At 37.3% G+C, this 144,179-nt stretch overlaps 9 protein-coding genes across 19 annotated transcripts in view; 4 read left to right on the forward strand and 5 right to left on the reverse strand.

Annotated features, from left to right (window-relative positions):
• LOC306872080 (N(6)-adenosine-methyltransferase non-catalytic subunit METTL14-like) overlaps nucleotides 1-1,770 on the forward strand; it is a 7,504-nt gene extending 5,734 nt beyond the window's left edge. For 2 of the 3 annotated variants that reach the window (XM_079420450.1, XM_079420451.1), the window contains one exon: nucleotides 1-1,769. This exon is cut by the window's left edge and continues 122 nt beyond it. In XM_079420450.1, coding sequence (XP_079276576.1) covers nucleotides 1-183 — 183 coding nt within the window. In that variant the 3' untranslated portion in view covers nucleotides 184-1,769. The other variant, XM_079420449.1, reaches the window with a different exon arrangement.
• Nucleotides 1,771-12,439: 10,669 nt separating this feature from the next.
• Nucleotides 12,440-22,570, forward strand: LOC306872722 (putative methyltransferase NSUN7; the record flags this gene model as incomplete). Its single annotated transcript, XM_079421475.1, has 11 exons — nucleotides 12,440-12,884; nucleotides 16,438-16,496; nucleotides 16,585-16,721; nucleotides 17,497-17,649; nucleotides 17,747-17,930; nucleotides 18,008-18,221; nucleotides 18,347-18,490; nucleotides 18,580-18,681; nucleotides 20,137-20,254; nucleotides 20,509-20,608; nucleotides 21,674-22,570. The coding sequence occupies 11 exons, from the start codon at nucleotides 12,440-12,442 to the stop codon at nucleotides 22,568-22,570; spliced, it is 2,553 nt and encodes an 850-aa protein (XP_079277601.1).
• Nucleotides 22,571-23,924: 1,354 nt separating this feature from the next.
• LOC306872673 (amyloid beta precursor protein binding family B member 2-like) lies at nucleotides 23,925-73,362 on the reverse strand. Of its 6 annotated transcripts, none has more exons than XM_079421354.1 (18): nucleotides 73,287-73,362; nucleotides 52,785-52,915; nucleotides 52,505-52,550; nucleotides 49,910-50,860; nucleotides 44,934-45,151; nucleotides 44,648-44,839; nucleotides 43,400-43,474; nucleotides 43,042-43,095; nucleotides 42,111-42,196; nucleotides 41,942-42,002; nucleotides 38,493-38,639; nucleotides 34,898-35,025; nucleotides 30,856-30,970; nucleotides 30,511-30,598; nucleotides 30,342-30,422; nucleotides 29,437-29,552; nucleotides 29,114-29,293; nucleotides 23,925-27,767 (listed from the first exon to the last, which is right to left on the reverse strand). In XM_079421354.1, the coding sequence occupies exons 4-18, from the start codon at nucleotides 50,856-50,858 to the stop codon at nucleotides 27,597-27,599; spliced, it is 2,661 nt and encodes an 886-aa protein (XP_079277480.1). In that variant the 5' UTR covers nucleotides 50,859-50,860; nucleotides 52,505-52,550; nucleotides 52,785-52,915; nucleotides 73,287-73,362; the 3' UTR covers nucleotides 23,925-27,596. The 6 variants fall into 6 exon arrangements, with proteins under 6 accessions (XP_079277480.1, XP_079277478.1, XP_079277479.1 ...); XM_079421352.1 differs by having other exon boundaries at nucleotides 30,342-30,425; nucleotides 73,287-73,361; XM_079421353.1 differs by having other exon boundaries at nucleotides 30,342-30,425; nucleotides 52,785-52,910; nucleotides 73,287-73,328.
• Nucleotides 73,363-75,458: 2,096 nt separating this feature from the next.
• Nucleotides 75,459-90,013, reverse strand: LOC306872662 (ubiquitin-like modifier-activating enzyme 6). Of its 2 annotated transcripts, none has more exons than XM_079421333.1 (33): nucleotides 89,964-90,013; nucleotides 89,005-89,087; nucleotides 88,826-88,920; nucleotides 88,461-88,489; nucleotides 87,998-88,092; nucleotides 87,634-87,745; nucleotides 87,431-87,511; nucleotides 87,234-87,356; nucleotides 86,963-87,086; nucleotides 86,782-86,885; nucleotides 86,638-86,700; nucleotides 86,461-86,537; nucleotides 85,392-85,458; nucleotides 85,159-85,302; nucleotides 84,597-84,664; nucleotides 83,933-84,011; nucleotides 83,678-83,758; nucleotides 83,514-83,591; nucleotides 83,232-83,413; nucleotides 83,031-83,136; nucleotides 81,898-81,987; nucleotides 80,844-80,924; nucleotides 80,612-80,740; nucleotides 80,362-80,413; nucleotides 80,200-80,263; nucleotides 80,045-80,114; nucleotides 79,868-79,939; nucleotides 78,912-79,035; nucleotides 78,606-78,799; nucleotides 78,376-78,503; nucleotides 78,193-78,280; nucleotides 77,363-77,457; nucleotides 75,459-77,208 (listed from the first exon to the last, which is right to left on the reverse strand). In XM_079421333.1, exons 2-33 carry the CDS (start codon nucleotides 89,040-89,042, stop codon nucleotides 77,058-77,060), a joined length of 3,084 nt encoding a protein of 1,027 aa, XP_079277459.1. In that variant the 5' UTR covers nucleotides 89,043-89,087; nucleotides 89,964-90,013; the 3' UTR covers nucleotides 75,459-77,057. The 2 variants fall into 2 exon arrangements, with proteins under 2 accessions (XP_079277459.1, XP_079277460.1); XM_079421334.1 differs by having other exon boundaries at nucleotides 75,633-77,208; nucleotides 78,199-78,280.
• Nucleotides 90,014-91,693: 1,680 nt separating this feature from the next.
• Nucleotides 91,694-95,166, forward strand: LOC306873109 (glyoxylate reductase/hydroxypyruvate reductase-like). Its single transcript, XM_079422150.1, has 9 exons — nucleotides 91,694-91,913; nucleotides 93,266-93,396; nucleotides 93,481-93,553; nucleotides 93,625-93,741; nucleotides 93,822-93,910; nucleotides 94,016-94,120; nucleotides 94,208-94,343; nucleotides 94,580-94,710; nucleotides 94,789-95,166. Exons 1-9 carry the CDS (start codon nucleotides 91,762-91,764, stop codon nucleotides 94,908-94,910), a joined length of 1,056 nt encoding a protein of 351 aa, XP_079278276.1. The 5' UTR covers nucleotides 91,694-91,761; the 3' UTR covers nucleotides 94,911-95,166.
• Nucleotides 95,167-98,697: 3,531 nt separating this feature from the next.
• Nucleotides 98,698-104,682, reverse strand: LOC306873108 (zinc finger and BTB domain-containing protein 5-like). The gene is made up of 3 exons (XM_079422149.1): nucleotides 104,380-104,682; nucleotides 101,443-102,547; nucleotides 98,698-100,302 (listed from the first exon to the last, which is right to left on the reverse strand). Exons 2-3 carry the CDS (start codon nucleotides 102,535-102,537, stop codon nucleotides 99,271-99,273), a joined length of 2,127 nt encoding a protein of 708 aa, XP_079278275.1. The 5' UTR covers nucleotides 102,538-102,547; nucleotides 104,380-104,682; the 3' UTR covers nucleotides 98,698-99,270.
• Nucleotides 104,683-107,453: 2,771 nt separating this feature from the next.
• LOC306873294 (folliculin-interacting protein 2-like) lies at nucleotides 107,454-129,639 on the reverse strand. Of its 3 annotated transcripts, XM_079422481.1 has the most exons (18): nucleotides 129,421-129,639; nucleotides 122,324-122,447; nucleotides 120,112-120,204; nucleotides 119,665-119,765; nucleotides 119,491-119,565; nucleotides 118,427-118,485; nucleotides 117,471-117,533; nucleotides 116,773-116,844; nucleotides 115,538-115,673; nucleotides 115,256-115,457; nucleotides 114,656-114,744; nucleotides 114,142-114,288; nucleotides 113,710-113,879; nucleotides 112,434-113,145; nucleotides 111,353-111,509; nucleotides 110,892-111,092; nucleotides 110,472-110,587; nucleotides 107,953-109,804 (listed from the first exon to the last, which is right to left on the reverse strand). In XM_079422481.1, exons 1-18 carry the CDS (start codon nucleotides 129,510-129,512, stop codon nucleotides 109,726-109,728), a joined length of 2,688 nt encoding a protein of 895 aa, XP_079278607.1. In that variant the 5' UTR covers nucleotides 129,513-129,639; the 3' UTR covers nucleotides 107,953-109,725. The 3 variants fall into 3 exon arrangements, with proteins under 3 accessions (XP_079278609.1, XP_079278607.1, XP_079278608.1); XM_079422482.1 differs by lacking the exon at nucleotides 117,471-117,533; XM_079422483.1 differs by lacking the exons at nucleotides 117,471-117,533; nucleotides 122,324-122,447 and having other exon boundaries at nucleotides 107,454-109,804.
• A 3,603-nt stretch (nucleotides 129,640-133,242) lies between these two features.
• LOC306872814 (translation machinery-associated protein 16-like) lies at nucleotides 133,243-135,848 on the forward strand. Its single transcript, XM_079421668.1, has 7 exons — nucleotides 133,243-133,336; nucleotides 133,412-133,518; nucleotides 133,650-133,687; nucleotides 134,252-134,336; nucleotides 134,478-134,626; nucleotides 135,325-135,367; nucleotides 135,513-135,848. The coding sequence occupies exons 1-7, from the start codon at nucleotides 133,334-133,336 to the stop codon at nucleotides 135,667-135,669; spliced, it is 582 nt and encodes a 193-aa protein (XP_079277794.1). The 5' UTR covers nucleotides 133,243-133,333; the 3' UTR covers nucleotides 135,670-135,848.
• A 4,208-nt stretch (nucleotides 135,849-140,056) lies between these two features.
• LOC306872367 (uncharacterized protein) overlaps nucleotides 140,057-144,179 on the reverse strand; it is a 16,237-nt gene continuing 12,114 nt past the window's right edge. Inside the window, exons 6-7 of the mRNA XM_079420884.1 lie at nucleotides 143,979-144,159; nucleotides 140,057-141,330 (exon numbers count right to left, since the gene is read on the reverse strand). Coding sequence (XP_079277010.1) covers nucleotides 141,145-141,330; nucleotides 143,979-144,159 — 367 coding nt within the window. The 3' untranslated portion in view covers nucleotides 140,057-141,144. The remainder of the gene's footprint in view (nucleotides 141,331-143,978; nucleotides 144,160-144,179) is intronic.

Genomic DNA, 144,179 nt, shown 5'->3' on the forward strand with positions numbered 1-144,179 from the left:
CCCAAATCCCCTCCTCCTAAATCCATGGCGGAGAGAGGTGGGGGTGCACCACGTGGAGGACGAGGTGGTCCCGCTGTGGGAAGAGGAGATCGGGGTCGGGACAGAAATCGTCCACACTTCCGTGGAGAGCGAGGTGGTTTCAGAGGTCGCGGAGGCCCACATCGTGGATTCCTTCCCCGGTGATAGTGCACAACATGGCAACTTTGAGACTGAAAACAGAAAATGTGATTTGTCTGATATTTTTGTACCTTTTGTTGGGAATCGTATTGTTTTTTTTTATTTTAAGAGCGGGAACATTTTTTTAGTGGCACACAATTCTGAATGACTTGCAAGTGACATGCAAAATATTTGTAAAAATTTTATACAACCTCAATTAAACCCTGTTTTTACTTTAGAAATATTTGGAAAGATTATTTTGACTTTTTTTTTATTTGTGTGTGTGCGAGTGCGTGCGTGTGTGTGTTTTAACATTTGCAAATTCATTGAGGACTTCTCCTCCTGCCATGTGCACACTTCCTGCGTGTCCTGTGGAGGGCAGTAAGGCTAAGTTTGATGATCAGTGTCAAAAGAGCTTATTGATTGACATATAGAATTACTGGTTTGCAGTAAATAAAGCCAAACTTAATTGATGTTTTCTATTTAACAGGTGGTTAGTTTGTGGTGAAGAGCTGCATTATTAGAAAAGTAACATTTTAAATTCTTAAAGGCTAGTTCTTCAAACTTTAGACCACTTTGCATCCATTTATTCTTAGTATTAAGGCTTGGAGGTTGCAACTTAAACACACAATCAGTGCACGAATTGTACAATGCTGGGTGACGGGCCAAAAATTCTTTAAAATGACAAGAACAATCAAAAAGGAAGTCAATATCCACGTCAATAAAATAAGATGTAGCTCAGACACAAGTTGAGAACAGTGGATTATATCCAGGGTCTTGGGTTTATTTGAGGGCCTCAAGATTTTTTAAAATGTAATCTTGCTTGCTAAAGATTGCTTACTTTTTGAAGAGCCAGGGTTTCCACTGGATATTTGAGGATGCCCAATTTTGTGTGGAGATCTGGAAAATAAATCTGCATGGGCATTTTTTAATTAATATACATTTTTCTATACACCAAGTTTCAAAACATTTTGTCAAAGTTTGAGAAACATTGAGCTGGACTCTTCCATCAAAGATTTCATGAAGAGCTATTTAAAATGACCATTTAAGCATTTTACTATTTAAGGATTTAAGTGTATTGAAGAGTATTTAAAATTACGATAGTAAATTTCACTATAGTAAGACCATACCTTCAAAAACAGTAGCAGAATATTGTGCTTTTTTTCACAATTGATCAGTAACCAGTCATGCAATAACCAGTTATCTAAGCTTGAATGTTGTTTTCTGGTCTGATTAGGCTGCAACATTACAAAAAGTGTGTGATTTTCCAGTTTGCATTAATGTAACAGCATCATCTAGGCCAAGAGAAATGTGGGTCAGTTGCATGTTCTGATGCAATTAGCTCATGAATATCCAGCACACATTTGGCATAACTGTTGTTAAAGTGTGCATTAGAAGAAGATTTAAACTGCTTTTGTATTCCAATTTTTTCTTGATTTTTGTCTTGTTTAAACCTTAAGTATTCCTATTTTGTATCATATTGTTTTTGCCACAGAGATGAGTGATACATCAAATCATGTTACTTATTAGAAAGAAATGAGATTTTTGACTTTGCTATCAGACTCAGATTTTCACATGGTTGATTATATCTAAGTAATAAAGTATCAGACTTTGTGGCCGGCTCTTCTGTCTTGTCCCAGTTAGCAATCAGAAAACCCTAGTAATAACATTGCAACATGGTAAATGCCACATAAAAGAACACATAAAACCAAATAGTAACATATTGGCAACCATCCCAACATCATTGGTTTAAATGCTTTAGGCTAGATATTTTCTTAAAAAAAAAAAAAAAAACGTTTTACAATTATTCCTATACTCCCCTTCAGTAACCTGTCCTCTTATTTGTGCAATATGCTATAAGTCACACCCAATTCAATTAATTATAAGCAGTTTGTTTCACAAAAAGTTACTAGTTGCGGAGTAACTAGTTACATGTAATGGAATTACGTAATTTAATTACAAAATAAATGTAAACAGTTACAGTTACTGAAAAAATCTGTAATTAAAGTACAGTTAATGATTACAAATGGGATTTTTTTCACGCAAACGCACACATTGCATTGACTGCTCTAAAATATAAGACACTAATGTTTCAGAAGTTGAATACACAGAATAGGACACATGCTTATTTGAGGGCTTTTATTTCTTATGCACAAGCTTTTTTTAAGAACTGTTTTTTTTTTCCCCTCAAGGCATTGTTAGATTCCAGTGTTTCTTGTCATAGCTGTTCAAAGATTTGTTTTCAAAAACAGTATCATTAAACTAGTTCTCGTTATGATTTTCGAAGTAAGTCTGATTTTTGGTAGCTGTGCTTTAAAATGAAATGATTATACACTGTAAAAAATTAATCATGGGTCTTGTAATTTTCATTTAACAATATTAAGGTGATAATTAAAAAAATAGTGTGTATATTTCATTAAAGAAATTGTGGTTCCCTATCAGTCAGTCACGTTCGACGTAACGTCAGTGTGACTGACTAATGGGAACTCGCTCGAGAGCCCAATCATCTTCGAGTGTTAACAAAACAAGCCAATGACAGTTGGCGTGCGTGTTTCGCCACGCGCACCCCGCCCCGCAGTGCGGGTATAAAAGGAGAGCGCGTGCAAACGCACATCAGCTTTTCGCTTCGGAGCCGAGCCTTTCAGCGAATCTCCGAGAGTGTGCTACAAGACAGCATTTGACGAGTGTTGGTGTTACGGCGCGTCAGCGGAGGTTGCGGTCCAGTGCTGCTGCTTCATCTCGGCGTGCTGCAGCTCTCATTCTGCGGTCGCGCTGCGACCTCTCCTGGGCGCTTCAACACTTTTTTTCTGAAAGAGAATTTCTTTTCAAAAAAGAGCAAATTCTAAAAGAGCTCCACGAGCGACGGGCGTCTTTTTAAAGATGGCTTCCCGCTCGTGTGTTTCTGGATGTGGCCGTTTCCTGGCTTCATCTGATGGTCACGATCGCTGTGTCTCGTGCTTGGGCTTTCAGCACGCTGAGGCAGCGCTCGTGGATGACTCATGTTCTCTGTGTGGGAACATGACCATCGCGATGCTGCGCTCCAGATACCTCCTCGTCAAGCGGGGGGGTATCCCCCTTGCCATGCCCCGTTCTAGTTCCTCCGGTTCTCGGAGGGCTACTTCGGCTCATGGTCAGGGTGACTTGAGGATCACAGTGAGAGCTTCCCCGTCGAGTGCGTCTCCGCGGGCCTCTCACTCCTCTAGCACATCGCACCGTCTGGGGTTTCCGGACGAGTTTGTGGAGTCCTCGGACAGGGCGGGGCCCAGCATCTCGTTCGGAGCTCCAGCAGATGACAGGATGTCGGTCACTGCATCGGGGGATGAGCTAGGTTCTGGAGATGATGATTCGGCTGCGCTGCCTCCATCAGGAAGAGTGGCGTTGACCGAGTCAGATCCAGAACTGACTGCTATGCTTTCCCGGGCCGCTGAGAGCATCGGGCTGCACTGGAGGCCTCCTCCTTCTCCCGAACGCTCAAGGCTGGACGATTGGTTCCTGGGGGCGCAGGCCGATCGCAGGCAACCGCCTCCGGTTCCATTCTTCCCGGAAGTGCATGAGGAGGTGACTAGGTCTTGGAGGGCACCTTTTTCTGCCCGAAACAGACCTAGTGCCTCCTCCGTCCTCACCACCCTCGACGGTGGGGCGGCCCAAGGGTATGTGGAGATCCCCCCAGTTGAGCGCGCCATTGCAATGCAGCTCTGCCCGCAGGGCGCTGCCGCCTGGAGGGGTAATCCACGCCTTCCGTCCAGGGCCTGTAAGTTCTCGTCCGCTCTGACGGCCAAGGCTTACAGTGCTGCTGGACAGGCCGCTTCCGCCCTGCACGCCATGGCCCTCCTGCAAGTCCACCAGGCCAAGGCGTTAAAGCAGTTGCACGAGGGTGGTGCTGACCCAGCCGGATTGCAGGAACTGCGCACAGCGACGGACCTTGCCCTACGGGCGACGAAAGTCACGGCGCGGGCCCTGGGTCAGACGATGTCCACGTTGGTGGTCCAGGAGCGCCACTTATGGCTGACCTTGGCGGATATGAGGGAGTCTGACAAACACCGTTTCTTAGACGCCCCGATCTCCCAGGCCGGCCTATTCGGCGAAGCGGTGGAGGGCTTTGCCCAACAGTTCTCCACCGCACAGCAGCAGACAGAGGCGTTTCGACACATCCTGCCCCGGCGGTCCGCTGCTGTCTCCACCCCACCGCCGGCTGCAGCCCCTCCGTCTGCTCGTCGCCGAGGGCGCCCTCCTGCGGCCTCCACCTCCGCTCCAGCTCGGCCCCAGCAGCAGCCTTCACAACGGCCGCAGCGGGGAGCTGGCCGCAGGAAAGCGGCGCAGCCCGTCTCTGCCCCTGCCAAATCTGCGAAGCGCCAGGGCAAGCGGCGGCCCTGAGACGGGCGACCCGGAGTCTCTGGATCCTGCTCTTCAGGAGATGGTGACTGCACCACTCCTTCCCCCGGAGGAGGGCCGGGTGGAGAATCTTTTGTTCCCTTTTTATTCTGTTCCGCCACTGGCTCTCCAGCCAGTGGTACCCAAAACCTCAAAAAAAGAGCAGTTTCCTTTTTCTCCGGGTCCCAAGAGGGCGAGGATGGCAGTGCACGAGACCCCGTCTCCACACTCCCGTCCCCCTCTCCTTTCGCCTATGAGCAGCAGGGTCCGGTCCGAGGACGCGATGCCTTCTCCCGCGCCCCCTGCTCAGCCTTGGAGCCAGGTAAGTGTCGCACTGCACACTCAGACCCCACTTCGGAACGCACTGCCTTCCGAGGCGGGCCCCTGTGCTCCACTTCGTTGCCCCGCCGCGGGTACGTCCGTGGCTCCCTTGGTCCCGCTTGTACGGTTTCTGGGGGCCTGGCTAGCGCTCCCCAGGCCGTCTCGCTGGCTCATGAGAACCATCAGACTTGGCTACGCGATTCAGTTCGCCCGGCGTCCCCCCAAGTTCAGGGGCGTTCGGTTCACCTCGGTGTTGAGCAAGGATGCCCCTCTCTTGCGTGCGGAAGTCGCGGTCCTGCTGGCGAAGGACGCGATAGAGCCGGTCCCTCCAGCCGAGATGAAGTCGGGGTTTTACAGCCCGTACTTCATTGTACCCAAGAAAGGCGGTGGGTTACGACCAATCTTGGACCTGCGCGTCCTGAACCGGGCCCTTCACAAGCTCCCGTTCAGGATGTTGACGCAAAGACGCATTTTTCAATGCATCCGTCCGTTCGATTGGTTCGCAGTGATCGACCTGAAGGACGCGTACTTTCATGTCTCAATCCTGCCTCGACACAGACCGTTTCTCCGCTTTGCGTTCGAAGGACGAGCATATCAGTACAAAGTCCTCCCCTTCGGGCTATCCCTGTCGCCTTGTGTCTTCACCAAGGTCGTGGAGGCAGCCCTTGTTCCATTAAGGGAAGCAGGCATTCGCGTTCTCAACTACCTCGACGACTGGCTCATACTGGCCCAGTCTCGAGCACTGTTGTGCGATCACAGGGACACGGTGCTTGGCCACCTCAGCCGGATGGGGCTTCGGGTCAACTGGGAAAAGAGCAAACTCTCCCCTGTGCAGAGGATCTCTTTTCTCGGTATGGAGTTGGACTCGGTCAACCTCACAGCACGTCTCTCAGTAGAGCGTGCTCAGTCGATGCTGAACTGCCTGGAGTCTTTCCAGCGCAAGACAGCGGCTCCACTGAAACACTTTCAGAGGCTCCTGGGGCATATGGCATCCGCAGCCGCTGTCACGCCGCTCGGGTTGCTTCATATGAGACCGCTTCAGCATTGGCTTCACGACCGGGTCCCGAGATGGGCATGGCGACGCGGCACTTACCGGGTCTCAGTTACCCCGTCCTGCCGTCAGACCTTCGGCCCGTGGTCGGATCTTGCTTTTCTTCGGGCAGGAGTTCCCCTAGTGCAAGTATCCAGGCACATTGTTGTCTCAACAGATGCCTCTGCCATGGGCTGGGGAGCCATGTGCAACGGGCATGCAGCTGCAGGGCTCTGGACAGGGTCCCGGTTGCAGTGGCATGTCAATTGCCTCGAGTTGCTAGCAGTATGGCTTGCGCTGCGCCGCTTCAAAGGGCTGCTACACGACAAGCATGTACTGGTCCGTACGGACAACACTGCGACCGTTGCGTACATCAACCACCAGGGTGGTCTACGCTCCCGTCGCCTGTCGCAACTCGCTCGCCATCTTCTCCTTTGGAGTCAGAAGCATCTGAGGTCGCTTCGCGCCGTTCATATCCCTGGCGAGCTCAATCGTGCAGCCGACGAGCTCTCACGTCAGCCCGCCCTTCCGGGAGAATGGCGACTCCACCCCGAGGTAGTCCAGCTGATTTGGAGACACTTCGGGGACGCTCAGGTAGACCTGTTTGCCTCCCCGGACACGTCCCACTGCCAAATGTTTTACTCCCTGTCCGAGGGTACCCTCGGCACGGACGCGCTGGCACACAGCTGGCCTCGGGGCCTACGCAAATATGCGTTTCCCCCAGTGAGCCTTCTCGCGCAGACCCTGTGCAAAGTCAGGGAGGACGAGGAGCAGGTCCTCTTGGTGGCGCCGTACTGGCCCAGTCGGACTTGGTTCCCAGAACTCATGCTCCTCGCGACAGCCCCTCCTTGGCAAATTCCTCTGAGGAGGGATCTCCTTTCTCAGAGAGGGGGCACCCTCTGGCACCCGCGTCCAGACTTGTGGAATCTCCACGTATGGTCCTTGGACGGGACGCGGAGGTTCTAGGTGGGCTACCTCCATCGGTAGTAAACACAATCACTTCAGCTAGAGCCCCGTCTACAAGACACGCTTACAGGCTGAAGTGGAACCTGTTCGTCGATTGGTGTTCTTCCCGCCGGGAAGACCCCCGGGGATGCCCGATCGCGGTCGTGCTTTCTTTCCTGCAAGATGGGTTGGAGCGAAGGCTGTCTCCCTCCACCCTCAAAGTGTATGTCGCCGCTATTGCCGCACATCACGATGCAGTAGACGGTAAGTCTGTAGGGAAGCACGACTTGGTCGTCAGGTTCCTCAGAGGGGCGAGGAGGTTAAATCCTCCGCGCCCTCATCTGGTACCCTCTTGGGATCTCCCCTTGGTCCTGTTGGCCTTGAGGGAGGAGCCCTTTGAGCCTCTGCAGTTAGTAGAGCTTAAGTTTCTGTCGTTGAAGACAGCGCTCCTCACTGCATTGGCCTCGGTCAAGAGGGTAGGGGACCTGCAGGCATTTTCGGTCGACGATTCGTGCCTAGAATTCGGGCCGGATGACTCTCACGTTGTCCTGAGACCCCGGCCTGGTTACGTGCCCAAAGTTCCCACCACACCCTTCAGGGATCAGGTGGTGAACTTGCAAGCGCTGCCCCGGGAGGAGGCAGACCCAGCCATTGCTCTGCTTTGTCCCGTCCGCGCTTTGCGCACTTACGTGGACCGCACGCAGAGCTTCAGGACCTCAGACCAGCTCTTCGTCTGCTTCGGGGGACAGCAGAAGGGGAAGGCTGTCTCCAAACAAAGACTTGCCCACTGGATAGTCGAGGCTATAGTCTTGGCCTATCAGGCCCGGCGCTTACCGTGCCCCCTCGGTGTGAGAGCACACTCTACAAGAGCCATTGCTTCCTCTTGGGCGTTGGCGCGGGGCGCCTCGATAGCAGACATTTGTAGAGCTGCCGGCTGGGCGGCACCTAACACGTTTGCGAGATTTTATAATCTCCGTGTAGAGCCCGTGTCCTCCCGTGTACTTGGCTCAGACGGCCAGTAGCACTGGGACACTGCTCGGTGTCAATCCCGCTTGCTGCGCCATTCCCCTCTACGGACCGGATACGTGCGCTTTGTTGCTTCTCAGTTCAGTTCCCCATGGCGAACCCTGTTGAAGTTCCTCCCGCACCCTCAGCAGTCAGGCGTGGCGGAACGCCAGACGCCAGGTCCAGCACTCGTGTGTTTGCCCAAGGTCAGCCCTTGTGCTGGGCTAGGTGCCCGTGTGTAGTGATTCCCCTTCGGGTGGTCCCACATGTGTATTCTTCCACGGTACGGTTCCCCTCACGGTGAGCCCGTGTCTTTCCCTGGCAGAGACCTTCTGCCGTCTCTGCTGTGTTGTTATCTCACCCCAGGATGGCTGAGTCTACCTCAGAGACTTCCATATGTAGTACTGCCCTTGGTCAGTCCATATGTGTAATTGCCACGTGGTACCTCCTTACGCAGGATGTGGCTTCCGTAGCGTTCCTCTACTTGTGGTACGCTTTCCCAGTGTTATCCATAACCACTGTACGGAACAGCAGTGGCTGTCATCTCTGCCTAAGCCCTGTCCTATCTTCCACCCCAACTGGTGTGGGGGGACTGGTGTGGGGGGCTTCCGCAGGGCACTGGAGGGGGTCAGCAATAGTGGCGTTTTCCAAGGGATCCCATTAGTCAGTCACACTGACGTTACGTCGAACGTGACTGACTGATAGGGAACGTCTCGGTTACGTATGTAACCCTCGTTCCCTGAAGGAGGGAACGGAGACGTAACGTCCCGTCGCCATAGTTGCTGTACCACCGCTGTACGGCCGGGGCACACAGTCTCGGCTCCTCAGCGAAAAACTGATGTGCGTTTGCACGCGCTCTCCTTTTATACCCGCACTGCGGGGCGGGGTGCGCGTGGCGAAACACGCACGCCAACTGTCATTGGCTTGTTTTGTTAACACTCGAAGATGATTGGGCTCTCGAGCGAGTTCCCATTAGTCAGTCACACTGACGTTACGTCTCCGTTCCCTCCTTCAGGGAACGAGGGTTACATACGTAACCGAGACGTTCAGTGTTGTATAGAAAATATTGAGAACACTAATAAAACCAAAAGATATGTTTGTTTTTTTTTTTTTGGGGGGGGGTTAAGGAAAAAAAGGCTACCTGTTTATTTTAAGATAATTAGCTCAATTTAGCAGTTTTATTTTGGCGGTGATTATTAGTTTGACATTTGAAAGTGTAACTGCATGTACTATTACTATGAGGCACAATACTTTGTTCAATAAGCAGTAGCTTCGCTAGTGCTAATGCAGTAATAAGTTTTTTTTCATACTTGAGCTGTCTGGCTGTATACAGTCTTTTAACTGTACAAAATAACTCAAGGTCAAATATGAACAGGCCTTACTCAAAATCACAGACTCTTGAAAATCAAATTTAAAAACAACTAAAAATGAGTATATGGCTGCGACACACTCCAAAAAAGTTGTGACAGAGGCAAAATAAAAGTGAAAAGGTTATAGAATATCCAAATTAAACTGTTTTTAAACAGTCCACGGTAAGCTGGTGAATTGGTAGGTTTGTGATTGGGTATAAAAGGGGCATCTTAGACTTTCAAAATCCTTCATACACTAAAAAATAGTATGAGCTATCTACTTAAAAAATATATATGGTAACAAAATTACACATCAAATTTTCAGTAGTTTTTAAAGCTTGATTTTTTAATGGAATCTACCTGAGTAAAATATCCTAAATTATTTGAACTGTGACACAATGAATTTAATATTAATAGTGAAATCATTTAAATCAAATTTTGTTTATATTTACAAAATACATTTAAGATGGTCAATGAAAACTTTGGAAATCTTTTCTTTGTATTTTTACCATGTTACTTGCAAAACAAAACAGTGGGAAAAATTTATAAAAACTAATAGAAATGAGAAAAACACAACAAATTACTAGAACTTTAAAGTTAAAGTGAAAACATTAAATATAAAAAACTAATTCAAAATCTTAACAAACTGATACTAAAACAACATTGTATGAAATAGTACTGAAGCTGAATGACCTGTCACTGAACACACTGATCTGCCCCTGAGGCATTGACATGTGGCTTAGTGAGAAAAATTAAAAGAAGCTGTGTCTTTCTTCACATTACTAATTCAGCACACAGACACACACGGAAGTGTATACACACCCCACACACATTATTAATTAGGCAGTCTCTCATGTTTCCACTGTGTTTGTTCCACTAATCTGGAGTTAAAGCAACAAAGGATTACTTTCAAAGAGATTGACAGATCTCATCACTAATTAAAACTCAACTGATAACAGCGTAGACCAATCAGGTGATGTCTGGGTGGGGCTTAATTAAACTCAGGAGCTGGTTGGCTGTCAAAGTTTAGAATAAAACCATCATGAGTTCTTTGAAGTGGCTTCTAGAAGCTTCTGATTTAGGATGCGTTTACACTGCAAGTCTGATTTAAAACCACATTTGGAAACGGCTCAGATCGGATAGGAAAAAATCGGATCTCGTGTGGATTTTTGTGTTTACACGCGTTCCTCAAATTCCGATCTGTGTCAGATATGGGCAAAAGATCAGATTTTTTTCTGCCAGTGTAAACGCAGCCATAGAGGAGACCTGTTGAGTTTGTTTCGGTGCTAATGTGGGGGTAATACAGGGAGGCTGGGCTTAGTTCGGATTTGAGCCCAAAGCAATGCATCATTTAGCATGATGAATGCAAACGTCAGGCTAATTGTATCTCATTGGAGCCGACGTGCGTCAGGCATGAGAGGGTTTCAAATGAGCAGAAATTAAGCGTTACTCTGGAGTCAGTTTACCCTTAAAGCCAGTAGCCTGTTCTTTAACTAAACTCTAGTGAATAACACCGCCTCAGTTCTGTAAAGAAGTATGTAAGAAATACAGCTAACATACTTATAAATGAACATATATAACAGTATATGTGCTATCTTCTTTAACATCTTTTTCTTAACTCAAACCTGTGAGTGTGTGATTTACAGGTTTTTTTATTCATTGTGTGCGTGTGTGTGTGTGTGTGTGTGTGTGTGTAGGGGAGTGATGATGAGCAGCTGAGTGACTACATCTGTAGAGAGAAGATTCACACTCTGTTGACAAGAACAAATGTGTTTGTTGTCGTAGTGACACAAGATCTCAGAGCTAGAGAGAGAGACAGAGAGCGAGCTCATTCTCACATTCTGTTCTTATATCATATTCATAACGTGACCTGTTGCCATCCGACTGCGCTTACATTAAGAGAGGTATGTATTCAAATTTACTTTTCACTAATTAGATTTTAAATGTGCCTTTTTAAATTCTAAACTGGCAATAATTAGCAAATTACAGGATTTGAATGAAAATGGAGTTTTCTTTAAAATTTCTTCAGTTTCACATTTCATTTTAGTGAAAATGAAGATGAAATATTGACGTTTCTGCACTCTTGCTATGTCACAGGTTGGTCTGAGACAGTATATGAAGAGTTAATAAGAGCAAAAACTCGTTTTTTAAAAATGTTCAAAAATCATGTTTTTTATTATGTTATCCTGTTTTTATTGTGTTTTATTCTGTTAGTCAGCTGTTTATTGTTGTTGTTGTTGTTTTGTTGTTGTTGTTTTTTAAACCTAGTCAAAATAACCCAACATGCACAATGAAAAAATTATTTCTGAGAATTTTTAAAAAAGGAGTTATCTGTTTTTGCAAATGAACTCTTCATATACTGTTCAAAACTCAAAAGCTTAGGGTCAGTAAGATTTCTTAATGTTTTTGAAAGAAGTCTAGTATGCTTACAAAATGCAGCAAAAAAAAAAAAAATGTAGTAAAATATTGTGAATAATTATTATTATTAGAATTTTCTAGTTTTCTAAGTTTTTTTATTTTATTGATTTGATAGCAAAGATGAATTTTCAGCAGCCATTACTCCAGTCTTCAGTGTCCCATGATCCTTCATAAATAATTTTAATATACTGATTTGCTGCTCAAGAAACATTTCTTAATATCACAATTTTTTCAGGATTCTTTGAAAAGAAATTGCATAAGGACTTCACTGTCACTTCTGATTACTTTTCATGTTTGCTGAATAAAATCATTTCTTAAAGTCACATGGACCCTAAACTTTTAGACAGTAGTTTATGTACAGTGGATTCAAAAAGCTCTACGTTGAAAGTCTACAATCTTGGATTCAAATTTTGATCTAAACCGTTACAGGAAAGAAAGTAAAGACAGAAAGAAATGTTGTGATGTTAAATAAATTTGAAATATTTAAGGTTTGCACTGTTTTTATGCACAAGTTGTAGTAGTGTCAGATTTTGGGCCCAACTGCATATTCTTTAACATACAGGGTCAAAATACTATGTAAACGAAAAATAATTTCAAATAGACTAATTCAGATGCCAAGGGCCCCCAAATTTGATGATCCCTGTAGTCTGATTTATGTAAAGACTACATTATACTGTGTGAGAAAACATGTTGTTTACCATTTAAATAATGGGCTTTTATATTGTCACTGTACTGACCCTAGTTGAAAGCCTCTGAGCTAAATAATGCATGTAAAATAATACTTTAAATTGATCTATGATAATCACAAATGCAGTGTGTTTTTACAGAATTTGGCTCTATCAGAATGGTTAAACAAACACTCAGCTCCACACTAGACTCAGATCTACCAGACGTCACATCACTGAACTTGCTGGATCAAGAATCAGCTCCTAAGAATAAAGAACACACTCCAGTCTCTCCTAAGGGCCCTGTGAGAAAAGTATGTATTCAGTCCCTTAAAAAGAGGGTCACTGTAGTGCCCACAGAAAGGAACAAGATGGAGAGAGAGGGGACGCCATTGGGATTCCCAGACTCTGTGTACATTCATGCTGCAGCTATTTTCCAGAAAACTCATGTGGAGAAAGACCTCACCCACCGACTCATTCGCTATAGGAGCATCAGTCCTAAAGGCGGTGGTGGTGGGAATGATGATAATGATGATGAAGATTCTGGGATTGTTGACGACGGTGATGCCAACACCAAGAAGAATGAGCACTGGGCGTATGAGCTGGCGTTTAACACTCTGAAATGTGAGTGACAAAATGAAGCCAGGCCAATATGGATTAAGTATTACATTGTTTCCTTTAAAAAAAATCTGCATTCTAGCATTCTAGTTGGTTTAACCTGCATAATCTAAACTCCATAAAGAAGCAAAATAAGCCTTGGGTAAGAGTGTAAACATCGTGAAGATAGGGATGATAAAGATCGTGCCTTAAGAAGGCACAAGAATCTAATGTGTCCAGTTCATCTTGATTGTTTTTGCCGTTAATCGCCCTGTGGTCACGAATGTCATTATTTTTGTGGCCTGCAAATCTTTAACATCAATTATTCAGTTCCTCATGACTCAACGGTGTAGTTGGAAACAGATGAAGAGTCCTAAACGTATATTACTGTACCCAAAATTCAATTTTTCACCCTGTCCTTCAGTACAGAAGAGGAGAGCTTTTCCATTTTATAATGTTGTAGAGAAGACCGGGGTTGGATGTCACGCTTTTTTCTTTGGTGGTCTCTGATGGAACAAACATTAAGATAACCCTGCTTGGTGAAAATTAAATCTTAAATTGTTAAAAACAATATTTAATGTCACAGAATATTTTTAACATATTAATATTGAATATTAATATCCTTAGTAATCTTACTTGATGATAATTTCAGCAGTTACTAATATATATTTGAACATTATTTAATGGACCTGAGCTAACATGAACTAACAATGAACATTTGTGTTATTAACTAGTATTAACAAAGCTTAGTAAATACTGTACAAATGTATTGCTCATTGTTAGTTTATGTATTAACTAATTGTAACTAATAGTGTAGTGTTACCAAAATATGGTTTGTATTGTTTTCGAAGCTTCATATCAGAAAATTGGAAGATAGAAGATAAAGATAATAATTTGAAGACTGATATTTGGGTTGTGGTTCATGTAAAGCTGCATTCTCTCCATGTTTCCTGTCATTTCTTCTCCTCTGACCTCATCTTTCCTTGCCTACCCCCTCTTCTTTCCATTACTGAGGTCCTGAATCAATAATTTGGGAATGTCTGGTCACATTCTGGTTGAGTTTCTTCTTATAGCTTATCTTCTCCAGACATGTCTCTGACTCATTCCTCTACTCTCTTCACACACACTCTCTCTTTTTTCTCTCTCTCTCTTTCTCTCTCTATCTCTCACTCTCTCACTTACTCTCTCACTCACTCTCTCACTTTCTTAAACTTTTTGCTTAGGGGAGGCTTTTTTACTCTTGTATTTTTTTTTTAGGACATCTATTTGCTTTTAGTGAGCAGGTCAGACATCAGTTAACTGACTTCTGTAAGACTTTAATGGCTGCGCTGAACTGTAAGCACGAGTTCAGTTTATACTTGCAGCCAGTTCTATCATCCAGAAACACAAAAACAACAAATGAATTATTTATATGCAATTCTGAAAAATCAGACAAAAGCTTATCGGTCTAATGTATTGTACAATATATTAAAGGAGCTTTTTTATTTGATAGTACTTATCATTTTTTTGTTTTGTTTATAGAGTTTAAATCTAAAACAAATTCTTGGATCTATGCTTCTGTTAACGTTCACCAGAGCGACCTCGCACTGAACGCTCTTTGTTTGCATGTGTCATTGTTTTCTAATAGAATAAATGAAACGGGACAAAGTTAATCTTGACAAACTATATATCATTCTGAGGGTCTAAGCCTCAAGCATCGACGACAGATCGCTGTTTTTCGATGGAAAGCTTATAAGGAATGAGTGGCACAAATTTGCTACATTTGTGTAAGCAGTACACATCCAAACACGCAGAATAAAAAAGCAGTACGTACCTTTATCATTGTAATAACGAGCCACAAACGCGTCCACTGCTGAAATCCCAGTTTAGTTAGAGAGGTAAGGGTCCACAGAACAACATCCCAGCGAGCACTTTTAGTCCAGCGAAACAATAACGTTGTAATAAGCATGAATATTCCTTTGTTTACGTTTCATTTCTTCAGAGAGTTATTGTTCGCGTCCGTTATGGAATAAATTACGCTCAAAAACAGCGTCTTGGTGGTAAAAAAACAAAACGATGTTGCAGCATACGGTTTTACAAACATAATGAGACCGTCTACGGAAAAAAAAGTCTCAGAAAAGCGGAATATAGATTATTTGAATTTGGCGCTCCCTCCTGCCAGCTCTGACGCACACTGTGACACGCACGCTGTCATCTGAGCGGGGCGTAACTTAGCGATCTGCTTTATCCATAAAAAACTGTTTTTTTTTCTTCTACATTTTTTATATGTGTGTGTGTGTATTGTGTGGGGAATGTGGCCGTGTCTGCATGATTATAATATGTATGGACGCACATCAGCGTGTTTATTAGCGACTCTATGACGGCTATCATTGTGATTCATTGATCAGCTATTATTGATTATATGGCCCATCTGTTTTATTATCATCTGAATGGAAGCACAACAGCGTGTGTTTACTGACTCTATGACCATGTCTGGCAATATCACTTCACGTCTGGCAGTGATATTTATCATTGTAATAACGAATAACGAAGAATACTTCAGTATACATACTATATACAAAGCATTTTTTTTCTATTTTTTTTCCTTTTTTATTACTCAAATAATTATTTTTGTATTTTTTAGTGCTCAAATAAATCTGTCTATTATTTTATAATTGAAAAACTATGCAGGAACATGTATAATGACTAAAATAGCTTGTATAATTCTGCAATCCATTTGGTGGTTATTTTTCCTCAAACAGGGGGGTGGGGGGACTATAAATAGTTTCTGAAAAAATATTGCAGGAATCTCATTTTTCATGGTATCTTCTTCAAATTTGACACAAGGCTTTCGATCCATTACTTTTCTGGATTGCTCCAGGACTTATTTCATGTATTTGTATATGAAATAAAAAAACATTCAGTGTGGAAAAATATTTTTCAAGGCACGTCAGTGCCTATAACTTTTTATCTTTTTGAGCATTATCAACTCTGGATGATAGATAGTAAAGCCCAGAGTCTCTTCTTTCCAAAGATACCTAATTTGTTTGTGTAAGCACACTTTGTCACAAACTGTTACCATTTTAATTTAGGTAGGTTATTTTCACCTGCGAGGCCACAAATGGGGTTGAAGGTTAACAGGTTAAAACAGATAATTAAATAATTTTCCTCAAGTTTTGAAAGGAGGAATTTTGTAAGAGACATCATGGAAGCTGTTCATTTTTAATAATATATATGTATTTTTTATTTTAAAATAGACAGGATTGATTTAATGAAAAATGTTTTTTATTTTAAATTCAGTTCATATCTGTTTTTAGAGTTAGTAAGCCAGTCTGAGTTGGAATTCAACTATTTTTTAATTCATTTCTCAGCTAAATGGATGTAACACTCACATAAATTTTGCAGTTGGGTAATTTAGGATCTCTGGAGTAGACGTCTTGAGTTTTTGCTCTCCAGACGTTAACTCTTTATATTATGCTGTTATACTGCAGTGGCTATTACAACTATCCACTGCAGTATAACAGTGACATAATAGCATCAGTATATTGCTCAACTTCATTTACTAAAGCTAAATATTCCAAACTTTCTCCTACCATCACAGACCAAGATCTGCTGGAGGAGATCCTGACTGACAGCTACTTTTACCGTTCTCAGCAAATGGTGGGTCTGTTATGACTGGCATCTGCCCTTTTATCTTGATATCATGATTGACTTTTTGTTTGATGGGTGAGTTTGTGTGTATGTTCAGCCAGATGATCTTATGGCTCTTGTGGTGGTCGTACTTTATGACCTCCTGGACAGGAAGTTCCAGCCCAGAGAGCCAATGAAAAGAGCAGAAGAGGGACTAATAAAGGAAGTGAGACAGGTGGAGGACAGCCTTTGTAGGTCAGTATGAGCAGATCTGCCCTGTGAAAATGCATTCATTCTTTATTAAGTTAGACTTACAGTTATGATGTTCTTTAAAACCCATGGAAAGAAAAATCTAACCTGTGTCTCCTAGACCAGTGGTTCCCAACCACGTTCCTGGAGGCCCCCCAACTCTGCACATTTTGCATCTCTCCTTTGTCTGACACACCCATTTCAGGTCTTGGAGTCTTTACTAATGAGCTGATGATCTGAAATCAGGTGTGTTTGATTAAGGAGACATGGAAAACATGCAGTGTTGGGGGGCCTCCAGGATCGTGGTTGGTAACCATTGTCCTAGAAAGTAATGAATTTTAAAAAAAAATTTGCTGTCTTTACTATTTTTATCCATGTTTTCATATTTTCTTTCTCCATACTATAAAAAAATATGCTAATAATTAATTTATAACATTTAAAAATAATTAAATATTTTAATAATTAAAATATTTTAAAATAATAATTCCTATAGTTGCAACTTTGTCTCCCAGTTGTGAGTGACTTAAAAATTTTGGAATATGACCATCATTTGCAACTGGCATTTTTTTTGTGTGTGTGTGTGTGTGTGTGAAATTCCAGCTTTATTTCCTTTTTTTCCCCCCACAGAGTTTAGATTAGACATAGATTAGACCTTTTTTTCAGGGCTGCAACATTGTCCTGAAAATTAAATTGCATTACATTACATTATTGTTCCTCTAGTGATGTTCCATAATTCTTGGACCTTAAAAATTATGCTTGTATGTTTGTGTGTACATATCAGGTTCAAGACCAAACTGGAAGCCTCACTGGCTCAGTACAGAATAAAACAGAATTTGCTGACAATTGACAGTTTCCTGCCACCAGTTGTGAGGGTTAAACAACAAAGGTCACAAACATTACTACTCTATGCCTGGGTCAACACCCTCAAAGCCAGGTAGTTTGTGTCTGCATATGTATTTATGTATACACAAATGTATTTTTCCTTATTTATGTACACCTCTCATATTGTGTTTTTATTCCAATTTATTCAGCATTGAAAATGTATGTGAGACTCTGATGACATCGGGCTTTACTCAGGTCGACTCGCACACACCCCTGGCAGGAAATGTGTTCTGTAAGGACAAACACTGTTCCAATGTACTGATGTTTCCCAGACGGCTCTTAAAACAACTGGAGAAAACCAACATAGTGACAGAACACACACTCATAATACAGGTAATAAAGACACACAGACATACAAGCATCATCAGTGCAAATCCATATCCAGGTTTAATTTGTGTGTATGAATACAGGATAAATCTTGCAGTCTGGCAGCATGTGCGATTCGCCCGCTGTTGGTGGAGAATGGAGACGTTCTGATGGTGGGGTCTTTCTCTGCTCTGACTGTAGCTCACGTGGCTGTCCAGGCCACTGCCTGTTCTGGCTGTGTACATGTATGTGGGGTCCTTAATGTCTCCACCTTCAACAATGAATTACAAACCATCCTCACCTCTACTGCCTGCAAAAGTAAGTGTTACTCTGCTGAACCTTATTCATGAGTGATATCTACGTATCATAATAAAGTACCCGTCTTTTGTTTGGCCAGTAGTGAAGTATTGATTCTCGGGTATTTACTTTCTTTTTTTCCATAGATGTGAAACTGATGTCTGAGTACTTCAGTGAACTTAATGAATGGGATTTGCGTATTCAGAAAGTTCGGGTGATTGTGTTGCTCCCAAAGTGTTCTGCGTCAGCACTTTGTAACCCTGTTGAGTTTATCCTCAATGAGAGTGGAGGTAGAGCAATGCATGATTTTACATTTGAGACATTGAATAAATGCAAAATAAAACAATGTTTTAAAATAACGTATACTGCTCTTATTCAGACAGAGGGCTGCTGCATGGCCTATCTAAAGGAATAATCTCTGAGAGTAAACTGGACACACTGGTTGCCAAGCAGAAACAAGACCTCGACCATGCACTCACCTGTGAGACACACACAAATACACACACACACACACACACACGCATTCATTTACTACCTGGTTCTGTGACATTAAGTAGTTTTAAAACTCCCCCTAAGTGAAAATGAGAAAACGATATGCGGTTCTGTTCATTTATTTCGCCCTCTTTACTGAACCTAATTTGGTCCCACTTTATATTAAGTGGCCTTAATTACTATGTAATTGCATTTAAATTAATAATTTGGTACAATGCATTTGTTGTGTACATATGTTTTTACAATGTAGTTATATTTTTGGGCTTTTATGCCTTTAATTGATAGGACAGTAGTAATTAATAATACATAACAATTACAAAAATGTTTTATTTTTCTGTAAAAAGGTTAAATTAATACAATATAGAGAATACTTCTTGATCAATTCTATCAATAACAAATAAATTGTTTTCTGCATTACCTTCATAAGTTTATTTTGTGAGAAGACAAAATTACTGATCAAGAAGAGACGGGAGTAATGGCTGCTAAAAATGTATTGTATTTTATATAACGTTTTAAAATATATTAAAGGGTTCATGAACTGCCTTTTTTATTATTTTGTACTGACATCATAATTTAGAAGTAATAGGCTATTTTCTGTCTCGTTTTGACCCCCCTCATCAGAACGCTCTGTTTGAATAGGCGTGGCGAATTGTTGACTCTGAAGTAAACACCCACTGCGATGATTGGCTAACTCAGTACATATCACACTATCTGTAATAACATACAAAGCAATAGTGATGACACAATTACAGTTACTCACACTTGTGATCCAATATAGTCGGCACATCATCGTCTTTTAGTTTCAATCTTTCTGAAAATCCTGTGTCGAATTGTGCATTGTTTGTAAATGAATCCATGGTAAAATTAAGTGAACAAAGGGCCAAGTTCTTACTGACGCTGTCTGGATGAAAAGTTAATAAAATAACTTTTATCGTTTGGTTTCTGCGTAAACTTGCGTTTGCCTCTCGTTATTTACACTACATGTGCGAATCGGTGGGCGGGGCTAAACAGGCAGCGATGTAGAAGCAGGCCTTGATCTTCCTCTGCGGAGGCAGTGTTTAGCCACACTATTACTTAAAGTGGCACATTCCACAAGCTGTCTTTTTTTACAGATTGGCTTCAATATAAGCTGTTTTTAGACAAAAGAGAAAGTTTTCGGTTCTGAAACTGGCAGAATGTTTTTGTCATTTTATAGCATTATATATCTAAAGATCAAGTGAATTTTGATTTCTCAGTTCATTACCTCTTTAAAATATAAAACGGTTATCTTAAATTGTAATAATATTTCACAATATTACTGTTTTTGCAGTATTTTTTAATAAAATAAATTCTGCTAAAATATTGTCGACCTCAAATTTTTGAATGGTATAAAATTTATTTCTAAATCCTATATTGACTATTGCACATCATCTGAGTTATAATGACCTAACTTGATTAACTGCAGTTCCTAAGGTGAAAGCTGTGGTGTACTGCACATGCTCAGTATATCCAGAGGAGAATGAAAGACTTGTGAAGAGAGCACTTGAGAACGCAGACAGCAAAGCAAAAGCTGTGCCCTTCAGGTACACACACATCTCCCTCTCTCTCTCTCACACACACACACACTCACACACACTCACTCTGTCCAAGCATTAAGTCTTTCCTGTCACACGCCACTAACTGTAAGGATTTAAAGTTGCTGTATCCATGGAAACGGCGGTTAATCCACAGGAAAGCAAGTGGGGGAAGGATTATGAATGTTTGAGTTATGAGAAAATGGATATGAGTTGGATTGAATTTACAACACAAAACATCTCTCTCTCCGTCTTTCTCTCAGGCTGGTCAGTGCAGGATGGGATGATGAGGAAGAGAAGTTTTTCAGAACTCAAGCATCTGACGTCACAAATGGCTGTTTCCTCTGTGTGATGAAAAGAGAGGTGAGAAAGAAGGAACAAGAGAAAATCAAATGACTAACAGGTTTTATAACACACATAATAGGACTTTTACAACCATACTGATATCCTGTGATTCATATGCTGTGTTTATATCTAAACAAGTGTGAAGAAGTGTCTGTGAGTAGAGTTGGTGAGAGAGCGAACGCACACACACATACACACACTGCTCTCATGCAGAGCTTGATGCATTGCTGTCCTAAATACTGGCAGCGTAGCTCCAGTTCGCACTAAATAATGAACACATGTGTCTGATCACATTAGCATCCACACAAGACCACACACAGCAAGAGAAACCAGGCTGTAGCTTCTTTTGTGTGTGTATGTGTGTGTGTAAGGTTGCATTTGCACTTTATACTGCATATAGACTGGGGTTAGTTGTCACTTTTGTACTACAGTGAATATACAAGTCAACTGAAATTAAAATTAAATTGAACATTACCTCCAAAAGTAACAGGAATCTGCTATTTATAACTGATGGTAAAACAATTGTGAAATGCACAAATAAAATAAAAAGGTGAATTAGTTTTTGTCAGTGAGATTTATGTCAGAGAAATTAATGATGATGCATTAAAATGATTAAAAGTGACAGTATAAATATTTAGAATCATTTCTGTTTCAAATAAATGCACTTTTTTAACTTTCTATTCTTTAAAGTATCCCCAAAATATCAAAATAAAAAAGTATCAAAATATTAAGCAGCACAACTGTTTTCAACATTAATTTAATAATAATAAATGTTAATTTATTAAATTCATTGAAAACACAAGGCAACTTGCCCCAACCTGACATAAACCCTTGTCCCAAGAACACAGTTTTTAACTTTATTATGAAAATCTACCTTAATTTGATTGTTGACAGAAGTTGTGTAAAATCAGCTAGTCAGATCTTTCCAGGTTTGTGAGCAGAATAAATCATATGGTCGGCAGACTGTGGTTGTGCCGCCTGTGGCTAGGAGTATTGAGATAAATAGTCCTTTGTGACAACTAGCCCCAGTCTCCCCATATGTAATATTGCTCTATGCATATGTGTGTGTTTTCTTTCTAACAGCAAGACCCAGCAGAGGTAGAAACTGTGCAGGATATTTTATCACGAGCTGTTGCTAAAGGTTTGTTGGGGGGGCTGCTGCCTCCTGACCCTGTGAACGGAGAGAAACAGAAAAAGAGAAAAAAACAAAAAGGATCCAAACCAATTCTTCCGCCTTCCTCCCTTATTGAGCCTCCCGCATCGGTGGTTATCAGTCAGAGTCCTCCAGCTGATGGTGTGCTCACCTATACCATCATCCAGACAGCAGACGATTCAAATCACACTTCCAGAGTCCTGAATGACAGTTCTACTGTCCTAGATCATGCTTCAAGTCAAAGTCAAAAATCTGCAGTTATGGATGCCACATCTAGCACTACAAATCACTCCAGTGTTCTAGACCACTCATCCAACAATAAAAATCAGCCTTCTGTTGTGCAAAAGAAGCGACCAAAACGTCATAAGCCTCGAGCTAAAGTTGCTAAGCAGTCCAAGAGTAAAAAGTCTAAGTCCCGCACTCGTGAAGAACGTCAGAGCAGGTCTCGACCTCCACGCAAGAAACTGCTGCACCTTCGGCCATCTCAACACCCAACCATTACCTCCATTAAACCAACTCCACCTCAGAGCAAACCCGCCACCGTCAGAACCCCAGTATCACCTCACAGATCCAGACATTTGCACAGCAGAGCTGCGTCTCAACGAGAGTCCGTTAAACCAAAAAAGGAAATGATCAAATCAGAAGCCTTCAAGCTAGACAGGGAGGAAATCCGGTCAAGAGAATTAAGTCTTCCTCCTGTTTATCCCCTCAGTCCTTCACATCTCTCTTCATCCCCCTATCGATTGTCCATGTCTTCTAATTTCTCCAGCAGTCTTTCCTCTTCTAGCAGCATTGCCAAAGGCAGAGACTCCATCATTTGGCGTTGAGCTACAACCTGTTGTTCATAAATACACATCCCATGTGCTTCCATGCAAAAGAAGAATTGTAGTAAACAAGTTTATCGCCATTGAAAGCAAGGTACTGATCTCATGACTAAAACGGTATAGTTGATTAAATGGTTAGTTTATCTGAGAGCTTTCTGACCCCAAAAGAGCACAAAAATATTCTCGTTGCTTCATAAAATTACGGTTGAACCACTGAAGTCACATGGACTATTTTGTTGATGTTCTTGGTACCTTTATGGACCTTGACCGTGGTAATACCCTTGCTGTCTATGGGAGGGTCAGAGAGCTCTCGGATTATCAAAAATCTTAATTTGTGTTCCGAAGATGAACGAATGTCTTATGGGTTTGAAATAACATGAGGGTGAGTAATTAATGACAGAATTTTCATTTTTTGGGTGAACTAACCCTTTAATGTTTATGTATGCTGCACTTTAGCAACACTGTAATTGTATCATGTATATTAAGTTGAATAAATGATTTAGTGATTTGTAACCTGTCTAAGGTCCTACTTTTGTGTTGCACTATATGTCAGAATATTAGAAAACAGATTTGCATTAATATGCAGCAGTTGATTGAGTGGTATATTACGTAAAACCACATTTATCTCAATTTAAAAATAAAAATTAATATCTTATTTAAATTAATGTAAACAACTTGTCTCTTAATTATTCATTAAATCAGTTGAAACCAGATTTTGTATCTCTATCAAATGTTTGCATAATTGTCTTTATTTTACCCACTATTTATTTATTCACCATATTTTCTTTACTATTTCTGTAATGGAAGTACTTTTATACAGTTTGATAATTTTAAGTTGGCATGTTTATTTATTAATATATATTTTTAGACTACTTCCATCATTTTATCTGCTTAAATCTTGGCCCTTTCTTACGGCCAATTATAAATATTCAGCCTATCTACATCCATCCAATCAACAAAGGTGCCTGCCCTACATTTTCTGATAATCAGATGTACCTCACAATACGGAAGAAAATGTTTTATCATGACTTTAATAATTAACTAAAGCCACTAAAGCTTTGACTTATATTTATAAAATATTAATATCCAACCCCATCTCACAAGAAAACTATTTTATGAGTTGGCAATTTCATATGTGTACAATTAGGCAATGATTTTCTTTGTTTTTTATAGAAATGCTAAGCATGAAGGTCCACCCCTAAACCTCAGTGGGCCATAAGTAGATCATACAACTTTACCACAACAATTTTAAAGCTTAAAAGTTACATTCATTAGGTCATTAGGACATTTATTGCTACTAACAACAGACTATATTTTATGAAATCAATTAACAGACAGAAACATTTCGATGTATTTTGTGATATGCCATTTATTTTCACAACAGTTTACATTTATATGGTGTACAAATTAGTGTAGAGCAGAGAAAGCCAATGTTTCCACAAAAACATGTGTTTGAGTGTTTTTCACCAGTAGTGTTAATTCTTAGCTTGTTAATCCTTGTGATGAGATTTCCTCTGATAATTGCCGATCAGAGTGATTCACCATGCAAGAACACTAGAGTCAACACACTACTCAACTAACAAGAGAATGATGATTCTACGCTGAATTATTGTACTGGACTACACTACCCATAAGCCTCCTCCCTCTTTCTGGTTTTGCTTGTAACTTTGCCTGTTGCCACTGAATTAATTTTGAAGTGTGATTGATACTTATTCACTGTGAAACCTCCCCAAAAAGGAGGGAATCAAAAAATGATCCAAAAGAAAACCGTAAGTTGTATAAGACCCAACATCATAGAGTGAAATTCACATGAAAATAAACAACTGAACAAAAAACCAACATGCACTTCTTCAAAACTGCAAAAGAGATAAGAGGGGGAAAACGAAGGGGTGCAGTACACAGGCAGATTGATTTGTGTCAGGTCATTTTAACACACTGATTATCTGCAGGGTGAAAGCGGAGTCCTTGTGCCATCAAGATACAGGAGTAATGGTTATAATAGAGCTAGCTAAACATTACATACTGCCCAAATAAATGCACTCTAATTTTGGTCTTGGTGAAAAATCTGATACAATCTTGTTTAAACTGACATTTTGCAACATACACTAAATGACCTAATGGATGTTAATATAAATAATAAAATTAATACAAATCATTAATAGGACACTAGTCCTCCTTTTTGCTGATAATTTATTTCACTGCATGGCTATTGTAAATGTGTTATGCATTATAGATGCATGTCTTGATTTTTGTTGCTTTTAAAATAAATCAAGCCAAGTCTCGAGACCCTACATTGGGTGCCACTGAATTGTTGAAACTTTTAAAAATGTGTCGAAAGACGCTACGTTTGGTGTCACTTTTCTAAAACATGAAGTTAAACCTTTTAAATACATATCTTTTGAAATCATATGTTGGGTGCCATGTTTTTAAAACAAATCTAGTTCAAACTTTTAAAAATGTGTTTTGAGACCCTGCATTGGGCACCAATTTCCTGCACTGCATCTCAAGTTCTCAGACACATTTTGAGTGAAGGGTTCAAAATGAGATTTTTTGACTGTATTATTGATTTTATGCACTGGTTGCAACCAAATAGCCACTTGTTAGGTTGGACACGCTTTTGTCCATATAGTGAATTCTAAAGCAGACTGAAGCTATACCTACGTCTAATGTTGGTTTGGGCAGAATGTAAAGATCCTACAAAGCCTTTCAAATGTTATCATGGCAGTCAGTGTCTGTAGCTCTCCAGAGTAACTGTACAGTGATTTGAATTGACATTTGTTTGATTTGTTGTTCAATACAGGGTAAAGAATATCTAAGCTTATGATACATCACAATGAAACCAGTATATACCAATATAAAATAGAATAAATAAAATAAAAATATCCTTTCTGTTCAGTACAGTTTTTCTTCTTAAATTGTCCCAGGACATGCAAGGCAATGTGTCTTTTTTCTCTCTCAAATCTTCCTCAGAGCTAAAAGAATGCATAGATAGACACTTACAGTTCACATCTCCTCCTCTAGAGCTAGCTCTCCTAAAAAAGGACCATAAAATAAATTCATATTCACAATCTCTACCATCTTTCACGCTTCTTCTTTTCTTTGTTTTGTCAGTTGGTTTATCTACAACACATACATTATTTTTTTACAGTATGGCCAGAATAAACGGGATCACAAGACATGCCAAGGCAAGTATGACCAAAACAAACAAAACATGACAAAAAAGTATCTGAAATTCAAAAAATAAAGCCTTATGATGTGATGTTTGCTATATATAGATACTATATGTACACACATAAGCGACTCGTCAAAACTACTTGTGAAAAAAGGGCAAGTCTAGGAGTACAGCAAGACCATGTAGGTACGTACGGGAAAAAAACCAAAAACATTTGTGAAGCGCAACCAGTACATGTAGAGCCACTAATGGCATCCAAACATCAGGAATGGATGCTGGAGCTGAAATAGCTCTGGAGTTTTTTTTCACTAACTTGGATCTGCTGCAGATAGTTCCTATTAGTCAGGTATTTTTGACTTTCAGTCACTGGAGAGCCTCTCGAGGAAGTAAGCACTACGCTGGGGTTCAAAGCAGAATTGACACGAGTGAACTGTTTGACTCTAGGCAAAGTTCCTTTTTCATTGCTCCATGAGTAATTCAATTCTCTTCCACAACATTCTCTCTTTCAAAGAAAAAAAAAGGCAATTTCACTTTGGAAATATAAAAAGCACATTCATACTTTACATCTACACACTAAACTGAACAGGTAATGTCCTTCCACCTGTGTTAATGCACAGCAAGTCTATGGGAAGTCTGATTCATCAATGTGGTTTGATTAATATTGGCATCTTTTCCAAGCCTCCTCAACAACTTCTGGTGAAGATGAACGTGTCAGTAGAGCTTCTTGAAGAAAACAAAACATTTGGTGAAATCTTTGATGATGTTCACTCAGCTGAAAGAGTTGGGATTTCCATTTTCCTACTTGGAAGAGTGCACTTGAACTTCACTTGAATTCAAACTTCCAAATTGCGCATTGTGCAGTGCCATTTTTTTTTCCACAATTTGGTTGCTAGAAGACTTCATTGTTGACACTGAACAAATGCAATGCTATTGTAATATAGTGTTGATTGCCAAAAGGTGCGGTCACATTTACCAATGTGTCAATAGGTCAGATTTCTCATAGGGTTCAAGTTGTTCATGCGAATTTACTGCGCTGACCGATAAAGATATACTTGATTTGAAAGCAACATTTAACGCGAGTTTTGCTTCAAACATCGCTGCACAACTGACAATTAACAATGGACCAAATTTTCGCCAAAATATCACTAATGTTACCGCACCTTTGCACATCATCTTTTGAGCACCTGCAGAACACTGGAGCACCTTGGTCAGAAGATATCAAGTAAGAACATCCGTCATCCAACTTTGAATGGAACACAGTTCTTCTCATCCACCCATTCTTGTTTTGTGTTCATCAGGATAATAAAGAATGCAACAAAAAAAGAGCTTTTATGACACTTGTGAACATCCGTTAGCAAATGAAGCAGCATCAAGCTCCTCTACACACCCGCACACACCTACGGTCATGCGACAGCGATGAACTGTGACAATCAAGCTCTGTTGAGTGAAGCAGCCATATTTGTTCTTTTTGAATTACACAAACTTTCTTCAAATGATCTCTTTGAGCAGGCTTTGTCAAGATAGGGTGGTGCTTATAGATGGGCGAAGCCTGTTGGTTAGAGTCATGCTAGAGACGCGTGGCTTCCCATGCAGATATACGCATGACCGACATATGGGAGACGGAAGAGAGAGGCTTGTAGGTGTTGGATTAGGTGTGTGTTTGTGAGTGTGCGAGTAAAGGGTGTATTTTCTTGGCATCAGCTCATTTGATAATTACTTGTTTCAGATTTTCAGACAGTTTTCGTCCTCAAGTTTTGCTTCGTATTCCATCACGTGACTGGACAGATATGTACAGGACATTCTGATAGCTATAAGCATGCAGAGCGTGATGGTGAGAATGCGTGCTTGTGTGTCAGATCACTGGGGGAGCTCAGTGACTGGTCTCTTCTGTTTGAGCGTGTCAATGAGGGAAAGAACTCCACGTTTGACGCTGGTGGAGACACGGCGAGTGACTGAATCAGCAGGGGGTGCTTGTGAGCAGGCTTTCTGAGATGGAGGGCGTGCCACCAGACACTTCTGATACCTCAACTGCAGAGACAAAGAAGAAAACAAGAAGAAAAAGTGAGTGGTTGAATTGAATGTAACGGGCTTGGTTAGATAAGATCTGATTATGAAATATGACATTATACTTTATGAAATAACAAAACTTTCAATAGAATCGGTTCGGCTTAGGTTGGGTTGTTGTTTAAACACCAAATCTTGACTAAGGGTGGACAATAAATCAGACATTTGCAATGGTTAAGCAACACTGTGACTATTACAAGAATTTTAATGTTTCATTTTTTTTGGCCATCAAGTTTTATTTTAGTTTTTAAATATATTTTTATTTTACCGCATTTTATTAAAATAGCTGTTTATGACTTTGTACAGTTATTAATGGACCACAAAGTCGCAAATGGACCACCGTCTTAAGTCGCTGGGGTATATTTGTAGCAATAGCTAAAAATACATTGTATGGGTCAAAATGATCTATTTTTCTTTTATGCCAAAAATCATTAGTATATTAAGTAAAGATCATGTTCCATGAAGATATTTTGTAAATTTCCTACCGTAAATATATTAAAACTTAATTTTTGATTAGTAGTATGCATTGCTAAGAACTTTATTTGGACAACTTTAAAGATGATTTTCTCAGTATTTAGATTTTTTAGATAGTTGTATCCTGGCCAAATATTGTCCTATCATAACAAACCATACATCAATGGAAAGTTTATTTATTCAGCTTTCAGATGAAGTATAAATCTCAATTTTGAAAAATTGACACTTATGACTGGTTTTGTGGTCCAAGGGTCACATATTTAATATACAGGGCAGTTAATAAACAGTAACATTTTTTAATGTTTTTGAAATAAGTCTCTTATGCTCACCAAGTCTGCATTTAGTTGATCAAAAATGCAGTAATATTACTACAGTTTAAAATAACTGTTTTCTATTTTAATATATTTTAAAATGTAATTTATTCCTGTGATGGCAAAGCTGAATTTTCAGCATCATTGCCAGTTTTCCATTAGGCTGTCATATGTTCCTTCAGAAATCATTCTAATATGCTGATTTGGTGTTCAAGAAACATTTCTTACAATTATCAGTGTTGAAAACAGTTGCTGCTTATCATTTTTGTGGAAAAGGTGATACATTTTTAATTTATCTGAAATAAGAAATCTGATGTATATGAACATTATATGTTATGTCAGTCTTTACTGTCACTTTTGATCTGTTTAATGCGTCATACCTGAATAAAATGAATTTTTCTGACCGCAAACTATATATTGACAGCTATATTGCCCAGCTCTGGTCTTAACATTGATTTTTTTTCTTTTTTATTAAGCAATAGTGCTCCTTTATATTTGATGTGGTGTTGAACCATTATAACTCACCATGCATGCTGCCTGAACAGCCTCTGACACACTGCCAGCAGTGGGATCACACCAAAACACATGACACTCAAAGTGCTGGTTCCCAGAGTCCATGATGAATGCAAATGAATGCACATCTTTCCCAACTCCCATAAATGACAGGAAACGCACACGACACTCCACTAGGACCTCCTCTTCCTCCTAATATAGTTTATGACACCAATAATCATAATGAGTAAACCTTTTTGAACAACTGTGTTAACACTAAAAGTTGCACTTTAGTAAAACACACAGCTATAAAGATGTTCTGGGGTTTAACAAGTGAAAGACAAGTGTGTAATTGCCTTTTCTTTGATGACTGTGACTGTTGCATCGGCTACATTCAACCTCACAGGTACCCAGTCATCTCGAATTGATGATGTTATCAAATTGTCTATTGCACCGTTGAGAATGTCCATGCCTAGAAAACAAGAACATCTGACCTTGTAATTGCATGTACAGTTCCAGGAAAAGGTATATGGACCCTTTGGCTTTCAACATAAAATAGCTATAAGATTTCAACTGATCTACAACTAAGTCACAACAATGTTCACAAAAATAAACAATGATGCTTTCAGTAACACACTATGTAGGGCGGAAATGATTTCTCCAAATACTAACTGGAGTCAGGAGTCATCTAAGCTGGAGTACAATCAATAAGACAAGGTCAGAGTCACCCTGCCCTATAAAGAAACAATCACAAAGTTTGCTATTCACAAGATGCTTTTTTTTTATATAAACCATCAAACAAAAGACATCTCAGAACACCTAAGATGATGAATTGTCTTGCATAAAGCTGGAAAGGGTTACAAAAGCATGAAGAGAGGATGCATACCAGACATCTCAAAAATATCAGTGAACTGAAAATGTGTTGTAAGGAGGAATAGTTGCAAACGTCTGACAGTCATGCTTGGCTGATTTGGAGGAAGGTCAACAAGCTATTAAATAAGGATTAACATTCATTTCCACCCTGCACTGTGAATGTTTACACTGTTTTTTAATAAACAATGAAAAAACATTGTTTAAGCAGACTGTGTTTGTCTTAAAACAGATCCAATTTTATTACCAATTTATTCAGAAATCCGGTAAAAAGTGGAGAATTCGGGGAGGATAATATGTGTTAAATGTGAACAAAAGTAGAAAAGCAGGGAGTGTAAGTGAGAAAAAAAGAGCATAAAAAAAAAAATTAAGACCATGAGTGATTGCTCACCTATAGGTCTGGCAACAGGCATCATGCCAACGTATAACACCTGGAATTTCTGCACCAGTTCAGTCTTTGGTGTGGGGAACTCTGCTAAGGGTAACACACAACATACACATTAACACACACAAACCTATTATTCAACAAAGAAGAAACACACATAAGCATACCGTGTTACCTTGTAGCGGGACGTCAAGCCCAGCATGTGTTCTGTCCTGTAGGGATCCTCCAGCCATAGCTTTGGCATTCTTGCGCTCTGCCATGATCTATTACACAGAAATCGAACTCATTAAACTCGCTGCCCTAAATCAGCAGCCTAAACAGAATGTGAACCTTATTTCTTCCTTCTCAGCTGTGCTCTATCCTTGCTCACAAACCTGAGACTGCCAGTGGTTTTCACTGCAATCTAATATATTTCTATAGTAATATTTCTAATCTAATAATTTTTGTGTTACGCTGTTCTGAATGGGTCATTGAGGATCATTTCGTGTTGGATGTTGTTTGTGTAGCATTTAGTTCTCACCCTGGAGCAGATTTCGTGCAGACTCGTCGCGATGGCTTTGGCAGGGGTGTCACAGCGGAACACATGACATTTTAATATCCGGGTGTCCTTGTCTCGAGCCACATATGCAAAATCCCTGTTTGCACACAATTAAAATGAAACAAGATTAAATCATATGTAAACAGCTGTTTAAAGTCAACATGAAATACATTTCACAACCCATTTAACTCATAATCTCTCATATTTCCAAAAAGGAAACCGTACTAGAAAAATGCAGGACATCACTTTATTTTGTCCATAGGGAACAAATTAGACCCCAAAAATGTACATACCAGAATGGATCCAGGTTGAGATATTATATTTTTATTTTTAAAAAAAGAAATAAATGTTTTATTATTTGCAATAAATTGGACAATAAGACCAGGAATGTGCAATAATTAAAAGAAAATAGAGTCCACTTTGATTTCATGTTGCTTTTAAGCAAATATTTGAATTTCTTTAACAAAAAAACAACACCAACCATATTACATCAATAAAGAGTGCACTTGATTATAAACAAAAAGAGTTGTGAATGTGATTTTGTGCGTGTGCTAAGAAAATCCTTATGGATGCTGTGCCCTTTAGTTTTAACAGAGACGTTCAATTTAAAACAGTTACTTAAAGTAACACACCCACATTTCAAGTAAACAAAAAATACTGTAAAATATAACCATGGATAAAATGCACACACCTCACCTACTATATGCAGGTGCACGTGGCTGTTTGATAAATGAGTGTCTAAACTTACACCTCCAGCTGTATTACACACATTCTTTAACATTTCTGCTAAAAATAAACTATTATGAAAAATGTACCTGCAATAGACTTCAACCAGGTAGAATACAAGTAACAAAAGGGTAAATCAATTTACCTCTCTCTGAGTCCCGGAAAGCAGTCAAGTAAAAGATAAAAAAACATGATGAGAAAATACACACAATACAAGGAAAACACATTTCTGCATAAATCACTCGCAAAACCTTTTTAACATAAAACTGTCACACAATTCAATGCAACAGCATATATTACGAAGGAGTGACACAGAAACATGTTCTGTTTGTATTTCGGAAATAGGTTCCAATGTGTACAGATATTTCAGAACATGTGCATTACATATAGAGCATAAAAATGGCTATGCAGGATGCGTATCTTAACTGCTGTAACTTGCTGTGAAAATTCTCATTTCAAGAAAAGATTAATTTTTTAGAAGCATTGTATTTTCCAAACCCCAATATTATGTATGAAGAGAAAATAAGAGGGAAGAGAGATGAAACGAGACCAGCAGGTGTGATGAGAATTCAGACATTTATCCCAATGTATGTGACTCCTCAAAACATGAGGCTCTCGTGTGCAGGCAGTAAAAAACATGAATATGTACCAGTGTGATAATTAGAGATTTAACAGACCAGAGAATAAAACCAGGTGAACTAAATAATGTCCAGAATGAACCCCAGGCTGGTTCAAAACCTGTTCAAAATGGGCAGTTTTACAATACCTCAGCAGGATTCAACTGAAAAATGTGCTGGAGGGTCAAAGAGAAACTACAAGGAGGTACAGGGAACAACACAAATGGACTGAGAACAGAACCCTGAGGTTCCCCTAAGGAATTTGAAAAAAAGGCATGTGTTCTAGATTGCGTAGATGTGTGGGATGGTATCAGAGGGAAGGCCTGATCTGAGGGAACAAGCAAGGAAGTTGCAGTCTCTTTCAAATGTAACCCATTTAGTGATGTGAACATCTTGCCGTGACCTATTTTAATAACTGAACACACAGTACTCCACAATACTATCCTCACCACAGTAAATAACAACACATACAGTTCATCCATAATTCTCTAATACTGAAATCTCCTCCTCCTCATTCACACCATCTGGAGAAATTCCACCCACTCCACCTTCTAACAGCCCTACTAATTCATCCTGTCTCACTCCAGTAAATATTTCAACTGAAAACTACTTCACAACAAATGCCATATTTTAGAAAAAAAATGGCTTACATTTATTCATGACTACTGTAAAAGTTAGGTGATCTCAGAGTAAATAATAAAAAATGCTGGACATAAAAAGAGAAAAATACTCACTATTAAGTAATGTGTTTTTCCTGCTATAGCATTATGCCATACCCCTCTTCTACAGATTTTCACCTCCTCGTCTCATCCTCTGCTCTGTTAAAAACATGCAGCTCACCTCTCTACGCTCAATCTCTCTCTTTTTTTTTACCCCCCTTCTCATTTTCACTCTCTCTCCTTCCATCCAATCCCAGCGTTCCCTCTACCCTCCCCCTCCCTTTCGCTTGTCGCTACGGTAACCTCTTCCAGGGTCCTGGGAGGAAAATGTTACTGATGGGCTTAGTGGAGTATTACCATAGGAGGACACAATGATCACATGCGAACACATACTTACACATGCAGACTACACAATAAATTCAAAAAAGCCCAGTTTAAAGCACAGTTCCTGTTGAGCGAACATATGAACAGTGCCATCTGCTGGTCAGAGTGTGGTACTGCTTACACTCAGTGAGGCAAAACTGTGATTCAGCATCCCTGATGAAGTATGCTGCATTCCACCCCTGCATCATTCACACACACTCACACACATACCAGTCAGCTCTTCAGGGACTAAAGCAGGAAAAGTAAAGCTCTTCAGTGTATGAGAGATTCATATGAAACATTTGGATGACCTCAGAAACACTCTACACATACACATACGGGAAGCCCCTATAACACTAGATTAAACTTTCATTAGCACTTGTCTCTCAATCATCAATCTTTTATTTCTGTCCTCCTTTCACTGGGGTGACTTCTACAATCCAGAATCATTATATAGTGGCCTTTAGCGTGAAGAATCTGGAGGAGTGTCTCAATATCAGAATGCATTAACAAAGACACATTAAGTGAATTTATGTTATAGATAATAAGTGCATTAGGAAGGTCACAGATGCACAGATGCTGTTGTTTTCAGATCTAAAATCTCTAATTAAAATTAAATGTGAAGAAATCACAGCACACATGCTACCTGCAATATGCTAAACTGAAGTCACAATATATTTGTCATGATTTTGCTAATGATATAAAATAAGGAAATATTCAGCAAATAAGGCAAACTGTCAGTTTAAACCATTTTCTTTTACCATCATCAATCAAAAATGTTCATGAAAGTCTCTGCTTGCCATTTTTTGCATATTCAAATGTTTTAACAAAAAATATTTAGTAAATAATATGAAATCCAGCTATTAAATACTGATATTTATAACAATGTATGTTTATGTTGGTGCACTGCATACACATGGCAATTTGTTACATTTCAGTATTCCTTCCTAATGATTATTTAATGGAGAAACTGTGAGGAAAACTGGTAGTCTATTATGTTCTTTCCTTTTTTACACATTAAACTTTTCGCATTTAACATGTTGAAAATACTTGGCAAAACTGGCTGAAAAAAAGTACACTTTTATAAGCCCTTTAAAATGATAAATATTGTGATGCATCAAATATTGTGAAAAGGCTGAAAATACTGAGATATAATTGATTACTATTTAATGTATAGCATTTCCCTGTTGCAAAAAAGGATTGTAATTTTTAAACGTACAGCCATTCAATCATTTGAAGGCAGTTCAGTTTTTGAAATGCTCTTTATCTGATTTAACTAGGCAGAAACTGCTTATTCGAAAAGATCGCAAAGCTTTGAGCTAACATTCAGTGGGTCACAGAGATTAAACATTATTAGTGTTGGTAGATGACCAGTCAGCCGAACAGGATCAGCGAAGTAGAAAATTAGCTCCTCGTAAATAAGACCCTGATGATGTTTGTGGCAGCTGAGAGCTGTAGAGTTTTAACTGATATAAAATCTGTGCGGTTTCCAAAACAATTTCAGAAACACCTCCCACATTTTCATAAATAAAGTGTGAGCTATTAATCATTCAGTTTATCTCTGTCATTTATTAAACATTTCATAAACCCTTCATCATTTAACATGTTCTCCTTAACAAACCCATAAAAATACACACTGCCATGGAAACCAGTGCTTACCTTCCATTATCGCGGCCAACACCCCACACGCGGATGCTTGCGATTGGCTGAGAGTGTAGAACGCTACGATCCATCGGGTCAACCAGATTCAGCATGTTATTCTCCAGAATGAGGTACATATCCTTCCCCTGGACACACAAGTACAATGTCGGAGGACAAGATAAGGGTTTAGTTTTAAAACCTAGTGATCTTTCTTGCTGTCCAATGCCTACATAAACAGCTGCCTTCTAAGCCATCATATAAACAACACTGAATAATAATGAACTATGCTTTTTGGTATCTAATAGGTGTGTAGCGGTACACGTATTTGTACCGAAAATTTAGGTATGGTCTTTCGGTTCGGTACACATGTGTACCAAACAAATCCAGTGTTGGTTTAAACACTGCATGAGTGTAACTTCATTGGAAACTTCCCGTTTTAAATATTGTTACTTTTAATAAGAAACAAAGTCTTATATTTCAAATTATGTAATTTTTTAAAGGAAATTCAATTTTGACGCTCTTTGATGTGACAGATTGCTGTATAAAAGCCTCAGTTCAAACGGCTGCTCGGAGTGCGATCATCCCTACCTCTGAGTCTATACTACTAGTGAAATAGATATGAACAAACATCTCATGCCTCATGTAATCACCCAATCAGTGTTTCAACCGCAGAAAGACATCAATAAAACAGTTTGTAGACACAATGTCACGTGGCATTTCATTTACCTCAGGCAAGTCATCAGTTCATTAGTTCGCTATAGAGATAAAGTCTAGAGAAAAGGATTTTGTGAAATATTAGACTATACACTCACCTAAAGGATTATTAGGAACACCATACTAATACTGTGTTTGACCCCCTTTCGCCTTCAGAACTGCCTTAATTCTACGTGGCATTGATTCAACAAGGTGCTGAAAGCATTCTTTAGAAATGTTGGCCCATATTGATAGGATAGCATCTTCCAGTTGATGGAGATTTGTGGGATGCACATCCAGGGCACGAAGCTCCCGTTCCACCACATCCCAAAGATGTTCTATTGGGTTGAGATCTGGTGACTGTGGGGGCCATTTTAGTACAGTGAACTCATTGTCATGTTCAAGAAACCAATTTGAAATGATTAAAGCTTTGTGACATGGTGCATTATCCTGCTGGAAGGAGCCATCAGAGGATGGGTACATGGTGGTCATAAAGGGATGGACATGGTCAGAAACAATGCTCAGGTAGGCCGTGGCATTTAAACGATGCCCAATTGGCACTAAGGGGCCTAAAGTGTACCAAGAAAACATCCCCCACACCATTACACCACCACCACCAGCCTGCACAGTGGTAACAAGGCATGATGGATCCATGTTCTCATTCTGTTTACGCCAAATTCTGACTCTACCATCTGAATGTCTCAACAGAAATCGAGACTCATCAGACCAGGCAACATTTTTCCAGTCTTCAACCGTCCAATTTTGGTGAGCTCGTGCAAATTGTAGCCTCTTTTTCCTATTTGTAGTGGAGATGAGTGGTACCCGGTGGGGTCTTCTGCTGTTGTAGCCCATCCGCCTCAAGGTTGTGCGTGTTGTGGCTTCACAAATGCTTTGCTGCATACCTCGGTTGTAACGAGTGGTTATTTCAGTCAAAGTTGCTCTTCTATCAGCTTGAATCAGTCGGCCCATTCTCCTCTGACCTCTAGCATCAACAAGGCATTTTCGCCCACAGGACTGCCGCATACTGGATGTTTTTCCCTTTTCACACCATTCTTTGTAAACCCTAGAAATGGTTGTGCGTGAAAATCCCAGTAACTGAGCAGATTGTGAAATACTCAGACCGGCCCGTCTGGCACCAACAACCATGCCACGCTCAAAATTGCTTAAATCACCTTTCTTTCCCATTCTGACATTCAGTTTGGAGTTCAGGAGATTGTCTTGACCAGGACCACACCCCTAAATGCATTGAAGCAACTGCCATGTGATTGGTTGATTAGATAATTGCATTAATGGGAAATTGAACAGGTGTTCCTAATAATCCTTTAGGTGAGCGTATACTCATTATATTTTACTTTACCTGTTAGTGATGTCTTAATTAATTAATGCATGTTATGAAACAAGTTATGTCAATCATTGTGTAAATGATTATATTTCAACAACAAATAGAAATTGTAAAATTTAGAAGTTAATTTAAAAACCACATTATGTGCAATTTACATGTTTGCATACAATTTTTTGAATTTGAGTGTTGATTATTATGTTTAAAAATAAATAGTTTATTGAATTTCTGTTTGGGTTCTGCTGTTAATTGTAACCCTATGGTAATGTAAAAGTGCTCCCTATAGTTTAGAGCAGAAGCTGAGGTAGATTTTTATCCTTAAGAAATTTTTAATTATAATTGAATTATTTAAAATAAAGAGCAATTAGTTTGTTCAGTAAACCATTGTTTAATTAAAAAAAAAAAAAAAAAAACATTTTATATATATATATATATATATATTTAGTTTTTTTCCCCCGCTGTCCTGAAACCATATCGAACGGTGACATCAAAACTGAGGAACGTACCCAACCATCATGATTGTGCACCGTTAAACCCCTAGTATCGAATGGCATATAAGTATATTGTAATCCATGTAATTTCATACATACAGCACAATTCAGTCAGAGCACACAGAAGCTTCATCATGTTAATTTAAAAAGTGATTCCCTAAAGACCATCATGGGTAAAACGGACACTCGTTTCCTTCCTCTTCTTTTATCTATGCTTTTTGGTACTAATTTAAAAGTAAGTATTTCATAATCCATGTAATTTCAAACAAAACGCACTGTAGCTTGACTACTGGTTCGAGGCGGGTAGCATGTTGCTAGTTTTTCAAAAAGACAGGACACAGAAACTTTGGGTAAAATTGCCAACTTGTTTGTCAAAATTGTCAACTTAATTGTTAAATTACTGATGATTTTTTCGGTATTAAAATATAATTATAACTAATGTTTCTCTTCACATTTTCACAGAATTTTTAAATGCAATGCAGTGAATTTGATCAAAATAAAGGTATCTAAGAAGCCTTCTGAAACCAGTCGGAAGTGCACCAATGATGCCCTAAAATCCTGCCTACATAGGCAACTCACTAGGTTTTGGAATCAATGTCACAGGCTACTATAAGGTCTAAGGATACTTGTGCTTGTATGTGTGTTGAAAGTAATGAATAAATGATCAGACCAGAAAATAAAAGGCAGGAGGAGAACAGAGGCTTTCTTCCTGTGTCTTGTCACAACACATTAAACTCGCTTTCTTCATCTTCCTCTTCTATTCACTTGCTTTTTTTCTGCATGACATTTTCACTTCTCCCTCTTTTCGTTTTATCCTTTCTGGTCTCTTTTATGTTTCATCCCTCTGTTTCTACATTCCCTTTTTTAAGATGATAAAAGGCATGTTTAGAAACATTGTGTATATTTTTGAATGAATATGTGTATGTGCCTTGCTAAAAAGATGAATTTAGACTAGTTTAGTGCTGGTCTAGCTGGTTGACCTACAGAACCATATAACACTGGTAAGTCAGCATGGGTTCTTGTAAATTTTGTTAGTTTGTGTGTGTGTGTGTGTGTGTGTGTGAGAGGGAGAGAGAAAGTCATATCTCACCTCTCCCCAGATGCCCACAGTGTCTCGTATGTCATTCTTGCAGTAAGACAGTTGACGAATGCAGTTGTTAACAGCGACGCTGCTTTTACCCGGGGCCAAGTCCTCTTCAGCCATCTCTACCCAGCCGAGAGAGCGCACAGCAAAACACTGTAATAAACACAAACCCACTGATTAAGCACAAACGCTGTGACAAATAACTACAGGGCAACCGCTACACACTTTATGCAAATGAAGAGCACAGCAAAAATATACGACTTAAGACATAACAAAAACAGTTTTCACAAGAACAAGCCCAGTAATATAGTATCTATTTATCCATTACATATATTCTATTATGCCTCATATCCAAAATCCTCCTACTCCTCTTTAGTGCCAGAGACTAAACTGAGGAAACACCTCTTAAAATTTTCACATGGCATCTTCTAAGAATAGCTGCTGCTAAAATGAGTGAGAAAGAGAGAGAGCGCATTCATACACATACATGATTATTTACACACACACACACAAAACCTTTTAGAACAGGGTGTTGAGATCAAAAGAGAAGACCAGTTTTACTAGAAGATTTTTTCTTTCATCTTCCACTCATTTCCCTCCTCCTTTCTCATCTGTATTTCACTCCCAGCACTCCGAGAGCAAAATCATCCATCATTCAGTCTCTCTTTTCTCTCTTCTCTTTCCTGATGAGGCACCTCCATTATGACAGTGTTTGTGTGTGAGAGAGATTAATAATAGGAAGAATGTTGTCATGCTCTTTCAGTTTGATTTTAACTGCTGCTGAAAGAACAGATCCTCAAGAGGAAGAGTGTGAAACAAGCAGAGAGGGGTTAGAGAAAGAAGGAGAGAGGGAGAGAGGGAGAGAGAGAGAGAGAGAGAGAGAGAGAGAGAGAGAGAGAGAGAGAGAGAGAGAGAGAGAGAGAGAGAGAGAGAGAGAGAGAGAGAGAGAGAGCAAGACGACTTAAGGGGAAGTATATATTAAACGGCAGATGAATTTTCATCTGATAGCACATAACTGGAATTGAAATATCCAGTAACCGTTAAAATCGAGCTATAGCGGTGGCACTAGCCCATTCAGCTGGTCCACCCAATCAAATGAGACGCATAAATTTTCACATACATTTAGGATATATTTCCGCTGCATATCAAGTTTCAGAAATAAACAGTTACTTTAGTGTTAAAAATCTAAACTGCCTTTGATTTGATACATCAGGTGATATAAATAATAGCCTAACTGCAATGTGATCTTCTATAGTTTACTAATGTTTAGTGAAGCTACAAATCAAAATGTGCCCCAAAAGCCACACATGTATAATGTTACCTGTATTTTGTATTGTTTGGTCTCTATCTGGAACAATAATTTTGCATTCTGCTGATTGAGACCTTTTCAACGTTATATGATACAAGACTACAAAGATAACATTTTCAAGAAAAGTCCCCTGTTCAATTTAGACATATATTTTCGGTGAATATTTTTAACCCTTTTCTCTTTCCATCTTTTAGCTGTTGCTAGAATTTGCATCCCTATTTTTATCTCATATATTGTAAAATAATGTACTTTGAGATTATGCACTGAGATCCACCCTACCAAGGTCCACTCACATTAACACAAAGTCCACTGATACGGTTTAAAAGTTTGGGTCAGTAAGATTTTTTTTTTTATTCTGAAAGGGCATATTAAACTCAAAAGTGACAGTAAGACATTTATAATGTTACCTAATTAAATATATTTCAAAATAAATGCTGTTCTTTTAAACTTTCTATTCATCAAGCAATGCAAAAATGTAACAGTTTCTTTGAAAAATATTAAGCACCATAAATGATTTCAACACTGATTGAATAATAAGAAATGTTCTTGAGCACGAAATCAGCATATTAGACTGATTTCTGAAGGATCATGAGACACTGAAAACTGGAGTGATGACTTCTGAAAAATCATCTTTGCCATCACAGAAATAAATAAGATTTTATGAAATATTCAAATAGAAAAAGCTATTTTAAACGGTAACAATACTTCACAATATTACTATTGTTATTGTAATTTTGATCAAATAAAGACTTTGGTGAGCATAAGAGATGTCTTTCAAAAACATCACAAAACTTGCAGACCTCAAAGTTTAAAATGGTAGTGTATGTGACACATTGTGTAATCAAATATTTGAAGAATTAAATACACATTGCAGATCACCTGTCTTTTGGAGCAACTGTACAACAAGAAGTCCATGCAGACTGCAGAATTCCAATTGGACTGGAATGTGGTACATTTTTGTTAGTGATGGTTTGCACCAAAAGGTAAATGGACTACTTTTATTGTACCTTTTTTGACCATTTTATAGCTTGGCAGCCATGGCCAACATCCATTTTCTTTAGAAGGTGAAGAACAATGTTTCACATTTTGTGGCACAAATGCATGTGACTACGCATTTATTTGCATGGTAATTGTTTCTCATGAGGATGTCTGTAAAAATACATTTACATGGCACCTCAGTGATAAAACTTGTTCATTTGGATGGCGTTTTTTTACGTGGGCGGTGGGAGAAAAACAAAAATTCCATTAAAATCACTAACCCCTGTAAATGTTGAAAATTCTCTACTTCACCATGAGAAACAATTACCATCCAAACAGGGCTTTAGTCTTTTGACAAAGAGGGTTCTGTTTAGTGTTTTATGTTAACATAAGGGTTCCTTATTGCTCCATTAAGGATATGTCTCACTCTTAGATAAAAACATGAGAAATATTAACTACAAATTTGTTTTTCCATTGTATTCTTTACCTACGTCTCTAAGCATGATGTGCATGTGCAGTTCTTTGAGCATCCAGCAGATGGCAATGTATACTTTGAATTACATTGGATGCTGGAAACTTCTGAAAGCACCACCAAATATATTACACCAATATACAAACAGCAATAAACAGCGATTATTAAATAATTTGAGCCAAATCTGCTACTTGTGAAAACCATACATTTATCAAGCTTTTTTCCAGAATAAAACGATATAAAAAACTAGGGGATGAAATAAATTGTTTGTTAAAATGATTATTTACCCCTAAACAGGATGCAAAATGTCCATTTTTCTCCACAACAGGAAAACAAATGGAATGGCCTATTTTGCATTATTATTTATTTACGAGAATGCAAGTATCTATCTGTTTCCAGTGAGGTAAGAGGAGTTGCAGCAGTTGCAACAAACGTATTTAGTAGACGTTTGTATGTTTTTCATTTGATTCATGTTTGTCTCTTACAACAGCAAATGTTAAACCACATAATGTTGCAGTTCCTAATCAAACACCAGCCAAATGGTGTGCAACTCCATTATAATGTATATTATATATTTGCTTCAGAGCTTGACAACTGCTAATTTGGATCCTGCCTTCAAGACTAAAATAAGTTCTCTGCAGAGTTGTTATCTGTGAATAGCTGCAGTATGTGCAGAACAAACTCATGTGCCCTCACCTTGGCTTCAGGGTCACTGTTAATGCTGCTGGAATCTTCCTCTTCCACGGGAGCAGGGTTTCTAAACACAGCCACACACACAGTCAGAAGAGCTATATAAATTTTCATCTCACCTTACTGTCATTTTATTCTCTCTTTCATTTATTTGTATTTATTTGCTTTCACACACCGTAGCTTGAGGGAGGCGTAGCGGAGAGTTGCGCCTTCAAACTCTTTCAGACTGGGGTCAGGGTTTACGGTGGCTGCCTGTAGATCCTGAAGCAGAGACAAAGCTGAGTTACTTAAACATGAGTACATAAACATATAGCAAAACCCACAATAGCATGGCACTGGCATGGAGCCAGTGGGTTAAGTGCAGAGATCATGCCAAACAAAACAGGAAAGCACAGTTCCTGCGATGAGTGAATAAACAAACTGAAATGAAAATGATTAACCAGTTTTAAAACAGATACAGTTTGAACCCTGTGCATTTTTAAAAAGGGATGGATTAAGAGAATGAAAAGAAATGAAGAGTGATCAAGAGCTTTCCTGAAATAACCAACATACAGTGCAAAAATCATTTTCTTAATCAGTATTAAAATATCTGAATGCATACATTAATAAAACAAAAAAATTATTATCTACAAAAACCTCAGTAAAGTTTGTTGTGTATATCCAAATATATTTAAAACAAGCAAGAACTGTTTATTTTCTTTGTTTTTTATTTAGATTTATAAAAAAAAAAATATTTGGCCAAAGTGTAAGAAATATAAATTTAGTTAGATAAATGATTTTTGCAGTACAGACAGACAAAATAACTCTAAAGCCATGCTGAGAAGAAAGGTTAAAGGTCAAAAGGTAAGGAAGGTATGAAGCAGCACAGGATCTCAGAACACAACTATGCCAGCAGAACATCTACAGGTAGAGCACCCTTTCTTAGAATTAAAAAAAAATTATAATACATCAAATGCATTTGCAAAACATGGGCTCAATATTTATCAGCCAGTGGGCAAAAATGTAATTTTGAACCCTGTGAAGAACATCAAGTTTTGACAGCAGTTTCCTGAGACATTATACTGTGTATTCTGCAGTTCAATAAAAAAACTGCCTGAGATACTAACCTTCCAGATCTCACTATCAATCTTTCCCACTGCAAAATCACTCCATGGCTGTTTCTGCACCATTATTCACACACAAACGGGAAGGACAAGGTTGAGGGGTCAAGGGTGGGCGGGTGGAGAGAGACAAGACAGGGTTGTTAGACCACTCGGCAAGCATGTCTGTCTGTGTGTGTGTGTGTGTGTGTGTGTGTGTGTGTGTATATACAGAATGTGTACAGTATATGGCTGTTCGGTGTTTGGTTGTGATCTGATTAGATGCAGTATGGATGTTGATATCTGACTCTATATTGCAAGAATCAAAGGATAGCACAAACAATTTTTCCACTGCATTCTGAGAGTAAACAAGTGTTACTGTTACCTTGTCCTCTTCCCGATGGCGTGCCTCAGAGTGTCTATCCTTCCCTGGCATTATCTGTAGGGATGAAGACCGAGGCTACACACACACACACACACAAACACATACATAGTTTTATTATGTATGACCAATATCAATACAAATTTCAGAATATATTTACATTTGACAATACAATATACACTACAGTTCAAAAGACAGTCAAATTATTTTTAAATAATTTTTTAAAGAAACTAAAACTTTTATTCAGCAAGGATGCTTTAAAATCATCAAAAGTTACAGTAAAGACATTAATAATGTCTATTTTAAATAAATGCTGTATGTAATGATGCTGTATGTAAAATATGTAATATAAAAAAATGTTAACATGAAATTTTAAATGTAATAATACTGTTTTGTATTATAATACTGTTCTGCAAATATTTGAATGGTATTTTCACAATATTCCATTTAAATTTGCTAGAAATTCAAAACAAGACATTGACATATTTTACAAGACATTGACAAAAAAGTACTTCTCAATTTATTTATTTAATTTTTTTGTGGATGCAAACCAAGTACAAAAAAATAAGTCATGTTAACCTAGCAAGATTTGATTTTGATTTAAGAAGTCAACTGAAAAGAACAGACAAACTAAATCTGGCAAGATGCATGTTTCCTTTTGTTCAGTTGTTCAGCAGCACATTGCCATTTTGAAACAAACAAAAGCATGTGAGGTTCTGTCAACTTTGCTTCATTTTATGCTGCAGCAAAAAGCATAGACTCTGACTCAAAGGCCCAAAATGAGATTCAAGCCCACTTTTAAGGACAGGAGTAATTTAATTAAAAAGGAACTGGATTATTAAGATATACTGATATGCATGTTTGTTCAGTTTAATTTATCGAGTAAGTTCTTCCATACATCTGATTTGAAAAAATAGTTGATAAAATAATAAAGGGCTGATAAAATTCACCACGCCATTCAACAGCCACTGTGTCTGGTGGGCAAAAACATTAATTTCCCACCCTAGTTGCACGGTAAATACAGTCATAGCAACCTGTAACTATATTAAGCATTTACCCAGCTCCATTTAATCCATGGCAACTGACGTGCTGTCACATCTGTAATGGCATTTCCCTGAATTTTCTTGATGTTATGAATGGTTTGTACTCATTGTGAAAGCTACCGTTAACTAAAAACACCCAGAGAATGGCAGGATATGGCCATAAAGTATTGTCCATACTGTAAAATGGGAGATTGATGAAAAGACTTACAAAGTAGCAGCTGTTGACAAATCCACAGGAAGGAACATTGCCGTCAGAGGATGAGGAAGAGTTTGAGGACAGGATAGGGGCAGGCTCCAGACATGAAGAAGACGGGATGGGGGCGGGGTCACACGAGCTGTCGGAAGTGGTGCTGCCTGAACGACTCGAAGCTCCAAAAAATATGTCGGCATGAGACATCGACTAAAGGACAACAAATGATTGGTCAATATGGATAAATCAACTGTTAATTTGTTTTATGTCCAGTTTGCGTAACAACATGATTGCAAAGGGTTACCTCGTGATCTGGAGTGGGCGAGGGTGACAGGGAGCCCAGGGAGTGTTTACGGCTGGCATGGCTGGGTCCAGTTGGCACTGGATGGCATGGGGCGGGTCTCTCCCACTGTGTGGTGCCCGTTGGAATGTGCCAGTAATAAATACCAGCCATGTCTGTCATCATCTTCCATCCTGGAGGCAAATCAGGGTCTGTCTGAAATGACTGCTCCCCCCAGATATCTGTAAACACAAATACACACGATCAGGCGTGGTCCACACACCCGTCAACCAAGATATCCAAGACTCCTACGAGCGGGTGTTATGACCGAAACCTTGAATGATGGCATTAATAAAGATGAATTGGACTGATAGCCTTTTTCCCTCTAAATATCTATACACAATATAGATAATTATTGTAAATTCTTTTGGCCACAAAAGTTGACTTAGTTGACGGCATTCCAGACCAGAGTATGTGAGTGCTAGTGACTGAACATGAGGTAATTGGCAATCAAATTAATTAAATACTTTATAAATAAAAGGTCCTACATCTTTTTTTCCAATACATGGATGTTTCAAGTGGCAACCAAATAATTAAAACTGCTGAAGTCTAGATAAGGAGTCACTTCATCTCTGTGTATTTTTGTGGGATATGAGTGTCCTGTAATACATTGTTGCTACCATGAATAGGGTTTTCTTTAAATCTGTCTCTCTCACATGACCTTGCTACTGTTTTCAGTCTGTCCTCACTCAGCAGCTGGGAATGTTTGTTTCATGTTTCAGATGCTAGTAAGAGCATTATTCACACAATGCAATCTGGATGAGGAAAACCACACATATACACAGTAAACCACAGCAGTCTGTTACTCACACATATGCTGAACAGATTCAAGCCACGAAACACGTCCTCACCAAAACCATGAAGCCATGACATTCTGTGTGTATGTGCTTAAAACAACTCTACAGAGATCCTCAAAGGACTTTGTGTCAATCTACACTACACAAATTCCATGAATATAGCAAATGACTAACAGCTGAAAAACAAAAGATTAACTGACGCTGTGTAATATGCAGCTGGAACACAAGTGATAAAATCTCTTCCATATTCTAAGCTGATGCACTGTTGATTTTTAGGCTTTCCTACTGATTCCCTTTATATTCCCTACTGCACAGTATGCAAAATCAGTATGTCAAATTAGACAGATATCTGAATACTCAGATGTGTATTGCATCTGTTAAGATCCTCAAGTAAACAGAAAGTGGACAGTTTGTATCCCATTAGGTCACAGCAACTATTCAATTCAAAAAGTTATTTAAAAAGGTTTAAGTGTACATGCTATAGGTACCAAGAAAGGTGTTCCGTATGCATAAACTGTTCTTAAACAACACCAAAGTAATTTGTTGACTTGTTGATGGTCACAAAGGGTCAAAGGACAATGCCAACATGGTGAATGTAGTGGGACTCTCCACCCATAATCCCATTAGTCTACAATCCCACTCCACATAGCACAAATGTTGGCTGTGAATTCACTTTAATTGTCAATATAAAAGTAACTTGTGGCTGGAAGCTTATCTGGATAAAAATCTGTCAATCAAAAGGATTTGAGTAGAAACATAACATTAAAATTCTGTTATCTTATCAAAAAAAAGATGCGGTCAATTTTACTTCTGTTTATCAAAGTTTTGCCAGCGAAATCCGCTCATTTCAGTAGGAATCCAATGTAGATTTTGACCAACAGACAGCTGCTTGGTTTGAAAGTGACTTTTGTGTGAGCTGTGCTTCATACATAACTACATTATTGACAACAATTTTCATTTACACGGTGTATGAATCCAATAAAAATGTGTAAAATTAAATAATTTGTATAAAATCATCAAATAATATGAGCAGGTAACAAGGGTTATTTTAGTATCTCTGAGATACTGTTGTATTTTTTATCAATATTTAAATGATTTTCCTCTATTTCCGTTTTAGCACTTTGTGATTTTTGTGATTTATATTTATATATATAAACACCTTTATAGTGTTTATATATTTTTCTTTCAGTTTTAGTTATTTTAGTAGCCAAGATCAAGTTCAACTAAATGAACAACTAGCTAAAATAAAATAAGTAGCTAGAAATGTTTTTGTGAATTACGTTTTAGATAACTACAATAACCCTGTGAGTAACATGCTGAGGAAGAAAGCACTGAGTAGCCTCACTGTCGCTTTAAGGCATGACTCACTTCAATGAGGCTTATTAATTAGCCAACAGAACTGACTAACTGAATGAAACAGCTATTAGCCAGCACTAGTCAAGTACAGCAGATCTAATCTCCCAGCATACAAAGTGAACACAAGTTCTTATTAGAGACATCTCCTGCACCCAAGTTCTCTTTCAGTAAGACAATGAGGCACTGCAGTGCAGGAACTGTAGTGTTCTTTAATACTGGGTATTATGCTGAGGTGCATTATGGGACTTGTAGTCCTTAATATATAAGTGGGTCACCACAGCTGCCTGAAAACCTCATTACAGTTCAATGAAACCCTTATATAGATTCAAATACAAAGAAATAGAGACAACAATCAGGTTGATGTTTAGTAACGGTCTGGATTTTTCAGCTATTTTTTTCCAGGTAGACAGCGTGCTAGCATATAGTAACTATCCTCGGCCTAGATCTAAACATTCGACCCACTTTCGATAATGTCTCCCTCTTTCTGCAGTCTATAAAGCATGTGGCGGGCAGAGGGGGAGGGGAGGACAGCTGTAAAATTCACGCACACACGCGGACCGAAGTACCATGAACATATGCACAAACTTTAGTATTCAGCACACAGCTCGTGACATCCTTCACTGCATCCTCCCTCCTTCCTTATCTCTCTTCTCCGCCTGCATTTATGAGCATGCACACGCAACGGAGGCGCGTAGCTACATGCGCAGCACTGACTCACAGCCACACAGACACACCAACGCGCAGTACCTACCCTCGTAATTCACTATAACAATGGCCAACATGTAGTCTTTACCCAGCATCATGACTGAGCAGCCGCAAGCAGAGAGGATGACATGAGAGGAGAGAGGAAAGCAGAGGCAGAGGCGGAGAGAGACAGAGGGGGTGAGCGACTGATGGAGAAAGTGAGAGGGAGAGACGGGGTGGGTGAGCATGTGAGAGCAACAGACTGTGTTTATTTGCTGTTTATTTTTTATCCAAATCTTGCAGGAAGAGAGATATCAGCTTCCTGTCCATTCGGGACACCTGATTGGTCACGCGGCCGCACAAAGCCACCTCCCTCGCCGAACGCTCGGTCACCCCGTCAACCCCGAGATCATTTTTCCTGCAGTGTCACTTAACGTGTGGTCACGTGACCTTGGTATGACAAGATACAAAAATGGTGGGAGAGGGATGGATGCGCAAGAGTTAGTGTGCTGCAGTGATACCAGCTAACATCTGGGTGTAAAACCAGTTCGCAGCTGTCCATTACCCACCATGCTGACCGAACAGCCCTGCCACACACCTGTGAGGTTTTCCTGTCTGGTGAGAGAGATTTTGACAGACACTGTGTCAATGGTAGACTGGTTTGAGTGACAGTCCGGGGGCAGAGAGGAGACTTGTTACCACAGAAACAGCCATCTTGACTCACCACAAGAAACTCCTGCACCATTTATCCTCGGCATAAACTTCATGGGTTGCAAGGCACCCCCTCCTCAAAAAAAAATATTATTTAAGCACCCTCATGTCGTTCCAAAGCTGTATAATTTTTCTTCTGTGGAACACAAAAGGAGATCTATTGAAGAATGTTGATGCTGCTATTTTCCATACAATAAAAGCACATTAACATGCAGTTATAATAACAACAGCTGCATATATTTCAAAGTGCGCTCCTGTGGCCTCATGGGATCTTTGTTATCCTACAGGACCACAGGGGAGAGAAACATGGTGGATGTAGTACATCCAGATTTCAGAACCACTACACACATTCATACTATATAGAACATACTAATGGTCGCAAAGAAGTACTTAGTCGGAGAGTATGCGATTTTGGATGCAGCTCTAGTTTTGCAATAAATTTGTATGAGGAACTGACAAATTTAAAGGGATAGTTCCCCCAAAAACTAAAATTCTGTCATAATCTATTTCAAACCCAAAATACTTTTGTTCAACTTCATCAAGCGAGCATGTTTGGGCTTTTGTTTACAATATTTGATGTTATCTGTGTATGTGAGTTGATCAATATTTACATGTCAATAAAAGCCTAAATTAAATCTGTTATATAAAATTATCATGTCTCATTAAAAGACTTGGAACAAACCACTTGATTCATGTGGATTATTTTTACAATGGCTTCATGAAGTTTTTGATGCTTTAAAAATTTGATGGAATGGATTTTAAATATCTTAATTTGTGTTTCAAAGACAAATGAAAGTATTAGGTGTTTGGAATGACACGAGGGCTAGTAAATTATGACAGAATTTAAATTTTTGGGTGAACTAATCCTTCAAGTCACAGAAAATCTCTCACTGTAACTCTCAGAGCTCACTTTTGAGGGTTTTTTTCTACTTTTTCGAGCTTGATAGCCACTTGTCACTGTCCACTTTCTTTATATGGAAAAGAGCAGAGTGAACATTCTGTTCAACTTCTTATTTTGTGGTTCACATCAAACATGTTTGGAATAACATTAGAGAGAGTAAAGATAACGAAATTGAAATTTTTGGATGAGTTCTACCTTTTAAAAACAATATTTTCAATTGACAATTTAAAAAAGAAGGTGCACACAACAGTAAACATGCTTTTAACATGCTCCACAGCCTCAATCTAAACACACACTGTGCTGCGTTTACCTAGATCACACTTCAGTGAAGTGAAAAGTGCAAACACACAAACACCTCTCTGCCAACGCACTTCAGTCAAACTGAAAACCACACATACCACATGAGTGCACCAGATCCACTACACTGGGCCAAAACACACACACACACACACACACAAAACCATATTGAGCTTTGAAAGTGTACTACTGACCGCTCTCTTCTGGCGAGCCCAGTGATGCACTGTCCTGTGACAACGTGGTCCAGCTGGACTCCTCGTCACTGTGTGGGAGGTTCTGGATGCGGTTTAGTGCCCGGTCTGTCTTGGCTCCTGTCCGTGGTCTGTCCTTTTTCGTCTCCGGTGAGGAAGAGGAAGATGAAGAGCCGACAGACAGGAGGGGCGTGTCCTCAGGGCTGTGCGGTTTACTTGGAGACGAGGGACAGGGATTCTTCTCTTTGTCCAGCAGAGGCTTAGTGACATCCTCATCCTGCGTGTCAGACAGTTCATACGACAGGTCATCCAGGCACGACTCTAGGTAACTCTTGGTCTTAAGGTGCTCGGGTGACTTCCTATCGGAAACAATCTCTGTTTTCTCAGACAGAATGAGCAGGTCGTCACAATTCTCCACAAGATCCTCCTCATTAGTGTCATCGTCAATTAATTCATTTATTTCCTCGTCAACAAGCTCGTTGTTTGGGTCAAAGTCACTGTGAACTTCGTCAACGTTAGACTCGCTGTCCAGGCTTAATTCCTCAACATTCCTCAACTCATCATCGATGTTGAGCTCTGAGTCGCCATCTGCGTTTCCATCTTCATCTTCTTCGGTGGTGTTCTTGTTGTGATCCTGTCGCTCTGCAGCTTTACGTAACTGATTTGCACCATTTTTGGCCAGTTTAGGGTTGGCAGTTGTGGCTGAAGATGATGAAGGTGGTGTCACGCCTTCGCCCAGTCCCATCGCACTCTGAATGCTTGTGAGTGCGTACTTCTTCCTGCACTTTGGGGGCGTGGCCTGGCCCTGTTTGATGACATCACCACTAAGCAGTTGATTGTGTGAGGAACGCAGGCTGAGGGAATTGGGCGGAGTTGCAGAGGGCCCGTTGCAATTGGCTACATCCACAGAGGGGGAGGGGTTATGTGGTGAGGGCACGCAGACTGACATCATGGCTAAAGTTAGAAAAAAAACAGTCAAAAACACAAACGCATTAAAGAAACACTCCACTTATTTTGAAAATAGGATCATTTTACAACTCCCCTAGAGTTAAACAGTTGAGTTTTACCGTTTTTGAATCCATTCAGCCGATCTCTGGGTCTGGAGGTAGCACTTTTAGCTTAGCTTAGCATAGATCATTGAATTGGATCAGACCGTAAGCATCTCGCTCAAAAATGACCAAAGAGTTTCGATAATTTTCCTATTTAGATTGGCTGAATGGATTCGAAAACGGTAAAACTCAACTGTTTAACTCTAGGGGAGTTGTAAAATGAGCCTATTTTCAAAAAAAAGTGGAGTGTTCCTTTAAACAATAAAAGAGAAAAAGTTTTTTTTTTAATTTAAAAAGTTTCTAAAAAAAAAATCTATGTAAATATTTCTAATATATTCTTAATTTTAAAATGTATTATTATTTTTATTTATTATTTGATTTGTCAAACTAAAGCAGCATTTTGATCAAATTTAAATCCCTTGTTTTTGTCCAGTGGTTGATTGACAGAAGAGTAGGTGGCTTCTCGCTGTTGGTTAGGACAAGTCAGGACAGATTAAACGTAAACGGGCTCAAAGAAACCAGTTGAAGCAATGTGAATTAACATCAACATGTGCATCACCTAGAATTTTCGTTGATTAAAAGTGAAGGAATATAAAAATATGATAATACTGCAGATAGATCGACACTGGGACTGAATCAGCAATGACGTTCATGAAAAGCTTATTTGTCTTTGATCAAGCAGCTCTGCAGACTGTGCTTCTTCTGTGCTACCAAACTGAATTACCACATTTTAAATCAACTTAATCTGATGGGAATTGAATGCGATTATAGCTGATTTACAACCCAGTGCTTCATACTATGATGCGATTGGGTGGAAAATTAAATCAGGTTCATGCCAAAAGATGAGCTGATTTTTGCTAACACTCAAAGAGAAGATTCATAGAGACACCACATGCACTGGGAAAGAGGATGTATCCAATCACACAATAATCCAACATATGAAGACAGATGGATACAAACTGGGCTCCAGACTGTGACTAAAAAAAATACAAATTTGAGCACCATTGGCAACAGTAGAGAACACTTTATATGCCTCCATATTAATTTAATCAGATAACATCTTGTGATGAGTCAGGCATCATACTCATCCAGTGAATTATTTAGAGCTGTTACTGAATTCACAGCTGATTTCGTTACAGAACTGCGAGTCAGTTTTCAGTTGTGTCTGATTTAAAATTGACTGAGAACTGGGAATGTGTACTTTAGGTTTGTCAGATTTTATATTACTATTTATATTTCATTTACTAATGTTAACAAATCAGGCCTCATTGTAATATGTTACCAAAATAATAAATGGTATTCTAAAAACATTTAAATTTACTACTGAATATTATGGGTTATTGTCTAGCATACTGAAATCCAATTGTAAGGCTGAGTTGACAATGTTTGAAAATAATACTGTTGATATGTTGGATCAACAACATCTATAGAGCAGTTCTGAAAAATGGCAACTAGCAAAATCAATTAATCTCCTAAGAGGTTCATTTTAATAGCCAGTGTAGATTTTTTAGTCTAGTTTAAATCATATCCTGACAGTGGGCTGTCTGACCTTGTACAGGTTTTCTTGTTGAGCCGGAGACGCTGCCAATGTAAATCTGCACCAGAAAATAATACAATTACCTTCTTTCATCATCCACAAACACACATGCATGCAAATGTAAATAATATGGATTCATTCCATTCATCCTATATCAATTCAGTGGTGTAATTGTGCATTTATTCACAATTGCAAATGTATAGCTTAAATTTCAGTAAATTTCAGTATCATATCTGTATAACAGCAGAGGTTAATACAAACATGTTCCATTCGAGCAGGCAGTCACACTCACAAGGGAGATGAGGATTATGGGTATTTCCACAGAGCCTCCTGGGCCATGGTGTAGAACAAGTGCATCATCAAGGTTTTGGCCAATCAGCACCAGCTGTGTGTATCACCATGGAACCACTCAAGAAATCTATTCTGAACACAATAAAAAATTATGATTATAAAGTAGATGACATATGGACATTTTTACTTGATGCACTTTCACTCAGCTAAGGTCAGTGATGTGTGAGTGTGTGTGTATCTTCCAGGACATCTCCTGCTGTGCGTGTAAACAGCATGGGGTAGAAATATGCATCTGGAGCACAATGATAAAAATAACTGTCAGGGTGGAGGCACAAACAGAAACATACACTCAATCTCAAGAGGAATCACCTAACTGGGAAGTAAATGAGAATGAAATGATTTTTCGCTGCACGGATCAAAGGGCATACATGTCTAAATATCAAAACCAAAAATAGCTAGGGCTATGTCATATATCAAGTATCAACACTTTTTATTTAGTCATTAAATTTCCTAAAGAGTTAGACTAGCTTCATAACCCATTACTTGAGTTATATGAGTGATAAGATAAAGGCTTTTAACAGCTTGAGCATTTCTCATTTAAATGTCAGTAAAAAATAAATAAAAAAATCAATTATGTAATTATTTTTAAAAAAGTAGATTTCCATGAATCAGTTCAAACTTTGAATGCAATATAGGTTCAATAGAATTTTTCATAAAAATATTACAAATAAGCACTGAGATTTTGATTCAGTTTGGCATTTTGTATCCATGCATCAGAAAATAAACAGAAGTAGAGCAGTTCAGTGTGTGTGAGAGTGTGGTGAGCTTTAATTAGAGATGTCTGACTGGTGGCTAACCTCCCTGAGATCCCTCTTTCAGAATCATGCATCGCTCTCTCTCACTCAGGAGGTTGCCACACTTATGACCTTAAAGAAAGTGTGTGTGTGTGTGTGTGTGTGTGTTTGAGTACATGAATTGAATCCGACCACAGTAATTGACCCTCCGCTAAGCTCTGCACCTCTTGGTTACTGTTGCCCACTGTAGGCATGCTTTACAAAATTACCCATAAGAATGAAGAGGAGATTTCCGTGAACAGTGTGGTTTTCAGTAAAATGTGCTCATAAAGCATTTGGCCTGGAATGAAGTGTGACATTGCAAAGTAATTGTTTTTATCTCCTCAATGTTTTACTACATTAGATCACGCAGTAATGTTACTAAACACTTATCAGTCAAATGAAAAAAAAAGTCTCATTAGAAAGTGCTTAAAGGGTTAGTTCACACAAAAAGGAAAATTCTGTTATTATTTATTCAGAATTTTAATATCCTTTCATTATTTTTGTCTTATCCATTTAAACACCACACAACCAAAACTTTCACACATCAAAAAGTACAAAAAGACACTGTAAAAAAAATAATGTATATGAATTGACCCGTTTAAATCCTTTCTGACAAACATGGTTGCTTTATTGGATGAACTAATGTCGTTTAGACTATTAGACATATATAAACATTGATTAACACACATACACAGAGCTTACACACATTTTGTTTTGTACTTTTTGATGCATGACAGTTTTGGACTTCCAATGGATGGAAAAAAAATATTAAATATTAAAATTAGCCTCATTTCTGAAGTGTTTTTGGTTTGGAACAACATGGGGGTTAGTTAATGATAATAGAATTTTCATTTTTGGGTGAACTAAACCAAAACTGCTTTTCAAATAATAACATTTTTAATTTCTGTTTGATTCTCAGACAAAGCTGGAATGGCTTCAGAAGACTTAAGAACTGAGGTTATTTTCGTAAACGAAAACTAAGATGAAAACGGTTGATGAAAAAACTATTTCGTAAACTGAAATAAAATAAAAATGACAAAATATTTGAAAAACTAAAACGAAACGAAACTAACAACAGTTACTGGAAAACTAACTGAAATAAAATCGCTCATCCTTTCTGTAAACAATACAATACTTTGGTCTAGCATCTTGTGCTCACTCTGCCTGGCTTTCGAACAAATATGCACAGGCCAAATCACATCATGCATACGCTTATAATTCTTCATAAATAAAGAAAAGAACATATTCAAATATGAGCCTTTACTGTTAAATACAATTGCCGTTATTATTGAATTTCATTAGACCAAGTTATGATTTTTACACGGCTGTTCACGGAAAAGTGAGCAAGACACGACAGTTACAATATCATGATTATGGTTAAATAAGAAAAAAGACATCAACTATAACCAAAGAACTATTTGTTTCAGAACAATCATGTAATTCACATTCTATGAAATAAAACCTTTCAAAGCTCTATAGTTTGGAAAAAGGTTCCCGCTATTGTTCCCTGGAGATGCTTGTGCTCACAAACAGGCGGACTGATTAGATTAAAGGACGTTTATTTAGCTGCAGAAACAGGGAGGAACATGTATCGTCGGAGTTAAATGCTGCTCATAACTGCACATCTCTCTGCCCATGCCATAAAAGTGCATCCAATCAGTATCATGGAAGAAAACAACAACAATAAAAAGCACATAAACAGGCACACAAATACGCAGACGAATGCTGGGAAAAAGGCAAGTCAGGATCATATTTCAGAAAGAAGAAATCTTGCACACACACAAGGCCTTATATCAAAGACTTGCTTTCCAGCACATTGCACTGTGAAAACAGCTGCCAAATGACATAGATGAAAAGAGGGAGGAAAAGAAAGAGAGATAGTGGGAACGAGTGCAAAAGCCAACAGAGAGGAAAAGAAGAAAGAAAAAACCCCACAGCACTATGGGTTTCCATCAACATCTGTATAAACAATCCATGTGCATACTAGAAGCTTTGAGACGCACTTATTAGTTGGTTCCAGTTTGTGCATGTGTACACATTTACGTGTAATCTGATTTACCTTCTTTCCCCATATATTATTAAAATAAAGATTCCAAATAGGTTTTAGAGCTTAATACCATAGAAGAACCTAAACAAACCTAAAACGAATCTAGAACCAATACACTGATCTGAAGAACTTAGGAAGAAACATCAAGAACTGTTTTAATCTGAAAAGAATCATATAGCCAACAAAAGAACCAGATCTGAGTTCTGAATATGGAGAGGAATGCCCCACAAGAAAAGGAAAATCACAAATGAGATCTCTTTAATATGCCTCTCAGCAATGAGATTAAATGGAGAACAAATGGGGACTTTTGTTTAAGTCTTCTGCTGCTTATCCCCAAATTTGAGATTCAGAAGAGATTTCAACAACGTTACAAAAAGATTTGCCAAAATGCTAACTTCTGCAACCAAAAGATTTCAGTATCATATCTCAAACATTTGGTTTTAAATGCTTCTATTGTCCTCATTTGTAAGTTGCTTTGGATAAAAGCGTCTGCTAAATTATTAAATGTAAGGGTAAATGGAAAACATTTCTCATCAAAGTCTCCCAAGACCAAATTATGTGAGATATGCTAATATTCATAATTTACTATAAGGTCTCATGGGAATCAAACCAACCTTTTCTGTGATAGTGCCATGCTTCAATATTCGAGCTACATGAATGAAATGATCTAATAATGAGCAATATATATAATTTTTTGGGGTACTATAGGGACCAATTCTCACTATTAACTAGTTGCTTATTAGCATGCCTATTATTAACATACTGGCTGTTTATTAGTACTTATAAAGCACATATTCTGCATGACCATATTTTACACCCCTAATCCTACCCAATCCATAACTTAACAACTACCTTGCTATTAATAAGCAGCGAATTAGAAGTTTATTGAGGCAAAAGTCGTAGTTAATAGTTTGTTAATAGCGAGAATTGGACCTTAAAATAAAGTGTGACCATATGTTACAGCATTTATTAATCTTTGTTTATGTTAGTTAGTAAAAACACAATTGTTCATCATTTCTTCATGTTATGTCAAAGTGCATTGACTAATATTAACAGACACAAACTTCAACATCAATTAATGCGGTACTAGAAGTACTGTTCATTGTTAGTTCATTCTAACACAGTTAACTAATATTAACAAATGGAACCTTACTGTAAATTGTGAATCTTTACTCCTACTCTATACCAAGTCTTTCATTTGGGTCTGTTTTACTTCTATGTTAGGAGACACGTCTGAGACAAAGTTGCAGATGACCATTAAAGAACTATTTTTAAGTGCATACTTTTATTGTTTATAAATTAAGCTACTTATAATGACTACACTGTAGGGAAAGTTTCAGAAATATTGTCCCAAAAATACAGCTAGGTCAGAAACGCACGCACAGCCCTCCAGCTAATAGTCCATATCTTCTGTGTTGCCGCTGATCAGAGAAGAAACTGCTGACGTACGTCAAACACAACTGAGATGAAGGCTGTTTCATCTGGTGCAGTCTGCTCTGATACTGCTCATATGAAGAGTGACAAGTATGCATAGATTATATCATTCCCTAATAACCACCGTAAGATTGAACATGATTTAACATCATAAATCAATGCTGTCACGCCAGACAAACACACAGCTAGGGGTTATGTGAGAATCAGAAAAGGAATATTCCTGACTGACTTTGCTATGAAGGGAATTCGGCTTTTATAAGACATTTTTTAAACAAAACGTTCACCTAAAATAATAAGCATAATAATAAGTACAAGAATAAGAACAAGATTTTATTAAATTATTATTTACTTAACTACTTCATGTTATTTCCAGTGGTGGACAGTAACAAAGTAGTTTTAATTCGTTACTTTACTGAAGTACATTTTTCAAGTATCTGTACTTTACTGGAGTAGTTTTATTTTGAGTAATTTTTACTTTTACTTCACTATATTCCAAAGCATAAGATCGTACTTTTTACTTCACTACATTTCATAAAACATATCGTTACTCATAATATAATCACATGCTCCGAGACACAGAAGTGGTGTATGATTCATGAGCAAACTTATTCTTTTCAATGAACCTGTTAAATCAAATGATTCATTCACGAATTGGAATGATCCGACTGCAGCTGTTCTCGAGTCAACAGCTCACTGATTCAAATGATCTGTTTAGAGCGAGTCTCCAGTGAACTGTCATCTTGTGAGCGCGCGTCTGATGCTGCAAAAGTAAGTTACTAAATTTGAATTTTAGGATTAATTATTATAACTGAAATTCATATTTAGGTCAAAACTGTTTGTGAACTAAATCTGCTGTAAAGGGTGATCTATTTAGCCCAGTGAAATGCTGGAATGCAGACAGATCAACATCAGTGTGTGTTCAAAAAACGAAACAACAAAACGAAACAAACGAATCTCATGCACGTTCATATTCCCCGCTGCTGTAACATTTTTAAAGGATTAACGGATTTAGCCATATGTGACGTCTGTTTTTATATTGTTTATCAAAAGTATACATTTATATATTGTTTAGATCAACTAGCCGAGTAGACAGATATGAATGTTTATTTATGACCATACTGAAAATAAGTAAATGTTGTTAGCTGATGCTAACTGTCTAGCTAACAAGTTTGCTGGTGCTAAGTTGAGGAAATTTTTTGATATAAAGTCCAAATATTTTTATTCAACCACCTAGATAGATTACATCTGAGGGAAAAAGAAAGGATGTGATGTTCAGAACATGGTAACTACAGTAATTATCAGAGTGGGAAGTGATGCCCTCTGTGGGCATTTGGCCAGGGCTATTTTTACACCACAGACAAGGTTTGAGAAGGAAAAAATCATTATGAAAATATAATTATATTTTCCTTAAAATGTTCCTCCTAACTTCAGGCCTTATTCTCATGTCATACACTATATTGCCAAAAGTATTGGGTCACCCCCTTCTAATGAACATGTTTGACTACTTTAGTAATTTCTATGAGTACAAATCTTAATGTTAAAGCATATAATGATATTCTACGGAATTGTGTGCTTCTAATTTCATAGCAACAGTTTGGACAGATCCCTTTTCTATTCTAACATGACAGTGCATCTGTGTATAAGACACGGTTCAAAAAGACATGATTGATTCAGTCAGTGTGGAAGAACTTGACTGGTCTGCAGAAAGCCAAGTCCTAATCCCAGCTGAACACCTCTGGTGTGACTTTAAATGCAGATCTTGAGCCAAAAACTCATCCCCAAACACCAATGACTTGTATAGACACTATAAGGACAAAACCCCCTTCTTTAGAACAGAAAAAGGCACTAACAAAACTGTGGCAACAAAGATGGAAACATAATTCATGTATTTAAAAATTGTATTTCCATCTCTGTTTCAACAGTTTTGGACGTGTCTAAAATGACAGTACTCTTATGTACAAGTCATTGGTGTTTGGTGATGAGTTTCTGGCTCAAGGTCTGCATATAAAGTCACACCAGAGGTGTTCAGCTGGGATCAGGACTTGGCTTTCTGCAGACCAGTCAAGTTCTTCCACACTGACTGAATCTATCATGTCTTTTTGAACCGTGCCTTATAAAAAAAATGTGCTAATATAAAATTAAGTAGCCTATATAAAATTGCTAAATAAATCTATCAGTACTTTTTTACTTAAGTACATACAAAATCTAGTACTTTTGTACTTTCACTCGAGTAAAATTGAAAAGGCAGTACTTTTAATTATACTGGAGTAATATTTTATTATACATATCTGTACTTTTACTCAAGTACTTGATTTGTGAACTTCGTCCACCACTGGTTATTTCACATTAAATTATTTTGATTACATAGACATAAATAAATGTATAGAAAAGTTATGGAGCGACAAACACATTCTTCAAAATTTCTAATTTTTGTATTACACAGATATGAAACAACAGTAAGTTAAATAATAATGACCTCATTTTCATTTTTGCGTGAACAACCCCATTAAGTGTATGAGAAATGTGTACGATTTAGGGCAAGAAAGCAACCGAAGATAAAAGGCACGTAGCTTGGCTCAGGAACACACACGGTGGAGCATTCTTGTCCCTCTCACAGACAAACACACAACCACAGTGTGTTGTGTGAGAGCCAGAGGCACAGCACATCACAGGAGCTGAACTGAGCTCAAAACCCATTTCCTGTTCCAGCAGCAGACAGGAATTGGGAGAGAGAGATGGAGGGTGTCAATAAAAACCAGTCCATCCTCCTCAAACACGATCAATAATGCCAAACATCTGGAGTGGGCTTTCTCTATCACATACACACAAAGAGCATGAAAACGTGCAACTATTACAGCCCTGCACCACTTTGGATAATGTTTCAGTGATGTCAGCATGATGGAGGTGACATTCCACAATGATGTCATGATCTTTGTATGTCATATTCAAAGCCAATTCATACTCAATAGACACGCAATATCCCAAAGTATCACTTCTACCACTGTATCACATATGTATGGGAACTGACTGGCTCAAGCTAAAGCAGTGCTGATCTATTTTTTTTTAGGCTGGTTTCGACAACATTTTCATTAGCCACAAGAACAAGTGCACTGAGCTGTGTATTAGACTTGGCTGCCATACTTTCTTTATGTAAACATATTCAAAGTACATTTTGTTTCTTCTTATATAGTATTCACAAGCAGTTTTCAAACAAAAAAATGGTACAGCATAGATCATTTACCCATAGTTATAGATTTGAGACACTATTACACTATTTTTCCAAAGTTTGGGGCCTTAATGATTTTTTGAAAGAAGTCTCTTGTGCTCACCAAGACTGCATTTATTTAATCAACAACACAGCAAAACAATTTTCAAGTTTAATATATATATACAGTCAGGTCCATAAATATTGGGACATCGACACAATTCTAACATTTTTGGCTCTATACACCACCACAATGGATTTCAAATGAAACGAACAAGATGTGTTTTAACTGCAGACTGTCAGCTTTAATTTGAGGGTATTTACATCCAAATCAGGTGAACGGTGTAGGAATTACAACAGTTTGCATATGTGCCTCCCACTTGACTTGTGGACAATTTAATGCATCCTTGCTAAATAAAAATGAAAGCAAAAAAAAAACTACTTATCCTAACACTGCACTGACATTACAGTTCTGGACAATAATGAATGATAAGCCAGTAAAAACATATATGGTTTTGGCTTACAATGAATGAAAGCCTAAAAGCTAAAATGAATCATCTTAAATTCTTCCACTGATTTTAGGCATCACAACATTCTATAAAGTGTACTGTATTAAAGATTGAAATTATATATTTAGAAATATAGTAAAAGTGTTTTTTAGTCTTATCTTTTTATTCACCTAAAGCCCCTTCAAAAATATAGTTGCAGGATGCCTGTGACCTCAAGACAGATCCCAGAACAATGAATGGAGCGGATGGCCCACAAAAAACATGACTTACAAGCCATTATAGCAACATTAACACACACCTCCTTATACTCACACACAACAAGCAGGTTAAAAGGAACCTCAGCTAGACACAACACAGAGTGTGAGAACAAAAAAGAGCTGGCCGGAAACATTGTGTGTGTGGGGGGGGGCTAGAAATAAGCATGTTCTATAATGGCCAGTAGGATGAGTCCATTGTTCCCACTTCCCAGCATTTCCTCTGAAAAACATTCAAAATAATTGCAAAACTGTGTGTTGACCTGTGCACATGAATTTTAAACTAAACATTCACAAATCACGGCAAAGTCTCGATATTACATAAAACAGCTTACACAGGGTTTATATCTCCCTCTATGTTAGTTCTGTGTAACTCTGTAACTCCTGATCAAATTATGTAGCAATGTATTTGTACTAATACCCATTAAAACCATCAATCTGCAGTTTAATAGGCCTTTGGTCAACAGATTTTCAGACCGCTCTGTAGATTATGCAAAGAGAGAGTGTGGTACACCATATTCAACTACAGGGGTGGGCTTCTCAAAAGCATAGTCAGCCAACTACGGTCGCATGTTCTGTCGTTAGCAACATAGTTCAATGATTCTGTGTTTCCCAAAATGAAACTTCCAATGAAAATTTACAAACAGCAAAGCTGTGTGGTTGGAACTAGGGATGCACCGACTGTTCGGCAACCAAAATTATTCGGCCGAAAATAGCAAAGAAATATATATTTAGGCGTCCGAATAAGCAAAAAGACTGAATAAATTGTATCGAACAATGACGTGACACAATCAAATATTTGGTGAAAAAAATCGGCAAAATACATGGGTAAAAAAAACCCTGAAAAAACGTGTTTGGTATTCGGCATTCGGCCCAGTGTTTCATTTTGTTCAGCTTCGGCCAAGAATTTTCATTTTGGTGCATCCTTTAGTTGGAAATACAGTTTCGAACTGCGGTTAGAAGCATATTTTCTAGTTATTATGACTTTACGGACTTAACAGATAGGCCTAAAGAAAAATAAGCAAGCTAACATGCTACAATCTACATCTTTCATTACATGTGACCCTGGACCACAGAACCAGTCATAAGTAGCACAGGTATAGTTGTAGCAATAGCCAACAATACATCGTATGGGTCAAAATCATCGATTTTTCTTTTATGCCAGAAATCATTAGGAAAATCAAGTAAAGACCATGTTCTATGAATATATTTTGTAAATTTCCTACCATAAATATATCAAAACTTAATTCTTGATTAGTAATATGCATTGCTAAGAACTTCAGTTAGACAACTTTAAAGGCGATTTTCTCAATATTTAGATTTTTTTGCACCCTCAGATTCCAGATTTTCAAATAGTTGTATCTCAGCCAAATATTGTCCTTATTTATTCAGCTGTCGGATGATGTATAAATCTTAACTGACCCTTTTGTGGTCCTGGGTCACATAACAACAGAAAAGAAAAATCCCCAGATGCCATGATCATTATTTACAACAATAATCTTACAAATTAGCACAATAACACACACAAAAAAAATCTAAGTTCTAAATAAAAAGAGCACTGAAGTACATTTTGCAAGAAAATACTTTCAACTAAATATCACATTAGTTTTAGAAACCATACCTCGAGTTAATATCTCCAATGATCCATCATATTACAGTAGTTAAGCAGCAAGTTATATCACTGTATGGGAAACACCCCAGATTGCAATAGTCGTTGAATTCCGTCACTGAAACAACAATGACATTGCTCGCTATTGCTCAATACTGAGGAACAAATCCCTGTTTTAACCTATTAATTTTGGATCTTTTGACTGAAGTAACCAGCAGAAGCTACCCAGAAGACCCTAGCAACTGCACAATGTCCCACTGACAACCACCCAGAACACGCTAGCATTAATAAAACATCTTGATAATTCAGTGATCCGCTTGCTTTTGGCTTGATAGGTGAATATGAAAATACAGCAGCAGACATAACCGATGTGAAACATACACGCACATCCACTCATACCTTTGGACCTGTCAGGATTGAGAGCGCATTGCTTTGAGGCATGAAAATTTGCATAAAATTTACCATCTGCACCTGACAGCCTTGACAAAACATATACACACACACTCACATGCAGCTAAGAAATATTGGAAATGCAGATTTACTTTCATGTTCATATGTAACCTGCATCTCACCTCATCATTCTGTCAAAAGAAAAAAACGAACAAAAGAAACAAGATGGACGTCAACAGAGTTTGTAGACAGGAGAAGATTGAATAAGCAGAGGAACTTTCTAGAAGGTTGATGTGCAGCTCCTGTGTTTGTGTGTTTCACGTCTCTGAGCCAGACATGCCTGACATGATTTCATTACAGTAGAGCACAGACCAAAGGTCGAGCAAGGAGAGCCAGACAGAATAATATACAAATCCATTCAGAAAAACAGCATAAATATGTTTGCATTTCTCAGAAAAGCATGAAGAAACATAAGCCTGGCTAGCTTTCGACTGACATGCCAATACACAATCACTCTGAGCAAACAAACAGAGGAATGTGAGTGAGTGTGTACTCAGGCTCTGTGAAAACATCCACAGGAAATAGGAAGTGATGTCAGGCTTGTCAATAATTGTGACCTTTCATTTCAAGCAACCAGTGAATTGAATTACTATGCAAATAAGCATTTTTTCTGTTTAATGCCAATCAAATAATGGAATCCAACTCAAACATTGATGTAAATGGTGAGGAGCAGATCCATATATTTTCACCGACATAAAAGGCGGTTTATCTTTCCTCATGAAAATAGACCACATGGCTAGGGCTGCACGATTAATCGAAAAAAAATCACGATCTCGATTCATACATAAATGCGATCTCATTTCTAAATGACGGCGATTCACTTCCGTGTATTTCCCTGCATTCAGATCATGCTGCATTCACGCGTTATTGGTCACACATACAATAGAGTGGGGGAACTATGACGTCACTCTGTAGGCGGATCGGCTGTTAGCATGAAACTGGTTCCCTCGACAAAAACCCAATAGGATTTTCCCATAGGCTTTTGGATAATTGCAAAAAATAAGCTCTGTGTTCAATCATAGTTCATGAAATTTACACGTTTTGACCATCGAGATAATCTTTACAAAGTAATACAAATTTGATGAATTTTGAAGCCTAAATACAAGCGCCAGAACTAAAAAGCTAACATTAGGCTATAAACGAACTACAGCACCACGGTCGCTCTCCTTCAACGTCACCACCACCATGTTTCCGACCACTTTTAAACTTATTTTTAGAAACATTTTCCATGATAATTATTTACTCTGGATGAATTTTAATCCAAAAGAGCACAAGACTGTAAAAGCGGGTTAGAATGAGTTCCTGTTCGGCGTGATGACGTTGAATGTCTCCGACAGCGCCTGTAGTCCCATTTAGCAACTTGTTAGCAACCGTCTTTTTAAAGAAACGTAACAGCTTTAAAAAATCATGAGTGGGGTGTAACTGGTGTGTTTTATGTCGTAGAATAAAACGCGAAAGTATCTTGAGCCTGTGTAAACCACGGACCTTATTTAAGGGATTTAACCAAAATCCCATTCAAAAAACCGATTGACTCTGGGATGATGGAACCGGAAGTGCTAAAATGCTAACTCGCTTCCGGGTTTTCGCCTACAAAGTGACATCATAGTTCCACCACTCACAAAACACAATTAATTCACCAATCAATCATAAATCTCGATCACTTTTCTCCTCTCCCTCATTGGCCACGTTCCGCTGTCACTCACGTGACGTGTAAGAAGATGGCAGACCTAAACGGAGTCAATAGGCGCGTTCGCAGAATGATCACCGTATGACATCAAAGTACCACGAGAGCGATAAGAAAGCAGTCAGATCCTATGATCCTATAATCGCTCTTGCGGTACTTTGATGTCATACGGTGATCATTCTGCGCAGCGCTGCTTCAACGGGGCGTCAGCATCAACGCTTGACGGAGGGCGCGTCTGAAGCTTGGTGCTGACCAGAGCCGTCATAGTGATAACAGCCAATCACATACATTTCTGGTGTTGCATGAACGGGATTAGCTAGCATCTGCGCTAGGGTATTTGCATAAGGCGATCTGATTGGCTGACGCCTGCGTTGGCGCTTGAAAAGTTGAAAAGTTTTCAACTTCTGCCGCGTGCAACGCCAGAATTGAACCCACAATTCAGTTCGGCAACGCTTGACGTCACTCCATTCAAAGTAAACGAGAGGCGTTGATGTCGACGTCCCGTGTGAACGTGAATATTTTTATTTATTATTGTTAATGTTCTCTTATGTTCAACAACTTAAAGCTTTAAAATTATTCACATTAAGGGGTCTAAAATAAAGAAAAGAGACAATTTTTTGTTACTCTAGCACTTTATTATACTGAATGTCCTGTGGGGTTTTTTTTGAGTGCAATACATTTTGGTTGAAAAAATTAGAATCATGTAAGAGAATCGTGATCTCAATTCCCATGGAGAAAAATCGTGATTCACATTTTAGCAAGAATCGTGCAGCCCTACACATGGCTGTCTGCTTCCAACAGAAAGGAAAAAAGAAAGAGAGAGAGGGCAAGAATAAGGAGCAAGAAATGACAATACAAGCCTCCTATTGTTAGGCCAGGATGGAAAAGAGGCGTCAGGACACACACATATACACACAGTGGGAATGAAACAGCACTTTCATAATCCTGAGTCAAGCCCAAGGCAACCGTTGGTCAGATGAGAGGAGTGTGATAATGTTACACACACACACACACACACACACACACACATTAGAAATCACAGTGGGATCGTGGCATGATCTTACACCCCCTTCTGTGGAAAGCAGGACTGACTGATTGAGGATGAATGATGAGTCTGGCTGCTCCCTCCTCACTTCTCTAAAGTTAGTCTAAGGCCAGCATCCCACCAGACAATTTTTAAGCCGTTTTTCGGTCGTAAGCTTTATTTACTCAGTCATTGGAGAATCAGAGGGAGGTGGTGCACGCAGCCGCATTTCTCAGATATGACCCAAACTTTTACTCAGCAAACACAATGCCACATATGCTGATTCCACAGAAGGGACAAATGCACAACCATGCACATTAAAAGGGTAAATTCGGTTCATAAATTGCTCCATAATCGAGTCAATAGTTTATGTTTACAACATGGTACACCTGCATTTATTTCCCAAGCTTCACATTCATTTGATGGTAAGTTTCAGGCAATTGGAAAGAAGTCTTTTTTTTTTTTTTTACATTTATTTAGATATAAAGTATGGGACAGAATCAGGAAAGGACCACGACTCAAACTCAGGTTGCCTGAATCGCGATTGTGCTACATGTTTTGTCTAAAATAAATAAAAATGTGCAATAATTTAAAATCTAGTTGGTTGCAGTTTGTGAAGTTTTGTGCAAATTTATGGTTTTCTCAAATGTCATCTCATATGGTAGTTAACATCTCGTTTCACGAACAAATGACATTTATGAACTGACTCTTTTTAACGAGTCAGTAAAAAAGATTTTTGAACTTGCTTGTGAATTACTGGTTTGGTTCAGTGAATCATTTAGAGCCATTACGGACTCCCTTCAACCTGATCTCATGTGAAAACACAACTACTTTATGTTTAGCTGAACTGGTTGGGGATTTTGAATGAACGAGTAAACAAAATATAATTTTTAGGGAAAAAAACCAAGCATGAAGGTCCACCCTAACCTCACCCCTAAACTTAACTGTCAGTGGGCCGTAAGCAGATCATAGGAACACGTACAAATGCGATTGTAAAATTTTGGAAAATTGGTGCTGAATTCGTACAAAGTTACAAGCTACGATGAGAGTGTGTTGCTCCATTACTGAAATCTAATTATTTTTCTAAATGAACCAGAAATGATTAAAGATAAGTACACATATTTGCAACAGTGATTTGTTGTGATAAATGGTATTCTAAAAAAAAAAATCAATTACTTAATTTAAAAAACATGCACACACACACAATTATTTCAGCCAAAAATGCACAAAAAAATGCACAATTATTTCACACAAAAATTTTTTACATTTACATTACATTCCATTGTCATTTAGCAAATGCTTTTATCCAAACGACTTACAAATGAGGACAATGGAAGCAATCAGAATCAACAAAAGAGCAATGATATGTAAGTGCTATGACAAGTCTCCGTTATATAACGCAGTAGGTTTTTTTTAAATTATATAATAAATAAAAAGAAAACAGATAGAATAGAAAAAGAAACCACAAACCACAAATGCTAAAATCAGGATTATTACAATGACAGCATCAAACTAAGCCATTTCTGAACAACCATCTTTGATCTAGTGATTGTAGTTTTTTCAGCTAAAAAGTCATTTTGCTCCTAAATTTTTAATTTGACCAAAATTAAGTTGTTTCAAAGCAGCCTGTGGCTACTTCAGCTTCACAAAAAAGTAGCCTGCAAACTCCAAGTTTAAAGTCTTCATTTAGTTCCCGTAATCATGTAATCTTAAATGAACACTTCAGCAGGCTGAAGCTCAATGCCTGCAGTAAAAGCACCTTCCTGTAAAACAATATAACAGAGCAATAACCCAATGGTGCAGATGTACCCCTGTACTACATACACCCCCCTCTCAGCCTTCAGCTGCAGTCTCTCCAGAGCACCACCTTCTTGGCCCCCTTCTCTCTCTCTCTCTATCCCCCTCTGAGTCACTTTTTCCTCAGTCAGCAAGTCCAGACCCTTAAAGAGGGAGACAGAGACATAGTGCAGCAGCCTGCTGGAATATAAACCAACACACACACACACACACACACACACACACACAGAGAGAGTATGCCCACAGGACGCTGCTATTAGCAGTGACATCACATCGCTTACCTAAAAAAAACGACACAGTCTACAACAAGGATACCAGATCCTGTATGAAGATGGTTACCAATACACTGACAAAGTCATATCATTCCAGTCTGCTGCGGGTGATGTGTGTATCTGTGTGTGTTTGTGATAAAGAGAGTCAAAGAGAACAATGGAATAAGAAAGAATGCGGAATAAATGGATATATAAAATGGGTGAGAAATATTAGATATTTAGAATTTATTAAATATCTAGCCTAATATATATATATAAGTTTTTAGAGGGGGCGTCTCAATCAGCTCCCTTGTTCAGTAGTCAGGGCACTGATCAGGGAGTCGGCCATTTTAAGGGCTGTCTCAATCGCAGTGCACTGGAACGTTTGTTCCCTGAAAAATCCCACAATGGACTGCGAAAACTAGGGACCATCGGTGCTCACTAGGCTCCTTTACTGGAAATAACGTCACATTTCTGAAGCGTGAAACATAAACCACACAAGCCAACTCGATAAATATAATAACACGCGATAGAAGATTTGAAAAGGCAAACCATTTTTTATTAGGCTTTATTTAAACATAGACACACATCGCTAGACAGGTAATGAACACATCTAATTAACATTTCTAATTAATATTCGGCTGAAATTTTGTAAGAACATATAACAGAACAATGTGTTTAAAGAGAATAAAAAATTGTATCAAAAAGAGATCGGTCCCGTCTGTTGTTTATTAATTCAAGCGGTGACGTTCTACTATGTTGTCCATTGATGCTGTACGTAATCATGTCAATGGAATTCGAGTGATCACTGTCTTAGTCAGGGAACTTACCAGTGACCGAATTCATATACACAATCTACTGATTCTCAAACTCGGGAGCTATAGGGAGCTGATTGAGAAACATCAGTCTTATACATTCCAAAGCTCAACAATAAGAATGGCCTGCTGGATCGAGGCCAGTGTGAGAGTTTAGGGCTGTGCCACAATCTCACTTCATCTTACATTCATTGATCTTAGACTTAAACATGATTCTGTATTTAACATTGGCAGATGGCTAACAAAGAGGTTTTTTCAAAATTAAATTGAAAGACGGTCTTGAAAGCATTATAGTTAGAATGTGTTGAAAACAACATAGGCTAATTTAATTAACAATTACACACAAATTAAAGTTTGTTTAGAATGTTGTTAACAGCTTTGTCATTTCTACCTATTAAGTAGCCTAATTAAAAGAAGCTAATTAAATTCCTTTATTGAAAAAATGTAAAAGATTTTTTTTTCTTGGCAAATGTATCTTATAAAAATACATTTTTGTGGTGGGGCAAGTAAAACGAATTAATTTGACCAAAATTAAGGTGCTTCAAAAACAAAACAAATATAGATTGCTAACTTTTTTAAGTTTACAACGTTCATTCAGTTCCTGTAATAATGTAATACTAAATGAACACTGGCTGAAGCTCAGTGCTTGCAGTAAAAGTGCTTTCCTGGCACACATTAAAATAAATTTTTGGAGAAAAACTGATCATTTTTGTGGTGGTGAAAGTGAAAATATTGGAAGGGCAAATAAAAATCTAGAAAAAAAAATTGTTGAGCCATGCAATCAAAAAATCAGAAGCAATGTGAAAACCGAAATTTGCAGGCCGAGCAGTATAAACATGACGGCAGCTGCTGCATCATATGAAGGAATGTTCCGGGTTTAACACAAGCTATGCTATCTACAGCATCTGTGCCAATAGAAAATAATTTGCCCCTTTGTTTGTAAAATGGGCAAAAGTAATGTTTACACTAATGCATTTACGAAGAGGAAGTTGACAGAGCTTAGCTTGTTTTGAATCTGGAAAATTCAGACTAATCTTTTGTTACAAAATATTAGCAGGCCTTCATTTTGAAAGCCTGAAAAAGACAGAAAGAGCTTTAACATGGAAATAGTGATCTATAAAATATAATAAGATTTGGCAATTGTCAGCACTGCAAAAGTTAATTCAGTAGAGAGAGTCTAAATCACAGGTGGTGATTTGAAGCATTTATCTTGCACTAAATAGCGATTTGAAGATTGGTCTTGCACAAAATGTATTTGCTTTACTATACTATGGCAAAGTTATTGCTTTCCTTATTCAAACTGATTTTTTTTTTCATGAATACATGGTTGACCTGAAGAATGAAAGCTATATCATACACTTGGAAAATTATGAGCTATATAACCGGTGTGATAACACACGTAGCTCACGAGATGAGACAAAATACAGATATGCTTGGTTCACTAGAACGAGACAATATTTGAATTTTGCACGGTGCCAGAGAACTAACATTTTCAGGCTGTCACATACCAAAAATGCTAGTTTATGAACATTAAACGAGGCAGCCGCTATATACCCTAAACATATGCATCACTCTTTACCCTACAATAATGTATGACTTCCACCAGTCTAAATATCCTGTGACAACAAGCACATTTACACCCAAACAAAATCATATTTCTCTATACGCTGGCAATCCGTGCACTGAGAAACCAGATAATATGGCATGGCTTTGTGCTAACAGTTGGCCAAAATATAATCCATGATGAATGTTATAACAAACATTGCATCATACAACAAATCCTGACGAGCACTGGCTCTGAAAATAAGACTTTATGACAACAGCCCTCAGCAAAACATTCCAGAAGGCTCTCATTCCCAAAAACAGCGACTTTATCCCAACCAGAGCACAAGGATACTATTTTCACTATACCCGACTGAACCGAGCTGCTGTTGCACAACAGACAGGCATGAAGAGAAGGGATAAAAGTCAAGTTTAGAAGATCAAGAATTGGGTTTTACCACTGAAAAAGACAGAGGTTTACACTAAGATTGTGCTGACCATTTTCATGGCTACAATATGATTCAAAGTCCCAATACCAGCACTCATTATCTGTGACTTAGATTATCTAAAATATGGCACAAAGTAACAATTTTCTAATTCTTTTATAGCTTTGTATGGAACAACTACTGTGGGGTCCAAAAGACTGAGAACATATAGTCTAAACACATTCAAACCAACCAGAAACATACCAAATAACTGAGATTATCATATAGGCTAAATCAGGAACTGTCACATTACAGTCCCCTTGCAATTGACTGCCTTCCTAAAATTCAGTGACAGCTATTTATATTTTATGTAAAATTTGTTGAAAGAACATACAATATGTTTAAAGAAAGAAAAGAAAATATGTTGTTTCTCAAATTAAATAACTGACTTTAATGTTGTGATGGTATTAAAGCCAAAGAATGATTGAAATATTATCAGGAGAATATTTATTCTGTATTAAGATGACAGTATTTATTTTTTGTCTATCCACTATTAGAGATATGTGTGTATAATTCTTTAACATAAAACTTATTAATAGGCTATTTATTATTAAGCTCATGATTTCTGACAAGTCTTTCAAAAGCAGCAAGAAACAAACCAGAAAGAAATATATTTGGAAAATATATTTAAATAATTAGGCTATTTCATTTAACATTTAATTAAAATCTTATTTTAACAAGTTAACTCTGAAAGTCCTGAAAAACACATTTTTCAAAAAAAAAATATATATATATATTTTAATAAGTTAACTCTGAAAGTTCTGAAAAACACACACACACACAAAAGTATTTTCTCTCAAATAATTTTCTCGTTTTCTGTTCAATTTAATGGGCTAGTTCAGGCCAGAGCTAGTAATTGTATCATCCTTTATTTAGCTTCATGTCATTCCAAACACAATAGTCTTTCATTCATCTTCAGAACACATATGAAGATATTTTTGTTATTCTCTCATCATTTGTGTCCATTCATTGAAAGTCTATATAACCACTGATAATGATTTAGGTTATTATTCACATATAAACATTGACTTAACACATGAGTACAAACCTTATTGTTACTTGTGTTTAAAGTATGCACGTTCATCAATATTTATATGTAAATAAAAACCTAAACTAAAAACTTCATCATATAACGTGATTGTGTTTCTTCAGAGGAGTTGGATTAAATTGCTCAATTCATATTTTTTATAATGTCTTTATGTACTTTCTGAAACTTGAAAATGACGAAAAAAATAGGAAAGATTATAAAGATGAACAAATAAATAATGTAGCCTAAATAATGATAGAATTTTCTTTTTGAGTGAACTATCGCTTTAAATTTGAAAGGCCTTACTGTTGTATATATTATTAATATTAATGTATTACTAGTATTTTTATTCATTTCTATGTCAGATTGTTAATAATATTTCTATTCATGCCCAACGCTACAACTTATAAACAGTGCAGCAATGAGAGGAAAGTCAAACCCATGAAGCAATCACACCCCACATCTCTAGTGGATTACAGTGGAAGGCCCAGGGATACAACACAGTGGAAATGACCTCTTATAGTTTACAAACACACTTACAAAATCATAAACAAACAGGGCGAATACTGACAACCACCACTACAGTTTCATCTGGCAATAACATTGCTTTCCAGAAATGCAGCAACCAGCTTTGAAGTAACAACAATTCCCAAAGCTGCCCTCAATGTTGCATATGCCTTCTACATTTCAGCCCATGAATTATAGGACAGCTAGTGATCGCAAACGCCTTACTGTGAAAGATTTCTCCAGTGTAATTGGCTATTGTAGTTCTGCACAGGAGAGGAGACTGTGAAATGGTTTTTATAGAGAACATGTCTGCTCTTGGAGCTGCAGAACGGGCGTCGTGAAACAGGACGAGTCTCGCCACTGCGACGCGACGCGCACCTACAGCACACACAGGCCTACGCGCTCATGCTAACGATTCTTTCAAACACACACGGTTGTGCTTTAACCTAAATAAACAAGCGCGTTTGTCTCAGCCCTCTATGAGAGACTATCGATTCCATCTGCTTTGACTTTTCCATTGGCCTGGTCTTGAACAGGGGGCCGGAGCCTGCCATAGACCTGCGACGCGAGGCGCGTCAAAATAACCGTGGAGAAATAAACGTCCCAAATGGCTCTTATTAAATACTATACATCCTAATGTTTAAGTGGCATTAATAGTAAAACTGAAGGATCAACAGCGAAGCACAAAGCGAGCGGTTAAGTCAAGCGAAATTCAGAAGGAGGGCTGCGACCCCCGTTTATAATGGATATAATATATAACAGCACCAAATACGCGTCAAAACCGCTACTATGTATCAAGCGATAGCGTGTTTGTTACTGTAGCAAAGCTGGAGCGTTCGATTAATGTGACGAGTCAGATCGCGTCTATCAGTCTTCTGCTATCTCTGTTTGGGCGAAGCACGTCAACTTCATATTTCCAACCCTGCAAACTCATTACCAACAAAAGTTAATTAATTGAATCATCTCGAATCATAAATCAGCTGCTCTTATGTCCAGGTTAAATATTTTGGCATAGCACATCACTCACCTCAGATATCAGCACCCTCTCCCGTTCTCCTCCTTTTTTTCTGCTTTACCTCTCTCGTTTATTCTCCTCTAGCGATGTCCGATTCTCGAGCGAGTCGTTTATTTGAGTCGGATCTTTTGAATGAATTGGTCGGACCGATTCGCAAGGCCTTTCTGAATGATTCGTTGCTCTCCGTGGGAGTGGAACATTACATTAAAACATCCCAAAACTGTGATGAGTGATGAAAATTAATATTACTGCTGTTTAAAGTAAATGTACATTGTATGTTAGCCTAAATTTATGTTTTTATGAGCTGGTAAATGACTGCAACGAATTCAACTGTGGTACATGAAGGCCTACAATAAACATCATTGTTTATAAAAACAAACAAAGACAGGCAATATACGCCCTTTTATTGCAACAAGGATATATACAGCATTCAGACACAAAAAGACAATAAGCAACATATTCTTAGAGGGTTAGGCTATGGCATTATGAAATGAACTAAAACATGATACAAATTTTTAGTTCTTTGACTAATTCAAATATACACCAACATATTTCTTTTTTTAATGTACTTTTTTTTAAGGCATAGTAATATAATGTTAATTATAATCTTCATATGGTAATGCTCTAAATGCTTTTAAAAGAGTCACCACAAAACACAAATTTATAGCCAATATTGTGGGGTTCAATTATTTTTATCAAAATTAGAATGCTCAATCGAAAACACAATTCCAAAATATTGGTTTATAATGTGTTTTTCTAAGTGTTTTTCCAAGAGGAGCAGTTGCTGTCATTAAACTGTTCAAGTTTATAGTTTACTGAAATAATATAGCCTATTATTGCACATGTTTAGCAAATAATATGTCGTGCCGAGATGTCAGATACAACCAGTAAATTATTATTCGACTCATTGACAAACTGTTCGAAAGAACCGATTCGCATAAACGAGTCGGACTTCCCATCACTACTCTCCTCCCTTCCAGATGTCGAGCGCAGGCTTCCAATCCGCGACTCCCCGGAAGACAGCGGACCAATCAGCCAGCGGACCACAGGAAACACATTCCCGAAGAGAAGAGAGAGCGTGACGGAAAGTTTGGAGAGAGAGAGAGAACCTTAAACAATTTAAGGGAGGAATAAACTGGAGCAAATGTACCGCAGCAAATAGAAGTTGCCAGAAATAATAATTCAAATCTGATAATAAATAGTATGTCAACACGCACTCAGAAAGATTTTTCTTTTTGAAAGATAATTTAATAGTGCAGTTAAAAACTTTGTGTGTACTTAGTAAACTGCAATTAAATAAGGATCCTATAAAGGTAATAGGATCTTCGTTTAAATTAGGTTTTACTAATTAATGAATGAATTTCAGAAAAGATCCCATAACCTTACTTTAATGAGTTTGCGTTCAGGGGCTAGCAGCTGTCCAGTGTCTAGACTGTTATATTATACTGTTACATCATCTTCATTGGGAGAAGAAGGCACAGGAGGAGAACGAGAAGCTATTCATGTTAAACAAGATAGCCATTAACCATCTGTGCTCATAAATGTCTTTGACTCGGTGTGTGTGAGATAGGGGGAGGATGCAGACTTTTGGTGTGAACTCTGACCCAACAGACTGCAGCAGGCAGTTCATTTGACACTCCAGGGTAAATTGAATTCCTGTGGCCACCTCCTCTGTCTGAATTAGGGTATGTGATTTACACTCGAAAATGTATCTTTTAAATCAGCTTAAATGTTATGAAACACCTTTTCTTTGTGTGTGTGTGTGTGTGTTGTATAATATAGGTAGATATAAAGGCATTTCATATGGATTCAATCCATCCAATGTAAGAGTTTGTTGAAGTGATTGCATGAAATAACAGAAGGCATATGTGTCCTAAAAGCACACGCTCAGACATGCTGTCCCAAGTGACCCAGAGGTCAAACTCTACTCCTCAAAGTAGCACCCGAGCCAAGAACAGACACAGGCGAGTTGTTTCATGTGTTCTTTAGAGAGAGCAGAGCCATGAGCCACATCATTTGTGAACTTCCATAGATGCAGATTCCCTTTCAAACTTCGTCACAAAGTAGCGTAAATGTGGGGTTATATGACCACACACCCCTTATGCACAATATGAAACACAATAATAAAAAAAAAGAGCGTATCAACATTGATTCGCTTAAATATACAATCCCATTCAAAAGTGTAAGGTTGGTAAAAATGTTTAATCGTCTTACGCTCACCAAGGCTGGATTTATTTATTAAAAATACAGTAAAAACAGTAATATAAAAAAAAAAAAGAAAAAAAAAAAAAAAAAAAAAAAAAAAACTTAAAACTGTTTTCTATTTTAATATATTTTAAAATGCAATTTATTCCTGCCATGGCAAAGCTAAATTTTGTGATCGATTTTCCCCCCAGGATTCTCTGATGAATTGAAACTTGATTTTATTTGAAATAGAAATCTTTTATAACATATTTTGGCTGTTGATTTAACACATCCTTGCTGACTAAAACTATTAATTTCTTTTAAAAATAAATCTTACTAACTCCAAACTTTTGAATAGTAGTGTATATATATTAAATTTCAGTGTTATATCATATACTTTCTGCGCACTACCACAAATTGCCTTCTTGTTGAAACAAGAAAGGGGAGAAAAAAGGTAAATGCATTTTGACAAAGTTTTTATTGGACTTTCCGTTGAATACTGTAGTCACAATGACATATTTTCCAATCACTGGTTTAGCTCCCTTAGATATCATCAGATATAATTTTCCTATAAACCGTAAATGCTGGACATCTTGAGAGGGAATCCTGTGCAACTAAATCTTTGCCATTTTAAAGGGATCAAACTAGAAACCTTTTGTGTGTTTTTCCGGCTCAGTGTGCATTCCAACATGTCCACTGTAAAAAGCTTAGTATTGGGTCAGGTTGTGTGTGTGTGTGTGTGAGTGAGAGAGTATGTAACTTCTGATCACTACCACTAATCAAATATGAGCTTCCCAACAGCCAATTGCCTAAAGGACACTTTAGGATGAGTCGAGGACATCAGCAAGACTGCAAATGCAGCAAGGAACTTGTGAAAAGCCTGTTTTGGATGTCAGCATGCAGGTTAGACTTTGTGATATGAATATACCTTCAAATATGGGATGATGCCTATATCACGGTCTCATCCTTTAAGCCTTGCCACTCATGAATCTCAGCACATCAAGCAGTTAATAGTAGCAGATGGGTAGAAGGATATACTGTTAACTATAGTGCCCCCTAGTGGCATTACTGAGAATGCATTTTGAACTGCCAGTGTAGATGTAACTTTACAATGCAACTTTCTTTACCAAAAGCTAAGATCATAAAGGACCCTACAGCCACATTCAGAGGAAACCATTTGTGACGACCAAAGGCAAAATCTTTGGCGTGTATGTTGCTTACAGTGACTGACAACGTTTGCGCAATATCCTCCCAAAACGTGTGCAAATAAATTACTGCTGATTCATGATGAATGTTCATCTCTTACAAGCCCTCTATTGACTTTTACCAAGTCCTCTCCCAGTCTAAGAGACTAACATACAATAATAAGCCCTAGGGAAGTCGTGTAAACACTTTCTTTTTGTATTAATATTATAATCATTATTATTGTCACATTGAAGCACAATATAATTATCTTAAGGCATCTGCACAGACAGTGCTGTGCAATAAAATAATAAACCAGTAGAAAACAAAAATTCACTATGTACAATGCGTCAGATCAAGTGCTACTCCACTTGTGGTCCAGAGGGCAAGAGAGGGGAGAGAGAGTGCGTGTGTGCGTCAGGCCTTCTCGCCACTCTTGCTTTCTCGACTGAAGTAATAGCGCACTGGGGGACCGGGCAGGTCTTCGTCGCCATCCACCTCGGGGGCAAATGATACGGTAAGATCAACATACTTCCTGCCTGCTGAGGGTTTAATCAGTTTATGCATTCTGTAAGAAGAGAAAAAGGGTATTGTCATGGAAATGCATTAAGAGAAACACAAAGCAATTTTGTATTAAAGCTGAAGTGTGTCATTATTTTTGCAATCACAGAGAAATTACACACTTCAGCTTTAAAGATTGTTATTTTACTGCTGGGCCTTACGTTAGCTTGAGTCTCTTGTTATGGCCTGGCATAACCGGCACATACAGCATTTTCACTCCGTGAACAACCATGGTGGGCTCAATTCCATACTCCTCCTGAAATTAAGCATAAAGCTAATTACTATGTAATGTGAATTCATTCATTCATTCTTAACAAATGCTAAAATAACAGATCATTAACCATCAGAGACCCATGCAGTATTGATGTATTTTAGGAAGCCACTGGTTTAAAAAAAAAAATAATAATAATCATCAGGTACATTACCATTATAAATTGAGGTTGGTAAGACTTCTTGTTTTAAAAAGAAGTAAAAAAGGAAAACCACAGTACAAATAGTGAAATATTAAATAAAAAAAATTATATTTTAACCATTTTAAAACTTTTCTGATGGCAAAGCTGAATTTTCAGCATCATTGCTCTAGTCTTCAGTGTTACGTGATCCTTCAGAAATCAATCAATGCTGATTTGGTGCTCAAGAAACATTTCTTAATATTATCAATGTTTAAAACAGTTGTGCTGCTTAATATCACTGGAAACAGTGATGCATTTATTAGGATTTTTTATGAATATAGAGTTAAATAGATTTTATAACAATGTAAAACTAAATATTAAGAATTATGGAAAAGTGTGGTTCAAATGCTTAAAAGACTCCTAAATTTGAAATATTTATCTTCCAAACTTGCTGCCATTATACATTTCAGAGAATGAGCAGCTGTTTTAATCCCTATTTGTGTATTACCTACTTTCAAAAAGTAATTTTTAGAGCAGTTGGTCTCTGAAGGCTAAGGCGCCCTTCACATTATTGATCTGCAAGCTCAAATGCTACACACCCTTACTGCATTGATGAAATCAGACAAGATAAAGTCCTCATGACCAAAGATAGTCCAACGGTCCCAGATAGAAAAGGAGATATCATCTCTGGTCAAAACAAAAGGCTCAAATTATTCCAAGACAAGAAACACACATCTTTTCTTTTTCACAAGTGCCAATCTGTGCACGAGTATTGCCGTTACCTGATCTGGGTTCTCTTGACCTGAGCGGTTTCTGTGAGCACCATGACTGGAATGGCCAGGTTGAAGAAACAGTTTTTAAATAACTCAAATCCATAATCACCAGCCACTTTAATCAACTCCAATGACACCTAAAGAGAATGAATAATAAAACGATTATAAAAACTTAAAGCGATGGATTGAAAAAAAATAGGAATTATCATAGAAAACGGATTCAGGATTGTTTCTCTCACCAGTCCTGCAACAGCAGCTGTAGTTGTGGCAATAGCAGGGATGATTTTACCCGCAATTCGTTTGGTTTGTAGTCTGTCTGCGGCCTCAATGGCATACATTTGAGCTCGCAGAGCTGACGCTGATGCTACGAAATCCATGTGTCCATTTGTGTCGTCATCCTTTTCAAAGAAAAGCGGAGTCATGCGTAGCCTCTCTAAATACAAAAGAAGAAAAAACAGACATAAAAGGAAAAGTGTATGAAAAAGGTTAAACAGTTTAGCTCGTAAGTGTTCTGTATGAGTGAACGTGAATGCGTATCAACACACCTGGTTTTACAAAGTTAGAGTTGATGGCCTCCTGTAGCTGTGAGATTGCTTCTCTCTCCTCGTCACTGCTCACTGTCATTTTCAGATGATCAGGCTTCTTAACCATCTCATCGGTCTCTATATGCTAATATACACACAAACACTTAATAAATTAGTGCTGTCAAATGATTAATTGCGATTAATCGCATCCAAAAAAGTTTGTGTTTGCATAATATATGTGTGTGTTCTGTGTATATTTATTATGTATATGTAAATACACACACATACAGTATATATTTAGATGTCTATTTATATTCATATAATTTATATTATAAATACTTATATTTAATATATAAACAACATTTTTCAGAAATATATACATGCATGTGTGTGTATTTATATATACATAATAAATATACACAGCACACATACATATATTATGTAAACAAAAACGTTTATTTTGGATGCGATTAATCGCTTGACTGCACTATTAGTAATCTTCCCTTTCTTAATGGAAAAGTCTGCAATTTCAGCACCACTAGTGTGTCTGGCTAGTTTTTTAATCATTGGTCTATGAACAAATGCATCAAAGACAGGAATCCTAGCGGTAAGATTTGAAATCAATATTGTGGTCATGATACTATAATACTGCAATTCTATTTGCAGAGATTCCTACACTGTTTTTGTCAACCAAACAACCTCAAATATTCACTTAAAATACCCCCTTTATTTCATAATATTGTTTATTATTCTACAGTTATTTTAATTTTACATTCTCATCAACACAGTTTGTTAAACCCTGCATTGTGCATAGTTATGCAAAAAAAATAAAATTTGCATGATGAAAACCAGCACAGTACAGTTACATATTTCACAAACAACTCAAAATTAAGTTGTGTTAAATTTATAGAGTTAATCCAGATACATTTTCATTGGTTGCCGTGTACTAAATACATAAGTAGGGAAAGACCAGATACCTTTTCAGCTGGTCTGTATTCAGGAACCTCCACTTCAGCTAAAACACTTGAAACAGCCTCACAGGAAAGTTTCTAGGAATTATTCAGCAACAACAAAACATTAAAAAATTGTATTCAGGTAGCACACAGATAAAAAAAGAAACAGACCCAGATTGATGTGTTAAATATTCTTTTTACCTCTTCTGAATATGGGATATTATAAATGTCAGCAAAAAGACGAGCTGCGCTGACAACAAAACTGAAATGCCTGATGGAGGAGAAAGACATTTTTACAATTCTTTGTTTTACCTCTTTGAACATTCTACCAACAGAATATTTACTCAGATACTCACAGTGGGTCATTGAGGTCAAACTCAATGGGAGAAGGCGGCCGTTTGGGAGACTGCCAGAACAGGCCTGAAAACAGAGGAAAAACACTTCAGCTGGGCAAAGACGAGGCTCTGGTGGCTTTTAATAAAGCACCTCTGCATGAGTGAGTCAAGCATGTGACTTACTGCCGTCTTTTAGCCGTGTGTCCAGTGGAAATGAGTGCAGTAATTGTAATGCCTGAAATATTAAAATAAAAATGTCATTGTAAACATATTCCAACATAAAAACACTATTTTAATGGGGAACGTATTAGTATATTATAAAGCATTTACAAATATTATCACTATACTTTTGAAGGGTTAAAATGATAGTGGTCATTACTACAAGACAAATACTATATAATTACTAAAGATTTATGCATAACACTTCCCGTACCTTTCTTTTGAAGTATTTGTCAAACTTGAGTCGAGCGAGAGCTAGACAGTGATCCCAAAGAGTGGGCCTCCGACTCAGCAACTTAATGACCTGAAATGATCCTTCCATACTCTCCCCGGCCATCATCCTCTGCACACACACAAGCATTGAAATTAGAACCCTAACAAGGCTTGGGCAACACCAACAAGGGTCAATTAAGTGTTTAGATAAGCGTGTAGTAATATGTCCTTACCTGTAACACACCCTGAGCTGATGAATGACTCTGCCAGAACATGCTGTACATGGAGGGTTTGTGAGAGAAAGCACTCTCAAACTATACAAAACAAAAACAAGATCACTAATCAAAACACTCACAACATCTCTAAGTATTCCAGACAGTCAAACCTCAAACTAAGACTTCTTGGTCTTTTGAGACCTTTTCTTTTTAATTAATAAATCAATTTCTCCTGAGTGGAGAAAAACTTGGCATCCTTTTTAGATGGGCAGTCTGAATATAAAAAAAAAAAAAAACTGACTTCTAAAAAATAGAGTTTACTGTAAGTGGTCATAAAATTCATACCTTGGCTGTTTGTGTTAACAGTTGACTTAACATAGGAAATGCAAGGAAAAGATGCTTCCACAGAGCAATTGTTTTTATTATTTGTTAAATAAAATCTATATATTACCCACTATGCTGAACAAACACACACAGAAATGAAGGAGTGAGACATCCAGAGTGCAAATGATTCACAAAGGAGAATTAATGAGATATTCTTCCATTATAGGGTTACTTCTAACAACTTCTTGAAACTGAAACTTCTTCAAACTATGTATAGATCAAAACATGTATCATAAAGATCAGATCATTTAGCTGATTTGCATTTAATTGGATATTTGGTATTTCTGATATTGTGAATTGTGTATTTTCTATATTGTGTGTGATGGTAATGAATTTTTCAGCTTTGGAAAAACATGGCAAGGCAGCTAGAAGTCAATAAAATTCAAAATAGCTGCAAACTTACAAAATAAATGAATGGTTTCTGAATCAAAATGCTAACCGGTTTGGTAAAAACATTTACCAAAGAAGCTGCTTGCAAAACTAAAATGATAAAATAAAATTACATAATACATTTCTTATCTTCAAAATATCACACTGTTGCCTTGGCAAATATTTGATCTAATGTCTCATTTGATTGATAATCAAATAAAAACCTGAAAAAACTACTCTCCAAAATAAATATGATGGTAATGACAGCAGTAATGTGTACAGTGATTCTATAAAATGAAATTAAATAAAAAATTCAAACCTTGTCTCTGGCCCACTGTATGGTGTGTTCAATAACAGCAGGAAAAGATTTTAGAGTGCAAAATGGAATCTCTTCCTCCGGTGGGTCTCTCTAAGGAACACAAACACAGAGAGAATAGAAACATGGGCAATAGATGTGTAAACTGGTACACAGCCTATATATACAGTCATGGCCAAAAATATCGGCACCCTTGTAAATATGAGGCTGCGAAAATGAATCTGCATTGTTAATCCTTTTGATCTTTTATTTATAAAATTCACCAAACCCATCTTGAGTGTTTACTGCTAAAAAGCTAATTTTTTTGTTTCATCTGACCATAGAAACCAGTCCCATTTGAAGTTCCAGTCGTGTCTGATAACTGAATATGCTGGAGTTCCCCTCCCAAACAACATGTGGTGATGTAGGTGCTGTTTGACAATTTCTTTTAAGGTTTTCTGACACCGAGACTCAACTATTTTCTGCAATTCTGCAGCTATGGTCCTTGGAGAGTCTTTAGCCAGTCAAACTCTCCTTTTCACCGTGTATTTGGACGATATAGAAACATCCAGGCAGTTTCGTAACATTTTATGTTGATTGGAAATTCTGAATTATTGCCCTGATGGTGGAAATGGCCATTATCACTGCTCTTGCTCTTTTCTTAAAGCCACTTCACTAATTTGTGAAGCTCAATTAACCTTTGCTGCACATCAGAAATATATTCTTTGGTTTTTCTCATTGTGATGGATGATTAAGGGAATTTGGGCTTTGTTTTCCCTCCTATTTATATTTCTGTGAAACAGGAAGCCATGGCTGGATAATTTCATGTTCATAATCACCCTGGAGTGCTCAAAATTGTGAATATGAATGGGAATATACTTCAGAGATATTTTACTCATAATAATTTCTAGGGGTGCCAATAATTATGTCCAATGTGTATTTGAGAAAAACATTTATTTCATTATGATACACCTCCCCCCCCCCCATTTCAAATTCTTATTATCCAATGAAAGGTTAGATTTTTGTGAATTTTTTAAATAAAAGATCAAAAGGATTAACAATGCAGATCAATTTTCACAGCCTACTTTGATCATATTTACCAAGGGTGCCGATATTTTTGGCCATGACTGTACACACACATAAACATACACACTCACATGGCTGTTGTAGGACTCAGTGAGGAATGGGACGATGATCTCAGTGTGTCCTTTTGTACCCATGGTACCAGAGTCTAACAGAGCTTTCTGATTGGATATACTCCGACTGCAAGTTCACAAAACAACCACTGAAGAATTTGCAATGAAGCCCACATGTAATACACTGAAAAAAAAATATTTCTGCTGTTAATCATGAATTACCTATCCACATATCTCCGTGCCTCCACGTTGTCCAGTGCGGTGACCACCAGGTTGAGATGGTAGAAGAAAGCATCACTATAAATATCCTCTGTAGCAGGAAACACTTTATTCAGATGAGCATCTATTTGCATCTCTGGGTTTATTCCTAATGTAGCTGCTGCTGCTGTAGTGCTCTTTGGCTTCTACAGAGAGAGGAAATAGGCAAAAAGTGAGAGAAAATCTAACTCATTGGATTAGTAATTCATGAATGAAGAAGAGTGAACTATTAATGAAAAAATATACCTGTATATGCTGAGGTCTGAAAAGAAACTGCCTATTGAGGTTGGATTTCTCAATCAAATCTGGATCAGTAACGCATATCTAAAAATAAACAAAATAGGATTTTAAGAATTGGACCAGTGAGGATGAATAAAAAATAAAGTTCTGTCATGATGTATATTCCCTACCTCTCCCGAGCATCTGCTCAATCCGACACCCAGAAGTGCCAAATTCTTTAGCATCTCACAGCCAATAGCACCACAGCCCACCTACATTCACATATTAAGAATCAGCGCAACACATCAATACAAACAATATATACTATGTTTTCAATCACACATTTTAACTGTTTCAAGTTTTGCTGTATGACACTAACTCTTCAAACTATTTTAAAATTACATTTTGGTTCATGTTCTACTGTATCAACTGTACATTTAACTCACCATAAAAACTCGAAACTTGTGCAGTTTCAAACACATTGACTCTCCAATACAAGCCCTCAATGCATCATACCGGTCACCCCTACAAACACACATCCAAATAAACATTTAAAGCAGTGATGCTCAACTTTTTTGACTACAAGTCCCCCGTTGTCCACAATGATATTTGAAGGTAAATACTGGTTGGCATAACAAGAAAAATTTATATTATTCATTATAAAAATGCCCACAGGAGGTACAAGATATTTATTAAATATTACTTTTCCAGGTCTAGAAATGACAGTTAAAATTAGGCCAACGCATATTTCCAGTGGAAACATATTTCTTGTTGCGGAGTTTTAATAAAAATAAAATGAAATCTATCTTGATTTGTAGTTGTTTCAGTTCATTTTAATGCTTGCTTTATCTTATTTTTAATCATTTTGAGGCCCTCTTGGAAGTTTGCTGAGGCCTCCTGGTTGAGAACCACTGATTTAAAAGAAATTACAACATCTTACAAGAGTAAATGACAGAATTTGCATTTTTGGGTGAATTATTCTTTTAAAAAATGTTGATGTTTGTAGGCGAGGAAGGTCAAAAGAGAGATATTACCATTCTACAAATGCTGTAGAAACATATGAACTAACAAAACAAGATTGTGGAGCTCAGTACTTGGCGTCATGCTCACCTTGGGGCAAACTCCTCAGCAGGAAGACATTGGAGGGGCTGAACCACCTCTACCGCATCAAGATAAAACTGTATAAAGATATTTAACAACGAATAAATACCATCTCTTCATATCAATGTCATAAAAACACTACCATTGAAAAGTTTAGGGTCAGTAAGACTTTTTTTTAAACTTCCTTTAAATTGATCACAAGTGACAGGAAAGACTTTTAAATTGTTACTCTTTTTATATAAAATAAATAAATGCTTCTCTTTTGAACTTTCTATTCTATATCACAGTTTTCACAAAAATATTAGACATTTATAATAAGAAATGTTTCTTAAGCACCAAAGGTAGCACATTAGAATCACTTTATGGCTTTATATTTCAAAATGTAATAAATTCATTAAAAATATATATATTATTATTATTTTTATAATATACATATATTAATATATAAAATTATATATATTTTTGCTCAAATACAGCACTGGTGAGTATTTAAGATTTAAAAAAATCTTATAGACCCAAAACCCTTGAATGGTAACGTACATGAAAGACAAAACTTTTTTTTTTGACTTACCCATTGTTGAAGAGGGGAAAACTTTCCAGTGAGAGCCTTTAAAACCTCCTGACTAGCGATACCACCCACTGCTGCGGCTAGAGGAGAGAGACATCCCCTCGCAGAGCGCGACACGCACCTCACCAGCTCCTGATTTATGCATACCTGATAACAAACACATTTCAATTAAAAGACAGAATTTTGAAGATGTGCACAACAGGAAGCGACTATGTAAATGAGTGTAGAAAACTGACTTTGTTTTTAAGTGTTCTGCTGATCTCCTCTGTGAACTTCAGGAGCAGCTCAGCATCCTGCAAACAACTACACAAAGCAGAGGAAAATAATCCATCACAATTTTAATTATCCATATCAATCACAATCAGAGAGAGAGAGAGAGAGAAAAATGAAAGATGATTTGGCTGTCCACACTCAAAGAGAAATGACATAATATTTGACGTTACAGTTATGAGAAGCTCTCATTAAAATTTCAGTGGGCAGGACTATTCAGCACAATGCTGAGTAAATAGAAATAATGATGCACCTAAATGAAATTTTTACTGCAAGAGAAATTATAGTTTTCATTTAGCCAAAAACGAATTAAGTTTTGGTCATTAAATTTGGGTAATTCAACTGGGTAATTGAGTATTCCGTTCAGGGTGTTATGTTCACAGGTGATAAATAGTTTGAGCCATCTCTCTGATAAACAAATTTCACTTGATAAAATCTATAATCTCTATATACACAATTTTTGGATATACACATAGAAACTCAAAGGTCTTCACAACACTTCAAAATACAATTTCATGTTAACAATTTTTTTTGACAGAATTATACTACTGTATGTCTGTATGTATGTATATATATATATATATATATATATATATATATATATATATATATATATATATATGTGGTTTACAAAGTATTAAAGATAATATTAAAATGATAGAAATATTAAGTCAATTTTTCATTGATGTGCTGTTGTGCAGCACATTGCTTGCCAAAAAAATAATCTAAATTGTTCATTTTCATTTGACTACATTTTAAAAGATAAATTTCCCCAGAATATGGGGGGAAAATTGATTTCATAGGGCCCTAAAAATTAAATTTTTGTTAAATAAAACAGTGTTCATATGGTCCTACTACTTAGTCATGTTGTGTGTACGAAACAGACACATTTTGGTGCATCACTTATAGAAATAAACCCTCATGCCACTCCTAATGTAGGACAAACCTATTCAAAACAGTGATCTACTGTCGGTTAAGCAGCTCACTAAGCTTGAGACACTGCCTAAAAATGAAAAAAGTTGAAGGTTAAATTACCCAATGTTGGGGAGTCTAGCATGCTGTACCAGGAAATCATCCAAGGCTAACATGATTGTATGGAGCTGCAGAGGGACCTGATTGGATACACACACATTTATTAAGGCAAAATGTGACTGATTCTCATAACAATAATAATAAATGGACTTCAGCAATTAAAGAGTCGGTCGTTCTGACCTCTGGTTTACTAAAGTCTGGAGTAAGGAGTCGAGGGTCACATAACTGCTGCTCCATCATCTCCTACACAGAGCATAGAGGAAAGAGTTAATCATTATACTCCATCAATATTAAACAAACCAACTGAAGGTGGTGTTAACATACAAAGTTGAAAGTTTTGGGGGTCTTGACCAGGCAGAAGACTCCTCCATGAGCATATGGTTGGAATGATGAGGTATCATCAATCGCAAAACTGTATGGAGACAGAACTAAATACACAAACACAGTTAAATATATGAGAAGAGAACATTACTATGCATGATCACTGTAGAGATGGTGTTTATACCTGTAACTTGGTGAGTGGTACCATTGAGTTCAATCATGCCATTGATCTCTTTAAAACACACGCTCTGCCCAGTCTGGAGGCCATGTGTTCGGCTGTCCATACACGTCACTACACCAGGATTCCCCTGCGATTGGATGTAAAACAGGAAGTTAAAAAAAGAACCCAAAAATCACAGAACTGAGCAGGTTCAGCATTCAGACTAAATGTGACAAAAGAAAGCATCAAATGCTAAAAGAAATGTGATGGTTCGACAATTCAGCGCTCTCATTACCTGGCTGATGTTTTGGATGAAGAGTTCTTTTGGTTCTTCTCCTGTAGGGTCTGACACCTCAAACGCCTCCCCAAAATCACAGAATACTCGCGAGCAGATCCCAAACACATCACAGCCAATGAACTGCACCAAAAATGTATGTTAAATCACCCAAACAGAGAGTAATATCTATGTAATATGCCTAGGAATGTCTGTACCTTAATAGGAGGCTGTTGGGAGTGGCAGAAATGGTTGATTCGTTTCTGTAAACTCAGCTTTGTTTCTGTTAACACTACACACTTAAGAGATAAATACAAGAATAGAGGCATTAAGTATGATATGAACATACAAAATAATATAAATAATAATAGTAATCTTTAAATATATGTAAATATATTTGCTGTCGTTAGTGGAGACCAACCTGGTATCTCTTTAGGAAGCTGAGGTCAGTGCTTTCATCCAGGACATCAGTGGACACACTGACCTGGACATATGGGTTTAACTCAGCCACTCGAGAATGGACAGCCTCCACCCTAATAGAAATAGATAATCGTTGTGATTAATGCACATCTTTACAGAAATAAAGAGTATGATAAGGCCACAGAGACACATATGTAGGATGGTAACTTTATTATCGGTGGATGATGTGACAAAAAACTTATAAAAAGGAATTTTATATTAAGATATATATAGTCACAATTTAGTTAATTTACTCTAGGGGAAAAAAAACTATCAAAAAAGGGAATGAATTCAGTCTGCTTGTAGCAAAAGTAACCACAGTTCACCTTTTCTTCTGGCTATGCACATCCTCCTCTCTGATGAAGAAGTTGGTGCCAAGATCCCAAACTTCACATCGCTTACAGTCATGAAGAGTGACAGCCTACGAACACAGGTGTGCAAAATCTCATAACACAGATATAACACAACTGAATAGTAACTAATCAGCATATTCCAAGTCTCCTATAACAATAAAAATTGAGTTCACAATATACTATATATAATAAGAGTTCAAAATTAACATCAATTTATTCTACACCATTAAAAAGTGTAGGGTCAGTCATTTTTTTTAGGGGGGGCAGAGAAATTAATATTTTTACTCATAAATGTTGCATTAAATTGATCAAAAGTGACATTTACTTTACAAAAGTAAAGACATTTATAATGTTACAATTATTTCAAATATTAAATCCATTAAATGTGTATATAGAAAAAACAGAGAAGAAAATTATGTCTAAATATTTATCTTACCTTCACTCCTGCCAGAACAATGTTTTTTGCTGCACAACATGAGAGATTTTTGATTAGAACTAGAACTACAACTAAATTACAGCACCCAACAAAAATAACAAAAGAAAAAGATTCAATCAAGACTGCAGATGATGCACAAGGTATTTAATGTATAACTCATAGGATAGGGAAGCAAATAGCTTACTGAAGGAAAGACTGAAGCAAATACATATACATAAATCATTGACATCTCAGATTATGAGATATACTAGAAATTATATATTTTCTATAACAATTAGCCATTTATAGAGAGGTTCTAAAAGAAAATGAATGGTAAAACAATTAATTACAAATATGAATACGATAAAAGGACTGGAGTGGTGTACCTATTTCCACTCCAAGAGCTCCCATTCCACTGAGAAACACAGCGGACTGGGCCATCTGCTGCATAGCACTGTCCCCAAGCACATACCGCTGCCGACTGCACACACACACAGTTCAGAGCAAGAACGGTGGATTCTGTACATGACCTCAAAGTATTTTAGCTTCAGTATTTACAGTGTACCTGTACAGAGAGTCATCTATATCCATGGAGTCGGCCATAGTGGGAGGGGGAGAGGGGGTGTCCAGGTGTTCCTCTGTAAGATTCTGTAGGAGAGATAAAGAGCATCTATTCACTGCTGATGACAGTAGACCAGAGAAACACAATCTGAGGCATTCAGTCCAGAAATCTGAGTTTACAAATGCAAACTTCCTTAGCATGTCAGGCATGATTCTTGTCAGACCCTTCTGACAATATAATCTACAGTACTCCTACATTAACCTGACCTGCTCACAAGAAACACAGGACTGGCATCTCAGTTGTTTTTCAAACCCATCTGTGTAAATCAGGTCGACTGAACCGACTCAGAAGAAAGAACATTTTTAATTAATCTATCTCTAACATGCAAAAATATATTCACAATTGAAACCATGACTTTTAAGACTGCATTCATATCAATTTTAAAATCCCCTTATATGCCAATGTTTTTCATGACCATTGGAGCCCTATATGACAGTGCCATATCAGTTTTATGCATTGTCATGTTTCACATGACATACACACATCCTTATCATATGATCCACACATTATGAATTTCTAAAAAAAATCAATCTGTCTGAGAACTGACACATCTAACATGTATGTAATATCCTCCATTTAAAGGCGACAGGATCTTAAATGAAAACCTAAAATACAAAACGAATCCCATCATCACAAAAACATCTCGTATTTACTGGAAGAACGGTGGATATGTCATAAAACCATTAATTTATCATATTGCTTACTCATATCTGTTTATCATTAGCACACCGGCTAGCTGAGCTGCTCACTAAATTAGCCTATCTGTTTAACTATAAACCGATCACCAAATCTGCAGGCTCGACTCTGCTTAATGCGCCTTTATGGCTGCGGTGGCTTGTTTTCAGTGAGATGAGGTTTAATGTAAAGTCTGTAGTAAAGAAAAAGATAGGTGAACTAGCTACCTGTCAATATGCGCGAGGAACGGGAGCAGCACACTTCTTCTGCTGCGCGTGAGGTTTCGTGATGGAGTAGCATCTATCTACCGCCACCTCGTGGAATGTTACTCGGCCTTTAACGCAGCATAAGGATACTTTGGGTTACTCCATTATGTTACCGTTATATATTACACGTTACCCTAGCTAAAAAAATGTAATAAGTAGTGTAACTATTTCAATTGCTTTATTAAAGTAATGTAACTGATTATATTTGATTATTTTTGACAGGAAACAACAACAATTGCTTGGAAAAGTTAATCTTAAAAAATAAAGCATATACCCAAAGAGGAAATAAAACAGTTATTGAAAAATCATGTGTCCTATTCAGCAGTCACTGCAATTTATCAAAGAAATCAATTAAATCTGTTTGTGGGTGTGTGTGAAAAAAAAAAATCAGATGTAACCCCCTTTGTAATCGTTTGAAAACATTTTGTTAAGTGTAATTTATTTTTTTCTCAGTAAATGTAACTGATTACAATTAAATTTATTTTGTAATTAAATTACGTAATTATTCCCCAACACTGACTGGAAATGTATCCTATAAAATGAGAATATGAAGTATGGCTATATTATAAATTGACCTATTATATATGGAAAATACACAATCTGCAAATGTAAATGGGCAAAACAAAAAATAATAATAATACTTTTACACATTTACAAATAAAAATAGGTCACCAACTTTATACTTGAACAGCAACAAGAAATAACAAAGACTAAAAAAAGACTAAATTACCGAAAAGCCTTCAATCTGTCATTTGATTGATTTATTAATTTACAATGCACAACGTGCATGCTATTTGCTTATCAAGTTTGTAGACTATTTCATTCTTTTTTAATTCTATTAATTTTCTTACGTGTCAGTAATTTGCTATGATTACTTTTCATGTTTTTGGCTATGTACATAGTTCGAAATTCTGCAATAAAAAATCTACCAAAATAAACCTTTTAAAAAATGAAGAAAATAAATAAATATGTAAGCACAAATCCAGTAGGTGTCTTTCTCCTCTGTACAAATTGCTGTAATCTTTTTTGCAAGCGCCATAAGCAGCCTATAATCTTCTGTAAATGCATATTTACAAAAGCTTATTGCTCATAGTGTTGTGTGCTGTTTTCATGTTTCATGTGCATGTTTGGTTCAGTCAAAAAAGTGTGTGTTTGTGTTGACAAAGAGACCTATCAAACATTGACCACAAACCTTTGAACACAAACACACACACTTTCTCATAGTTGCATTGGAGGAGCTTTGAACTGCTACTACAGCAAATATAGCCTATTCAAAATCATAATCCTATATGGAAAATACACATAGGCTAAGGTCCTAAATTTGTGTTTGTTTGTTTATTTTCTCTTGTTAGCCTATTTTTGATTAACATTAATGTCTGATATATTTTTATGTAGCCTATAGTTTGTCATATCTATGATCTAGGCAATTTGAATTCGTTTTAAACTCATTAATTATTATTTTGTGTATTTCAGTATTCATTGCTATTCAATAGCCTATACTTGTGACCCTGATTAATGATTGACTGAAACAAAATCGATACCAGATACCAGAACTTGAGGCACACACACACACACACACACTGTGTGTTGTGATTAGTTATGATGATACTTTGGAATGTAAAACAAATAAACAAACAAAAAGCATAGGTATCTTACAAATTTGCTCTTTGACTGTGTTGTGTGCACAGACCACCCATTCGTTTCTGTCCACACACTCATCCTTTACCACAGATCCCTGCATTGATTGGTATTGCTCGTAATGTGGTGCAGTAGAGCAGCGCTCGGGAGACTGCGGAGGATCGCCCCGTGCACCGTCACCGGATTTCATCGCGCAATGTCCACGTTACCGAAGGTGTATGTGACGCGCAAGGTGCCGCCGGACGGACTGGACATTCTCCGCAAATCCGGACAGTAGGTTGAAGCGGTCACCAAGTTTCATCAAACGTGTTCTTCCGCGGTTATTATTTGCCCCTAAGTGTATATTTGAACTTTGTTATGGCCCCAAAGTTTATAATTACATTTCGAGTATTGATGGTATAAGGTTTAATTTGTTAACATTAGCCTAGTTAACGTGAACAATGAAAAATACTTTTGGCAGTAATTAAGCTTTAACAATTACTAATAGGGCTAATTAGATCAAAAGTTAACATAATGCACTCTGAGCTGACATGACTGAATAATTGTAGCTTATAGGCTCATTTGATCTACTAACATTTACAAAGGTTAATAAATGTTATGAAAATAGGCTATATTGTTCATTGCTAATTCATGTAATGCATTAACTAGACCTTAAGTGGGTTACACTTTATTTTAAGGTGTCCTTGTCACAGTGTAATTATACATTTAAGTAGCCTACTGATATTAACTAACTACATGTAGGCTACTAATACTATATGGTTAGGGTTTGGTTTAGGGTTACTTACATGTAATTATGCATAATTTATTGTTATTATAATAGTAAGTACATGTTACATGTATAACAAGGACAACTTAAAATAGTGTTACTGAAAAGTATTACTAAAATCTCTAAAGGTGCTGTCACATTTAACGTTGTTTGGTAACTTTTTGCTGTCAAAATGGAATTGTGCAATCAGGAATTTCACTTAATAGCAAATATTTATTTGCTTGGGTTCAAGTTGAAGTTGGCTTTTGTTTAGTTTGTGCTTCATACCTGGCTACAGACAGACAATGGACCTTGTGTCTGCGAAATTTTGCCAAGATATTGCGATAAAACTGGCGATTCAAACATCTTGGATAAAACCTTGTAGGCCTACTGTAATCGTAAAAAATAGTTTCTATTTTAATTAATTATATTAACAGTCAATGCATGTAAGATGGACACAGGCAAGTTTAACCAACCAAGACCATAATAAGATAAATATTTTCTAAACCAAAGATTTGTTCAACATCTTCCAACTAGATCCACTGCTTAGCTGAAGATACTGCAAGAAACAAAGTTAATAAAAAACTTTGAGCATTCTCATTCTGAACATTAGTCATTTAGGATATCAGATTGATTTCTATACAGATTTACAAAAATATAAGTGAATAAAAATGCCATTTTTGGGGTCAAAGAAAACAAAAATGCTGTGCATTTTGATGATTGGCCATTTTAGTTGAATCTGTTTTGTGAGATTGTGGGCTTCTACTTTTCAGTTTATGGAGATTTAATTGAGTCAAATAAATGTAAATCATTGAACTGCTATTTTCACATCTTTCTCTCACTCTTCAACCTTCTCTTAATTCAACCCACAAAATCCCAGGGTGCAGTTTGAGATGTGGGACTCTGATGACCCTGTGCCGCGAGTGGAGCTGCTGAAAAAGGTCAAAGGTTGTGATGGAATTCTATGTGTACTCACAGAGAAGATTGATGCACATCTATTGGAAGCTGCAGGTTAGCTTGCGACGTATGATCAGTAGGTTGAAACAAATCAGGGCAAATGCAGTGACATACTGAATGTGTGTCTCAATAATGCAGGTCCAAATCTAAAAGTCGTCAGCACTATGTCAGTGGGCTTTGATCATCTTTCTCTGGATGAACTCAAGAAAAGGTCAGTTGTGTGAGTAAAATTTAGATTTTAATTTCTTAAAGTGTGCTGACTTAGGCTTGTGTGTTTTCCAGGGGAATCCGTGTAGGATATACCCCAGATGTTCTGACCGATTGTGTGGCTGAACTGACTGTTGCCTTGTTACTCACTACATCCAGAAGACTCATTGAGGCCACACATGAGGCTAAAATATACTAAAAATAACTATGAACACTCACATATTTGTTAACTAATCATGCACTGATCCATACTGATTCATACTTGTGTTTAGTGGTGGCTGGGGAACATGGAGAACTTTATGGCTATGTGGTCATGAACTTGCAAACAGCACAGTTGGCATCTTAGGACTTGGGAGGATTGGTAAGGAATAGGATGGCTTTGTGACTCATTAATTAGTTCAGGAAGTTGGGGATCATATGTTGCATTAAGTTAAGGTTATGTGGTGTATGTGTGTGTCCTGGGTAGGTGTGGCTATCGCCGAGCGTCTGAAGCCATTTAAAGTGAAGAAATTCATCTACACAGATGTGGCGCCGAGACCTGATCTCGCAAATATGATAGAAGCAGAATATGGTGGGAAGATCTCAGAACCTTCACAGAATTTGCAAGGGAGTTGGAGTTGCAAGGTAGCACACAAATGACCTGTGTGTGTGTTTTTAGTCTCTTTTGATGAGCTGGCCAAGCAGTCTGATTTCCTGGCTGTATGCTGTGCTCTGACTCCAGAGACTCATGGGATCTGCAATTGGAATCTCTTCTCCAAGATGAAGAAAAATGCCATCTTCATCAACACAAGCAGGTAAACTAATACATTCTCTCCAGTGTTATTTTAGTATTATTTGAAGATTTCAGATGCAAAGTGCCGTCTGAAATTTTCTTCTAAAATTAGCACTTTTCTCAGGCTCCAATGTTTATGTTTATGTTCATAGACTGTTTATTATATTCACTTCAGATTCATAATCACATTTGTTGTATACAAGTGGCTCTGTTCCCAAAAAGGCACTTCCGTGTTCTGATTGTGTTGTTATTGTAAAGAGGTGGAGTGGTTAATCAGGAGGATCTGTATGAAGCCCTGTCTACCGGTCTGATCGCTGGAGCGGGGCTGGATGTCACCACACCTGAACCACTGCCCACACACCATCCTCTTTTCACACTCAAAAACTGCGGTAAGCATGCATGTCTGTATGTATTTCATTAAAGTATTTGACAGGTCTGATATTCTGTGTTTATGTTTATATCTGCAGTGATTCTTCCCCACATTGCCAGTGCTTCATATACGACACGGAACGCCATGTCTGCTCTTGCTGCCAACAACCTGCTGGCTGGACTCAGGGGAGAGCCCATGCCTAAAGAACTTAAACCATAAAAGTAGACAGTTAAATAATAGTTCATACGGAAATTAAAAATCTACTTTGGGACACAAAGAGAGAATTTCTGGAAAATCTTCACATAGCTATTTTTACAGTACAGCTCATAGTGTAATGACCAAATGACCAAAGAAAGAGACAAATTAACTATTTACACATTATAACCAATAGCTGGCCAATCTGTAAAATGTTATCTAAAAGAATTAACAAAATAAACCATAAAATATTAAATCATTTTCAACACTACAACTTAAGTTTGGCATTACAATGTTCAGAATAAAAAATGGATGTAATTGAATATTAGTGTTTTTGAATACAAGCGTTTATCTATTGCATTAAATGATGGCAAAGGTAAGCTAAATGCAAAAATATTGAAAATTTGCATCACAATTAATAATAAAATGTTGACAGATACCAATAATTAAAAAAAGTCTGAAATTGGCTGATAATTTATATAGCGTACATGCACAAAAATAAAATAATGGGTCTATAAATGTCAGAAGTACAACATATATGTCAAATAAATGAGCAGCAGATTGGACTACATGGACTATAGCTGGGTAAAAAAAGAACAAAATACAAGCACATGGGTTATGTATATAGTAAAATATTATTTTTTTTAGATGAACTATTTCTTTAAAAAAACAACAATGTGGAACTCACGTATGTTCTCTAACATAAAAAGCCCAGTGTTTGTGAGCACACAGGCAAGGTTCACATTCTGAGATCAATGATCTACAAACAGCAAACTCAGCTCAGACCAGCAACATCCATGCAAGTCTTTCACTCCTTAAATATGTTGCCAGTTTAGAACTCTTTAGTCATCTGTTTTCAAATAAGACAAACACATTAATGAAAAGACAGACTGAATGTATAGCATTCTTCATAATTTTATTCACTTAATTATTTTTTTTTAAGCCAGTAGAAAAAAAGAGTGCTCTAACAATGTGCAGTTAATAGCCATTACACAGACTCACATTAATTCCTTCAATTTTGGCATTTTTGATCTAAGAGTCCTAGTACAAAAAATATAATAATCATAATAAATCACATAAGGCAGTTGTTTCACTTCCATTGTAATTCAAATCATTTAAAGAAAAAGTCCTGTATGATTAGTTACATTTAATACATGATATGTACATACATTTCAGATCAACTGTTGCTTGACAATTAATGTATAGATTCAATTCATTTGTTTTGGATTTCGGACATCCCCAGTATATTTAGTTGATTATACTAGGAATGTTGTAACAGAACACTCATATTTCAACATTCATGTAAAAAAACAACAACACTCAGGCACATAATCATACATTCTTGATGAATAATTTGAAGGGAAAAAAATAAAGTACAATAATTTAGACTTAAATGTCTCCATTTGATTTAAAATGTAGTCTTATTTAGTATTTAATGAGGGGTTAGGTGATGATTTTTTAAATCCAGAATCTTTGAATATTTGAGTGGCAATATTCACCACAAAGGAAAAAACATTACTACAGTTAAATAAAAGATGGCATAAATAAATGCTAAATTCTGCAGTAACAGCTTATTTACAGGTTGGAATGTGTTTAACGAAGCAGCTTCTAAATCTTAACGATTATACTTAGTTTGAGCATTTAAAGACTCCTCTGTACAGCATCTAACACATCACAGAAGACAAGACTCCTCACAAACTAGGACAAGACTGTTTTATTACCCCTAACGGTATCCATAAACAACCACTAATACAATGACTGAACATCTATTTTCATTTACAGCAGGTTCATTTTTAAGATTCTATTAGATTAGCATGTATTACTCCACAAACCATAAAACATTAAAGCCTTAAAGACGCAGAAGGTGCAATTTTTACATAATGGTTTACTCTCTGTGGACTGGAAGGTCAAAAAAGACATGAATGTAACAGCCTTTTCTAAAGTGACAACCTCATCACCAATAGCTACTATTAAAATTCGTCAACATGAAGTTAATCAGTAAGCACGTTCTTTAGGAAATGGAAAATGTGTACCCATAAACACTGTAGTCCACCATTCTCTCAGTGCTGATATCAATTTCAGCCAGAGGGGCATCAACATAAGCATTACCAGAAGCAAAACCGAGGATGGTCTCAGGATGTCAGTGCATGATTTATATCTGCCTTTGTCCATATACTGTAAGAAATCCGAATACAACAGAAACAGGCACAAATACACAGTGCTTTAGTAAAAAATGTTCCTACAATTACCTCTTCTTGCAAAAGGAACAATGTATGTCTTACCGCATTCATATTTTCAAGAATACAAGAATGCGTGTTAATCGACAGTCAAGAAACAAAGTGTTTATTAGTTTAGGGAAATCTAGGCAACAAGGTCAATTCTGCTCATATTTCCACATATGGTCAAAAGATTAGTCTTATAATAAAAATCAGTTTATTTGACCTTGTAACAGTAATGACTGTGGTAGGTTATTCGTCTACATCTTTGCAGTGTTCCAAAACCTAGTAAGATGACAGCCTAGACAGTATTTTAAGACATCATAGCCATTATCTTGTTGTGAAGATATTTTGGTTCTGGCCAAATTCTAAAGCAGCATCACATGTATCCTGCACAATGAATGTAATACTAGAAAAACTCTGCAGGGCTGTGGCCATCCAAGAACTGAGTTTTGCACCCCTACTTTAGATAAACCAAGAAGTTGCACTCATTAAATGGGAGAAAGTGCGATGCAAAATATGGCAGAATAATTCCCACCTTCTAAATAAAATCTCTGGCTGCCATAGAGACAATCTGTATTCTGAGGCAACCTGAAATATAAGCTTTTTGAGTATAACAAAAACATTTATGGGAGAGCTAATGTCAGATTTTGTTGCCGATTTGAAATATGTTATGTGGAAAGTTTTTGAAATGTCAGGTATTCTCCATTCCAGTAAATAGCACTTAGTCTCAGATGCCCAAAATACCTGACCATGGACATTCCTTGAAATGGACTTTGAGTCAAACTCCTTTGGAATTAACTAAGTTATACAGGGGCCCTAAAGGGACATGGTGATTGGAAAAAATGAGATGGGAGGAACAATTATATTTCAAAGCTTTTGCTTTTGAGCAAGATTTTAGTTCACCTGAGAAACTTTGTGTCCGCAAAGGCAAAACCACTAATATATAAGTTAATATATAAACTACGTTTTTTGGGGCAAAAGTAAGGCAAAAGTTTTGCGAGAGAATGCAAACGTTTTATGAGTGTTTCTTTGGAAAACACAAAAATGCAACTGCCCATGTTCCTTCCAGATGTTCCAATGCGAGTTTTAATTTGAGCTCTAAGGATGCTGCCTTAGTGGCTGCCTATATAGATAGTAAACAGGCAGGCAGGCAGCTCACTTGGTTTTGTAACTTAAACCACTGGAACTTAAAGCAGTGCTTCTCAACCTTTTTGACTCCAGGACCCCACTTTAGCTTGAGACGATATTCAAAGTTGATATGCACTTCTATCATAATAAAGTCAAAAATATGATATCAGTTTAATGTTGTAATTCATAATTTAAAAGTTTAACATTTTAATCAAGATTATGTTAATATAACTACATTTAAATAATTTTAAGACTTATTGGGATTCTCCTGGAAGTTTGCCGAGGCCACCTAGTGGGGCCCATGGTTGAGAACCACTGGCCTAAAGGTGCACCTAAATGAAAATGATGAATCTCCTTTTGATGCTTCAGTACAGAATATACAGACAACATCAGAAGCTAAAAGACTTCAACAGTACACAGCTGGCAATACAATTCTGACTTCCACATCAAGCTTCTATCATCAGGACACAGGATTGAGCTACTAAGGATCTGTCTGATATCTGCTTGCAACTCTCAAAGCAGACCTCTCCTTTTCAGTTCTTTTAAAATCATTGCACAGTGAAACTTAAAGAGACAGTCCACCCAAAAAGGAAAATTCTGTTATCATTTACTCACCCTCATGTTCCAAACCTGTATGAATTTCTTCTTCTGCAGGAACACAAAAGAATGATTAAAATGTATTTATCGATAAAAAAAAAACATTGGACCCCATTGACGTTTATTGCATTTAACAAAAAAAAACAAAAAACAACCAAACAAAAATGTAAAAACATTTTTTTTTTTTTTTTTTTAGGTCACACAGGTTTGGAACATTTCTGTGTGAACTATCCCTGTAATTTGTACCACTGATGGCATGTTAATTGGAAGCATGTTAACAACATACTACAGCCATGAAACACATAAAAAAAGTTACTATACCTACTATAATGGTGGATGTGAGATTACAGTGTACAGATCTGCCCACTCAGTAGAGTAAGAACAGTCAGAAACCAGTCATCCTTGTATGGTGCCTTTGGAGTGCCTGCAGTTGTGCTGAATTAGAGCAGGCCATTAGACATATCACTGTTCTGCCATCGTAAGCAGGTTGTTTTCGAGTGCTTGTACAAGTGACTGGACTGACTAAAGCGTTTGCCGCATTTCAGACAGGCATACGGGCGCTCTCCCGTATGAACTCGGATGTGTTTCTTGCAGTCCGTCAGAGTAAGGAACGTCTTACAGCAGATCTTGCAGGCATACTTCCTGGCGCCTTCAACCACTAGCACATTGTGCTCGGACAGTGCCTTCTTACATTTTGACAGAACATCTGCAGAGGCTCTTGTCAACTGGGGTAGCGGGTTCAAGTTGGAGCTGCCAACATTTTGACCTACGGTAACAGAACTCTCCATTAAGTTTACTCCATTAAGAAGCACTGAGGAAGAAGAGGACGAGGAGGCAGCATCAAGCTGCTGAGGGCTGTCTGTAAGTGTCGAAGCACCTCCTGGTGCAAATTTGGGGGCGATGCGCCGGTATGCTTGGCACCCTCCGGCGCCACCCCTGGATGAACGAGGGAAGGTCTGTAATCCCAAAATGTTTCGTTGGAACTCCAGCGCAAGCTGGTCCACCGATCCACCACGGGACGCTGCTAATGAAGAGGATGATGCTATCCCATCACGCAGTGGCCGCAGAAGAAGGGACTCTGGTTGCAGGTCAGAGCAGACCTGTGCTTCGCCTGGAAGGAGCTGCAGAGAGGAAGATGAAGTGTTGATGGAATTGGTTGGGAGGAAGAAGTGAGCAGAATCGTGGTCTGCTTGAAACTCTCCAGTTGTAGTGTTGGGAACATTGTCAACACTGTTAGCAAGGTTAGATGATGTCCCTCTGCCAGCAAAGGCCTTCACGCTGAGGAAACTGGAGATATGCAGTCCAGAGGAGGACTCAAGAGCATCACTGCAGGAGAGCTCGTCTCCTCTTCCTCTGTCTTCTGCTGCTCCTAACCCCTTGTTTCCTTTAATCAGCAGCCCAGAGCTGGGCTGGGGATCAGAGTAGCTGCGCTCACTGCCCTCTGGACTCAGCTTTTCTCCAACTGGCTCCACCTGAGGAAACATCACACTAATTATTTACAGCCCCTTTAATGCAAATCATTTACTTGTTGGACTTCCTGGTAACACCCCAGGCAACTATTTTCTTTTTAGATTCACTTTTGACATTTTTTTTGCCTATATTGTTATAGGACAGTGTAGATAAGAGAGAGGAAGTGAAGTGGGAAAGAGATAGGGGGCGGCACCGGGAAAGGTCCTCGAGTCAGGATTCAAAATCGGGATCCCCGTAGCACGATGGCGCTTTGTCGCTAAGGCTATTGTTGCCGACCAGGCAACTATTTTGTACCTAGGCAATATGCATAAGCATGGCAACATATTTTGATCCACAAGTAAAATGAAACAACAAACCTATTGTAAATGTTGCTTCTCTAGTAAGAAAATAATCTAGCAAGTATAACAAATCTAGAAAAATTGCATCACAAGTTTTGCTTCTGTTGTTTTAAAAAGAAAAAAGAAATCTGACAAATACATTGTAACATTCTTGCAGTATGCGGTTTTTTTTTTTTTTAAAGAACTCTTATACTTTCCAAGACTGCATTTGATCAAAAATAGAAATATTGTGAAATAATATTACAATTCAACATAACTTTCCTATTTTAAAATATATTTTGATTCTAATAAATGTACATTCATTCTGTATGTTTGTCTGGTGCTCAAGAAATATTTTTTTATCAATGTCAAAAACAGAATCTTTTTGTTAAACAGAAAATTCAAAAGAACAGCATTTAAAAAAAAAAAATTGTATCAATGTAAATTTCTTTACTGTGACTTTTGATCAATTTAATACACCCTTGCTCCGTATTCATTTCTATCGAGAAGAAAAATCCTACCTACATCAAACTTTTAAACGGTGGTGGTGTACTTATTTTCAGGAACAATATATATATATAAAAAATGGAAAATAATAATAAATGAAACTAGCTCTTAATTGACTTGACATCATGACAGAACTGCCTCTTGGAAATGAATATAAATTGACTACTAATTTTCTAGACATGCAGTTTGTTTCAAAGGGCAAAATACTTACCTGGGACAATCTGGTGAAACACTCACAAATCAGTTAGGGTTAGGTAACAAACAGTAACAAAATACATGGGTTACAGTTCTCACTAGCTTATTTTCAAAAACAATTACCTGGTCACTCCCTTCTGCCTGAGAGGTAACATCGCTAGTCTCATCAACAGCCTCTGGTGAACTCAGTGGCTCACTCTTCACCACGACCTGCATGTGCTGCTGCTGCTCCTCTTCGTCCACACCTCCGTTCTTTATCTTCATCCCCTCGGTGTGGTGATGGCTCGTATCTGGGTACTCCTCTTTGCGTGGCAGCAGCAAAGTTTTTTCCGGTCCTGCTCCCCTTCCTCCATCCGACTGACTGGGAAGCTGCATGTCTTCATGGGTCAGTCCCCTTCGGTACTCATCTGGCTCTAGTAAACCTCCATCATCCCCTGGAATGATCCCAGCGACAACCTCATTCACCATTTTACTATGGGAATCTGGAGACAGAAGCTCCTCTCCACCCTCTCGAGTCCCCGATTCCCCCACAATCCCCTCCACCAGCGTGGAAAGACGTGGCCTCCCCCGTTCCGAAGCGATCAGGGACAAGGGCTGTTTGCGCTTCAGAAAACGGCGTGTCGGGTGAGAACCGTGCTGATCCACCAACCCGCTACCGCATGCTGAACCCGTTCTCCTCCCGTTCCCCGTTCCCCCATCTTCAGCGCCACTCAGGGCAGAACTGACCAGGCTCAGGCCGAGCTGTTGCAGCAGAAATGAGCGTTGGAGATGAGAGTTCGCAGCCGCCGCTGCTTGCTGCTGCTCAGCGTGATGCTGACCACTACGGTCTGCCGGAGGAGACATGGGTAGAGTACGAGTTGTAAGGTAGTGCTTACAGGCTTTCACCACAGCGTTTAGATGCAGATGAGAAGCCGCCAGCAAGACATCCATCACGTTACTCTCTCCTAGCATCAGCGTGGACGTGTACATCATGTCCATGAGTGCAGCAAACGCTTCAGCTGTCACCACTTCTGAGTCCAGGTGGATCATCCTTGTACTGGCGTCTCCCTCAGCAGCAGTAAACAGGGCTCGGAAATGCGTACTGCAGGCGGACAGCACAGCACGGTGGGCCTTGAAATGACGACTACCAACCATGATCACGCAGTCGCAAAGCTGTCCATGCAGCCGCTGGTAGTTCAACTGCTGGAAGATCTGCTCAAAATGCCCTGGGAAATCCATGACCTGAGAACTAATGAATAATAGATAAATAAGATGAGGAACTATTCAAAAATAGAGACTGCACATAATCCAGCCACATTGTGTATACAGAATCAGACTTCTAAGTACTGACCTTAGTCAGGGTAGCACCACATTTAATTTTTGACAGGATTGAAAACAAGGCTGTGTGTTAAATGGACTGTTTAATAGAGTTGTGAAACTGTGACGCCACTTTGTAGGCAAAAACCCAGAAGTGAGTTAGCATTTTCGTACTTCCGGTTCCATCGTCCCAGAGTCAATGGTTTTTTTTAAATTGGAGTTTGATTAAATCCCCTAAAATAAGGTCCGTGGTTCACACAAGCTCAAGATAATTTCACGTTTTATTCTACGACATAAAACACACCAGTTACACCCCACTCGTGATTTTTTTAAACTTACATTTCTTTCTTTACGGTTGCTAAAAAGTTGCTAAATGTTAAATTGATAAACTGCGCCGAACAGTTTATCAATTTACAGTATTTTCCAGTTGTAGTATAATTTGTAAATAAATTTATTTTTTCCTTGTACATGTTAAAAAAAATAAAATAGTGATACTAAACTGTATAGCCACTAGATGTCTGCATAGGCTATTATATAAATATATATGGGCTGTAATCTAGATGGTGAAACAAGACACAATGTTTAATAGTCTTTATTAGTTTTAATTTTAATGTCACAATTAAATAAAAGTACTTTGATACTGACTTTATTTACATATGTGACTTGAAGGAATCCAAAAGTAATCGGATTACATATTGTGGTAGGCTACTTGATTACGTTACTAAATATTTTTTTAATGGAATAACTGTACATTTTAAAAGAAACCCTCCCAACCCTGGATATAAATATAAAAAGAAATACAAACACTCATTGATATGCAAGTAAATAAGAAGACAAATACTTAAAATATTTGGAAATTTCAGAAAATTCATCTCCTTAAAGTTTTTTTAAAATCCTAAACAAACTTTAGGCAGCAGCCATGCAATAAAAAACGTAATCTGCAACATTTACCATTTATGAGAAACTGACTGGTTTTGGTTATTATTTGTTTGTTTGGCACAGGTTGTATTTTGAAGGAATTGCTACAGAGAGGCAATAATAATAATAATAATAAAGTATTATTATTACTATAGTGAATGTGCTGCAACATTAGCTTTAATAGGCCTAACTTACTTAAAATAAAACGTTATGTCCCATAATCGTTTACAGCAAAAGGCCACATGTACAATCTACATTATATCGATATATTATAATAGGATCACCTTATTATCACCTTAACAAACAACGTAATATTTCATAACATGTCTGGTATCTTGTTTAACTTCTATGTTTTATAATAGTGGTGGTTATTATCAGTTTTATGGTAGTAACAAATGTAAGTTACAGCGGAAGGCAGCAATGGTTACCATGGTGAATTCTGTAAGTGGTAAAGTAAAGTTATCTGCACACCGTTGACCATCAGCAGCAGTTTTGGTTAAACTAAACCTGAGAGAAAAGCAAAACATTTGCTTCAAAACTGTCTAGTCTGACGCAAATATGTCTTTTACATTCTTTTTTAAACATAAAGCATTAGTTAACACAATAAATCCGCTTTTATGTAAAGCTTGTATGGGTGTCATAACCTAACGATACATTGTATGTCCTAACAATAAAAACAGGAATATGTTAAAAACACTAAAAATATGTATGGATATGAGAGTAAATTGATAGCAGCTTGTTGTTAAAATGAGGAATAAATAAAACAATTAGTTGTGTTGGCTAACTCTGTTAACATTAGCTGCTAACTTAGCTCAGTTATTTCACATAATCCTGAAAAATACCTACTTTTCTCAATCGTCTTCAGAGAGTCCGGGTTTGTCCTCTGATAACATCCAGAAATACATGCGAAATCTGTCCATGACAGTTAGGCATTGGCCTATGGAGCACAATAGAGACGGTCACGGGAGACAGCAGCAGCTGCCCAGGCGCATGTTAATACGAATCCCATTCCGCCACCTACTGTACTGGAGAGTATATGACTCTGTCTGCTGAAGAGCACAAAAGATCTCTTTTTTCTTCTTCTTTAATTTGGTTAACATTAACTTAGGCAAAAGACGTCCTTTCTCCAAATATCTACTTACATATTCCACAGATGAAAGTAAGTCAGGCAGGTTTAGAACGACAAGTGTTTTTTTTTTTCTGAGTAAGTTTTTTAGTAATAGGAGTAGGCTAGGAGGTGTTTTCCCTCAGCAGGCTTGCATAACCCCACTACTTAAGAAAGCCACCCTTAACCCATCTCCTTTAAAGAACTATAGACCGGTTTCCCTTCTTTTCATTGCAAAAACACTTGAACGAGCTGTGTTCAACCAAGACTCTGCCTTTCTCACACAGAACAACCTTCTTGACAGCAACTAGTCTGGTATCAGAAGTGGACATACAACCGAGACTGCCCAGCTCTCAGTTGTTGAAGCCCTAAGATTGGCAAGAGCAGATTCCAAATCTTCAATACTTATCTTGCTGGAACTGTCTGCTGCTTTTGACACGGTTAACCACCAGATCCTCCTGTCAACCCTACTGGCAAAGGGCATCTCAGGAAGCACACTCCAGTGGTTTGAGTCTTACCTCTTAGAGAGGTCCTTCAAGGTATCTTGGAGAGGTGAGGTGTCCAATTCACAACATCTAGCTACTGGGGTGCCTCAGGGCTCAGTTCTCGGACCACTTCTCTTCTCTGTCAACATGTTATCAATAGGTTCTGTAATTCAGAAACATGGCTTTTCATATCACGGCTATGCTGATGACACTGAACTCTACTTCTCATTTCATTCCGATGATCTGATGATAGCTGCTCGCATCTCAGCTTGTCTAACAGCCATTTCTTGCTGGATGAAGGACCATCACCTTCAACTCAACCTTGCCAAGACCTGCTTGTGGTTTCATCTAACCCATTGTTTCATCACAATTTCACCCTCCAGTTAGGAACATCAACCACAACTCCTTCAAAAACAGACAGAAACCTTGGTAGTTATGATTGATTATCAGCTGACTTTTTCAGACCACATTGCTAAAACTACCCGGTCCTGCAGATTTACTCTATTCAACATCAAGAAGATCAGGCCTTTTCTTTCAGAACATGCTTCACAACTCCTTGTATAAGCTCTTGTTCTGTCCAGGCTAGACTATTGCAATGCTCTCGTGGCAGGTCTTCCAGCCAGTTCTATCAAACCTTTACAGTTAATCCAGAACGCAGCAGCAAAATAAATTTTTAATGAGCCAAAAGAATGCACGTCACACCTCTGTTTATCAATTTGCACCGGCTACCAATAGCTGCTTGCATAAAATTCAAAGCATTAACGTATGCCTACAAAACCACCTCTGCACCCGTTTACCTAAATTCATTACTTCAGACGTGTGTGCCCTCTAGAAGCTTGCATTCTGCAAGTGAATATTGCTTAGTTTATGCCATCCCAAAGAGGCACAAAATCATTTTCACAAACTTTTAAATTAAATGTTCCCTACTGGTGGAATGACCTGCTCAACTCAACCAGAGCAGCTGAGTCCTTAATCATCTTCAAGAATCTTCCATCTTTATTTGACCCTCTAATCTAACTCTAGCACACTCTATTCTAATTCTATTTGTTTTTTTTTTTTAAAACATCCCTTTTAAATTTGCACTCTATTCATTTACTGCTTTTCTTTAAAAAACAAAACAACACTAGCTTTTCTAATCTTTTGTATTTATTTGTTTTCTTTATTATACAATTAATAAAAGCAAAAAAGGCCTCTAACACTATCTTGCTCTATTCTTTGTATTTCTATTCTATCTTTTTTCTTTTTATTATATAATTTAAAAAACCTTACTATGTCTACTGCATTATAGCACTTGCATATCATTGCTTTTTTGTTGATTTTGATTGCCTCCATTGTCCACATATGTAAGTCGCTTTGGATAAAAGCATCTGCTAAATGACTAAATATATATTAAATATATAGTAGCAGTAGGCCTATGCAAATAAAGAATTAGTAAAAACATACATCTCACAAAAAATAGGCCTATATGAAAAAAAAAAAAATTCATTAGAAAAATACTTAAATATTAGGCTAAACTACTGAAGTATAAAAAAAAAGTTTTAAAAATATCTGATAGCTGAACGGGTTGCTTGAGTCTGTTAGCTATATAAACATGAACATAAATAAACAATATACTTTTGTTCTTTGTTCGATCATGTTTGTTCATAATGATGCAAACACTTTAATACTGAATTATATTTAAAATTAATTTGTCATACTAGTGAATTAGCATCTTATGCCTAATGAATCTGTATTCATACATTCATAGGCCTACTTATAATTCCAAATACTGTCCTTTATAAATGATGCTGAAATGTTATACTTTTGTATTTTTTAATGCATCGTGGAAGTATAAGTACATTACTATAGAAACTAGTATTAATAGCCAGCTAATTTTTACATATAGGCTATGACAAAAATCAGTCTCATGATCATATCACTATATTTTTGACACAAATAAATAAACTAATAACTACATAATGAAGGAAGAACTTTACATAGTGCTGTGATGACCATGGTAACATGGTCCATAAAGCATGAATTGATGTACCACAATATTAATGTCTCTTGTTCATGTTGTTTTTTTTGTTTTTTTTTAACTTTACGTTTCTTTTTTGTTTGTTTGCATTCCATTACCCTGCCTCTGGCATTTTTAAATGCAAAAACGTTTGCCTGATTTTACCAATAGTTTGCGCTTCTGCCTGTTTGCATTTCATTTCGTGTGTGCATTTGGTTTAAATAATTTGCTATTGTCACAAAGGATTTACTTTTCATATTAAACCGTTTAATATCATTTATTGAGTGTTTTTCTGTTTATTTGGGTCAAAGTGTTGCCAGCATTTCCTTGTTTTGGGGGAACCAAACTTTATTTAACGCCCACAAAAAAGTACAGATTCAAATGAGAAATATATTGCAGTATCAATTTTCTCTTTAAAATTTAGTAAAGAGAACATTTATACTCAAGTAGAAGTTTCCAGAAACTATACAGTACTAACAAACTAAACCGTACAGTAGTGAAGTATGAAACCTCTAACAAAATATGACTAGTACAAAGTGAATGAGAACAATTTAACATTGTTCATGAACGAACCACCACAAAAATAAATTAGTAACTCTACACTAAAAAAAATAAAAAATAAAGTTGGGCAAACTTAACTTTAAGGCAACCAGCTTCAGCAGATTTGAGTTCTCAACTTCTTGTTTTAAGTTTACACATTTCCTAAAAAAAAACAAAAAAAAAAAAGTTCAGAAGTAGCTGAAGCTGGTTGCCTTAAACTTAAGCTGGATTTAAAAAAAAAAAAAAAAAATCATAATCTCAACCAGGACCAAGCAAAGGAAGACGCATAAAATTGTCAAAAGGGTTGTCAAATTCTTGACAATGTTTATTCATCACTAGTTCAGTTCTATTGTCTCAGACAAAATACCCAATCACATTCAACCTTTGTGTAAACACCATGCACAGAGCAGAAAGAGGAAAATATTACATTTAGTAGTCTCGGCTAACCAAAGTGGCAAAACCTTAGTGTTCAAAATTCAACCTCAACAAAATTATAAAAAAAGCAATACAATTTTACATTTACTTTCAGTACAGAAATACACTAGAGAGACGTTTAAACGTGTGTAAAAGATGTTTGTTTCAATCCAAAATGCAGCTTTTAAGTGCATTATCATTGAAGATATCAGCACACTGCATTCTTGATGTAATACTGACTGAGCAATCCCATAAATTCAGAACAGTCCACTTTCATCTTTTACTTGAGGTAGAATATTCTGTTGAAATATCAAAAATAATCATCTTTCTCCAAATCTTTAGTGGAACAAAAAAAGTATTGTGTATCGTGTGTGTATTTTGTGAAAAATAATTTATAGTGTCACAAACTTGGGGTCCTATTTCTGTGACGTGTCTTTCAGCGCAACACCACTGAAAGAAATAAAGCATTCAAAAGACAGAGCATAAAAGTGTGCATGTGCTTTAGTAAGCCGTTGACAAGTGTAGCACCAGATTAATACTGTAATCCACCATCTGGGGACTGACCAGTAATTAAGAGTAACAGTTTAAGGTCACGCCCATTTTACCTCTCCTTCCATTATGTAAACATTCTCTCATCTTTCTGAGATTGAAGCGCACGCACTCGTACCATACAAACATATTTAAACACCTAAAAAGCCATTTTCAGGAGAATATGGAATGATAAATACTTAAATTTTTCAATCTGCAATTTAAGATTACACTGGGGTAGAAAACTATGAAAACTGATTGATTTGATCAAATTCCAAAAAAAGTAAAAGCTTTTGTAACGTACATTGACAAAACCGTTGCTTTCCTTGTATAAAATTTCAGGCATTCATTAAAAATATCCTTTAAAATGGTTTCAGAGCTGTATGCTAGAGCCAATCGTTTGGAAATTAAGATTTTAAAGGGACATTACCCCAAAATGAAAATTCTGTGATTTTATATATACTCCTGTTATGAGGGGGAAAAAACAAACGTCTTCACTTCAGAATACACAGAAAATCAGTCCTGCAAATTTGGAAGGACATGAGGGCAAGTAAATATAGTAGAATTTTTATGTTTGGGGGTACCATTTCTTCCAAGATCAGCCAGCTACAAAATATGGCTCCTGATGTAAACTAATGTGCTTCACAGAGATGCTATACATTTTAGAGATATGCTCTCATTCTTAATGGCCTACACTACTGTGCATTCAGATATAGTACTGAGAGATTATTCAATGGAAGAATCAATGTATAGACGCTTCTCCGTATTCTTACACATAGTGATGTTTTTCCATCAAAAACATGTGCGTTCTCCAGTCTTCCCTTTCAAATAAGACTCGATATACTGTAAAATAAGTAGAGCACTAACGAGTGCCCCAATGTGGTGCATGCTTCAGTCTATAGACCGTTAGATACACACATACGTACAAGAAAAGACTGGCAGCTGGACAAACGAGGCATTCTGATTGGCATATTAAGGCTGGGTGTAGGCTCCGAATGGTTGTCGAGCACAGTGCATCATGATTGGTGTGGTCATCTGATAATGATCAGATCCTTGCTGGTCCATGCACAACAGGAACACATTCTGATTGGTCCTTAAATTGAAATAAATCTTGCTTGGTCTTCTTAAAGAAGGATCTGGGCCACGTAGGGTGAGTGTGTGCTGGCCACTGCTGCAAGCAACGGAATGTCAGTGGACTCAATCCTGAAAAACAATTCCAATGCATACATTTGACAAGCCGCAGTTTTATTCTCACACTCTCTGCATTTAGAAGACCACGATGCATGTTTGTGGTTACAGCAACTGAGTGTGGTTTCGTGTATTTTTACAACTCCACAGTTAAGGCAGTGAAATAAATAAATAAGTGGTCAATGTGACTTTTCCTGGCAATTCCAAGTTTATATCTCAGAGTTCTGACTTTTTCGCAGAAATGCGAGATATAAACCCACAGTTGTGAGAAAAAAAAAAAAAAAAAAAAAAAAAGTAAAATTGAGAAAGTTGCAATTTTTTGCGTTTATTATGTGACGGAAACAAAAAGAAAAACAAATGTAAGATGTAAACAGAATTGAGAACAACTCAATTGTAAGATGTAAACATTTGAGAAAAAAGTCAGAATTTTGAGAATGAAAAAATTCCATGTCAGAAACAAAAGTATTGGAGATAAACTCAATTCAGTTAAAAAAAAAAAAAAAAAACACCATAATTCTGAGATATAAAACTTAATATAGGAAAGAAAAAGAACCCATTCGCCTTATTTGAAGTCAGTGTACCATCAGAATGATTTGAAAACTGATATTAAAGGCAAAAATACATTGATCCTACACATGAAGCAACCGTATGAGAGGCAAGAATTAGGCAAGTGTGCCCTTACCCCAGTGCCAGCCCCAGTTCTTTTACATGGACCCTGGTTTGTCCTCTTAGATATTCTGCCAAGGATCGACTTTTAAAATACAACTCCTGTAACCGGTCTTCCAGATGCATCACACACTGAGGTGTTTGCATACACATACAAAAACAAAAAAAACAAATCAAAAACTGAATCAGACTCTGCACTACAGCTCAGTAACCTTCTACTGAGCTGTAAGAAGGTTTCTGTAAAATCTTATGCCAATACAGTTAAGCCCCACCCAAAAAAAAAAAATTGGAAAATGTTGAAATTTAAATTCACTTATCTTACAGACCACAATGCAATTTATCTTACCGATCCCAAACTTTGAGTGTAGATAAACATACATAAAAGCATATTTACAGTGTAGTGTAAAGCCTGTTTATGTCTGCTAAGGGGACTTACAAAGTCGGATGCGATGTTGAGTCCATACAGCTGCAGAACTGATGTGATGAGCGTGTGTACAAGGTTGGATACCATCACGTCCCTGCCCAGCCGCCCACCCTCACACACACGCCTTTGACTCGTCACCACCTGCACACTCAGCCGGTCTGTATCTGCCACAATGCAAAGAGCCTCGGCCACTGGTTCATCCAGCGCTGGATGCTATACAAACACAGGTACATACTTTAATGTAGGGTATTTAAACCGCTTAAAAAAAAAAAAAAAACTTTTCCATTACATTTTTGCAAGAAAATTAAAGCTTTAAAAAAAAAAAAAAAAAAAAAAAAAAAAAAAAGCTAATTACATATGCAAAACAAACTAAGACATTAAAAACTGCAGCACAAATTGTCACATGATTGAGACTCAACATACACAAATCATTTACTATATACTGTAATGACTGTAAACGTAATTGTACTTACGAGAACAGTGTGTTCCAGGTCAGACATGAGGCACTGTTTGAGCCTGAGATCAGAACTGATGCCATGCAAGGCAAAGTCAGGCATGTACTGAGGACAGTAACCACCCAGCAAAGAACGCCCAAAATGATTAACACTGGCTCGGCTCTCTACCTGATAACTACACAGAAACAAAACACTAGGTTATTGTAGTTCTCCATTTACTAAGGGCCAAAACTCAAACTTGATTGAGTGCTATGGGCCGAAAATAAATGCTGCATTAAAGGGATAGTTCACCCAAAAATGAAGATGCTGTTATTACTTGCCCTCAAGTCATTTCAAACCCGTAAGACCTTCGTTCATCTTCTGAATACATTAGTATATTTTTGATTCGAGAGCTCTGACCCTGTATAGACAGCAATGCAACTTTAATGTTCCCAGGTCCAGAAACGTAGCAAGAACCTTGGTAAAATAGTCCATGTGACAGTGGTTTAGCAATTTTACAATGCTACGAGAATACTTTGTGCGCAAAGAAAACAATTCAACAATTCTTCTCCCCTAGTTACCGTCTTCTGCTATTTTGGAGAGTACCCCAAAACGTAAATTAACATAAGTGCCGTTTGTTTTGTAGAAAGGGCACACATGCTGAATGTAAACAACGATCAAAAAAAAAAAAAAAAAAAAAAAAAAAAAAACAGTGTTCAGATGATGAACGAAGGTCGTACGGGTTTGGTACGACTTGAGGGCAAGTAATTAATAACAGCATTTTCATTTTTGGGTGAACTATCCCTTTAAGGCAATCATCTCTAATTTAGGCATCCTTCTGATGAATATATGGAGTTGCAGGTGCTACATTATCAGTTTTTCTGGTGCTAATAGAAGTTTCTATCCCGTTTCATCAACATAACTGGGTGGGCACCGAGTAGGCGACACTGAACACATGATCATTTTCATCTTCATGTCAAAGGTATTTTTCTATCCGTTTGATGCAGTTTTTGCAGTCTAGTTTCACTAAATGGTCTTTTTGGACTTGGGAGAATGTTACCTCATGATACGACCACTTTCAATTAGTAGAATGTACATACGGAAATTAGTTTGCACTTACCTTGGTAGTGGTAACTCATACTCCTTTTGTTCAGTAGCCATGTACAGTTTTCGCGGTGATGTTTCTTCATCACTGTCACCTAGAGCACTATCTGAGCTCTCATTCCTCTGAATATCAGTCAAAAGCCTTTGATGTAACTTTCTGTTCAATCCCCGTCCACACCCTGCCCCGCTAAGACCCCCGGCTTGTCCTTCATTCTCTGTCTCCCTGGGACTGCCAATGTGAAACTGCACCCGATGCAAAAGAGGACTCGGATTAGCCAAAATGTGCTCTAATCCACCCCCAACAGAGTCACCGTCTTCTCCAAAACATTCCTGTCCCATTTCTGTACATTCAGGCCTGACAGTGGATGATTCCAGACTGGAGGATGGATTGGTTGATTTTGTATCTGTCAAAAGTGTGCCATTATTTTGTTTTACAGAGGTGCCTAGAACAGATTCAGGGTTCAGTGCTTTTTCAATAACACAAGCAGTGTGCTTTAATGGGTCTGGTTTAGGAGGAAATGCTTTTTCAGGGGTGGGATCAGTGGTTTGAGAGCTGCAGGGATTGGCTGGATTGTCCAGATTCTTCATCTGCTCATGCTCCTGCAGGTCTGAGCAGCGAATGAAGTAGGACAGAATATACAAGACTCGCTGTACCAGTTCCCTCCTGCGCCCCAAAACCACCGTTCGACACACTCTCACTGGAGAGCCCAAAGCACCATACAGATCACCTAAACAACACACAACATAATACAGTAAGAAACCTGGTGAAGAGTCAATAAATGCAGGACTAGCAATTTAAAGTTCATTTTTGAAACATTAAGCAAACTTGACAGACTTTTTGAATTTGAAAAGTTCAAAGTCGTTTAAGGAAGTGAAATCACAGTGAAAATGAAACTGCAAGTGGACCAGAGGTCTTAAACAGAAGACCTGGCTATTATAGTTTGATCTCAAACTAGTTTTTGTGAAAAAATAAAAAATAAGATACCTTCAAAAGCTTAGCTCAAATGTTTCATGTTATAAATCGGTTTTATATTATATATTATTTGTTGAGTATTTTTAAACGCAAGTGTTAAATACATAAAGCTGTTTTTGCACTGCTGCCACACGATCCATTTAACGATTAATATTAACTTTTCAATCATGTCCATCTTAAACAGATGGAATGTATTGATTTGATCATACCACCATACGTACTAATGCGATGTCCCACATGCCGCAGACTCTACATTCCTGCTTGAATACGGTATCAGTATTTGTAGGACTACACATTTATATTTTGTCTGTATTCTTACCCAACTGAGCCCACAGTGGGTTGTATGGGTGAGATTTTGCCAAAAGATCCACTGTCTGAGAGGCAGGTTTCTGGCAGGCAGTTTTGATTGGTGGCAGGCTGCTGGGCATCACCGTAGGAACCCAGGCTAAGTGATGCGTAAGAACAGCAGTAAGGAGAGCTGATAGAAACCTAGAGGAAAACGAAAGGAATAGTACAGAGGTGTCATATCAGAATTCAACATAAGGCAATCAAGAGGAAACTACTCATGATGACTGTCTGTCACACAGACACACCTGGCTGGCCAATTGTGTTTCCTGACACGCTTAGGATCAGTGATGGTAACAAATAACCGATTTTCCAAATTATCCCATTGATTACACAGTACTAGCAAAAGAACAGGGTTAAAGATATAAAGTAATATTTTTTAGTTGAAAGGTTAAAGATCACTGACTGGCTCTTGGCTCCATGGTCCATCAGCACACTCATCTCCTTTAGGAAGCGCCTACACAGCAGGTTTCGCTCGGTACTCTGGGATGTCATGGAAAGCCAGACTGGCTCACTGATGCGAGGAGCCATGTACAGGTTCCACACAGTCATCCTACATCCAACAGAGAACCAGATGAGGCTCAAACCAAAGCTTCAACTGACTCTTATGACTCACATCTCAAACTTGAGGGCCTTTATAACAATATCTTCTTCTGCATCAAGTTGAAAAGGAAATCAAAGGAAGTTTAATACTGTAAGGGGCACCAAGATTCATTTATGTAGTTTTAAAGTGGCAGAACAAAAAAATAAAATCAAATGAATAGTCCTGTAATCTCTTCTTTTCATTCAAATGCCATTGAGCCTTGCTGACGGTGTACAGAAAAATAAAATAGTAATTCTTTACCACTACAAAAATAGTAAACTGAAGGTTAAAAGATCAAATATGCACAAATATACACAAAATGTGATGATTTCAGCACCTGAATTCTCCCAGTGCTTCCATCACTCGACACAGATAGACCTGTACTCGCTGACTGGACTCCGCTATCCTTCTGCACAAAATCATTGCCTGAAAAACAGTTTAAACTGTGATGGGTCTTTTCTTATGAAATTTAAACTTTTCCACAACCTTAATTCAGGAAGTTGTTTTCAGCATAAATCTCGTATATCTCATTGTATACATATAAAATATACATTGTATAATATATAATATGAGGACTGCAGAGATCATGTCATTTGGAGAACAAAGCCAAAATCTGCAAATTAAGCAATTTAGAAATCCTGGCCAGGACATGTCCAGAAGAAAAATAAATAAATAAATAAATAATAATAATAATAATAATAATAATAATAATGACGCATGTCCACCCTAGATTCTGCATTGTAGCTGTACAAAAATGTTTGCTCTGACCCACCCATATAAACCGAATAAAGTGGGCAAAATATACTTTTCTAAAACAACAATAAAAAAAACAAACCTTATATTTTAAGTTCTGAGAGAGAACTGCAATACATTGAATCGATTTGTTTGGTCAAAACTGGTTAATAGACAAATCACTCTCCTGCACTTTCACACTTACCCTCTCAATGGCAGACTTGAGTTTGTTCATGTGAGACTCAAACAGAGGAAAGTGGGAGAAGAAAAACTCCTGAAAATTGTGGTTTTCCTCTTCTCTCTCTGACAGGCTAATGATGATGCCGATGGCAATCTTCTTCCTCCGGATCATCGCAGGGTTGGAGCTGCAGCTCTCGTCAGACAAGTTGAACATTTCTTCAGTGTTCCTGATGCACAAACAGATCTAACATATCTGCCCTCTCTGTATTTTTCCATCTCTCTTACGCTTACAAATATTCATGCTTACCAGCGAGGCATGGGGCCATGCTGAAGACTGGTGGCCTGGCTACGGAGCCATCGCCGTTGATAACTGCTGGCACAGCCACTACTGAAGGAGGATCCAGGTGATGGTAGGGGAGTGGCCAACAGACTGCTCAGAGATGCTGCAGAATGGAAAAGTGGGAGCTCACAGGCACCATTTATGAGGCAAATAATACAGGTCAACTAATATGTTGTGTATGTGCCAAACAAGTTAAATTAACTGTTCTGAACAGATTGAGAAATTTAGCATTACAGCAGTGAATGGGTGCCATCAGAATGAGAATCCAAGCAGCAGCTTCTGACCAAAATGCAAGTCCACAATAAGGCTCTCCCCAATTAAAAAGTCCATGCCCTCTCACATCAAAATCCACTGACAATTTGTTTAGAAGCTTGTAAACGCAGCTTGAATCGTGCATATTTCTCTCCTGATTCAGACCAGACAACTTTCACTGGAGAAAGTAATATAATGGATAGAGAACTCATATTTGAGATGAAAATCATTTGAAGACAGTTTGAAGTTAAAACTTGCTTCAAGATGGAGTTGTTTCTTACATTCCAATGGCACCCATTCACTGCAGATGATCCACTGCTTTGATGTAACACTAAATTTTTCTAAATCTGTTCTGATAAACAAACTAGTCTACGTCTTGGATAGCCTGAAGGTGAGTACATTAACAAAGCTGAGCTATACTTTTAAATGGAAACCAATAAAAAGTACACCAGATTTACACTTATACAAACATTTGAATTTATCCAACATTCACACAATCAACATGTGAAAAAAAGCGAAACCAATCATTTGTGTGTCATGATACATAAATAAATGGCCTAGATTCACCCTGATATTATAGTCTAAATTTAGAAAAACAACAAAAACAAACCATTTTAAATGCTATACATAACTTTAGAAATCACAATGTACAGTATGAAAAATGTATATGGATATATTTCTATATTTGATATTACATTTAACCAAGTTATTTATAAAATAAATGTTATATAATGTTATTTCTATACACATTCATAAGTATACACTAACATACGTATCAAAATTACCATCTACAGTTAAATAATATTTATTCAAACAATAAAAATTACTACTTATCCCAAACTTTTGAACGGTAACGCATGTTCAATGGGACCATTCACCTGCCATGCTGTGGCCAATCTGAATTTGCATCGAGTATGTTCTGACTTTGTCCTTTATAGCTGTGTGCATACCTGAGCGAGCGATGCCACTGTCTCCATCCTCACTGTGTCCTCTGCTTGGCATGTCCACTGGATTACTGTGGGCTAGAAAAAGAGAGTCATTACACCCTCACATTCAACCGCATTCTGAAGAACGTTAAGTAGCGTGTCTGTATTGCTTCACAGTGAATGATTTGATGGTGTTGGGTTCCCAAGCCCGTTTAAAAAGAGCATGCATGTTAGTATCCCACAGGCACACACACACACACAAAAACACCTGCAAAAGTGCGCACCCATATGAAAGCACATAGTTAACCCCATAACCTAGAAACCTCGCAGTCCCATTCGTAAAAATGATGCTGACCCACAGTGATGCGGACACTGTTCACACTTGGTACTAACATCCATTTCAGTGATCCAATCACAAGTGTATGGTGCTAAATACAGATGTGAATAGGGTACAAAATATTTCATGATCTGATCACAGGAGATGCATATCAGCTGTAGGTGTAAATAACATTCTGTCTTGGCTGTTGTGACTGCATCAGCAGAGTATGTTAAAACCAGGTGTAAATCAGGACCAGAGGCAGAGGAAGTGCATTATGTGACGGGCCCAAAATCAATTAATGGCTAAATAGTCAGATAGAGCACACAGCAAAAAAAGCAAATAAACAAACCGTGTGCATGTGAGATCAACACATGCCCACGCGGCTTCAGCATTCCACACAGACCTGCAAAGAAAGATGCGCTCCGAGCCAGGCAGAGCAGAGGAGCGCTAGGAACACGGCAAACTCCTGAAAAGAGGAGTGGTATATGGCCATGTTGAGAAACAGTACGTGTAGGTGAAAGTCAGAGAAAGACTTAAGAAAATAAACAGATGAAAGTGCGGTTCCAAAACCTAGTGAGCTACCATGCTGCCTACATATGCAGCTGCTTACTAAGGCAGCATCTCGACCGAAATGGAACCTCATTAGGGACCAGTTTGGAAAACTGCATGCTCACAACAACGTGTGCTGCAAGGATGACGTATTTTGCATGCCAACACCTGGAACCAAGTTAGCATTCTAGCACTTCTGTTTCCATCATCTTGAAGTCAGTGGGTTTTTGGTTAAATGCCTGAAATAAGTTGGTCAAGTATTTTAACATTTTTTAAAATACATCAGTAATACAGCCCTTTATTGAAGCTTGTACTTGTCTTGTTAAACATTTGCTAAATGAGACTAAAAAAAGGTTATCAGGGACATTAAACATCAGCACACCAAACAGGAAAATTCATCTACTTACTAGTCTGCTTTCACAGCCTCACTGTTTATTAAAATCACACTCTTGCAAACTATTCCAACTCAATCTTTCAGGAAAAATGTTTAAGATACAGACTGAAAGTTGTTTAGCTTTTCACTTCTGGCAATTGCATTTAAAGGCATAGATCATCCAAAAATAAAAACTACCCTATAATTTCCAAGCTTTATAATGGCAGATTTTGAACCATCCATCATAAAAAAAATGGGTTGGGGGTCAGTTAGAATTCTGAAGGGTTGAGCTTGGCACAGTCTAAGACTTGCAGGGAATATCAGAGAACTTTTAGATACTGATGACAAAGTAGGTCCAAGATTTAAAAAAAAAAAAAAAAAAAAAAAAAAAAAGGGGCTTGCAAATATGACAGGAAGAAAGTTTGTACATCTCTTACCTATGCTGCTGGCGCGACTAGGAAACGTTTGGCTCATTGACTCAAAACTGTCTTGCAGCCTGTAAGAAATAAAATGGAGACATTGGGCCTCATTCATGAAACAAGCAGAACAAATGTGTATAAATTGTTCGTAAAGCTGTTCTGACAAATTTTCGGATTCATGAAAATGTTCGTATTTTCAAAATGTTAGCTGTTAAAAGAAATTTACACCTGTTCCCTACCAGGTGTAAATGGTGCGCAAAACGTTCTGTGATCTTTTTGGCAAACTGATGACACTGAATTTTTGATGCACTGCCATGATAATATTTTACAAGGTCGTTTGCTCTGGGGGGTTTTTTCGTAGCTGAGTGTTGATAAACTGTTTAGCTCCGGTTTAGCTTTGGGTAGAATGCAGCACTTGTCACAGTCACGTTTTACCCAGCCATCCAATCAATGGAGGAGGGGTGGGACAAATATCAACATTACTGGATTTTTGCATTTAATATTCTTCAAAACGAGATGCTAGTAATACGTTACTACCGTGGATATTCCACATCATATCAAACAAAGACAAATTTGGAAAAAACGCTGTGCCAAAGCGTTTAAGCGCTGCCAGTTGGCCGTTTTCAGAAGAGCACCTGTCATTTTTCAGGTGACTAAAAATCCTTTGTTGGACACGTTATTGAATATTTATTGTTAGCTATATTAGTCTTATTTTGCATTTATGCAATATACTGGAGCCAAACTTGAGAAAGTAGACCAGAATATTCCACTGCATTTCTGGACACGAAATTTGCGTAGCTGTATATAGTCATAGGCGGGGATTATGCTAATTGTGAATGAGCGTGCACGAGATCCCCATTTACGAATGATTGGATTTCATTAACATACGCATGTTTTACCATCAAATCGGACGTTTACAAAGCATTTGTTAATCCGGAGGAGAGTTTTCGGGAAGGTCCGTTTTACACGCAAAATACTCTGAATTTACTCCTATATTTACAAATGTTTCATGAATGAGGCCTATTGAGAGAGATCAGACTCATGTAGCAGCAGATGCAGATGAGAGGAAACATGACGCGTACGTATTTGTACTTCCAGAGGTGCTGCTTCCAAACCGGGTAGAGAAAACCTTACTGACCATCAGCTGTGGTGGAGACCTGTCGCATACAGAGCAACAAAGTGTTATCATACATACATCACTAAGGTCCTGATTCCAGCTAAATATATTATACTTGCAAAAAACAAAAAAAACTCACCGAATGTGGTGAATTTTAAGAGTTGAGCCCTTATAACTCATGGAAACTGAGCCAAACATCATTTCTCCAAGCATATTCACGTCAGAAGCCGGTCTGGTATACTAAACACACACACACACACACACACGTCAAAAGCGACGGGGAAAAAAAAATAAAATTATTTGTTCTAATTACCCATAAACCCAGTGTATGCTTTAATTGAGGGGAGTCAAACTCAGTTCCTGTAGGGCCGCAGCCCTGCATAGTTTAGTTCCAACCCTGCTCCAACATACAAACCATGTAGTTTTCAAACAAGTCTGAAGGACCTGATTAGTTGGAAGAGGCGTGTTTAATTAGGGTTGAAGCTAAACTCTGCAGGGCTCCGGCCCTCTAGGAATTGAGTTTGACACCCCTGCTTTAACATTTTTTTGAAAGATAAAGTTCCATGATAGTGCCTAAAACACAAACCTGATATGTAGGAGGCTTGTCTTTCTCGCTTGCTTGGCTGCCGATATGGCAAGCACCACTCCGGTTGGGGGGAGTTTTGGTTTCATCAGCAGTCTATGAGATAAAAGAAACAACTGGTCACAATTGGATTCTTCAGGTCATTACAGAATTAGATTATAAAATCAATTTGATTGAATGCGTACCATTTATTCATATTTAAGGACTAATGTTAGCTTCTGTTCAAAAGCTTGAGGGCAGTAAGGTTTTTCTCTTCAAAATTAATGCATTTATTCAGAAAGAATACATTACATGTATAAAAGTGGAAGTAAAGAGGTTTCAAATAATATCAAATAAAAAGTTTTTAAACTATTTTTAAAGAAGCCTAAAAAAAAAAAAAAAAAAAAAAAAGGTAGTCACTTTCCAAAAGTATTGGATTGGATTCAATTTATTGTCATTGCACATGTAGGTACAAGGCAACGTATATTAAGCAGCACAGCTGTTTTTTACGGAAGTTCCAAGCGGCCATGCATTATTATAATTTTTCTGTCTTGTTTTCTCGTGATCTCGACATAACGAAAGTTGTTGATCTCAACGTAAAAACCGTTTTCTCACGACGTAATTGTAGCTATCGTGAGAAAATCAGGGTCGCTATTGTCTTCGACGATAAAGTTGCAGACCCGACAGCCTCCTTCTCAAGTGTCGAACACTTGTGTAAGTCGTCAATCACTGACAGACAGAGCTAAAATGGCCGAGTATGAATATGCATTAAAAGTATTATATCATGGATCAATGTAGTCGGTCTCACACACACCTTCAATATTTGGGATGGTCCTTATACCATATTTTTATTATTTCAGTTTGAGTGAGTCCCTGATCAAAGTAAAAGCGAATACGATCATCCACGATGCTGCGATGATGCTGCTTCTATAGCATTTTCTCATGCCGAATACACAGAGAAAAACAACTTTCGTTATGTCAAGATCACGAGAAAACAAGACAGAAACATTATAATAATGCATGGCCGCTTAGAACGTCCGTAGTTTTTAACATAAGTAATAAAGAAATTATTATTGACCACTAAATCAGCATTGTTTCTGAAGAATCACGTGACACTGATGACTGGAGTAATGTCTGCCAAAATTTCTTGTGATGGCAAAGCTGAATAAATTGAATCTATCATGTATATATAAATACACACTGTATATATTTTGAAAATATTTACATGTATATTTATATTGTATATAAATATTTTTAAAATATAAAAACACCACTTTTTAAATGCATGCATGGTTATTTATATATACATAAACCGTACGCTCATGTTATGCAAACAAACTTTTTTGGTTGCGATTAATCGTTTAAAATTGAAAACTCACTTTAATTTGTAATATTTCACAATAGTGTTTTCCTGTATGTGATCAAATAAACTTAGGTTTTGTTAAGACTTTAAAACACTTGTACTTTTTTTAAAACATTCATTTCATTTTCTATATCTAACCTACAGGTCAAAATACTATTTAAACTAATCTTTGAGGAAATAATACTAATACAAACATGAGAAACTGTATGAAAGTTTTTGCAACAGCAATATTCCACCATAAGACAATTCAATAGCAATACACGCGCACACTAATTCGGTCTCTCTCTCTTTGTGACAAAGGCTGAAGAGCTGAATAAACAGACCAATCATGTGACAACTTACTGACAATAAATCACACTCTGTTCAGAGAGAGCCAGAGACATTCAATAACAACTGTCTAGATGGATGAGTATAAATGGTTCACAAATTCAGCTTTGATTTAATATTACAATGAAAATATAGTATGCATAGTGAGAAAATACAGTTTCCACAAGAAAACACTTTTGCAGTAGATAATTTTGCCCAAGTCATAACTTGACTTGTTTTTGACCATCTTCCCTTAAGAAAATTGCAAAAAAGGCTATTCGCATGTGAAATGAGAACAAAGTCTTGACACTATCAAAACTATTATACATCTTAATTTTATTTATACATGTATACACACACCAAAAGCTTCATTAAATCATAAGTCAGTAAGCAGTACCAATCCAAGATAACACACACACACACACACGAGTGTTAAACGCTCTGACCCAGTTAGCAGAGCAGTCACACCTGTCATAAGATCCAAGCAAGCTGGATTACAGAGCATGTGACTCCTCCCAAAACAGTGCTCATTGACACCCCCACACATACACCACATTAGCAACTCACCGGCTCGGATGCGTCCAGTTTATGTATTGCTTTGGAGTCAAAGAGAACCTGGCGCCCTCTTCTCTCACAGTCTTGATACACGATCAATCTGATCTGAGCTAAATCAAACTCAGCAGATGCCCAACTAAAAGAGAGAGAAACGGGTCACTGTGAGCAAAACATTCAACGAGAAAATTGGCTACTTACTGTACAACTTCTACGGTCTGTCACAAAAAAAAAAAAAAAAAAAAAAAGTCTTCTGGTTATTTAAAAATTACTTTAACTTCCAATTCTATAATAAATAAAATACAGGCAAAACCCCCCAAAAACAAATCAACTGGAAACGGTTTACTTAAACACTGTCAGTATTTATTCACCCTCATGCTGTTGAAGATCCAGTGAATATTCAGTGAAGTACATCTTAAACTACCATTCAAGTTTGGGGTTGGTAAGATTGAGTTGATTTTGAAAGGTGTCAATCAAACAAACACATTGAATACATTAAAATATAATTTATTCCTATAATAGCAAAGCCGAAATTTGAGCAGTCATTACTCCAGTGTCACATGATCCTTCAGAAATCATTCTGATATGCATTTCTCATTTCCTCCTCAAGAAACATTATCAAAGTTGCTGTCTAATATTTGAGGAAACTGTGATAGAATAAAAAAAAAATAAAAAAAAAAAAAGTATGATTAATAGAACGTTTAAAACAACAGTTTTTATTTGAAATAGAAATTGAGTTAAAGTCTTTATCATCACTTTTGGGCAATTTAATCCTTCCTTGCTGAAAAAAAAAAAAAAGGGGGGTGTCAATTACATTTTTTTTTTCCTTCTAACTGACCCCAAACTTTTGAACGGTAGTGTGCATTTAGCCCCCCCTTCACACAGATCTATCGGATGGCTTCGGAACACTTGGAAAATAGCACATGACTCGTTTGGACTATTTATAGTGCTATATTTGTCATTTCTGAGCTTGACACTCCCTGTTCATCATTCACTGACATTGCATATAAAAGAAGCATGAACATTCTTCAAAATGTATTTTTTGTTGCACAGAAGGAAAATTTGGAAGGACAGGAGCATGAATAAACAGTGACAACTTAAATTTTTGGGCGAACCATTCCTTTCATCAAAACCACAAAGCTGCAAGATCTTTCAATAAAGCAACACACATTTAATTGCACCATTGCAAAAATACAATTTCTTTTCACGAATAGACATCCTACCTGCTTTCCATCCTGGTGTATGATAAAGTGATCAGACACTCATTTCTAGCCTCCAAGCACTACATATACATCCCAAATAGGTATGAATAATCACAAGATGCCCGAAACAAGCCAAGAGAGCGGCAGAAGGCACAGAAAGTGCACCATTCACACAGTTGCATGTTTCTTAACATCAGAAGATCACCACAATCCAACAACAGAAAACCCAGGCACACAGTCTCCATCTCCGCTTGTCCAAGCTCTGAGTGCACAAACCCCACACACACACACACACAGTGTCGGTAGCGCCCCTTCTCTCTGATTGCGTAGATGATGCAGTGTGTTTGTTATATCAGTGTCCATGTGAGAGTTCGCAATCACTATGTGCCTGTTTACGTTGTGTACGGACTTTGTATATGGACTGCTTAGTGTTAATGTGTGCGTGTTAGACGATATGTTGATCAGTCTTTTCTAACACAGCTGCTGAACAATACACTGCACAGACTCCCTTTATCCTTTACACACTACACACACACACACTGAGGGCACAGGCTCTCTTTATCCTCTCCTACTGAGACTTTGCGCGAGTGTGTGCGCGCCAGTATGTAAGAGAGAGACAGAGGGATGGAGGGAAAGAGCAAGAAAAACACTTTCTTGGGGTGGTACTGCCACTACACATTGAAAAACACATAGACCCTAGAAGTTACATTAGTGAGGACTAGTGAGAAACAATGGTTTTTAATAATAAAATAATCCTATATCCTTAACCTAACCCTCACAGAAGCCAATTTACATTAGTGTTGTCAATTATAAGCCTTTCAAAAAGCGAAAACCAGGTCAAATATCCTAACAAATCAGTTTCAACAAGTCTTACTATATGGGAGGACATTTTCAAACATTTGGCCCTCATATGTGAAGCCACACCACACACACTTAATAGGGATCCAGTTTTAAAAAGCAAAGAACAATGCCTCGTAATAAATGGACATCCTTTTTGGGATTTTCCTGATACTTCAGGTCACATGAACCGCAACCGCTGTGTCATATGATCACTGTAGTACACATACACACACTGATTGACAGATAGAACCATTTCAGATGGGCTGATTGAAATCGGTCAACGCTCATTCACAAATTTTACATAACCACCATTCCTTGCATATTTGATGATCATAAATTGACTAATTTAATAATGCTTTTACCCAGCACTAAGTGTAGAAAAATTCTAGTTCTATTTAACTAATTTACCATTTTTACATTGCTCCCTCCAAAAATCAATCAGTGAAGGAAACCCCCCCCCAAAAACCCTCATGCAAAGGTCACACATCAAGCAGTTTCAGCAGCAGTTGAAGAAAACCGTAAAAGATACAATGAATATAGATTAAAATGTACATGGTTTAACAATATGTGCTAAACATTTTCTAGCATGTTTGTGTCAGCATTACTGCTTACTAAAGACCAAGCATAAAAGCATCTGAAGTAGCATATTTACCGCAAAATAAATTTAATGCTGCACATAGTAATACAAAGAAATTACAGCTGAAATAAAGTTCAAAAAGATTGAAATTAATGTCTTTAAAATATTAGATTTTATGACTTTATATTATGAAAATTAAATGTGTCACTTGTAATTGAATGCATCATTTTTAAATATATGTACTTGATTTAAGGCTGCTCTGATGCTGCATTTTATTTAGACAGAAGCAACACCGCATAACTCTGATGTTAGTAGTGGCTAAGGTGGGTTGGAGGCAGACCTGCATATTGTAGTACATTATTTTAGCTCATTCTTAACAAGTTGAAAAGGTCACCGAGTCTACTCAAAGCAGCCTTAACTCCGTAATGAAGCAGTTCTTGAAGCGTTGTTACACAGCTATGTTTCTCACACGCACATGCAAAAAAAAAAAAAAAAAACTTGGAGCAGATTCCTTTCATATGCGAAGTAAAAGGTTCTGTATTTGTACAGTGGCCCAAAAAGCACACACACACTCTCAGTGTACCTGTTCCATGAAGCATCCTCTGGAATGAGCAACCACCTTGCATTGTTTTTCTTGCAACTCTTAATCTTCATCTTCACAGATATTCCTCGCAGTATGCAACAGAGTGTGTGTGTGTGTATGCATGCACGCATACACTCATCCGCATACACTTCTCTAAAAAGGAGTTCGTTCTTTGACTAGAAGCTAGCTCTCCAAATCAAACTACATGTTTGTAATCAAAAGAGGATAAAACAGAATGATGGGGAGATTCGGAGGGAGGGGGAGAGAGAGAGAGAGAGAGAGAGAGATAGAGATTTGGGTAGCATGTGTTCAAAGACTGAGGGGTACTTCCATCTATCTGATGACTGACTGAACACCGCTCAAACGTCACATGACTGTCATACACACACTCACACCCTCTCACCAAGCATGTGATGCAAACAGTCATAGGACACTCTAACTGGCCAAAGTTACATACCTCAGCAAACAAACTAACATGTTCCTTTTGCTAACACAAACTACGCACGTTGCAACAAATAATCGGTCAGTCATATGCTGAAACAAAATATAAATATCAGATTTTAAAAAAATGAATATGAAATGTCACTTTGGCAACAAAAATAAATTGAAGTACTAAAATTAATAAAACTGAAGTTAAAATTAAAACTAAATAGAAATACTTAAAGCGCACACAGTTTATTCTTTTGTCCAATTATCGCACATGAAAGTGACTCATAGATCATATTTTGATAAACCCAGTGGTACGAATTCTGATAAATCCGGTGATTCTAACCCAAATCAATTCCAGTGATTGTAGAATTAAATTTGAGGTGATGCCATTTGTGGGAGATCCCTTTGAATCTCCAAAGGAACACTGAAATCAATGTTTAATTTGGGCTGGACAATAATTCAATATAAGTTCTCAATAACGGTGATATGATTTTTAAACACTTCGATATACATTACCAGTGTTTCTCATACATTGATTTATTTGTAGCGTTTGACTTTGAATAAACGAGCACTGCACATTTCAAAATCAAAACGTGTCGCGGGTGACTTATATGAATGCATCTCTGAAGGGAACCGAATGTCTTCAGAAAAGTTTCGATGACATTTTCATTTGATCCGATAAAGTCGCGTTCATGAGCGGAGCTGCTTTGATTACAGCCGTTACCGGGGAAGCCGCTAGTTCTTCTGCTCTCAAAGCGCCTCCTGCTGGCAGACAATCAGATTGCATCTTCAAGAATAAGCCCGTCTCCAGCAACATGCTTTTGTTGTTGTTCAATTTTTGTTTTCTGCAGCAACTCAGAGCACTATTCATACTCTTTTCCTGGCTGAAGCACATTTGTTTCGATCTAGAAGAACAAGCAGCCTACACTACCAGTCAAAAAATTTTGAACAGCAAGGTTTTTTTTTTTTAAAGAATTCTCATCTGTTCACCAAGCCTGCATTTATTTGATCCAAAGTAAAGTAAAAACAGTAAAATTTATATTTCTACTACTTAAAATAACAGTTTTGTTTGAATATATTTTAAAATGTAATTTATTCCTGTAATCAAAACTAAATTCAGCATCATTACTCCAGTCTTCATTCACATGATCCTTCAGAAATCATTCTAATATGCTGATGATCAATATTTAAAACCGTTGAATACATATTTTTTCAGGATTCTTTCAATAGAAAGACCCAAAGATCAGCATTTATCTGAAATAAAAACTTGTTACATTTATACACTATTCCATTCAAAACCTTGGAGTCAGTATAATTTATTTTTATTGGAAAGAAATTATAGAAATTAACACTTATTTAGCAAGGATGCTTTAAATTGATCAAAAGTGATGGATAAAGACACTTGTTACAAAAAACATTGCATTTCAGATAAATGCTGTTTTTATGAACTTTCCATACAAAGAAACCTGAAAAAAAAAAAAACCCTACTTGGCTGTTTGTAACATTATAATAAGTTTTTTTGAGCAGTATATCAGAATATTACAATGATTTCTCATGTGACTAATGATGCTAAAAAAAATCAGCTTTGAAAATCACAGGAATACATGACATTTTAAAATGGAAAAATGTTACTGTTTTTGCTGCATTTTGGATCAAATAAATGCAGACTTGGTGAGCAGAAGAGAATTCTTAAAAAAAAAAAAAATCATACGGTTCAAAAACTTTTGACTGGTAATGCATGTTAGCCTATAGCTTGAAGTTAAAGATGAATATTAATAAGGCGAGTCTGAGATGTTTTAGTGACTTCACATTTCTTGTTTGTATGAAGGCTAAATACAAATAAAAGGTGAAAATTATTTGTGCCGTTTAATTTTTTTTAATAAAATATATAGTTTTATAGGAGGAGGTTTCGTACACTTGGCAAATTAATTTTTCATAAGTTTGTAGGTACAGACATCGGTTGCGGCCATTCTTGGCAGTTTTTATGAGGCTTTTTTAAAATAGTTCATATCGATATCGGAATTATATCGTATCGACCGAAATTAAGAAATATATTGTGATATAAATTTTGGCCATATCGTCCAGCCCTATGTTTAATGTATGGCAGCGGCTATTTGCACTAAGTGTAAATAGCGATAGACGCTATTTACACCAAGTGCAAATAGCATATTTTTTTTTGACAGATGCTATTTACACAGTGTAAATAGCTGTATTTTTTAACGATATGCTATTTACACCAAGTGCAAATAGCTATAGATTCTATTTACACTATGTTAAAATAGCTAGATTTTCTGCTATTTATACTACTTATTGCAAATAGTGGCAATTATCTGCACCTCAGTATTGTAGTACATTATAAAACAGTACGCAATAACGTACTGAGTGTAAATTATAATTTTAATTCAAATGTATTAAATGGATGCCACCTTATTGGGACAATAAAGCCCTCCCTACACCTACCCTAACCGATACTTTATTTTCAACTTTGATTATTTCCTTCATTTTTATTGAAAATAAATGCCTTTCTGATGCGATATGAGATTTCAAAAAGGAGAAAAAAAAATATGTTTGGCAAAAGGTGGGCTCGAACTCGGGTCGATCGCGTCAAAAAGCATGCGCCATACCATCTACGCCACTGAAACTGATGTTGAACCAACTTCTTTTATTGTTGACTAACCCAATCACACGTTAGTGGGCGGAGTTAGTGTAAATAGCCTTTGCCAACAAGATGGGCTATTTGCACTTAGAGTAAACAGACACTCCGTTAATGTATTAGTGCAAAAGCAGTGTGACTTCCTCTGCCGATTAGTCATGTGACCATGTATTTGGAAAGGGTCCAGTGTGTTGCATTACTGCTTAAAAATGTATGCTAGCCAATTGCTACTGCAACGTATAAAATCATGCAAATTATTTGGCTAAAGACTTAATTACAGGTGTAGCACCACTAAAAGCAACAGAAAGCTTTTCATTCACATGCAAGCATTACTAGCTATATTCTGCGCTCACTGAAAAACTTGAAGTGGGAACTTGAAAGATTTGCAATTTTTCACTCCCGATAATCCCCAATGATTACTCCAAACATGAGACAAGTAGTGTCAGTAAACCACCCGACTCTTTCCCATAAAACCCCTCGACCCTCTGAAAGAAAAAATAAAACTTAAATGCAGAATAGATGTACTCTTAAATAAATGCCTGTCAACACTTGCACTGAAAGAGTTACACAACGCATTGACTTGGGCTCAGCTGACTGGGCGCGCGCTACGCAGAACTGTGTGCGTCTGTGCGTGAGTACACAACACCATTAACACAGATCAAATAACACTACGGCCTGCCAAGGGATGACAATAAAATGGTGATCAAACTCGCACATATTTGCACCACCTACTGCAGAAAAAACAGCTGCGCGCCGCGGAGAGGTCTTGCAGTTTAAAGCGCGTTTATATCCACAGGTGCAAGTATTTGCACGTGCTAACGGTCTTACCACTGCTCCGCTGCCGTCGAGCAGTCCCGTGCGCTGCCGTTATCGTTACCCACGGCTCTCTTGCTGAAGAGCTTCTGCAGCAGCGTCGGCATGCTCGCGCGCCGTTTCTCACAAACACACAATCTGGGATTCCCGTTTCCCCATCAGCGCGAGCGAGCGCTCGTGTCTGCAGAGCTCCATGCTGGAGTCATGTGACATCTGCAGCAGCTCAGCTGCGACAGAAACCCGCGGGCGCTCTCTGCTGAGGGAACACGGACTTACAGGCGGCACGTGCGGAACGTGCTTGACGTGCCACTATAGTGTTTTCTTTCCTTCCTTCGTTTTGGTCATTTCCACATAGATCAGCTGCTTGCATTAAAAAAAAAAATACATGGCATTCGGTTTAATAAATTTAGTGAGTGATCTCAATATAGAATATGGTTTAAGTAGACTATTCAAATGTGGCCTAATGAATCATCTTTTTTTTTAAAAATAAGAATAATTAGCCCTTCTAATTGCAAAATATTAATGAAACTGAATTAAAAATAAAAAGCTAGTTAAAATGGAAATAAAAAGTGTGAAATTAGGAAAAAGTTACGTTAAAAAGCTAAATTGTTTTTATTGAGGTATAGGCTATATTAAATCAGTGTTTCCCAACCTTTTTCTGCCGTGGCACGTTAATATGTAAAAATAAAATAATAATAATAAAATAAAAAAAATCCCACGGCACACCACCAAGTAGGCTATTATAAAAAAATAAAAAGTAGGCCTAAATAAATAAATAAAAAGGGGGGGGGGGGGGGGGGGGGGGGGGGGTTCCTTCAATAATTACACACACATTATGTCATCGGAGTTGGTATTTTGGCTTCGGGTCAGAAACTTGCACTTAACTTTTAAAAATTATACTCAAATGGACGAATTTGTCCATCATTAGAACGGCCGCTTCTGTTTATTACACAGTAGTGCGTTAATGTAATCGAATTACTTTTCCTGGTAACGCAGTAAAGTAATGAGTCAGATTTTAAATGTGTAATTTGATTACAGTTATGTTAATAAAATTGTTACTTAAGTTACAAGTGCAGTGTTAAAAAATATTAAGTAAAAATATTTTGCGCATCAGTATGCATGCGCTTTAATAAATCACAAAGAAAGCTAAAATGCAGAGGAACAGAAAGGTTACTTATCGTATTTCAAAGTGTTGCACTCGACATATTTCAGTCTGGCATTATAGTTTGGGGAATGTTACGTCACAGTAAAGAATGGATGAAACGCATTTGTCCATCTTTTGCGCTCGCGGACATAATTTGACTGATTTTTACGTATAGAGAGGGTGACAGCGCACTGCATTAAAATAAATGATCGTTCATGTTTTCAATAACCGCTGGCCAAACTCAAAAACGACACTAAAATTAAAACATCTTTGAAAGCAAGGGGCTCCCCTGGTGTTTAGGGGCCCTGCGCAACTTGCGTGTTCTGCGTATAGGGAGGATCGGCTCTGGACACTTCAAGCTTTCTTTAGATATAGGCCCTACTGTATTTCTCATGTCATTTTCGTATAGTGACTCGTTTCAGGAAGAGATTCACGGAGACCGAGAAAGCGCACCCTATGTGCCATTTTGAAAAGATCACCCTCTGCAAATGCTGAAATTAATACGGATACCTGCTTATCTTTTGTTTTGTTTCTGCTTTCAAGTTAAATATTCACATTTTTCATTGGATCGTTTACAAGGAAGAGAAGCAAGTATCGCTTTGCATGATAATTAGATTGTGTAGTAGCAATTTCGTTTAAAACTTTTATCTGATTACCGTGAAAACCGCGTCGACCGCCGGACGCGTGGTGCTGGTTCAGCCATCATAACCCTGCTGGGGACCCATTCTCCTGGAAAGTTTATTTCCAACCGGCTTCAGCACACCTGCCTGCAATTTTCTTTGCTTGATTGGCCGCTTCAGGTGAGTTTGATTAGGGTTGTAGCTAAACTCTTCAGGATAGTGGGTCCCCAGCAACAGGTTAAGACATCTGTGGTAGATTATCCAAATAAAGTGTTTGTTCAACAAGCTGACGGAAGTCGGTCCTTTGAGATTATTTTCATCTACACCATTTAAAATCAGAGGTCTTCAACGCTGTTCCTGGGGACCCACTATCCTGAAGAGTTTAGCTTCAACCAAACTCACCTGAAGCGGCCAACCAAGCTCCTCGAGACTGCTTGAAAATTACAGGCAGGTGTGCTGAAGCCGGTAGGAAATAAACTTTCCAGGAGAGTGGGTCGCCAGGAGCAGGGTTGAAGACCTCTGACTTAGATGGCACAAAAACGTGGTGTATCACTTTCCAAAACATCCGCTTTTCAAGATGCACGTGCAGATTGGTCTAATCCTTGATCGCGCGCAGCAGCGCAAAGTTGATTCTGTGCTTATGATCTAGTGTTTGATGTTTTTTTAAATGTTGTAGATTTAAGTAGGAAATTAAGTTTAGAATCGCTAAAACGAAAGCATATATTTTGAGACAGGTCTTCTTAACGATTTTCAGTTTTAAGATAAAGCAACAGTTTTTAAATAACAAAATAATATGTAAAAGTATGGTATTTGTGGTAAAAAGCGCCCCTGCTGTTGGGGCTAAAGGCACAGTAATTAATATGGTAATTAATATATGGCTGACTTTTCCATTTAGATTCAGATGGTATCTTATGTTGGGTGTCCATATTAGAGATATTCACCATGTTTAGAATAAAACCATCATATTTAATCGTCATATATTAAAATATAATTTATTGTTACTACTGTAAATCTATCTATATTCAATTATTATGGAATCTCCTTCAATGTTTTCAGAATCTTTACATTTTAAAATATTTTTTTATATTAACATATTTTAATGACAGTGTATTTACTGAACAAAAAAAATATTTTTATTTTCCAAATTAAGCAGAAAATACAAACTTTGCTAAAGTGATTGTTTTGAACAAGTATTAACTTAGACATTATATAAAAAAAAACAGACAATAAATCTCAAAAAACAAAATTAAAGATGAAAGGTGCAACATAACGCCAGCAGGGGGCACTCATACTTCCTTAAATAAATAACAAACAGTTCATTCTGCCGAAATACATAGACATAGAGGACATAATACATAGAGGAGTGGAACTAACCGTTTTATAAATATTAAAGGAAATTAAAACAAAAAAAGAAATTAAAAAAATGAAAAACAGAAAGACTGAAATTCCAGATTAAAAGCTAAATTGTTTTTGACAACAGGTATCTTGAATCATATTGAATACACAAAATGCAGTATAAAGGAATATTAAATAGTCATTTATATCAAAAACCAAAATTGATTGTTCTTATTTCCATAGTCATAAAGTAATTTGAGAAGTCTGTAAGAAATACATTACAAAAATATGTATATATAAATCATTATTTTCGGAAAGTTTAATCGTGTGAATAAAGAATATGACATGATATACATATATTGCCAAAAGTATTGGGTCACCTCCTTCTAATAAACATGTTTGACTACTTTAGTCATTTCTACGAGTACAAATCTTAATGTTAAAGCATATAATGATATTCTAGGGAATTGTGTGCTTCTAATTTCATAGCAACAGTTTGGGCAGGACCCTTTTCTATTCTAACATGACAGTGCCTCTGTGTATAAGACACGGTTCAAAAAGACATGATAGATTCAGTCAGTGTGGAAGAACTTGACTGGTCTGCAGAAAGCCAAATCCTAATCCCAGCTGAACACATCTGGTGTGACTTTAAATGCAGACCTTGAGCCAATAACTCATCACCAAACACCAATTTACCAGTGTATGTACAAGCGGAACGCCTGACTAATGTCTGTGATACACGGAACAAAAATACCGTCACACTGTCTCAGCGGTCCGTGCCCTAAATCTTCCCCCTGTAGTCACACGTGTGACTAACATATCAGCAAATATGGTAAATCTTGGTTAAAAACTTTAATTTTGAATTACTTTTGAATGGCGTGTTTAATCATGAGTATTTTGACTTCAGCCGAAGGCAGCTAAAGGGAAGGGACAGATGGAGAAGGCTATTCACCCATACAGCAGGAAAGCTGCATATTTAGCAAGCGCTGCCATCAAACAACAGAGGAAAGAAAAGTAAGATTCGTTTCTGCTTCACTTTTACATTTATTCATGTCTTTTAAAGGGAAATAAATAAGGTTTTGTATTGCCACGGTTACGTTGTTATGCTATTACACCTGTAAATGTATTTGTAAAATCACTTCTAGGTTAAAAGGTGAAAAGGCCCAGCGTTTAAATTTGATTGGTGAGTAGTTTATTTGTATTTTGTACTGCCTTTGTGTAAACAAGGAATTTGGAAACTTGTTTGTTGACTGGTTTGTGAAAGGACATTGAAAATTTGGCAATATGTACCTTGATCAGCTAACAATGTTTTGCTAAAGTTCCCATTAAGTTATCGCAACGTTATTTGGATGTTTTTTGTTTGTTTGTTTTAAAAACGTTTTTCTTGGGACATTACAGAAAACATTAAATGTTCAGTTTATTGTTTTACAAACACTATGGAAAGTTACTTATGAATGTTCCGTTGTCCTCTGAATCATCTGAAGCTAGTTAGTAACGTTTACAAAAAGTTTGATGAACACCCAACTGAAACATTACAGAATAATGCTCCATGAACGATGTATAAATAACATTTTTTGTGCAAATGTTTTAAGAACATTATTAAAGACCAGCTAACTTTGAACAAACCTATTAGCTTTACTGGTGCAATGTTTGTTCATAACTTTGAGAGAACATTACCATAATCATAGCTAAAGTTCTGGGAATGTTCCCTGTTAGCTGCTTACTTGTCTTCACTCATTTTCTGCAGGTGAAAAACTTCTGTGGTTCCAAAGCCAGCTGGACCCTGACAAACCAGAATACACTAAGCGTGATGCTTGTGAAATAATTGAGAGGTATGACAAGCCCCAAGCAAATATGTCGTTATGACTTGTAATGTTCTGCATACATAGCACTGTCCTAGCTTTAGAAATGTTGAAAAGCTGTATATTTAGAATAATAAAAACCGGTATCTTGGCTCATATCCTCTTTTGCAGGTACCTTCATCGGTTTGACGGAGAGCTGGAGCAAATTGAGTTAGCGAGCAGTATCAAAGGACGACAGGGTCGTCAGCATGCCTCTAGAGAGGCTGTCATCAAACAAACAATGGAGCGAGAGAGAGCTCAGTATGAAGGCATTGGCTTTGGTATGTTTCCTATACTCACATTAACTTTTGTGTAGGTCTCTTTTTATTTTTATTTGTTTCCTGCCATATAAGAAGTTTATGTGAACAGTGTTAAGAATGATTGAATAAAATTTTTCCTGCAATAATTAGACACTATTTCTGAAAATGTAAACTTTCAGAAATGAAATGCTTCAAGAAGCCTACCTGCAAAGCTACCTGAAAAACTGTGCAAGTGCACCTAGGGCAAAAGCCGCTTTAAACGGAAAGGATAGTCACACCAAATGTTGATTTAATTTAGTTTTTGATAAAATATATTTATGACTTTTTTTGACAGCATCCTCATTTTACAGCATTTTTACACAAGTGCTTAAAACTTAACAGTACTGTGACTTTGCAGGTAGGTTTCTTGAAGCATCTTGGAGATGTTGCCGCAGTTCTTCTGGATTTAGTCTGTCTCAGTTCGCTCTGTTTCTTCATGTCATTCCAGACAGACTGGATGATGATCAGATCTCTGTGTGGAGCACTAAAATCTCACTGGATTATTACAATTAATGGCAAAATGAATGTTTGGAAATGTAAACTTCTATTTCCTACTGGCACACTACAGCAAAAGATAGAAATAACTAAATATAAATAGAAAGGCTAATTATGCTTCTTTGTTACATTTAGGCAACATGTTCTAGATGGTTTAATGTTGTCTGTCTTTTTTCACTTTACAGAAATCCCTGATATCATCAATTGTAAGCATCTGAAAATATTTAGGTAATTACTACATAAAAGCATGTTAACACTTTTTATAGTAAGTCATCAGATTCAAAGAATTTCTGGCACAGAACTATGAGAAGTCCAACCCTAATCCTAACATAATGCCAAATTTTTCTAACCTTGAGCCACATTTGTTTAACAGGGAGTGGACCGGTGACCTCAAGAAACTCCCCAACATTAAAATGAGAAAGGTTTCAGCCAAAGGCTCTGACAGCACACCGTGTGCAGTTTCACAAGATAAACACACGGGAGAGGAGAATAAGGAAGATGCATCTCTGAATTCTGACACAGACCTATAGCACTGTGAAATCCTGCAGCTCTACTACAGTAAAGTTTACTGTAGAGGAAAAGGACCAGAGTGTATTGGGCCGTCTGCAAAAATGTGTTGTTGTAAGGAAGGAGGTTACTTAGTCACTCAGGTAACAGTGTATTATTAATCCATAAATAAACAGAGACTTTGAAACCATTTGATACATTCACTGGTTTATTGCACTGACTGATTTTTGCATGTTTCTTTGATAATGTGCATTTGAATTGTGAACACTGATGTTGATCACCAAATCTCACTTGATCCTGACATGGCCCTATGGGCATTTTTTTAAATTATTTTCATATATGAAGATATTTGAAGTCACTGCAGAAAATCACAATACAAAAATGTAAAATTTGCTGAATTCTTTCTGATTACCACTCAGCAAAACCTCATCACCTCCAAACCTGCCAATTAACAAATCTCTGTCTTAGAAATAAATAAACACTAGTCTCCATAAACCCTTCAAAACATACATCCTTAAAAGCTACATACGTTTTTTTTTTTAAAAGGAAAAAAAAATCCAGTCCTTCAGTCCCCCAAATCCTGGTTACCATAGTTATCTATTAATTTCTTATAGATTTAGCTATTTTAAATGGTTGTGATTTTAATTTTATTTTTTTAAACAAATCGGATAAAGCAAGAATGGGCAACACTTTATTTTACATTGGACTTACTTTAGTAATAACTGTAAATTATTGATAATTAATTAACTTAAAAATATGTAAAAGTGTAACCCAAGAATGTTTGTCTCATATCACCGTCATATATATATATATATACAGTGTATATATATATATATATATACAGTATATATATATATATATATACAGTATATATATATATATATATACAGTATATATATATATATATATACAGTATATATATATATATATATATACAGTATATATATATATATATATACAGTATATATATATATATATATATACAGTATATATATATATATATATATACAGTATATATATATATATATATATATACAGTAGTCAACATTTGAAGTGGATCAAAAAAGTTAATCAGTGTGTATATATTTATATATAATTTGAATATATATTTCACACACATCACAGCCACCATATCTATCTGAAATAAAAAAGTGAAATTATGATAACCAGGATATGGATGTATGGTGTTTTCCTGGCCAACTGTAAACAAACTATAAAACTTTTTACAGATCACTGAAAACATTGTGTTAACATGATTAAAGAACACAAGCTATTTACCAATGCTTGTCTGATCTCTAGTTTGTAACACTTGTATCTTTGGTTTCTTGAAGACGTTCAATGTAATTAATTCTATGCATTTGTAAGGTGAGTCTCCTCATCTTTACCTGATCCAAGAGTTTAAGAGATTGAGGAAAAGACAGCTGAGGTGAAAGCCAACGCTATAGAGGATTGGCTTCCTTGACTTGAATAATCGCTGCTGTAACTGTCATGTTCACCTCTGCTCCCCTGTCACATTCAGATGTCACTGAGTACTTGCTAATCTTCACTTCAGAACAGGTTATAAGAAATTTTACCTTATTTGGCTAAGATCTAAACAGTAATAAATATACCGTATATAGGCTATAGAACAGGGCTGCCAATCGATTAAGGCAAGACACCCCAGGTGAATAGGATGACACATTTAACGGATTAGTTCTTCCCAAAATACAAATTTGATGAAAATCTACTCATTATCAGGCCATCTGAGATGTAGAGGTGTGTTTCTTCATCGAAACAGCTTTTATCAACTGTTTGGACTCTCATTCTGATGGCAAGAGATGTAATGCTAAATTTCTCTAAATCTGTTCCCATAAAGAAACAAATTAATATTTATCTTGAATAGCCCGAGAGTGACTACATTTTCATTTTGGTTACTATTCTTTCAAATAACAGATATCACCCAACTTCCCGTTAATTGTTTACATTAAAAATTTCAAACTTTTCTGAAATGTTATGTTTGAAAATACAAATTTAACTAAATCTGCATTCATTTACAGAATAGAAATCTAAACATTAGATAAAGCCAGATTCAAAATAATTTTTTCATTTTGTTGACATATTAGTCAAAGATTTTTAAAGGGGGAGTTTTGTATATCTCTCTTTATCACTCCGTAAATCAGAAAATACTGTCAACAGTATAGTAAATGAGCAAACCCCTCATTACATTTATAGAAATAAAACTGTAAAGTTTGGTGTATAAAAAAAAACTATTTTTGAGAGAAGGCCTTTAAATATATGTATTGTAACTGAAAGTGCAACAAACACTTAAATATGTATTTTGGATGTTTTCTTTACACTACTCTGAAACATTATGGAAAGCCAAAAACAGCCCAAAATCTCAACATTGACCAGGTCTTGAAAAAAAAGTTTTTGCCCGTAGTGTCTTGCCTTTTTAATCAACTTAATGATATATGACTGCAGACTCGCAAAAAACATGAAAGTTGTTTAAGCTTAAATGGCTCAGCTAATAGGGAAATCCCTTATTACACTATTTAAGTATGGATCAAGGGTATGATTACATGTGATAATGATTTTATACCTTGTTTTGTATATAGTAAATTGCTCACAATTAAAAGAATGGTTTACCCCACAAGGAAGATCTTGTCATCATTTACTCACTCTCCTATTGTTCCAAACCTGCAGTTTCTTTCTTATGATGACCATAAAGAAGATAACAGTTAATACCCCCCATGGACTTCAATAGTATTTTTCCCTACTATGGAAGTCAATGGTGGCCAACAACTGTTTGATTACCAGCATTCTTCAAAATATCTTCTTTTGTGTTCAGCATAAGAAAGAAACTTATACAGGTTTGGAACGACATGAGCGTGAGTAAATGATGACAAAATCTTTATTTTGGGTGAACTATTCCTAACTGTTATAATTTGACAGCCCTATATAAACTTCTTATATAAGTTTACCCACCCTCTAATAAAAATTAAAAAAGTGCTTTTGTTATATGTAAATCACATCACTTTGGTCAAATACACCAGGAGGGAGCCCTTTCCTAAACATTTCAGCTACTGAGATTCCGAGCACCAAGCATCCATCGTCAAACAGGGGCCATTTCCACTCCTCCTGTGTTTGTTTGTGTCTGAGGAGCGGGAGCCTCTGCTGTCCCGTGCGTGCCGTTGCTCTGAGTGACCGGGGGTGGCCTGTTCTCTCCGTTGCGGACGGTCTCGGGGCAGTTCTGTACAAAGATGATCCTGTTGAAAGCCTTCAGCCTCCTCCAGAGCTGCAGGTAGACTTTGCACTGAATGTACATGAAGATGAGTCCTCCAGTAAAGCCAACCGCCACCACCATGAGCTTGGTCCAGAACGGCCAATCCAGCACCCCTACGGCATTGAGAGGGGACAAACGCACCAACGCTGTGTGTGCAATGACAGCATGGCATGAAATTACAGCACTATATTATATTATATCTTACAGCTACTCTGAAGCAGAATTCCTACACGGCTATACGGGTTCTAACATTACAGTACTACATCATTGCATTAAAAGCTGCAGTAAATAATTTTTTGGTGGTTGTTGATTCTCTGGCTCTTATTTGTCCCAGTTGTCTTGGATACTGATACTTACGGGTCTGGATGAATTCATTTTTGTTTATACATCGCTACTGCTTCACATAAAATATCTGTTCAGTTTTCAGTTTTATGAGACTTTATGAGTTTTGTTCTAGAACAAAATAAATGCAGTCAAATTGAACCTAAAATATAAATTCTGTTACTAGTTGCTATAGTGTAAATTAATCCATTTTTTAAAAACAGGGTACCCATGGTAATTTAGCTCGTTACATGAGCATTTACCAAAAAAGGACAATCTTGGATTATATGCAAATAAAGTTCTATTCAGTTTTTGGTGCACTGGAAAGGAAGTATGAAAATTATTATAGTAAATAAAATAGATGTTAACAAAAATAACATAAAAACATATATAAAAATGATATATTTAAAATATTAAGCAAAACTATATTAGTGTCTCATTAAAATAATGCTGATGCTGACCAATTTAACATTCTTAACTTGAATGCAACTTGTGTAGTTTAACTTACAATATAGCAAGACACAACAGATCATGTGATATCATGTGATATGGCAGCAACTATGAGCTAATAAATAGTTTTTTTATATTTAGTTATTTTAGTTTTATTTATTATTGCTTATATCATATTATCTATTACTTCAGCTTAGACTATTTTCAGTTAGACGCCAAGGCAAAATTTATATATATTTTCTTATCTTAATATAGATATAAGATCTTAAGATAATATTATCTTAAAACTTTATATAGTTTTTCATCTAATATTTATATTTTATTTTATTTAAGCTTTATTTCAATGACCAAAAATTATTTTTAATAATCTTTTTTTTAATTAACAATAACAAAACTGCCGCCACGCCCCCCATTTCATTTGAGTGTACATGATTTTAAATCATGATATGTTTAACTTGATTATGATTTGTATTTTACCCTGATGATTCTTTAGAGGTAAAATAATAAAAAAGACTTAACATGAGCTTAATCAAAGCTTCTTCACAAGATACTGCCTTACCCCCCTAGAGAAAAATAAATATACTTGAAGAAAAACATTTATTTCATGCTAAGTATACTACAAATACATTTTCATACTTAATAAAAAGCCCTGCAATTGTACTTTTATTATACTAAACTGGTATACTTGAAGTCTGCTAAATTGGAACAACTAATTTTTTACTTAATGTACTTTAATTGTGCGGAAGTGGTGCTGAAGTCCAATTAAAAACATACTTAGTGTATTTAATTGTGCTAAAGTGGAACTATTGCAAGTATACTTTAGGGACACTTTAAATAGGCTATTTTGCATTTAGTGAAGTGACATTCAGCCAAGTATGGTGACCCATACTCGGAATTCGTGCTCTGCATTTTACCCATCCAATGTGCACACACACAGCAGTGAAGACACACACACTGTGAACACACACCCGGAGCAGTGGGCAGCCATTTATGCTGCAGCGCCCGGGGAGCAGTTGGGGGTTCGGTGCTCAAGGGCACCTCAGTCGAGGTATTGAGGGTGGAGAGAGCGCTGGACATTCACTCCCCACACCTACAATCCCTGCCGGCCCGAGACTCGAACCCGCAACCTTTGGATTACGAGTCCGACTCTCTAACCATTAGGCCACGACTCCCGGGCGATATTATACAATCCTCATCAAAAGTGACATTAAAACACATTTTAGGCTTATTAATAAGAAATGTGCATTGTGCACAAGTAGTACTCCAAAATCAGTAGGTCTCAATTTATCTGTCAGTAAATATGTTACTAGATTTGAACTATACTTAGAATGAAATAAATGTATTTTAAATGCATTACTTTTTAGGGCCACCATACAATAACTCGCTGATTGTCCAATAGCCTACAAGATTCCAGCTGTGCAAAACTAAATGACATAACAGTGGATCCTCTTGCAAACATTAAAACCTATGCATAAATATAGGCTACTATGTTAATGTGTTTACCATTGTTCTTGCCATGGCGCATCTCTTCAGCTGTGCGGTCAATCAGAACGTAGAGAGACCAGATGACACACACCACAGCAGCCAGGTGAAAGGTCACAGAACAGAAGATCTTCCGCCGCTCGCTTGTAGACATCTGTAGCTTTTCCCACTAAAAAAAACCCCAGAGGGAACAAGGGTCCATCGCTACTATTATTGCTCATAGTGAAGACCTCATTTTTGAACAACCCCCTATTAATTTAAACACTGGTGTGTAACTCAATCATTTTTGCTGAAGGCAGAAATGATCTATTTTTCTTTTTTTTTAATTATTGCTTCGTGCTTTATAAATATGCTTAATAATTATGAAAGTCACTGAAAGAGATACACTCCATACACTGTGTCGCTATGAAAACACAGCACAGTAGGGTGTGATGATCAAGCTTGAGAAGCAGAGATCAAAGTGTTTGTTTGAAATTATATGTGGTTTTCAATTATTTTTGTTCAGAATACAATGGTATTTTATTTATATTTAAAATTTCTGAAATGTCTCTTCAACTGTTTTTTAAGCCGGAGAACTGTTACCAATTGTATTAAACTAAAAGTTTTGCATTTTATGTCTGTCCTTTAACAAGAAGTTTATTTCACATGAATGTATTTCCAGTATTAAAATGCCTCAAATTAGATGCTAAATATTTATTAATGTTGGACAGTCTCACATTATTGTTCATTTAATTTTACGTGGTAAACACTACTAAATACACACTAAAGGTTTGGGGTCCATAAGATTTTTTTAAATCATCATGCTTGCCAAGGCTGATCAACAAATACAGTTAAACAGTAATATTATGAAATATTATACTTTAAAATAACTTTATTTTAATATATTTCATTTTTATTTTAATATATTCCTGTGATGGCAAAGCTGAATTTTCATCAGCCATTACTCCAGTTTTTAGTGTCACCTACACGATCCTTCAGAAATAATTCTAATATTCTGAAATGTTTCATTGTTTTATCAATGTTGAAAATAGTTGCTGCTTAAAGGAATAGTTCACCTTAAAAATTATTTTTTTTTCATCATTTACTCACCCTCATGTCGTTCCAAACCTGTATAAGTTTCTTTCTTATGTTGAACACAAAGGAAGATATTCTCAAGAACCAAACAGTTGTTGATCCCCATTGACTTCCATAGAAGGGAAATAAATACTATGGAAGTCAATGGGGACCATCAACTGTTTGAATACCAGCACTCTTCAAAATATCTTCTTTTATGTTCCATGTAAGAAAGAAAATCATACGGGTTTGGAATGACATGAGGGTGAGTGTGAGTAAACAATTTTTAAGGTGAACTATCCCTTTAATACACACACACACACACACATATATGTATATATGTATATATATATAAAAGCCAAAATATAATAAAAGTAAATAAATAAATGTGTATGTGTGTGTATACATACACACACACACACACACACACACACACGTATATATATATATATATATATATATAATTTTTTTTTATTTTAAATATTTTTGGAAACTGATAGGATTCTCTGGTAAATAGGAAGTTTAAAAGAGCAGCTTTTATTTGAAATAGTACTCTTTTGTCATTGTTAATGTATTTAATGTATTTTTCTGACCCCAAACTATCCAGCTCTATCACATGATCCTTCAAAAATCATTCTAATATGCTACTTCGGTGCAAAAGAAACATTTCTTACTACTATCAAAGTTATTACTATCAACAGTTCATATTAATTTAGCTTGTCAACTTTGATTCTTTGCACTAATTTAGCTCAACTTTAGACACCCTCATGCCATTCCAAACCCCGTAACACCTTTGTTCATCTTCGGAACACAAATTAAGGTATTTTTGATGAAATCCAAGAGCTTTCCGATCCTCCATAGGCAGCAATGTAACTGAAAAATTCCCAGGTCCAGAAATGTTGGACATCGTTAAAATAGTCCATGTGACAACTACGCTACAGAAATACACATGTGGTGCAGCTGACGTAGAACACGCATGCACTGTACCTTGTTTACCAGCAGAGGAATGCATGCGCATGCGTCGCGGTCCATAATGGCAAAAGAAGGTGACGGAAAATAATTGTTGAATAAATTTGTTCTTTTTGTTTTTGTTGCGCACAAAAGTATCCTCGTAGCTTAATAACATTAAGGTTAAACCACTGATGTTGCATGGACTATTTTAACAATGTCCTTACTATGTTTCTGTACCTTGACCGTGGTAGTACCCTTGCTGTCTATGGAGGGTCAGAGAGCTCTCATTAAAAATTCTTTAAAATATCTTAATGTTGTGTTAAAAGATGAAAAAAGGTCTTACGGGTTTGGAACGACATGAGGGTGAGTAATTAATGACAGAATTGTCATTCTTGGGTGAACTATCCCCTTAATGTAATATTGTATTTTTGTTTAATTTTGTATATTTTTAGCCGAAACTTAAAATATAGTCAAACAGCTAATTAAAATCAGCTTTTCTTGTTTTGTTTTTTTTCAATGTTGTTATATTTGTAAATGTGTTAAAAAAATACAGTTCAGAGCAATTAATTTCACTGTTTAGTAGGAGTCTGAGAAGGAACTCAGGAATATTTTTTTAAATAACACACACACACACACACATATATATATATATATATATATATAAAAGCACAGGAGAAAAAGAGTATTATAATATATTATTATATATTATCTGAGCACACATTTTGCCATCTGTGCTTCCCCAGTCTAGAAAAACACCAGCTGCCACTGATGTTTAATAAGACAGGATCTGAGCTGTTCAGAGATGTGTGTTACCTTGAGCAAAGGCTTGAGGTGTGTCTCCATAATGAAGTCATATTTGCACAGCTCACAGCAGCGTGTGTCGGAGCTCTTGATCCACTGGTGCAGGCAGCCCTGGTGCACAAAACGCAAACTTCCTGTACAGTGGCAAGGGGTGATGAGCGGACACTCCTCGTCACCTTCACAGTGACAGATCCTGCACAAACAAAAACACAT

Source organism: Barbus barbus (assembly GCF_936440315.1).
Source record: "Barbus barbus genome assembly, chromosome: 7".
In the NCBI taxonomy this organism is placed as follows: domain Eukaryota; kingdom Metazoa; phylum Chordata; class Actinopteri; order Cypriniformes; family Cyprinidae; genus Barbus; species Barbus barbus.

Bases quoted from the DNA above. Each gene is read 5' to 3' on its own strand.
- LOC306872673 (XM_079421352.1), bottom strand. From the start codon at position 50,858: ATGATGTCAGTCTGCGTGCCCTCACCACATAACCCCTCCCCCTCTGTG. The intron at 43,475-44,647 runs GTAAGTCTTTTC...GTGTGTGTGTAG, and splicing joins TTGTCAACAGCTGCTACTTT to CCTCGGTCTTCATCCCTACA. The intron at 42,003-42,110 runs GTGTGTGAAAGC...GGCTGTGTTTAG, and splicing joins TACGCCTCCCTCAAGCTACG to AAACCCTGCTCCCGTGGAAG.
- LOC306872662 (XM_079421333.1), bottom strand. From the start codon at position 89,042: ATGGCCGACTCCATGGATATAGATGACTCTCTGTACAG. The intron at 81,988-83,030 runs GTGAGTGTGTAT...TGTGTTCCTTAG, and splicing joins CTGAGTCCTACAACAGCCAT to AGAGACCCACCGGAGGAAGA. The intron at 78,504-78,605 runs GTGAGAGAAACA...CATTCTCTTTAG, and splicing joins CAGCTGCTGTTGCAGGACTG to GTGTCATTGGAGTTGATTAA.
- LOC306873109 (XM_079422150.1), top strand. From the start codon at position 91,762: ATGTGGTGCAGTAGAGCAGCGCTCGGGAGACTGCGGAGGATCGCCCCG. The intron at 93,397-93,480 runs GTTAGCTTGCGA...TCAATAATGCAG, and splicing joins ACATCTATTGGAAGCTGCAG to GTCCAAATCTAAAAGTCGTC. The intron at 94,344-94,579 runs GTAAACTAATAC...GTTATTGTAAAG, and splicing joins ATCTTCATCAACACAAGCAG to AGGTGGAGTGGTTAATCAGG.
- LOC306873108 (XM_079422149.1), bottom strand. From the start codon at position 102,537: ATGGATTTCCCAGGGCATTTTGAGCAGATCTTCCAGCAGTTGAACTAC. The intron at 100,303-101,442 runs GTAATTGTTTTT...ATGTTTCCTCAG, and splicing joins AGGCAGAAGGGAGTGACCAG to GTGGAGCCAGTTGGAGAAAA.
- LOC306873294 (XM_079422481.1), bottom strand. From the start codon at position 129,512: ATGCCGACGCTGCTGCAGAAGCTCTTCAGCAAGAGAGCCGTGGGTAAC. The intron at 111,093-111,352 runs GTAAGTACAATT...GTGTTTGTATAG, and splicing joins ACCTGGAACACACTGTTCTC to CATCCAGCGCTGGATGAACC. The intron at 109,805-110,471 runs GTAAGGGCACAC...ATTGTTTTTCAG, and splicing joins GAACTGGGGCTGGCACTGGG to GATTGAGTCCACTGACATTC.
- LOC306872814 (XM_079421668.1), top strand. The intron at 133,688-134,251 runs GTGAGTAGTTTA...CATTTTCTGCAG, and splicing joins CCAGCGTTTAAATTTGATTG to GTGAAAAACTTCTGTGGTTC. The intron at 134,627-135,324 runs GTATGTTTCCTA...TTCACTTTACAG, and splicing joins GTATGAAGGCATTGGCTTTG to AAATCCCTGATATCATCAAT.